We start from the raw sequence: 111319 nt of genomic DNA, 5'->3' as shown, positions 1-111319 counted from the left end.
ATATATTTTTTTTATCAGTTCATCTGATGGCAGTTTCACTATCCACTCTGTAATTGTTCTTTTTGTATGCTTTTGTATTTTGAGAGATGAGACACACAATAAACAAGTTTTGCCAGATATTATTATTATTATTGTTGTTATTTGTGTACTAGTATTTTGTTCAAATATTATTATCTTGAATTCGATGTTTTCAGAACGCCTGAATATTTATGAGAATGAGAGACTGAAGGTGGCAGTTAAAGGAACACACCTTTTTTGGAATTTAGCTTAAATGCTGTATAGTCCATAGTTAGATAAGACCCTTCTCTACACCCTTCTCTTCTCAGTGCTTCTCTGTACCCAATCTGACACTGTTAGCCTATATTTGCATAATTCTGGAAGGGTTACACTAGTTAGCCTTTAGCTGCCTTTTAGAAGGGTATGTATGTATCCTCTTATCTAAGTCTGGACTTGCAATAGCCAACCAACTGTTTGGCGGTGACACTACCACCTGCTGACCGCTCCTGAAACACCCTATAAACTGATAATCATCATAGCTTAAAATAACACATGTGGAATATCTCTCTCGTAAATGTCACATAAACAGTAACACTAGGTGCTTGGAATCGCCCAATGTATATTCTAAATATTTAAACATGGGAACCAACTGATTTGGTGGAGTAGTCAGAATGCAGAATGTCACTGGTTGTTTTCAATTTCTGGATGATTTGGATCCAAATGATAAGCATCAAAGCCAGTTTATGGCCTGCAGCTCCCAGAGGAATGGGAAGGCGGGGCAAGACAAGACTCACTGGTTCCCAGCTCATCATCCAGAGGACACAAAACCAATAGCTTCTGCCACCCCACTTAATCCCTCCTCCCCTACATCTCATCTCATCTCACACTTACCCAGATTTCATCCTCACCCTAGATATACTGTATATGTATTTATGTACTGTACCGCGTTTGTCTGTGTGTGTGTGTGTGTGCGTGTATAATATGTGTGTGTGTGTGTATATAATGTATTGCTTAAAACAAAAAGTATATTCTCTTTTATATGAGTTTTATATGTTTTACTTGAATAAATCAAAAAGCCACAGTGGGCAAACACGCCAAAAAGTATTCTCTATACACAGAGCTTCACATTGAATCCACAAATAATAACCGACAACACACACTGAGAGTCCAGGGTTTAAATAGGAACTTAATTAGAATTGGAAACAGGTGGACACTGAACAAGGCGGAAGACTAAGAAGGCAAAACTAAAATTCTGGGGAGGATGAACCATTTGCTGGTTGGGCAGGAAGCCGGACTGGAGTAGCTGCAGGAACTGGAGCAGGAAAAGAGGGCTGGGATAGTGAATGTATTTGATGTCTGTGTCATTCTTTCTGTGGACACAGTCATGACCCTCTGTTTTTGGATGCAGGACTATTTTGTTCCAGCCATCGTCAACTGATGATTTTTACATGATCTAAGACGGTCCAGGATAATAATTGAAAATGTATTTTGCCTATAAACTATTCCATTTCCCTCAAGATTCCAAATGCTATGAGGGTACCATTTTTATGATGTAGCTCCCAGTTTTGTCATGACAAAAGAACCCAGGTACAGACAGATAAAAAGAGAAAATTAATGAAATGATGATGGAGAGAGAAAATCAATTAAAGGGCCTCTCCCTGTGAGGTGGAGGAGTCTGTGGGGCTCCAGAGAACCAGGACATGATCTGGTTCTCACCCTGTCCACTTGGTAGTGAAAAGAACTCCCAGAGGAGTCTCATGGCCACTATCAGCACTATCATCACAGCCAGGGGCCCTGGGCTGGGGATGCATTGATGGGTGGGCGGGACAGAGAGTACTGGTTGAAAGGACTTGTTAATTTACTAGATGCTCTGGTTAGTTTTAGTTCAGATCCATATACTCCTTTGCCAATGTATGCCTTGAGAGTTATTCAGGAGGGTTTGTCTCATGCCCTTGTATTCACCTCATTATTAATCAGCCCTTCATTTTCAGTTCCACAAAGCCTCCAATCTTCCCTCAACACATTTTATTCAGTGAATGTCTACTTCAAAACCTGTCCAGCATTAATGGGGCAATATAATCTTTAATCTACCTTTGGAGATAGAAGTCTTTGGGGAAATATACTCCTGGGAATGAGAGCCTGTAGGTCAGTTTTTACTATGTAATAACCATATAGTTATAGCATCTAAAAATTCTAGCATTACAGCATATCCTCACTGAGAGCTAAACACAAAGTCACTACTTTGCTGAAAACATCTCTTATGACCAAGTTTGGTTAAACAGTGACATGGAGTTGGGCAATCTGTACAGCTTTGAGTAAATCAATACCTATATAAGGAAATATTAAATGCTTCTATGCTGACATGACACTTGATTAAACCAAACCAAAAACCATTACAAAGTCAAGCTTAAATACAACAACATGATACATGTTCTTACATCTCAACTTCCAGGTCACTTAGACCGAAGGAAGGAGTGTTGCAACCATAACTTGGTGAATAAAGGAACCTACTGTATGTTATGTTCGATCATACTTGTAGCCTATATAGTACATTAACTTTACAACTTTACATGTTTTAATAAAATTGTATGTCCTTGGCCTCATATAGAGCTGATTTCAGATGGTTGTAACAACAGTTGAGCATAAGGTAGTTTCATATTCATTCAGACCCATTTTACATGTACATCCATATTATTTTCAATATTTCACATGCATTTAGATAGACCTTTGTCCAAAACTAAACATTTTAAAGCAACACAATGTAAGAATTTGTACTTATCTCTTATTGTCAATTTATCCTTTGTCATTTTGGCATCATTTCTCAATGTGCAGGGTATGAAAGTATGTTGGATGGGACATGTTGAAAAGTGATGAAAAGGGTTGGTATACATGGTGCAGTACCAGGCAATGACAGATATGTCTCTATATTATAAGTTAAAGCATACCATTAAAATGTTAAGTTTTAAGCCGTTATTTTAAGGTAAAAACAACATTGTTTTGCTTTAAAGCCGATGCCAGTGCTTTGAAGGTGCTACATTTGAAGTCAGACTAAACAGCAATTTTTTTTTTATTAAAGCAGACTCCTATCTACTATGTTGTAAAAGACGCTCAAACAATAGAATTCTTTGACACTTGCATGACAAGTTTGAAACCAGCATCAGACAGTTATTTTGTGTCAAATGTCAAATGTCTGGACATCTTTATTCTTTACTACCACATATTTGCTTGAATTGACTCAAGGAAAAGGGTAATATGATGAATGTGATGAATTGCTGCCTCAAAAATAAATAGTTATTGAAGAGGAAATTGTTGCATTTTTATCATAGAGGTCTGTGAAAGTGTAAGCATGAGCATGTATAAGGAAATGTCTCATTTAAAAAACCTAGTATTGGAACAAAAAGTCTTACAAATAATCCATGGTCTGTCCTAAAGATTTCCTGTTTAGTAAATCATTCACAGGCATGACACTCTCTCTGTGCTTTATGGACAGATTTTCAGATGAGTAACTATAATATATGAGAGGTGAGGGCAAAATTAGGCTACACACTCTGAGAAAGTTCAAAGACATAATTTACATATAATCTTAAACAATTGCTGGAAAATATTGCTTCTGATCCAGCTTTAATCACAATGTGGAAGGTATTTCTTGTATTTTCCTGGTTCCTGGTAATGTCGGGTGTGGTTTCAGCTCAAACAGGTAAGTGTGCTTTCCTGTAATAAAGTCTTTATCATTTCATTGTCTGTTGACACTCAAAATATGACAATATGTTCCCTTAGATAGTCCATATGCTGCATTAGCATGTCTTAATTATTAAACAATGTTAGGAATTTTCATCAGGTTAAATTAAAATATAGTGTTCCAATTATGTGTTTTTCATGAGCGTATGAAATACTGCCTAACTTGTGTTATTAATATAGTGTTCTGATGTGATATAGTGTTCTGAGGTATATGGGGAATACTTCCTGGAATCTTTGAAAAAAAAGTAACACACATTTCCCAACACAAAGATAACATGATTAAACATTTTTATATTATTCTCCATATTGGCTTGAAATTGGTGCTGCATTTACATCACCAACATTTTGGAAAAAGCATGGATGCATACAATTCCCTTAGAATGTGTATGTGTCATCTCATTTTCAGAGACGACGCAGAGAGCGCTGCCTAACTGGCTGACTGGGATTGTTGCTGTTGTGGTTTTCCTCTTTCTGGTCTTTGTTGCTTTTCTTGTTAACAAAGCCTGGTGCAGTGAGAGCAGGTATAATGATTCTTCAACAGTTTGCTTATAGAACTAGTATTCAATCAAGCTGTCATTGGTCGGAAAAGCAATCTCCTCAGAGCACAGAACCAAACATTACTGTTTAGGGTTTCCTCAACGATGGCGCTGTGAACAAGGCAGCAGAAAAGGGGGCGCTCGGGTACAACTGGTTAATCAGCAGGGACTGAAAACAGCATGATTTTCATTTTCATTCGTTATTATTTCTTTTCAAAATATCAACATTTCTGTATTATAATACTGATTTTTGGTTTTCATGAGCTGTAAGCGATAATCATCAAGATTAAAACAAAAAATGGCTTGGAATATTTCACTTTATATCTTTTCCACAATATTCAAATTTTTTGAGACACACCTGTATGTGCGTATGTGAAAATGTGTAATTTGAGTTGTAATGTTTTGAATTCTGATATGCCATGTCAAGCATTGTTCAGTCTTTGTTTTGGATCATTTTCTAGGCTGGAAAGTAAGGTGGATGCTGGAACATCAAATGAGTATGGAATGACTAATGGATCCACTTGGTAAGATCACAATCTATTATCTAAAATATTCATGTCCAACATTGAAATATCAAAACACAAAGGCAGAACACAGAAGCTTGTAATGCTTAATTGTCTAGTAATCAAAGCAGTATGTTAATGAAGAACGCTTTTTCTTAATGAAGAGAGGTTTTCAGCTAGGCCTACACAATCAGTTGAAGTAAATACTGTCACTACCGAGGAGGGCATTGGCTTCCTAACTTTAATTTTCGATTTAAAAAAAAAAAAAAAACATTGGTAACACTAACTATTTCAGCCTGCAAATTACAGGGTTATTATAGTGAGTAAGTAAGGGATTAGAAATGGTAATCAGGGATTAGAAACGGTAACTCAAAATATTAGAATAAAAAGGTTATATTTTGGATGAACGTAACCAAAAACGGGAACAAAACCAATGTAACTTATTCCAGAGTGAAAACACTATAAATTTTAGATAACCAGTTAATAAACATATTTATCGTTCCGATTAACTTTCTTTGAATATTATTCAAAAGTCCATAAGCTTGGAAAGTCACTTGCCCACACAGTGTTCCCCAGACCCCTTATAGGATGAATTTAGTCAGATTTTATGAATCTGTGTCTCTCCTGTATAATAGACTACGCCTACTGTATTATGAGTTGATAAAAAGGATTTCCATATCCAACACTGTCTAACTGCCTTTTCCAAGTATTTAGCCTAAATTATTGAAACATTGTGTGAAATAACATGGGGTACCAGAGACACTAGGAAAATATCTAGGCCTAGAGGCAGGCAGTTGGTAGCACCACACATATGTTAGGCTACAGGGCTTAAAGCAAGGACATTTTCTGTGCCTGAGGTTTTGAAAATTTTTGAAGATCTAATATTAGCTAAATGCCTACTATCAAATCTCGCTGGAAAAAAAATTGGAAAAATTAGCTAAAAAATCTTGCAGACCAGTTGCCAGACACCAAAGAAGAGTCAGAGGGGAAAGCTTACTCAGTTACAGTTTTATTGAAGCAACAGTTATTAGAAACACAGGAGTTGGGGGTAGCTGCTCACTTTCAGGTAGGGCTGCAGGTATCGATTCTTTTTGGAATCGAGTATTCTAGCAATTATTTCAATGATTAATTGAGAAATCGGATGAAAATTATTTTGCGTTATTAAGTGCAATTTATTAATATGCACAACAAATGGCCTATCATGCTGTAAACTATCCCTAGTCACTTCAAAGTAAATTAATATATATGTTTTATGTAGATTTGTGCATCTGCAGCAATTACAAAAAATACTGTAACTGTGGTTATACTACTCTGTACTACTGTGCAGTTATACTACAGTACAGTGCAGTAGTATTTTCACGTCCGAAATACTACTACTACTACTATGCAGTACAATGCAGTTTTTTTGTGACCAAAATACTGCATTTCCTGCATAAGAACTGCAAATATTTCCTCCAATACGGCAGTTTTTTCATAAGGGCTACAATAATTATGTCTGTGGTAAAGTCTGTGAGTCTGGACTTTGGGATTGGGCCAGTGAATACACCACAATGACACTAGGCCTACCAGCATTCAAAGACTCAGGGGCCGGTTGCACCAACTGATATGGCCCTTTCCATTAGACTCATAAATCATCGTACACCCACCTGACAGGAACGCTGGGGTTTGTAGTCTTTTTGGGAAGAACATGGATGCCACCAGGGCAGCAGCTGTCTCGTTGGTGTTGGACATTGGTCTAGAACATGAGAGCACGTCCCTCATTCTCCCTTACTGGGTATGGTCAATGTGAATTAATAATAAAAACTTTTTTTAGTAACTCAATAGACCTCTCCAGAATATATCCCGCCTCCTAACTTCCGTATCCATCCAACTTCCGGGCGTGGATTGTCTATGGGAAATAACATGGCGTTTTGAAAGAGCGTACCTGTCAAACTCTGTAGGTGACAAAGTAGAAAAAGCTGCTGGGCAGATTGGCCTACACACTTCTGCCATCTAGTTTCCACTGGATTTTTAGATTTTCGGTGCCGTTTAAGTAGTATAGTCTATAGTATACTACTTAAACGGCACCGACAATCAAAAAATCCAGTGGAAACTATATGGCAGAAGTGTGTAGGCCAATCTGCCCACCAGCTTTTTCAACTTCGCTACCTACAGACGTTTTACCGGTATGATATTTCGAAACGCCATGTTATTTCTCATAGACAATCCACGCCCGGAAGTTGGATGGATACGGAAGTTACGGAGGCGGGACTTATTCTGGAGAGGTCAATTCCGCCTATTTCAATTTCAACAGTGTTGTCGCGTTTCTCTCGAGCCACGAGGGGCATTAGGAGGAGGCTAGTCATTGTTATTGTTTTGTGCTACATGTAGCCTCTAGCTAAACGGCTGGAAAACAAATTGTTACATTGTATTGCACGCACAGCAAGACCGTGCAATGCATGAATTGGTGACCGGATTGAAGCAGCAATGTAATCTAGTGTGTAAGAGCATTGCATCGACATTAAAATGACCAACACAGTACAAATGCAAAGAAAATACAGTACATGTCATCTCATCTCAACTATGGGCGCAGCCATGTTTGTCGTAAGGTCGTACCTCAAGTACTCCGAGGTAAAGGGGGTGTGCCTCGTGAAATGCAGCGAGAAAGCTGGGTAATTTACACTTTCCAACTCGGGCGACGGATTTACAAGTCTAATGGAAAGGGCCATTATGCAGTTGCACCATCTAGGCTTAAGCCTTCCTCTTGCGGGCCTTTTCAGAAACAGGTGTAAGGTCAAAATTTAAGCACTTCTCACAGACTTTTCTACAGTGCAAACTACACTGCTAACATTCTCATGCTTGTTTATTAACTCGTTTTAGTTAGACACTTGACTATCCCAGCCAGGCAATAATTTATAGTGGCTTTGTCGGTATCATTCTGCCATAGCCTAACTTAGGTAGCCTACATGTTTCCATTGTGGTCTTATCTGTGGTCATATTGCGTTTCCTTTGTTTATTGTAAATCGTAAATCAGGTTTCTAGGCCAAGTATACTTGCATATACAAGGAATTTGGTCTCTGCATTTATCCTATCCGTGAATTAGTGAACACACAGAGCACACAGTGAGGTGAAGCACACACTAAAGGGGCTATCACATTGTACACGGTATATGCGCTGCGCTCGCCGCTAGGTTGCTCTTGGTTGAGGTAACGTCTGAAAGATTTTTGTTGTGCTTGCCGCTGGGCTCAGCGCAATATACCAACGACTTATAGCGCACCGCGGTCAAAGTTCAATCAGGTTGCGCGCAAAAGCGGCAAAATGCTGTGCTGAGCGCAGCGGCAGACCAGTTCTTGCGCACAAACCATTGACTATAATGCATTTTATAGCACATGCTGTGTGTAATGTGACAGGCCCTTAGCCCGGAGCTGTGAGCTGCCTAGCTACAGCGGCGCTCGGGGAACATTGAGGGGTTAGGTGCCTTGCTCAAGGGCACTTCAGCCGTTCCCACTGGTCTGGAATCAAACCGGCAACCCTTCGGTTCCAAGCCCGAAGCCCTAACCAGTAGGCCACGACTGCCCCAATTATTCCAAAACAAGTTGATTCCAAGAAGGCACGAATATATGTTAACTTTATTTATTATCGAGTGTGCAACTTCTAAGCATTAACAGCATCTCACATTCGCCTTCAGTCACTTTTACCGCTGTTTCCTGCGAAGAGGGGCGTGGTCGCCTTAACAGATGGCAAAGAATCTTTGCAACAGGCATTGTTATAGGCATTCACATGAACGCGCATCGCTAAGACAGGGCATAGTTAAGCCTAGGCATACGTTAGGAGAAGTTCGGTGTGATATTGACCTAAAGTGTGTTGAAACATGATACCGAGTGTGAACTTTTGTCTCATAGATTTTGTCTCATCTTGGCTTGTCCCCTGCACTCCGAAATCTGGCGCTAGTTAGCCGATGCTACCAACAGGTTTTCAAAGGGGGTGCCTCGGGCATCGGCCTAGTCATGCAAATAAATCACTGTTTTACATCATTTACGAGGCTCAAAGTAGCTCCACACTTCATTGGTAGACTTCCGAGGGCCCTGACATTTAAAACGAGACATTGAGAAAGCACTGGTAGTTTATTTACAAGACGATTTACACAGTACCTTCAGGAAGTTTACCGTTCGCCGCCATCTTGAATTTACCGTTTGCCGCCATCTTGAATTTAGTTGCGATAAGTCGAGCGACGAGTACGAATGAACAGAACAGGTATGATAAGGGATCAGATTCCAAAAATAATTCCATGGAAATCCATGGATTCCAGTTGCTTCCAGTAGCAGCAACTGGAATCCATGCATTTCCACTGAATTATTATCTTTAAAATGTTTGTAAATTACCCAGTAATAACTGCTTGTTGTATTATCATACCTTTTACTTACACTATACGTATTATTTAATTTAAAGAGATATGGATGCATACAGAAAATACTCAATATTGTTAATACACAGTATGCTCATTTATGATGGTTGAGACATTTTCAAACATATTTTTAGTTTTTACTTTAAAATGTTACTTTTAATGCTATAATGTTTATTCAGTGTTGTTCTTTGGATAAAAACATCTGCCAAGCATCTTTAACCATAACATAATAAGAATATAATTTGCACAAATTGAATAAATCAACCAACATAAATGAAAAGAGTATTACAGTCAAAATCAGATCAGGAAAAAAGTCCACCAGAAAACATGCAGAAATGAAACTCAGCACAAGGTTACAAGAGTTCAGGTGGCAGGCTGTATACATTATAGGCAAAGGCAAAACACATCTTTCTTTAGGAAAATACCTAAAGACATACCCAGAACATAAACACAATGAGCACAACTAGTATAGGCCTACTAGTGAAAAATAGTCATTGCAAAGGAATCAAAAATAGTGTGCAATTATGTAAGCTATTTTACTGAACACTGAAAGAGTGAAAAACAAGATGATTGTAGATAATTGAGAAAAAGATAAATGGGTAAAATCAGGGCCGTCGGAAGGCAATCCTATATAAATACTAAGTAGAAATATGTCGCTACTGTGTGCCACTTTCAACTGTGATACCTTCGCATGAAGCCTGGCTGCGGCGTTAGGGTTACCACACATTCTGGTTTTCCCGGGATTGTTCTCTTTTTTCAATGTCTGTCCCGGAAAATTGATAATCTTTCCCGGGACACCAAATTAAGCAAAAATTTTACAATTTTAGGAAAAAGGTCATTTTTGCTAAAATTGTTGCATAGGGCTTCTTTAATATCACTGAAAGTTTGGCTGGTAGTTTGGGGCCCTGGGCAATTGCCCAGATTGCCCATGCCTTCCACCGGCCCTGGGTAAATGTTGAAAAGACATGAATGAAGAAAGAAGGGTCAAGGGGGAAGTTTATTTCTTTATCTAATTCAATGAACATAACATCAACCCAATTTTCAGTTTCTCCTTTTGAAGAATTGAAAGTCATTCTTCATCAGATTTAAACAGTAGCCTAACTATAGCTGACATATGGGCAGAAGTGATTCTCTATGGATAAACAAATATGTTTCATGCAGTGTTTCCTCTATGTTGATTTGGTAGTGGCGGCCCACCACGGTTTAATTTTCTTCCCCCACGGTATCAGAAATGGGGCAGACGCACAATAGTCGCAGTTGCCTTTTAAATGATCCTGCCGACATTATGCACCCCCGTTGGCGGCCGCTAACGTTGCAATTTAACAACAAGCAGAACTATTCAGAGGTTTGGGGCTGTCCAGTTTAACTCCACATAGTGTGTTGATGTGCTTATTGTCCAAACGTCCAAAAGCTTTCTTCCGAGTCACTAAACAACACCTCCACCAAAAACGTCACCGCGGTGGGTCCGTTTTAATAAGACAACGTTCAACTTGTCAGTTCTGACAGCTCACGTCCTGATATCAAACATCTGGAAACATTAAAACGATAAGTGAGTCACTAATAGACTATACAAATGGGAAATAGTCTATAGATGTAGTAATAGATGTAATGATGTTAAAGTAAATAGTTGTGTTGTATGACACGGAAAAGTTTATTTTTTAATGATTTGGGCTACACAGACGCACAAAGGCCGCACGACCTAAACGTTTATTACCCTTGTTGCTAAATGTGAAAATAAATTAGCAAAAAGAAGTGCAACCATTTTTTTAAATTTCTAACGAATTAGGCTACAGAATGCTTAGCCTAGGCCAGGGATCGGCAAACTGCGGCCCGCCGAGCATTTTCATCCGGCCGCCGAGCATTTCATTTGGTTATCAGGCTGCTCGCTATTTTTTTCCTGCGATAGAGACGACGTTGGTTAGCCTTACTGCAAACTGCTTTTCATTCTCCTTAGAGAACGTTTGCAATGTCAATGTCAAAACATCATGTTAAATAGAGATAACATCATGTTAAACTAAGTTAACTCTTAGTTATCTCCTTTGCAGCAGATCTAACGTGAACATTATGCGATCCATTTAATTGGGAACGCGTCTGCACTCACGAGAGGGAGAGAGAGCCGCAGGTTCCAGCTGGCTTGTCATTGTTGATAACTGATATCTCCTTCTTATAAGAAACTTTTAAAAGGAAATCATGAAGGCAACAGTAGTTCCCACTACTGACCATTTAAAAACTGTGAGAGGGCCCAGCCTTAGGTACAACACTAGCCATAGCGGTGCAGGCAGAAGATCATTGAGAAATAAACGTGAATTAAAGCGACTGTCTTAAAGCGACAGTGCACAATTTATACATTTGTTAAACTGCATAAAATTAGCAGTATTTTTTAAGCAATTAATATTTTAAAAGAAATACTTTTCATACTAAATTATAGGCTATAAAAACAATAGTTTTTTATGTATATGTTGTTTGTTGTGCCGCAATTTTCAAAACCCAATGTGGCCCTTGAGCCAAAAAGTTTGCCCACCCCTGATCTAACAGCATGTATGCTACTCAGCATCAATGGACCACCTCTTTCTGAATTCCCCTATAACCGAGCCTTGGAGTTATTTTTCCAAAAGAAAAATTAAATGTGCACAGCAAGGCTTCTTTGAATTTTGGTTTCCCCACGAAGAATTTCTTGTAAAATTCATTTTGCAGACCTGTTGTAGATTCTCCAAAAATACAGTTCAATCACAACTGAAAATAATGCCTCATTGAATAGAGTGTGTGAATAGAGGTTAATAAATATAATTGTTTGTGTTGCAGCGAAGTGTCAGTTGTCAGTTCCGTGGTGCTGGGACGGGGGGGGAGTGTTCGGACGGGCCTGCCCCCACTGCTTAAAAAAATCCTAGAGGAAACACTGCAAATAGCCTATGCATGACATATTTACATGTCAAACATGTCCTTGTAGCACAACACATTATCCTGGCCGCATGAGCCAATGTATGAACAAATTGTTGAGAAAACTAGATGTCCTGCACATTCTCTCTGCAAAAATAAATCATGCTTGTCAATTTGTCTTCTACTCCATCCCCCTTTCATAGAGAAGAAAATGGCAGTGACAGAAACAAACTCATTGGTCAAACATTTGACAAAGCAGCACCAGTCATGGTATAATTTCTGTCTGTATAATTTGTGTCTGGATATCTATTAAATATCTTCTGTTGTCTTACAGGAGTGCTGAGAATGCCTGTATGAACAATGCAAGTGATGGCACTGAAGACAAAGTCACAGTCATGTGACATGATCCATCTCCGAGTACCTCCATCTGTGTCATTTCTTTAATCTCACTGAAATAAATATAAGCATAATAACTTAGACCAGGGGTCCCCAACCTTTTATGTACCATGGACCGGTTTGATTCCTATTTTTTTTTCACGGACCGGCGGGGGGGTGGGGGGTTCGGGGGTTCCATGTTCCATATGTGTTGTGCAACTTGAAAAGAACTAGCTCCAGTTATGTAGGAACAGTGAAGGTAACGATCTCTTGTGAAAAACGTGAACTTGAAGAAGTGAAAATTGAACAATATGAACTATGAATATTGAACAACTTGAAGCTACATCTATAAGTGTGAACATGCTTAACAAAATATGGGAACAAAACATGGGCTATGTGCGCCGCGGTGGGCTTTGCCGCGATTATGCACGTACCAAATGCTTCATGTGAAACGGAGAAAGCCATGAGCGTCCCTCTCGCACGATAAAGGTGTTGAAAACGGCCAATAAACTCCTCTAAGCAGGCAATAGATGGCATGGGCATGTCACATATTATTGTCTTTTTGATTAGGCCTACCAAGCACATATTCACGTTTAAATGAAGGTTACTACTGGATAATTTAAAACAAAAGCAAATTGTCCTGAAAGCATCCGATATGTCGCCCTTGGATTGAAAGTCAAAACTTTGAATGCGTCTTATGAAGCATTGGAGAAAGCCATGAGCGTCTCTCTCGCAAAATAAGTATAGGTAAGTATATATACTCTTTTGATCCCGTGAGGGAAATTTGGTCTCTGCATTTATCCCAACACAGTGAGGTGAAGCACACACTGCAACAACAGCGGGAAAAAGATGGGGACTAAACGTGCATTATGAATATAATCAGTGGGAGCCCTGTGCTTGTTTCCCTGCAACAAGAAGCTTCCATCTGGGGGTGATAGAAGACAGTGACACCCTCAGTGTGTTTGAAATGTCCAGTCGATTGCGCAATTTGGTCTTAGTTGCAGTCATTGCCGAAAACCCGGCCTCAGTGGGAAACGTTTTCAGCGCTTTTACGGCTATCTCGGGATATTCTGCTTTGGTTTTAAGACCACCGTCATTTGCAATTTCGATCAACTGCTCTTCCTCCTGCGCTGACAAGTTAGGACTATTCGGGATATTGACAAATGGGTTGCTGACCCACTCATTGGTTTGCCAAAATCCCCACTACTGTTTGGAACATATCAAATACACCCCGGTCCACTCGTCGTCCCCACAAATCAAGCTTGGCTTTAAATGCAGCGACTTTATCTGCCAGTTTAAAGACAGTCGTCATTCTCCCCTGGAGTGACAGGTTGAGGTCATTAAGCAACCCGAATATGTCACACAGGTAATCCTCATCACTAAAATGTGCAGCTAACGGTGACTTTTTTCTGTAAGAAATCTCTGCAGCGGCTCTCGCAACTCAAACACCCTGGCCAGTGACCTGCTAAAGATGCTTGTTTTTTGTTGTTCATTCTAGCAGTTTAGCTAACTTCGTGTGACACTACCGTTCGCCAAGAACTGATCAAGTGAAGTGAGCTGACCTGAGGCTGCGCAGCGCTGAAGGCAGTATGTAAAAGTGTTGAAGGCGGGCAGACAGACGTAAGAAAATAGACCTTGATGCAAACATGCGTGCAATCAAACAACTGCATATAGGCCTATGCCATGTAAAAACGTGACATTATTGCGAATTAAATTTAGTTTAGTTTGCATGCATTTTTTTTTAAACTCATGTCGTAGGCTACGGCCCGGTTAGGAATGTCCTGCGGCCCGGTGGTTGGGGACCGCTGACTTAGACTGTAGGCTAACTGTTACTTTATGTTTAAAAAATGCTGCTAATGTCATGCTGTTTAACATGATGATGTATAAAATGGTGCATATCACTTGTACTGTAATTGACCTTTTACCAAGGCTGTGGAGACAGTGGAAGTGATGTGAGCCGGCTACTACAAAATAATGTCCTTTTAATAATGTAATAAATGACATGGAGGTGTTTCTTAAGTTTAAGAGTGCTATAGGCCTACTTTGATAATGCTATGCTTTGAGAAATGGGTGGGGGGGAGGGGCGGGGGGGTATGACCGCACCATAATATAAAATCAGGACATCTGCGAGTTCATACACGAAATGTGAAACGAATCTGATTAAACTTCTATCGGTTGCCAGATAGTGGCGCTATGCCAGACATGGATTTTGGGCATGTGAATAATAATAATAATTATAATAATAATCTTTATTTATAGAGCACTTTTCTAAACAAAGTTACAAAGTGCTTTACATACAGTATAAGAATAAACAGAAAAAAAATGAAATATCTACAAACAATACAAATAAGAGCATATCAACAGATTAAGGATTTTTTTTTGTTTTTGTTTTTTATTAACAAAAAACTACAGGAGTCAGACAGTATACAAGGCAAAAATAAAACTTAAATAAACTCTTTAAAGGACAGGTTCGGTATTTTACACTTAAAGCCCTGTTTTCAGATATGATTAAATAGAACGTTTAAGATTGAAATTTGGACACATGCTGCTGTCCTGAGAATTTTCGGTTTCTGTGGTAGCGCCCCCCCCCCCCCCCCCCCCCCTCCTCCAGAACGCTGCATAGGTGCACTGGCAAAAACTACGATAAAACCTGTTGGAAAGCGTCTTTTGAAGCGATTTTTGTGTGAGCATATCAGCGAACACCCCTGACCACTCGGTGAGTTTCACGTCTTTGTAAACGAAAGTTTAATGCGTTTTAGGAAGGATTGTTCCAGTGCACCTATGCAGCATTCTGGAGGAGGGGGGGCGCTACACAGAAACCGAAAATTCTCAGGACAGCAGCATGTGTCCAAATTTCAATCTTAAACGTTCTATTTAATCATAAACTATCTGAAAACAGGGCTTTAAGTGTAAAATACCGAACCTGTCCTTTAAAGGCTTTGCAGTACAAGACAGTTTTAAGGAGAGATTTAAAAGATGTCACAAAATCAGCTAACCTAGGCAGTGCATTCCAGAGCTTAACACAGAAAAAAATCTGTCCCCTTTAGGAGCAAGCTGGGACTCAGGAATAGTTAATAAACCTTTGCCTGCAGACCTTAATATGTGTGTAGAACTATAGGGCACTAGAATATCAGAAATGTAACCAGGGGAAAGGCCATGAGGAGCTTTAAATGTGATGAGTAACATTCTAAAATCAACTCTCCAGCATATTGCTTATATAATACAGAAGCTACAATGTCGGCACAGGATATATGTTATATGAAATGATGGTATTTAAAAAAAAATCCTAAAATGAATGGGCTTCTATTGGGTAGATGGGCCCTCCCGCCTCCACTTCTACTTCCAGGAATTCGCCTGCCCCCTTGGGTTCAGGCCAGATCTTATGATTCTTCCAAGCAGGATCCTGACACTAATACAACTTTAAAAGGTCAACATCACAATTTGTGTTTTCTGATAGGGAGTGTAAAACCAGGTCAGTTTTGTATTCCAAAGTCCATGTAATTTTGAAACTGGTCATATGTGAAACACCAGTTTGGGTCGTGGCTGAATTCCAGAGGGAGGCAGTGTGGTTAATCCTGTGGCAAACATCAGGAGGTCCTGGAGGGAGACTCCTATTTGGTTATCTGAAAGAAGTATAGATTTTGGTTTTAAAATCATACACTGTCTGGCCAACAAAAAGGGTCACCACCTGGATTAACTAAGCAAATAGGTAAGAGCCTCCCTGTTGGGGCAGTGCTATGATCTAGGGTTGCTGCAGTTGGTCAGGTCTAGGTTCAGCAACGTTATGTGCCTAAAGAATGAGGTCAGCTGACAACTGTGCCGGTTATTCCATCAATGGATTTTCTTCTTCCCTGATGGCACAGGCCAAGATGGCAATGGATTCATCAGGCTCAAACTGTGAATGATTGGTTCAGGGAGCATGAGACATCATTTTCACACATGGATTGGCCAAAACTGTCCAGACCTTAAAACCATTGAGAATCTTTGGGATGTGCTGGAGAAGACTTTGCGCAATGGTCCGTCCCGTCATCAATACAAGATCTTGGCAAAAAATGAATGCAATGCTGGACAGAAATAAATGTCATATAGAATGTGTGACCTTTTTTTTTTGGTCATTTCAATGCAACTGCAAACAATATGAGCTGTCAAGATGAGATCAATTATTCTTATTAAAACAAACCTCCTGTATGGTTTCTTCCAGTTGTTTGAGCTGCCCTTTTCACTGAGCTGAACCTCAGAAGATTTTCTCCAATGTTGCAGATGTTAGCTGTCCTTTTCACCCCCCTTTAAATATACACAACGTATTGTTTTCACAGTCACACAATTCAACAGCCTATGTCAGGCCAGAGCCCGTTTACGGAGAGCCGGATCACTCACTCCATTGTACCTGCAATCTGTTGTAGTTCCGCTAGGGGCGATCACGAATAAGTGCAAAAACAATGGGGGTCTATGGAGCTAGACGGCTAAATGTGTCTCTTTCACCTGGTTGTCGTTGAAAAATCGAAGATTTGATTGTGGTTTCTGCAAGCTCAATATGGATTATAGGTCAAAAGTTGATTGAACGAGTACTTACGTCCTTTCTTACAGGTTGGGTCGTTGTTGCCCACAACACACTAGCTTTCTGCTAATGAATGACGTCATTGACACATTTAAAAGGCTTTTTAGATCAAATAAGTGACTCAAAAAATATAATACTCAGCGGTCTGTATTTTCTCTGCCCCCTCTTTCGCATGCAACATTCAAATTTCTGGGCAAAAAATTATATCCAGAGAAAAGTGGATTTGAGGGGTAGCTCCATAGACCTCCATTCATTCTGCACTTATTTGTGAGCGCCTTCATGTGGAACCAGAAAAGGAACTGCAACCAGTTCAGAAACCGGAAGTTTCCCGAGAGTGGCGGTTCTCCCCTTATTAGACATTCTCTGGTCAGGCCTATGTGATTCAAGTTAGTATGGCCTGGTACCTACAAAGGTGGATTTGGTATAAATATCTATATATATATATATATATATTCTTAAAGTAGCCTACATGTTATAAGGTTTCCATTTCACCCCCCTTTTAAATATGCACAACTTGTTTTTAATTTCAATTCAGGCAATGCAGTAGGCTACAAATATAGCATTTTATGGTGTATTTTCGATTTAAATTACTTATTTAATTATTTTCAAACTTTACTTTACCTTTGGTAAAGAACAAGAACGTTTACAAGGAATAATTGTCCTCTTTATGAATTGACTTTTATTTTGAAGTATTAGCGAATGGCGGCCATCATTTTTTCGTTGCTGTCGCTAGTTTCACGCTGCTAAGATGACGACAATGTGGGAGTCTACTTTAATTGGTCAATATTTTTACCCCGCCATTAGAACCTGAAAACAGCGCCACAAATGAATTTATATTCGCTTTTTGTGGCGGTGAGGAAGAAACAAATCTTATTTCCTCTACTGGCTGAATGGTTTTGCTGAATGTGGAAGAGGGACATATTTTGATGTTACGATTCTGTGTCTAACATTAGACGAAGTGGTTACATTAGCCGAAGGAAAAGAGGTTGGTACAACTTTTAAAAGGAACATCAATGTTATCGCTAGAAGCTAACGTAACTGTAACGTTAACGTTAGACATGAAGAACACTTGGTCAGCATTTACTGTGCATTTACAGCGTTACTGTTAAATGATAACACCAACAACCATTGTATCACTCATTTTAGTGTTGCAATAACGGTATCGTTACATTTAAGAAAGATTATGTTGGTAAAGTTAGAAAGAAATGGGCAGATTCGCGGCTTGCGGCTCAATAGGTGAAATGTGTTACAGACAGCTCTATCTAACCGTAGACAACTAGGTTGTAGCTTGTTTTCATCCAAACGAGCCGTCTACAGACACCGATAATTAACATGTGTTCTTGGGCATTCTGCTTTCAGCGGGCGTCTAGGGACCGTTTACAAAGTGCAATACACATCTAGGGTCTCCCTATGCTCACACTACAGCTGATATTTTGGTATAATATGCCATATTTATTTATTTATTATGATTTATCATTGGGAAGAATTTTCAATAGCTTCACTCTTATTCGCTCCAGGGCCACAAAAATCACTCCACACATCCAAAATCTAATTTTTGCTCATACTACACCAATTACTATAGGGAAATCTTCCTTGGCCTAATTTCAATACATTTTTACTGGGAGAAAATGTCAATAACTTAACTTGTTTTGAGTCTACTGCTGCCAAAATCACTCCACACATTTAGGGTCTCCCTATGTACATACCGTATTTTCTGGACTAGAAGTCGCTCCTGAGTATAGGTCGCATCAGTCAAAAAATGTGTCATGAACAGGAAAAAAAAACATATATAAGTCACACCGGACTATGAGTCGCATTTATTTAGAAATGTATTTCACAAAATCCAAAACCCAAAACAGACAGAGACCATGTAACTGGACACATAGAGGCCAAAAAGATTAATGTTAATGAAGATGAAGGAGTGAAGGCAGCCAAGAGGAGGGCCGGAAGGTAATTGTAAAGCAAGCCTGTTCATTGCGCCCCACCAGTCATGTCTCCAGGCTTGGAATTTCACCATTTTAGGGGCAAGGCCACTTGGCCTTCAGTTGGGCATATTTGGTGGGGGGCACAAAGGCCACATGTCAGGGCACCAAGGCCAAAGTTAACTATACAGTAGTATGCTATAAAAATGATCAAAGTTGTATTCACTGCAGTAGACCTGCATCACTGTATGAAACATTACAAAAACATAAAACATGACATATTACATATAACTGTAAATCATCTGATCATCTAATATTTTCAGATATCTAGGCTATATTTAACATTTATTTTATATTTGGCCTGTTATGAAATCATGTATTGAACAATTTAAGCACAGCTCAGCTTTAAGAAACTTAAATAGCCTAGATGCATGCTTTAACATTTTGTGATCATTAAGGCTACTTTCACAAACTCTTATAGTCAGCTGTCCTCTGATTTACCGATATCTAGGCGACATTTGTAATGTTTATTTTGTATTTGGCCCGTTATGAAATAATGTGGAACAATTTAAACACAGTGTAAAACTTAAATCCCAAATATGGAGACATCCATGTATGTTGAAATTTACTGCAAATTCAAAACGGGATTAGTCTGGAACGGCTAACTGTACAGGGGACTGCTTTACACCTTTCTGTTCGGTAAGGTCTGCTGTTTATTCTGATATATGGTTTGTCATATGTTAAACGAAGGGTTCGTGAAGTATTCCACCGAGATTAATGGGTAGGGAGATGGACGCAAAACCTTCAGTAGAATTTATGATTAAATTGAATGATGATATTTACTTTTCTCGCGAACCGTTCACCACAGCATTTAGCGGCTAACATCGTTTAAAAGCTGAGAAAAAGCTCTTTCATGTGATACTTGTGATGTCTGTGTGATGAGTAGGCTACTTCGCGAGTAGTTCAACTGAGAAGAATGGGTTAATTTGGACGCACTTTCTTTCTTGCGCTGTCACCTTCTCCCCTGCGTCATTTGCGCTGTGAATGCTAAGATTATTTTGACAGGCCATAGGCTAAATATATATCGCTATTAGTAGGACGCAGAATATTTAAAGAAGGGGGCACCAAGGCCACCGTGGCCTGTAAACCTCTGATTTTCAAAGGGGCGTCACGGCCAACGCAAGGGGCTACGACGGCCATGGCTGTCGTGGCCGCCGTGAAATTCCTACCCTGCATGTCTCTATTCCCCTCTATTTCCCCTACAATGTATTCATCAGCGGCGCAGCGCCGCTCCTGGAATTCAAGCGCCACTGCAAAAAAAGTTGGCTAATTAAAAAAAAAAAAAAAACGCAAGTGAACTTCAGGAACAGCTGCCGTTCGTTCGTGTTCGTGTAAATAAACTAAAACAAACAATAAAATACTTAATCACACACAAACTACTATTTTACTGATTATAAAAATAATAATTATGTAGGTTTAGAAGTTTAGAACCCAGAATTTACCTGCACACTACAAAAGTGCACCAAATTCAACACAAATGACTCAGTACACTTGGAGGAGGTCTGCGTCCTTTCTTTTCCAGATATTTTAGGATTTCGCCGTGGTATCGTTTCAGTATCGAGTATCGAGATATTTATGGCAGGTATTGTATCGAAGTCATAATTTTGGTATCGTGACAACACTAGTAGAAGCAACAAACAACGTTATTTAAAACAACGAACGAAGCGGATCCTTGCTGTCCATGAAAACAGCAGAGACTGGCTAATCTAATCCAAAAATGGAAATAACAGGTCTTTGAATTGACACGTGAAATTAGACTGTTGTAGGCCTATAGTAGCAAATATCGTAGCAAATATGGTGATGACACAGATTTTAAAGGTCTCATCTCATCGTTTTTTCATTAATTTTGCAGTGGTCTGTAGTATTGATGAATGCCCTGTGAGCCGGTTTTGGTGAAAAAAATGCTGTCCTGCGTCTGTTTCATGCTGTTCTAGTTTGGTGGGGAAGGTGGGCGGGGAGGAACGACTGGATTTCGCCTCTAGTCATGAATATTAATGACATGCTAATGAATTCACCTCTGATTGGCTAACAGTACTGTGACGCTTCCTCCAGTGCGTCCTCATCCGATTCTGCCTGTGCTATGCTCCATATTCAACTTTACAGTGCTAAAACCTGGCTAAAACTCGAGTCAAAACTGTTGCACAAAATGTCTTCGGAGATACAACTTCATGTGTTTGATCCTAGTATTCGAGTAGGAAGAAGAACCGCTTCCTGATCGTTTGTAGGTGAACGTTGGTTTAATAGAATGGTAACAATTGCCTGTCAGCTTAAAATGTCTCCTAAAAGAGGTAAACGTTTGTGACAATCATCATCTTGCTTTCAAGTAATAAACAGTTGGAAACGTTTTAAAATAAAGACCTATTTCTTTACACAGTCAAAAGTCTTTGCAATCTTCCTAGTAGATATTTTACTTCACAACACAGGTAAGCACCCTATGCAGTTCAGCCACTGACCTAGCCTGCTAATGCTATCGGAATAGCTAGATAGTTATGGTTTGAATTCCATGATACTATCATTGAAAGACCACTTGGTCATAGCCCAATATATATATAGATCTAAATGCAAACACGCCTACCTAGCTATATTTTGCTGGAATTGTACCAGAATGCCTACAGAAGCAGAGAATGTGTGCTGCAAGACTTCTCCGGTAATGAGAACTATGGCTTTGATAGCCTGACATTGGCAGAGGTTAGCCTACTCAAGTTGTTTTCTGTCACGTATGACAGAAAAAGTAGCCTACTATAGGAATCTTATAGTATTTTGGGACTAAATATTACAGTAATCTTATAGGAATACTATAGTATTTGGACATACTATAGGTACTATAGGTACTATAAGACTACTATAGAAAAACTATAGCGGTTACAGGATATTATAGAGTTATTAGTAGTACTTCTACAGTATGTCCCAATTATTCCTATAAGATTACTATAATATTTTGTCCCAAATACTATAAGATTCCTATACTACTTTTTCGTAAGGGGATTGCTCATGTGGTTAGAAAAATGGGCAACACCAGTACCCCTGTTGTCTGTATGACCCTGTACCCAGGATTAGAACCAGTCTGCCTTAGCATAATGTACTCCCTTCAAAATGCACTAAACATTCGACTATGACGACTATGGCCCTCTGTGAGACAGAAGATATGAAAGGTAAGATAAACCTTTAGCTTAAAAGGGACAAAAACTGATGAAACTCCTAAAACAAATATACAAAACAGGTAAATTTTCTATAAACAACTTTATTATATTTACATACAGCAGTGGTACTCAAAGTGTGATCCGCAAGCTATCTCAAGTGTTCCACAAGTAGATGTGGTAAAATATAATAGATGAGTTGTTTGCAATATTGAACCAACTTGTATGTAAATCCAAACAGTTCTGCAACACTGATGTAACCTATGCCAGTTTAAATCAAATGAATCCTCTGACACCATAAGCAAGGTGCAAAGACAATAAGCAAGGTGGTTCAGTAAGAAGGCCTATTGTGTAATATACTGTTGAAGTAGGTCTACTGTTTTTTTGTTTTTTGCTAGGTGGTCCATGAAACACTGACGAATAGTAATATTGCAGTCTATTAAAATAATGCAAACACAAAACAAGAACATCCAAACTATGCACAGAATTAACAATGTCCTCTTTTTGCCAGACGATGCAGACATCTGGCCTACAGATCCTTTGTAAGATGGTGCTGGGATTATTTAGGGAAAAAGGTCTGAGTTGTTGTTTCGGCTTGTATTGTCCTGGGGATCCGAAGGGACAACACACAAAACACATTCGTTGGCTGTGATGATTTTATTACATTGCTCTTTGATTGCGCTGGACCATAGGTGGAGCCATCAGGTGTTATTGTGGAGATGTCGCTTTCATCCTCCTCCTCCTCTTGATCAACCCGAGGTCTTCTAGCTGGCCTTGGATGAACAGGCTTGATGACAGTAGAGGTAGCAGGCCCCCATGCCCATGGTGTATCCGAAGTGCTTGTATCAATACTCATACTTTTCATGAAGTATTCTGTTTGGGTACCTAAAGTAAATAAATGTGTATTACTGTCAAGTTACAAGATACTAATAGTACACAGGACATTCACTATCTCACAAAACTGTACTGGCACAATGGAAACAAAAATATTTTAGTGACTGTGGTAAGGTATATGATGTACTAAGTAGCACACCCACAAGAAGACATTCGGTAATATCAATTCTATCTGTTATGCAATTCATGGGTTTCATCAGGTCCATTTACACAGGTGTATTAATCAAGCACCATGCAGTCTGCATTCATAATCGAGGTGCTTGATTTTATACACCTGTGGAAAGTGACCTGAAGAAACCCATGAATTGACTTTCCAAAACATTGACGAGCACATAAGAACCTGTATTAGCCTACTAGAAAAAGACTTCTAGAAACTAACTAGCACAACAATAAAAGTTAGATCACAAACCTTTGCTTCTAATCTAACGTGATGACCTAATGTAGGCTAGAAAGCTGTGTAGCCTGACATGAGGATGTGCTCTGGAAGACATACAAAACACTAAGTAAACAGCAAGTAATCAAACAAAACATCATTGTATGTCAATGTAATAATGGCAAGAAGACATAAATTAGACTGAAGTGTAAATACCTGAGCTCTAGTGATAGCAACTTAGCCTAATAGTGCAGGGGTATTGTGTTTTTGATTTTCCTTGTTTAGACTAGAGTACTTAGTTGAGCATAAAATATTGTTGCTAATATTATTATTTGTGTTTTAACGCTTAGGTTAGAAGATTATAGGTTCAACAAGCTACAGTGTAAATCTCTGGGTAGTGTGGTCAGTTTCTTATGAGTGTAGCTACACCAGGCACGTAACTGAAGCATTCCGTTCGCGTTATGTACTGCAACAATTAGCTTCCAATACGGCATTTCAGAATGTTTGTAAACAATAGGCTCCAAGATCCTTCCGGGTGGCAGAACGCAAGCGGCTTCCACTGACCTTACATAGTTAAAACATTGTTGTTGATCAAAGTTGAAACAATAACGAAAACGTGTTGTGTTTGGGGTTGTGCCGCCAGATATACAGCAAAAAGTGTAGGGTTTTTATCGATGTCCTTCAGAAAGAAAAAAAAATCCAGCGGAACCTGTGGGTGAAGTTTAATGCTAGTGGACGTCGTCAAAAGTAATGCTACAGAGATGGCAAGACTGCCTGGTGGCGGAGTAGCCACTTCTTACATCTGTATCCGATCATACAAACATCATCCGATCAACAAAAACCCGATCATAGCCTTTTTATTTAGATAGCAGGGAAATACCATCTAACAGACTGTAAGTCAAACAGCAACAGTCACTAAAATAACCACTCAATGGCAGGCTGAGGTTCATTTACACATTAGGCTATAGTAGGCTAGCCTAGGCTACTATGCATTTCATTTATTGCTATCTCCTTAGGGCCGTTTGCACAAAGCACTTTAAGTTTTGTCCCTTTAGTATCAACCACGGAGATTGTTTGTTTGCTAATTTGTGCTTGCTTTTCTGAGGATGCAGATGTTGGTCAATACGGGACTGTCCAAAATAATAGCAAGCTGTGTGCACATATTGTTGATAAAATCAGATAGTGAATGACGCATTACAAATCTGAGTAGGCCTATAACTAACTTTGACAAGTTTGACGGATGAAACACAGCAGTGACAATTAATTTAACGATGTTAGCTATAGTTATTAATGCACCTACTGTAGGCCTATCAATAGCTAATGTTAGCAATGAATAACTCAACTGGTAGGCTACGTTCAACGGACATAGTTGTAACTAGCTTGCTAAAGTTATGCCGTAGTCTGCAACCCAAGTTTATGATATCTTACCTTAATAATTTTCGGTGACATTTATCCATTCATCAGTAAAGCCAGACATGAATTGGACAATACTAGCTAGCTAGTTAGATATTATCCTGACTGTCATCAGGGCACCAAAATAAACTTTTTTTGTTACATTTTGCCTGGCGAACCGAACCTCATGTGGTTATTTAGGCTGCTAAGGTCGTTTGTGCAACGGAATTTCTTATAAGATAAGAAAAGGAGAAAACCTTAAATACTTGAGGGAAAATGATAAGGAAACCAAGTAGAATACTTAAATGTGTTTGTGCAGCCGATTTTATTTTAAGGGGGCCTTAAATCAGATTTTAAGGGAACCTGAACTAGGTGTTTTGTGCAACCGGCCAGTCTCTCATGTTAGCTATGTCTGAATATCCACCACGTCTGTTTTTGAATTAACTTACCTGTTGAAATGTATTAGGCCTAGGCTACGGCCGACGGTGGGTTCCCCAAGCAATTTACCTCACGTAGCATTTTCATAATTCGCCTTTGATTTCGACTGACACTTCACTTCGTTCAAACTACTGGGTAGAGTGGACGCAGCATGGCTAGAGACACATATGACTCATTGCATATTAATGAGACTTCCCATAACCGTATGAATATGAATGAGAAGTCCCGTAGCACCCCGCAAGACGAAAATCATTCATTTAAGCCATTTACTCTGTTTTCTTGATCGCTCTCCCCTGGTCAAATGACATGGAAGGGGTTGTTTACTAGTAGTGCCAATGGAGAATGCTTCAGCTTTTGCCACCCAGAAGAATGTATATTGTTATTGTGACGTCATGGTAAATTCTCGTATAGGCCTAATCAATGGAAGTAGCTACACCTGGCGTGTTAGTGGCCTGTAGGCTACGTTCGGGAAAATAGACCATTCCTCTAATGGATTTTACCAGAGCCCTTCCTATTACGGTGTGTTTCCACACAACGAAATTTCGCGTCGCTCTCATTGAGGTTGAATGGAGACGAAATTCGCCCTAGTTGGGCGAAATGAAAGCGAATCGCCGAGGCAGGCGAAACAAAGTTGGCCAAAGTTTAACTTTATTTAAATGAGGACCATTCGAGAACCAATCAGGTCCGCGTCTTTGTGTTTGGAGGCGGGAGTTACAAAAAAGTCTGACCAAGATGGCGGAGACTACCTGAGCTGTAACGCGAACATTTGTATGTGATTAAAATGTTTCTACACGAACATTGGCACTTGTATCAACACGAATTGTGGTTTATATGCCACACGAACTTAGTCAGAGCACATACACCACTAAATAGACCACTATATATGTTAGTTTAAGCACTCGATCTTTTTTAGCTAGCTGACAGGCGAAATGCTAGTATTTTAGGACATTGGATTGCATTGTAAACCTAGCTAGACAGCTAGGCTACATGCTGCAACACAGGTATGAAATATATTATGTCTTATTGACCTTGTTGTTTCTATGAACATGAATTGTTGTTTATAGGCAACATTAACTTAGTCAAGGCATAAAGACCCCTGGATATCTTCATTAAGTACTTAAACGTTTGAATTAGCTAATTTGCCTAATTAGCTCGCTTGCCACCACTGGCTAGACACTGCAGTCTAGGTTAGCGGTTTCGCCGTCACGCCCCCGAGGCGAAATTTCGCTGGCCGAAAATCGTGAGGTGTTTCGCTGTGTGGAAACACACCGTTACGGTGTGTTTCCACACAACGAAATTTCGCGTCGCTCTCATTGAGGTTGAATGGAGACGAAATTCGCCCTAGTTGGGCGAAATGAAAGCGAATCGCCGAGGCAGGCGAAAATAAAGTTGGCCAAAGTTTAACTTTATTTAAATGAGGACCAATCGAGAACCAATCAGGTACGCGTCTTTGTGTTTGGAGGCGGGAGTTACAAAAAAGTCTGACCAAGATGGCGGAGACTACCTGAGCTGTAACACGAACATTTGTATGTGATTAAAATGTTTCTACACGAACATTGGCACTCGTATCAACACGAATTGTGGTTTATATGCCACACGAACTTAGTCAGAGCACATACACCACTAAATAGACCACTATATATGTACTCGATCTTTTTAGCTAGCTGACAGGCGAAATGCTAGTATTTTAGGACATTGGATTGCATTGTAAACCTAGCTAGACGGCTAGGCTACATGCTGCAACACAGGTATGAAATATATTATGTCTTATTGACCTTGTTGTTTCTATGAACATGAATTGTTGTTTATAGGCAACTTCAACTTAGTCGAGGCATAAAGACCCCTGGATATCTTCATTAAGTACTTAAACGTTTGAATTAGCTGATTAGCCTAATTAGCTCGCTTGCCACCACTGGCTAGACACTGTAGTCAAAAGGTTAGCGGTTTCGCCGTCACGCCCCCGAGGCGAAATTTCGCTGGCCGAAAATCGCGAGGTGTTTCGCTGTGTGGAAACACACCGTAAGGCATTCTCTGATTTTACACGTCGCGAACAGAACACTTCAGTTACGTGCCTGGTGTAGCTTCCTGTAATATAGGCTAGCCTAAGCCTAGCTTGTACTAGGGGTGTAACGGTTCATGTATTCGTATTGAACCGAAACGGTACGGGCGTCACGGTTCGGTGCATGAATTTACACAGAGAATACACGGTATAAAAATACATAAAACTCGTGTGCGGATTAATTAATGTCATGCGCAATTACTGTTAAGTAGCGAGAGTTACGGGAGTTCTTTAGCGACACCTAACGCTAATCTGTAGGTCGTCAGTCGAGTCCGTCAGTCATTAGCAGCACTAAGGTTAGACCCACAAGAGTTAGAGGATCCGCTGGTCTCTTTAAGATCGCAAGTTTGAGAACTTCAGTTACAGTAACGTTAGTACAGGCGAAAGAGTGGTGGATAAGATGAAACTGTGTGTCGGCGTTGTTCAGCAGTTGTTGGGTATGTGAGTGGAAAAAATGCTACACATATTCGAAGCCATCACCCAGATGATGTAGGCTACCAATCACTGAAACGAGGGGAAAAAAAACTTCCCCTGCGCTTCAGCAGCCTTTGGATACACATACAAATAGGGCCAAAACCTATGGCTTAAATTAAATGATTTCGTAATGACAGAAAGCTATGTAAATCGCGTGGTAATTACCTTTATGTTGGGGTAACTTGTAACTTCACACATGAGGAGCTGGTAGTGTTAAGTGCATAGACAGTAAAATAAAGTGACAACGCTAACCAGGCTAATAAACAAACCATGCTACGGTGAGTTAACGTCAAAGGGCAAAGTCACGTGACTTCTAGTTGTAGTCTGTTTATGAAATGAAAGGAGCAATTTCGTTTTTAAAAAAAAGGCAAAATAGTGTGATATTTTCACAGTTAGTAGGCTAGATTATTACTTTACACACAATGAAAAATATTGAGGCAAATTGTAGACCCTTCCATATACAACTAAACACAGATGTTGAAGGTCTTGCTTAAGTGGATTTTTTCTATGTAATTTGCACTTTCAGAAATAAGAGATACTGTAGGCCTATTTTCAGTTTTATAGCTGATTGTCTTATTTTGTTTACAAGTTACAGATGGAGTCTGGGTACTTATTGTACTGTTTAGCCTACATCTTACACACTTCAGGCTGTTGCAGATAGCTCAGGGAAGAGACTGTATGACACTAGATGGTACAGCCTGAGACATGCACAATAAAAAAAAAATGCTTTCTGCATTTTTGTTTTGCTTTTCCCTCCATTGTACCGAACTCGTACCGAACCGTGATGTCCGAACCGAGGTATGAACCGAACCGTGACTTCTGTGTACCGTTACACCCCTAGCTTGTACCCTTTTCATGCATGCTAACGTGAAGAATATGAACATGCTATTTTGTAACAGACGTTAGGTGGAAAAGTTTGTTTGTACTTACAGCCTGTGAGCTGGTGGTCGATCGTCATGACGGTACAGAACCAGGTTTTCAGAACATCGATGCAAAACCACTTTCTAAGGCAGTGAGTGTGGTCGAAATGATTGGAACACAGAACTAATGTTGCACTACTTCGGTGGTGGTGTTCCAACGAAAAATCCGAACCATTTCTTCCTCAACTCATGTTTCTAAGGCAAGACATGCAACATTTGATGTGTTATTGCCAGAAATAAAACAGGCACGATTTTTTGCAACTTGCTGTTAGCTCCTACTAGCTGCAGAGAGACAATCCCCTAGCCGCAAATTCTTCCAGTCTTCCTGTAGGCGGTCACAAGCCAAGGTGGGCGACGCCATGAATAGTCAGTTTCCCTTCGGCGTCATTGGGAAGGGCTCTTTCTGATTCGCTTGTTTTTCCGTGTATTTTCTTTCATTGGCTAATGCGGGCAATGGGGGTAGAAGATCATTTTCACGTGCAGCATACATAGGCAACTTGGAGTGAGCTATAGTATTTCGAAAGTAACAAGTATTAAACGGTTTCTCAGTGAATGTGACCTTTAAAACATTTATTTCACACTCGCTGGAGAACGGGCTGTTACGCAAACAAATGAATTAGGGTGGTCTCCGTTTAGAGGGAGAGCAGATAGCTAACAAACGTTAACAGCAGATAGCTAACAAAAGTCCTGTTGGCCAATTTGAGGATTTTTTTTTTACTGTAAAGGCGACTGTGCTTTTTCCCATCATTCAAATTCCAGCCATGCAGAAAAATGGAAGAGTATGCATGTTTGAGGAGTGCTGAAGAGTGCTATGGAGATTGCATTATTTGCAAAAAATTTAGACAAGATATCCTTTATAGTGCAACAAAAAGAAACATTCTCCAGTGCATCATTACTGCATATGATGCTGAAAGGGAAGTGGACCTAGGACAAATCCTCAGCTATGAACTGATTAATGTCCCTGTACTGTAGCTATTGCAGATAGCAATTGTTATTTGTGAAGTGGAAATAAGTCTATCCTCACTTAAGTGCTGTCTAGCAATGTGGAATGTCCAGTAGTGATCACTGCAAAAACTGCTCATGGGTCATTCCACGTCAACTCAGCCACCCATGTACATGACACCTCTCAGATTTTGCTGAAAAGCGGTGATAATATGCCTTGTGTTACCAAACTGAGGAATCTGAAGTTTCAGGTCAATATCTTAAACGGTTTGCCCGTGGCGTCCATTTGAAATTCGGGTGCCACGGCCCTAATTGACACATTGGAATTTCACATTTCATCCTTTGCCATTTTTGGAAGCCCATAATGTCTGTTCTAATAGTGGTAGAGGGCTGTAGCCTGTACTACACAATTCTGGAGGCAGAATCAATATTCCTTACTGTTTGGAGGAGAGGTGGGTCAACAAAGTCCTAAAAAATGTTGACAGCATGTGTGATTTTTCACTTTTTGGGTGGCCGTAGCACCACGATTAATGATCATATTTATTCTAAACAGGATTATTTGTTATATTTGGGAACTTTGCTCTTGCCAAAATTAATTTGAGGGTTATGGTACCACTGATGGGGGTTTTATGGGGGTCCAAAAACCCTCTCCGGCAAAGGTGACTTTTTTGGAACCCCATATTTGGACCCCCAAATGACCATGTGGGCACTCTATGATCCTAATGGGATTTAAACCAGATAAAGATACATATTTGTTCTTTCTTTTTAATGAAATAACATTTTTGACTATGAAGCTCCATAATATGAATTTTATTCTTCATAATGCACCATTTTGGACATTGTTTCCAGAAGTCTGGAATGTAAATCAGGGAGAATTTAGTGATGATAAAGCATGAAAATAGTGGAAATAACTTAGTATTATGCTCAGTGATGGCAAACAATTAAATACTGAGATACTGTCACAGATTAACCCCTTATCCCCCATGAAAGAGACCCTCCATCAAACGTCAAACTAAATAACAAGAATGTTACATAGTGTAAGAACACTACAAATAAAAGAGTTTTTCCTTACCCCTGACACTCTCCAAATAAAATTAAATTGAAAATTAAATAGTGTCTATAATATTATCCAAGAAATTGTGGAAGCAGTGGCATCATTTTGTCATGGTCATTTTGGTCAAGTTTGTATTGGCGAGCACTGTGTCCATAGATGTCTGGCACACTGACACAACAAATGATATGTTGGAATGGCACCCAACAGGGGATCTATTCTTTGGTCCGATGGCCATTTTAGGATGTTGTTGACACACTTCATGAATTTCACAAAAACATCACCATGTTCATCTCGAATTGTGTAGTACTGGCTACAATGACCTACCACACCAGTTTCCAGCCCTCTACCACTATTAGAACAGACATTATGGGCTTCCAAAAATGGCAAAGGATGAAATGGGAAATTCCAATGTGTCAATTAGGGCCGTGGCACCCGAATTTCAAATGGACGCCACGGGCAAACCGTTTGAGATATTGACCTGAAACTTCAGATTCCTCAGTTTGGTAACATAAGGCATATTTTCACCGCTTTTCAGCAAAATCTGAGAGGTGTCATGTACATGGGTGGCTGAGTTGGCGTGGAATGACCCTTATTAAATTACACTGGGAGCAAAGAAGACTATCTTCACTTTTTTTCCCTTTGCAACTGTCAAAGAAATCCCATAAACACGGGAAGGCCTAGGGTAGTCTACATCAGATGGCCTTAAGATTAGGCTCTTCTGCATAGCATTAAGTGATTTGCATGCAGTAATTTGAACACTGACCTTGATCTAGCCTACTTTGGCTATTTAATGGTAATTTATTGCCAAAACACCACACAATATAAATGAGCAATAACAAACAATAAAGGACTTAATCACACACAAACTACTATTTTAATGACTACAAAAATAATAATTAAGTAGGAAGTTTAGAAGTTTAAAACCCAGAATTGACCAAAAGTGCACCAAATTCAACACAAATGACTCAATACACTTGCAGGAGGCCTGCGTCCTTTCTTTTCCAGATATATTAGGATTTGGATATCGTTTCAGTATCGAGTATCAAGATATTTATTGCAGGTATTGTATCGAAGTCATAATTTTGGTATCGTGACAACACTATGCCAGTTTTCTAGATGTCGATGATCGGAGGCACTACCCCCAACAAGTGATGCAGCTCAATGGCATATTAGAAGAGCACATTATCAAGCTCTAGTGTGGAGGCAAGCACACATACCAAATCCAGTGTTACTAGAAGTAAAATGTTTTTTACTTGTCGGTTGTTACGAACGGTGGATGCAGTTCTGCATTAGGCTTATTCCCGCTATCTAAATTCATATACTGTAGGATATATTCTGAGTTGAAGGTTATCTGTGCAACTTGTTATTGTGATGAAATGCATTAAACACCACGGGCCCTATCATGACATTCTAAAGTGCATCGTCACTCGTCAAAAGTCTATTCAAATTTAGTAGGATGTCCAGTTCACATTGGGAGGGGTTTCGTTATCAAAAGTGGAGCGCATGGCGCAACAAGGTGTCCCTTTAATGGCGCAAAGCGCGATATGTCAAATAAATCCATCGGTATTTTGGCATTCAATGGCGCATTTGAAGGAGGCTGCTTGCGTGCGCTGGTGTGTGTTCATGAATGATAGAAGGATGGTGCGTGCACCTGCCAATATGACTGTTGACATGCGCTCTTAAAATAGCATATGAACAACTCGCCATTGACTTCTGACCAGGTTTAGGTGGTGTATGATAGCGATTTTTAGACGCACCAGGCCCCTCCCTAGGTTGTTAATTGCCACACCCCTGGGCGCGATGTTTAAAAAATAAACGTGCAAAATACCGAATTCAACTTTGCGTGGGTGAAATACGAACTTTACGCCATGCGCAGGTGCCCAAAATACAGCCCCACATGAGTGACTCACTATGTTAGCAATAAAAATATGGTTGTGTTTTGATTAGAATTTCCGAGTTTATTACATGTTAACTGTGATCATGTTCCCATTAAATATGTTAATAAACTATAGTATCGGTTCTTTAATGCTCAAACATGTATTTAGAGAACACTTTTATTTGGTTTTAGTGATTACTTTTGAAATCAACCCAATTTAGGGAAAAATAAGCAAAACAAATCGCTATTTTATTTTAAAATGCTGATTATGCGGCTTAGAACTCAGAATTGAGCTTGGTAAACAAAATATTCAGAATCAGCACCCTCAAATTAGGTAAGAAAGGTGGTTTACCAACTTTTCCTCAAATTTGCCATCAGAAGTTTTCTTCTATGAAGCTGGTCTCCCACTAGTTCACCAAAAGCTATGGTTTTGCTAACCCATTCGCACAATAAATAATTTCTTAAAGGTTCTCTCCATTGTTAACATGCAACATTTCTCCATGTGGGATAGTGTCAAGCAGTGAAGTGATAGCCTATTGCAGGTAGGCAATGTTCAGGCAGAAGACTGGCACTGCTTTCTCTGTTCGTATTTCTGTCCTTCTGAAGACTGCGTTAAAATGGTAAAAAAAAAAATCCTGTGGAGAAACCCCCGGACCCCCGCTCACATCAGCCGCACCCCCTCAGATAATACTTCCAACGTCCCTGTCGTGACCTCATGAGCTAAACCATCAATGAAAGCAAAACAAACATAAACAAAACAGCCAGATGCCTCTTCATAAAATAAGTCACCTTCATAAACAATGACAAGTTTTATCGTCAGACTGCGTGCCGTTTGGAGCAGTGGATCGGTAGGCTATATTAAAAGCAGAAGATTTTCAGTTTGCTTCGGGATTTAGGCCTAATTCACTTTTGGATTGAAGAGGATGAAATTCCCGTGCACAGCCTTCCAGGTGCTGGTGAGGTGCAGTCATCAATTGATAGACAGGAGAGTGAAGGATCACCGCACACTGGTGGGATTTCTTTGCTGATTTTATTTAGTGTATGTCTAAATAAAAGACATACATAACACAATAAACATTATTTAGTCTAAATAAAATCAGCAAAGAAATCCCACCACTGTGCGGTGATCCTTCACTCTCCTGTCTTTCACTTTTGGATTGTTTGATTATAGTGCCAAATGTTAGACCTACAGTACGTCTCCTGCGGCAGTTCTATCAGCCATCGAAATGAAAGCTCATCGGTGGGGTATACTACGAAGCACGTTAGACATATCTAGGCTATGTAGACATATCGAGGCTTCACAAAGCCTTGACTCAGGGGTATACGTTAAGTGATACTACAATAGCAGTTATGTGATATATTTGTCAAACTAGGCTTTCAGCTCAGATCTGTGCACGTTCTCGGTGTTGGGATGACGTTGGCCAATCGTGAAACGTGGAGACGCCTATTTAAAAAACAATTACTTCCGCATTTATGAGCGATCGTGTAATCTACACTGCTGTCATTTTTAGTGTCTAGCCTATAACATCAAATAAATCGATTGTCATCAGATGTTGTATGGTATGCACGTCCATAGTGGCATATTTGCACGCATAACACTATTAAAGCGCATTCGAAATACAAAATGTTTGTAGAGGCGGAGCACCTGTAAGATATATGACAGAATCCTACACGTGAGTACTTCGTTTTTCAAGACAATTGATTGGTCAGTGGGCGGTAGATTACACGATTTGAGCTATAACTTGGCACATAACCTCCTCCCGACCAGGTTTAGTTGCGAGCATAAGATACCATGGTGATATAGCGACGCTAAAACAGATCCACTTTCGTGTCACAGCATACCCTGGCTATGAGCGCAACATACCTCACTAACCCATTAATCAAGATTTGTAGTATACCCCGCAGGGGGTAATATTGTGGAAACAACTGAAAAAACGTTGGGTAGGCTAAATATATGGTCCATACTGTAGCATGGCATGCATAGACTCAAGGCAGGCAAAAGCCGACATTCCTAACCCTGCTCACAAGTGCCACCTGGTGGTTGTTTGGGTCATTGCAGCTTCATTGGGGAAATATAAATAAAAGACGCGTGATTCACGCGTGAGGTCATGTGAGAATCACGCGTGTAGCCAGACAATTTGAAGTAGTACCCACTTTATATCGGTTATTGTTTTTTGAAAAACTCATATAGAAATCTGTGTGGGGGGGGGGGGATCTCAAGGAATACAGCTCCCATATACATCTCCCAAGTGATAATTGACTTGTCACAGGACTCAACAGCAAAACAATATATCTGAATGGAGTAGTATTATAGCTAGTCATTCTGTTGTTGGTTGTCCTTAAACTTGTAAAGAAACCGTTAGCCTAAAGAAATCTAAAGCTTTTCTAACCTGCAGATGAGTGTGGAAGTGAATTTGCAAGGGATGCCTTCCCACATTCTTGATGGTGTCCAGAAACAAGAGACCATTCAGATTGACAGGTTGGTAAACTATTTGTGTAATAGTAAAAACGGTCACAAATGCTTGTCTTTAATGTAAATCCTGTTTCCTATAAACAATATATAAGCAATACTGTTAACCATGCTCTTCTAGGTCCTTTTCCAAATTCAAAGTGGGTCCATGGGATCCTACTCCTCTTGGAGAGGCTGTGAATCTCCACCTTTCATATTACAGGTGTGTGCTTTCCGTTTGTTTGTGTAAGTTCCCAAGACAGAAAAAAGTCACCCAGAGACACTTCACTCCTGCCATAAAACGTGACACCAGAGGGAGTGAACCTGGGCTAGCTTCCTCAATATGGAAATGATGGGCTGAAATAGCTGCTAAAGTAACACCTGGAGAAAGGACCCAAACAACATAGCTGTGGAGGAAAAAATTGGAGGAAAAAATTGTTTTTAATTAATTGTTTTTAATTAATATCTAAAAAAGTATAAAGTTCTCAAAAACAAAACCAAGTTTGTATGATAAGAGGTTCAAGCTGAATTGGACTGTAGAGATGAAAAGAAGAATAAGAATTTTAAAAAGAAAGAACTAAACTAAACTAAAGAATTACATTTCCTGAGTGAAAAAACAGTGCATGGGTGACATTTATTACTGCAAGCGCCCTTGGCTTGCAACGCATCTAGCATGTTTGCCTTGTGTCGTGTTTTGGCAACTTTTCTGGCTATCACATTATACATGCTATAACTAATATATGAGCACAGGTAGGAATCAGCGTTTCCGCTAGAAATTGGCGTGACCGGCAGAGGTTTTGTTTTCTGGACATTTTGATGATATGCAGCTCAAATATCCTATTATCGCTTCTTAATTAGTCAAGTTGAGGAAAACTGGAGGCAGGCTATGTAGCTTAAAGAATGAAATAGTCAAGCCGTATAGAATGCAACATGTTTATTAGCATAACTTTCAAATAGACGGGAAAAAACATAAACATCCGGACTTATTAATAAGGTGCCTGAATTGTTTTTACTAAAGTCATGGTTTAACAAACCTTCCCCACATAAAATAAATCTGAATAAACCAATTGTTTTTACTCAAACAAACTTAATTATACACTCTCTGTATGTCTCGTATTTGGCTGGTAACATTTAAATTGCTCACTGCTATGCTGTGGATTAAATGATTCCTTGTCAAATTAAAGTGTAAGTTCAGTGTAAATTGACCCATAGTCCTGTTGTTTAAGCTCATCACATGCAGCCCATAGGAAAAAGAATGAGACAATTTGGGACAACATAGGCCAAGTTATGGACAGGCAGCTTAAAGCAGACCCATGGGGCAGTGGGGAGTTACTTTCAGTTTCCGTTTTGATGCCCCATTGGGTCTGCTTTAAGCTGCCTGTCCATAACTTGGACAACTTCTCATCTAGTGTGCCATTATCAACAATAACGCAAAGTTAAATTATGACACAAAATACAAAAACATTTCCAATACCTGGAATTTTATTCTCAACAATAACAGTATCTGTATTCTTAACAAAATAGCCACATCAACATTTCAGAGACTGAGAAACAGCTAGCCTACACATTTAAACTAAATAAATACCGCAGCATCTTTTAATCCAGCAGTTTGCTGAGCTCTGACATTCTCAGCCATTTCATACGTCGCTGAACACTTCTAGCTGACGTGGGAATGTCCTTTATTTGTAACTTGATGGTTTCTTTATTTGGCAAGCTTTGAAAAAGAGCATCTGAGCAACTGAGAAAAGCCTCCTTAATAAATCCGTAAAACGGCTTCCCATGCTTTGCAGTGCAATGCAATATCTTGCTTCTGTCCCGTTATCTTTAGCAGTGGTAATCTAGTCATGAAGTGGCGTGAATGCCTATGCTATTGACCAGATGGATCAACTACCGATGAATTGAACATAGTCTCACGCAGACGCACACACACACACGCAGACACATACACACACGCACACACACACACAGAGAACCACTTTGCACTTACGCAAATGGGCTACGCAACCATGACAACCGTGACAGGCACTCAATTACACCTACACATCACCAATGTGCACTCAATTAGACCTAGGCCTACACACCACATTAAGATATGCCTAAAGGTAATAGTTTAAAAATCAATATGAAGTATTCAAATTACTAAATATGTTTAGCTACTAGTAATTATGCAGATTATAAAATAATATACATTATTAAGTAAATACACTTTATATGAATTTCAAAATATATGAAATAGAAACATGACACAAGCCATCATTTTCCGTGTGTGTTTGTGTGTGTGGAGAGAGTCAAGCAGAATCTAGGATGGCCACTGGTATGAATGATCACACTACAGTATATTACTGATGACGATGACGTCACTGAATGCCGCCTTATAGGAGAAATCTGGCCGATTTTACATGGATCGCTAGACGTTACGGAGTACGGTCAATAGGAGAAAAAAACGTCCAAAATCGGTGCTACCGAACTGGAGTAGCTGCAGCTAATGGCCAGTGCTCCCAGTGAGCTACAATGCTGGGTCTGGGGGCATCATATAAACAACCTTTTTGTTTCTCAAAATGTCATTAAAAGTTACAGCGGGGAACTAAGGGGAAATAAGTATTGAACACATCAACATTTATTTCAGTAAGTATACTTCCAGTGAGGCTATTCACATGTATTTTTCACCAGACGTTAGTATTAACTTAGGTAATCCACACATATTACAGTTTTTTTTTTTCAACGGCTTACACACTAAATCTTTGCTTGTCACACAATTTTCTAAACATGTCTTCCAAACATCATAACCCCACACCAAATCTGCAAAACCATACACTAATTTACAGTGTTTGACTCAGTTTTCAATTTACTAAAACACATTTTGCAAAACACCACACACAATTTTTTTTACAACCCATCAAAATGCCACACTAAATCACCAGTGCTTCACTCCCTCTCTTCACATTTGTAAACACTCATTACTTTACTGAACACCATCCAATCATTGCCTTAGTATAGGCCTATGAATAGATATATTCTGTAGGTAGAGGATAGAGGAGAGGTAGAGGATTTCCGGTTGATATGTTCAGAACCAATGCAGATACTTTGAAAGGAAAATTACAGTAATCAAACTTCAGCTTCCAGTAATGTTCTACAAAAAGTCGACTTTATGTAAAACTCTATTTTTGTTTCTCCCCAGGTTACCATTAGCTCAATACATTTGTCTAAAGACATATGAATACATACACAACCCAATGATGCTAACCAGATTTAAGCACAATTTAGTACAACCTGGAAAATCATTGTGTGGTGGTCAATGTTGATATTGTGGTGGGCTGCCCCAAATAAGTCAATGTATGGGAAACACTGCTTATGGACTGTAATGTTTGGATTTTTTTATATGGGTGGATTATCTGAGTTAATACTAATGTCTGGTGAAAGTTTGCAAATAGCCTCATTGGAAGTATATTTACTGAAAGTTGTTGATGTGTTCAATACTTATTTTCCCCGCTGTATGTGCAACATGAACAAGGCCCTTACGTCACAAAACGATGCGTTTTCAACTCATTTACTGTGAACAAACTGTTTGAATTCAAAGTTTACCTTTCCTTGGCATAGCAGGTGGTAACACCATGTGGCAATCATTATGTACAATGTGCACAATTTTATGTTAACCACATTTTAATCATGTGAAAATGTCTATATTCATGTAACAGAAACCCCAGACTTCTCCTATCAGAGAAAGCATTACGCTTAACTTACCGTCATGCAAGACAGAACAATAATCCCCAGTTCACCTGCTTCTTGCTTGGTACATTCATTGTGGACAGAGGTGAGTATGTTTTGTTAGCTTCAGAGTTCAGATGTTGGAAAAGACACTGTAGAGATATTTTGTAATGTTTGTCTGAAAATACAGAATCCTGTCTGATTCGCTGTTGCAACCACAAACGTAACTCCCCAGAAACGCAATCAACATTCTCATTACAAAATACCTTGTTCATCTGAACAGATGTATAGATAAATAGCTTGCAAGGCTTATGTTATTTGCTGATCCCCTTACACCAATCCACTTGAAGAATGGCATGCAATATGTCAGGGTTTCTGTTAACTGATATTCACAGTGTTTTGTTTAGTTTTTTTTTTTTTTTTAAAACGATAACATTTAAGATGTTTGGTAGTAATTCTCATACAAAACCTAATAATAATGGGATTTGTGTTAACAGCGAAACAGCCTAGGCTGTACCTTTTTTCACCAAAAGACAATGGTTTCCATGCACACCATATTCCAGTGAATGACCATATTCAGAACTAGATATACTACAGAACGGTACAAAATATGACCGCCGCCTAGTCCTGCACGTTCTCTCCGCAAAATAAATCACGCTTGTCAATTTGTCTCCATCTCCTACTCCAGTGTTTCTCAAACTGGGGGACGTGCCCCCCTGGCCGGGGGGACATTTCGCAAGGGGAGGGGAGAGAAATAATATTTCTGTGGGGCCACATGGACCTTGCAGTGGCAAAATGCAAGGGGCATGAATGAGTCTATATTTAGCTTGGCCAAAAACTAAAATGTATCATTTGAATTCTCAAAGACTGCATTGTCAACAACTAAAGCAGACATCCACAAACTGGACATTTAGGCTATTGGATTTGCGTCATAGGCTGCAGATAGTTTCTATTCTATGCCTTCTTTACAGTTAATAGCAGCCTCTTGAAGAGGCCCTCTTCACACTCCTCCTTATTTTAGATTTACAATGTGCAAGAGTGCATTAGACTACTAATTTAAACAGCCAATTTAATCACTATTTTCCTTCCTCGTTTTTGTCTCGCAAACTCCACTACAGTAAAGGCGCATTATCGTTAGTTGTATCTTGTTTGCCTATTGCGCAAAATATTGTTATATTCATTTCACATTCTTACAACGTTGCCAAGGCTATATTGGTGTTGTGTTGTGGCTCAGACACATGGGCACCTGCAGGAATAAATGTTACTTTGCGTGCATTCAGGGGCTATTACAATGATCCTATATTTCGAATTTCGTGCAGTCTTGAACCTGTCAGCCAAAGATGCCTGCGATTACAACGCCTCGTTTTTGCTTTTTCATTTTCAACTGGGTGGCACTATACCTCAAATGAGTTTATATGGGATGGGTTGACATGGCCCCTTGAGACCAACATACGAAAAGAAAGTTGCTCATCCTAGGCCCTATGGTTCTCAAGATATTCACAGAAAACTGTATCCAGCCTACCCTCCTTTCGGGGGGCCTTGTGCAGCGGAAAATCAATGGTTCCATGCAGTGTTTCCCCTAGAAACTTTTCCAGCAGTGGTGGAAAAAGCTTCCTTTTAGTCAATTTTAGCATGGGTGTCTTAACTTTTGCACAGCACTGTATAAACTATATAGACTTCTCTTTCATGCCATTACACTGTATTGGTGCTGTGCAGGTAGAATTGAGTGTCTGTCACTTTAAGGCCGTGACGGCCCGGGAGGCTTGCTTGATTCTCACGGTTTTAAGCTAACTTGGTAACGTTGTTGTGCATGGTGCTTAAGGATATATGGATGAAATGAATTATGTTTTATGTTCCAGCAAACTTGTTGCTGGAAGTTACAGCCTACAGAGACTATTTTCAGGTGCTGCGTGATATCTTTGTGCGGCTGCGCCCATGGTACATTTGCAACGTTCCTTCATTATTACGCCGGAGTGAGAGTATAGTTCCATGTCAAAACAGCCTAGAAAATCGCCACGTTTCATTTTCTGTTAGTCTTATTACACTTTCTAACTTCAGAAGACACATAGGAAAATTACTGGAAATCTTAGTCACTTTTAAGAGTGATGCTAGCAGGCGAGATGCTAATGGTCTAATCCGATTCAATGATCTATGCTAGGCTGGAGCCAAAAGTGGTATCGCCAAACTCACAGAACAGCTGTATGAACTGGAAAAGGGTAAAAGTATCTTTTAACTGGAAAATGAGCATAATTCCCCAAATGGTGGAATATCCCTTTAAACTTAAATTCTAGAAGTGCCCTGCTTTTCACTATGTTTGCGGAGTGTCAGAGCATCAAACAAGCTACCAAAATTCCTTGCATGAACATGCAAATTTAATATTCCATAAGGGGCATTTTCCGACTAATGTGTATACATGCCACAATATTCCAGTTAAAAGAGGCATATGCTAGGGGTGTTATTCCAGTTTTTAGTTAACTCATTGAATGCCAAGCTGTTTTCGGAAGCTTTGTCCTAGAGTGCCAGCAATCTAGACCATTGTTGATGATTTTTGTACAGCCACAGCATATTCTGTGTTATAGCTATGAACACATACAATGGCTCGTTAAAGTTGAGACTTTAAGCTTTCAGTGGGTGCAAACCGTGTATTTCTACATGCCTCTGTTCCTGAGAAATCCCAAGCTAAACAGTGGCTAGTTTTCATCAAAATCACTGTTTTTTTCTAGAAATGGAGATAAAACGTCTTTCATGAAATATGAAGTGTTGCCTGTAAACTTTCCGGGAAGTGATCAGCGAAACCTGGCGAGACTGCCACCTAGTGATAGACCCACGAAAATGGCCTGGTTTTAAGCTGACGTGCGAAGCGGCAACCGAGTTATGATAAAATGTCCAGATAAAATGTCCAGATTGTGCGTTTTCATGAGTTCGTCATATATTTCATTTCCATTCATCACAGAGTTCCCAAAATCACATAAGGTGTGTTTGTGTCTAGTTTCGTAATTAAAAAAAAAGCTAAAAACGTAATATTACGTTTTTGGCACTCAATGAGTTAAGATCGCCATCTCTCCAAGTTAAGATCCTCTGCTGCCTGCCGCTCACATTGCAATTTAACAATAGTAGCCTAAAACTAGTCAGAGGTTATTATGGCACGTCCAGTTTCACTTCACATATTATATATTGTATTGATGTAGCCTATTTAAAACATTAACTTCTCAGTGTTTCCTCTTCATTTAGCAGCTGCTTCAGAATTAGGGGAGAGACACAATATTGTCCAGACGCATAGTAGGCTAAATGACCTCCGCTAGCTACAGAAAATTGCAGTGGAACAATAAACAGCAATGCTAATCCGAGGTACCCCTCTTTTATTCCATAAATATATTGTTTTTATAGACGTTAGTGGCATGCGCTATCAAGAGCTTCCATGTACTACGCATGTTTGTCAACATTGCAAAAACTAAAATTTTCGCACAACTTGGTGGAAAGGTGTAGCACAGGCTAAACCCATTCATTTCTGGAGCTGATCGTATTGAAAGTATTTCCCATATCGTTGCCTATTAGCAGAGGCGGACAGAGTACACAGCTTCATTACTTGAGTAAAAGTACAGATACCCTTTGCTAAATTTTACTCAAGTACAAGTAAAAGTACAACAGTCAGATGTCTACTTAAGTAAAAGTACTGAAGTACTTGTTTTTAAAAGTACTTGAGTATCAAGAGCAGGCTTGGAATTTCACCATTCTGGGGGCCAAGGCCACTTGGCCATATTTGGTGGGGGGCACAAAGGCCGCATGTCAGGGCACCAAGGCCAAAGTTAACTATACAGTAGTAGCATATAAAAATGATCAAAGTTGTATTTAGCCTATTCACTGCAGTAGACCTGCATCACTGTATGAAACATTACAAAAACATGAAACATGACATATTACATGGAACTGTAAATCATCTGATCATCTAATACAGATATCTAGGCTATATATAACATTTATTTTATATTTGGCCTGCTATGAAATCATGTATTGAACAATTTAAGCACAGCTCAGCTTTTAGGAAACTCAAATAGCCTATGCATGCTTAGCATTTTGTGATCATCCTCTGATTTACCAATATCTAGGCGATATTTGTAACATTTATTTTGTATTTGGCCCGTTATGAAAACATGTGGAACAATTTAACCACATTGTAAAACTTAAAGCCCAAATTTGGAGACATCCATGCATGTCGAAATTTACTGCAAATTCAAAACTGGATTACTCTGGAATGGTTAACTGTACAGGGGACTGCTTTACACCCTTGTGTTCGGTAAGGTCTGATGTTTATTCTGATATATGGTTTGTTGTGTGTTAAAAGAAGGGTTCGTGAAGTATAAGAGATGAATGGGTAGAGAGATCATGGACGCAAAACCTTCAGCAGAATGTATGATTAAATTTAATTATATTATTTACTTTTCTCGCGAACCGTTCAACACAGCAATTATCGGCTAACATAGTTTAAAAGCTGAGAAAAAGCTCTTTCATGTGATACTTGTGATGTCTGTGTGATGATGAGTAGGCTACTTCGCAAGTAGTTCAACTGAGAAGAATGGGTGAATTTGGACGCACTTTCTTTCTTGCGCTGTCACTTTCTCCACTTCGTAAAAGACTAAATTAATTTGCGCTGTGAATGTTAAGATTATTTTGACAGGCCACAGGCTAAATAAAAATCGCTATTAGTAGGACGCAAAGCAGAATATTGAAAGAAGGGGGCACCAAGGCCACCGTGGCCTGTAAACCTCTGATTTTCAAAGGGCCATCACGGCCAACGCAAGGGGCTACGACGGCCAAGGCCGTCGTGGCCGCCGTGAAATTCCTACCCTGATCAAGAGTACAGGAGTAGCCTACATTTTCTAAATATTGCATTACTACTGCCAGTCTGCCACAGTCATACACGTAGATTACGGTGGGGACGGGGGGGATATGTCCCCACCACTATTTATAATTTGAATTTTGTCCCCACCACTTCTAAAAAAGTGCAAACCAATTGCGACCGAAAAAATCCCCACATACTGAAATCATCGAGTCTAAGCCATGCGATAGGCGCGCACAATGACATCCTCACAGCATGCACACCTGCCTGGATATGTGTGGGTCGAGTGTTGCGTGGTTAAGGTTTTTTAACATCTGCACCCACCTGACCCTCCAGTCATGTCCTGCTAGAGTTGACTGTAGCTCGGAATGCAATTGGTTGCCATAGGCTATCCTAAAATCCAGCGATAAAACAAAGCATGAACTCGAGCGTCGGTCTGCCCTATATGTATATTGTAATGTTTACCGATAGGCTATCTAGGCGATATTTGTAACATTTATTTTGTATTTGGCCTGTTATAAAATCATGTAGGCCTATTGAACAATTTAAACACATTGTGAACCCCAAAGTTGGAGACATGCATATAGACATTGCTGCAAATTTAAAACCGGATTACTCTGGAATGGCTAACTGTACAGGGGAGTGCTTTAAACTTTAATTAAAACTTTAAACTTTAATTACACCTTTGTGTTCGGTAAGGTCTGCTGTTTATTCTGATATATGGTTTGTCATGTGTTGAGTGAAAGTTTGCGAAGCCAAGATGAATGGGTAGGGAGACGGGCGCAGAAAATATGATTAAATTAAAGTTGGCTACTTTTCTCACGAACCGTTTAACACAACAACTAACCACCAACATTGTTTAAAAGCTGAGAAAAAGCTCTTTCGTGTGATACATGTGATGTCTGTGATGAATAGGCTACTTCGCAAGTAGTTCAGCAAATTTGGGTGGGACAGAAATACAGAGCAGCAGATCAGGGCTGGCCATATCGGCTCTGATGTACATTGATTTAAATGCATTATCGCTTCACTACCCAACACGCGAACAAGAAAGAAAAGAAAAAAGAAACCAACGAGCTTATGTCACGATTTCCGATAGGCCTAGGCCTAGAGAAAGACAGATATTGGTAACCTAACAAGTAGGATTTGCTTTGCCTACTCTGCTGTTTGGTTGTCCCAAACTTTGAGACGACCCATACTCGCATTAACTGAATCCCGAACTGCGATGTTCCAAACAGAGTGACAGGATGCAATGCCTATCTCACTGCCTACGGCATAACTGATACAGTGCGCCTAGGCCTACTGTTAAACACCTGAAAAATATTAAGCTGCTGTTTTCTTTTCATGACGAGCACTAGGCCTACGTTTGAATGATTTATGACTGAATGGAACGTTGCGTTTTTAAGCGCCGAACTGCTCATCACGTCTTATTATACGGCTCTTCACAATGCAAGTAGAATGCTCCATTGACTTGAATGGGATTTCCGAAAGTTCTAGCGGTCATTATTTCTTGGGAAAGGACCTCTGAAAACAAGAATGACCGCTGTCAATGGCAACGGAGTTTGCGCTTGGAACTTCATTCAAAAGTGAAAGCAGACGGTTGATCAGCTGTGTTCTAAAGAATGTTTGATTCAAGTTCAGCGTGTGTTGTGAACTATTTGTTTCTCAGCAAAAGCCACGACGAAACGGTAACAAATAAGTGTAAAGAGACATATCGTGGAGTTTATTTTTTCATTTTGGCAAGTAGCCGTATAATAAGTGGGATAATGTATAGAACGCCGGTCGTTATGGGAAAATAAGTCCCTTCAGGACGAAACAAGATCCCTCCGCTGGCGCGTCGGGGTCCAGTTCGCCCTGTCGGGACTTATTTTCCCAATAATGACCGGCGTTCTATACATTATCCCTTACGTGTGACAAAGTTTACACCAATCATCATCTTCTAATGTATCCTTATGTTGAGATGTCCATTCTCTTTGCCCTAGGTTATCATTTGTGCGTGAAACATGTTTCAATTAAGACAGTACACAAACCATTTTTATTGTTGTATTGAATGATTTCATGAATGAATTGTAGCCTACACAAACTGACCAAGGCCACAGTAGCCTGTGAACCTCTGATTTTCAAAGGGGAATCACGGCCAACGCAGGGGGCAACTCTTCTCTTCAATTTCCCTTCCAAATTACTTTTTATTGTCTGAAGACATCTATCGCAAGAATCTAACATTCTAAGCAACAGCAAAGCAAATGCAAGCTAACCAAAGTGCAGTCAGTTTCACCTCGTTTTCATACACACGTTGCGGCAAAAAGACGTCTCATTGTTTTTTTGTCGGGTCGGGTCAGGTTCGGGTAGTTAATCAGTGTAACGCAAGTATTGAGGGTCGAGTGGGTGAAGATTGACTCTCCTGACGGGTCGGGTGGGTGCGGATGTTAAAAAACCTTAACCGGCGCAACACTACTGTTGAGCATATTGTAATGCAGCGTTGAATGGATGAATAGCTTACACAAGGGTACCCCGCACTTTTCAAACCACACTCAAGCTTATGGTTATTGTCCCCACCACTATTAAAAACAAACTGACGCCCTTGGCCACAGTGCTTACATTTATGTACATAAATGTCCTACATGGAGTTATGAAAAATGTTAATGTTAATACCTTGGAGAATGTAAAAGGAATTGAAAGTAAAATCAAGTCATTTTCATCTTTTTACCATGTTGCCAGGGATGGGCAGTATTTCTAATACATGTGTTTAAAATACGTATTTCAAATACAAAATACTATTTTGTATTTGAAACACTTGAAGCGAAAACTATCATTAACTTGAAAATTAACTAGAAAATTTAAATAGTCTGGCGAGGTGGGGCCACAGGTTGGCACATTCCCGGGATGGACTTGCTGCGTCTTCATCCATTGTTTCGTCCATGGTTTCGTCTCTTATCTAAATCTGACCATGGAGTTGACTTTGGCGGAAAGCTGAAGGTGATTACTGATGGGCTGTCCCAATCAGTGGCGCCTGCAACGGGTAACGGGTACTCACGGTTATGGATAGAAATGTAGTGGAGTAAAGAGTACAATAGTTGCCTCTCAAATGTACTTGAGTAAAGTCATGAGTACTCCCCAAAAATGATACTCAAGTAAAGTGCAGATCCCTCAAAATTGTACTCAAGTAAATGTACTCCGTTACTGTCCGGCTCTGCTATTATATATTAGCTCGCTCGCAACAACAGCAAAAATGAAACATGGAGAGTGGATGTCTCCGCGAAGACACCGCTGTTACATTAGATGTGCACTCAGTCACGATTTGACACTGTCCCTCTCAAGTCACGTTAAATAGTGTGATTAGCAACTAGAATTTTTTTTACAAATCCCGGGAGTAGGGGTGCAACAGATCAAAAAACTTACGGTTCGGATTGTTCCTCGGATCAGAGTCACGGATCGGATAATTTTTCGGATCAGCAAAAAAAAAATAAATAAATTGACAAACCCTCGTTTTGCACAACTGAATATGGCCTCATGTCTGCACCGATAGCGTTTGTGATAGCTTTAGCTCGGTCAGATTGTGCAGGAAGGGACTGTTTAAATGCCGCGGTGATAAGCGGTTGTTGAGCCGCTTTCGGTTTCACTCCTGTCAGTGAAACACCGGGGTGATGTCGCTGCAAATGCGTGGCCATGGCAGATGTGTTTCCACTGTTGTATGGCTTTCTTGTGCCACAGTACACACAGTCACGGTTTTATCTACTAACCTCTTTCCTTCATCATTAACTTTGACAGGGAAACCAAACAGGGGATTTAAATGACGCGGGGCGTTCAAGCTCCTCCGTTCCTCCGCTCGCCATGACCACGCTGTGTGTGGACTGAACATGCGCACAATTGTTTTTTCATAAATCAATCTGCGGATCATGTGTGTGCCGAACCGAAATAATTGATCAATGATGATCCGTTGCACCACTACCTGGGAGTGACCCCCGACTCCCAGTTTTTTCATACTGTAGCCTTATAACCTTTTTTGGTTCTGCCGCCACTGTTAAGAAAAAAATCTAGGGGAAACACTCAGTGTGACATTCAGTGTGTTTGAAATAATTAATTCGGTAATATTTTCCATCTTTTCAGAGGAAAAGTTTTGTGTAAAGGGAATTAAAGGACTGTCTCATATAGACGCCTGTCTCTAATACTAGCCGGTGCAGTTTGGCAATTTGGGAAAATAAAAGCCTGGGCTATTATTTGGAGTTTTAGATAGATAGATAGATGCTTAATTGATCCCCAAGGGGAAATTCAAGGGTCTCCGTAGCATACAGACATCACACACAACATGCACTTACAGCAGAAATGGTAAACATAAGTATAAGTGTAAACATATAACTAAACTCCACTGTACAATAAAGACAGTAAAAGATAAGAAAGATAAGAAAACTAACAAAACTAAATACTAAATATACTATATAAATTAAATTAAGAAAGTCCAATGTGCTTGAGGGTGATCAAGCATAAGACGCTTGTAGTGACAGGGCCGGGACTGGTAAGGTGCTCAAGGGAGTGAGTGTCATGGTGAAGGTGCAAAAAATAGTCCAACATTAGTCCAACAGTGCAAGAATAAGGTCTAGAGACCAGCATAAATAATATGGACAAATAGGAGAGTAAAGTATAATGTAGACAAGGTAATATAAAAAAAAAACTATGTCAGTGCAAGAACAGGTTGAGGTAATAGGGTTATAGCCATTCATTCATTCAGTATTGTAGCAGAAGCCTGACCGCAGCCATTGATCATGTGTGCTAAAATAGCATGAAAAACAGTGTAGCAGTAAAACAGTAGTGAAAACATTAGGCTGTGGACATTAGTAAAACAGTAGTAAAGCAGTAGTGGGCAGTCAGTACTTAAACATGGAGAGGGTGGAGAGGCAGACAGACTAAGCAGAGAAGTATATCTCTACTCTTCCCTTTAGTGAGGCATTGAACAGTTCAATGGCCCTGGGGACAAATGACTTCCTCAGCCTTTCAGTTGTGCATGGCAGTGAGCGAGGTCTCCAGCTGATCAAGCTCTTTTACTTTTTAATAGTGCTGTAGAGTGGATGACATTCATTGTCCAAGATGTTGATCAGTTTGTTCAGGGTCCTTTTGTCAGATATTGAAGTGATTCACTCCAGTTCAGCTCCCACTACAGAGCCAGCCTTCCTTACCAGCCTGTCAAGTCGCCCAGCATCCTTCTTTTTTGTGCTTCCTCCCCAGCATACCACTGCATAGAAGAGGGCGCTGGCCACAACAGACTGGTAGAACATCCTGAGGAGCTTGCTGCACACATTGAAGGACCGCAGCCTCCTCAGGAAGTACAGCCTGCTCTGTCCTTTCTTGTAGGACATCAGTGTTGGCTGACCAGTCCAGTTTATTGTCCAGGTGGAGACCCAGATACTTGTAGGTGCTTACCACCTCCACATTGACCCCATCAATGGAGACTGGTAGCAGAGCGGGCTTAGACCTGCGGAAATCCACCACCATCTCCTTGGTCTTTGAAGTGTTGAGTTGAAGGTGATTTTGCACCAATGCACCAATGCACAAAGTCCTCCAGGCTCCTGTACTCCTCCTCTTGCTCGTCCCTGATACACCCCACAATTGCAGTATCATCAGAAAACTTCTGCATGTGGCATGACTCGGTGTACACAGGGTGAACAGGACTGGAGAGAGCACAGTTGCCTGTGGCGCTCCGGTGTTTACGGGTAGTTACAAACTGGTATTGCTATATCTGGTAACAATTGCTAACAACAGACAATTTCTAACAAATGGTAGCATTTTGTTCTTACCACTTGTTAGCAACTGGAACACATCATACTTGGTTTTTACTAGGGCTGTAACGATACACCAACCTCAGGATTCGGTTTGTATCACGATTTTTGACCCAAGGTTCGATACAAACCTCGATTCTTTTTTTTTTTTTTTTTTTTGGAGGGGGGGGGGGGTAGTTGGGTGGGGGGGCTAGACATTTTGGTAGCACTTTACTTGACGGGTGAGTTCTTAACACATTCATAGCAGCTGTCATAAACTGCACATAAAGCATTCATGGCTGTTTCATGAAACATGATCCAACATTCATACCAAACCTTTCATGAATGTGGAAGATAGAACAAGGACAAATTGTCAAAACTTGGTAAAATAAATGATATCCTGATATCCGACCAGCAAGAAAAAAGTCCTAGTGGCAATGCTAGTCCATGTCATTTCCAACAACAGGCAACAGAATTGTCCACAGTTTATTTTCAGCCAGGTAGTAACTAATTGGATGAAGTGTGTGGATTACTGTTGTTAGACTACTGTCTAGTTTTCTCGACCTGCAGTAGCTGAAATTGTTTCATGCTGCTCTCCTACGTTCTTGTATGCTTCAATTTCATGTCATTTGATACAATTATTTGACTTTGAGGATATTCAAATATCTTCGAAGATATTCTTCCAGATGTACATTTTTATTTGAGAACTTGTAGAGTGTGAGATTGTGTACTCTACTGCCACCTCTGATCACCAAGGAGTCAGCCAAGAGCAAGTCAGCGAAATTTGATTGCATGAACATTTCTCTAAAAACTGTCTGTGACTACGTTTTTGTTGTCTAGATGAAGAGGGCGTGACCCTTACTTTGGATCGCTTGGACCCTGGCAGGGAGAAGCCAGACTCAGGAAGAAAGGTGCCCAATTCCTTTCTGCCAGGGGATGTGGTGGTGCCCTGTTTATTTGAAGTTCAGCAGGTCGGCCTTCTCACCAACAATGTTCCTGCACACTATGCAGATGACCTCAGTGCATCTCTTAAGGTATAATGCAAGTAGTAATTGACTTTAGTAGCACATTTGGGTTTGGTGATATAATGTTCAATATGAATCAATGAATATGAATTATTAAATATTTTATACTGGTTAAAAGTTGAGTAATATGTGTATTCACCCAAATCAGTGGCAGTGATTGAATTTATACAGGGGTCTGTTGAAATGATATTCAATTTCACACAATCTGGTTCATTCCCACACATATACACAGTTACAGTAAGAACAAAATGATTTATACCCCTGGCAAATATTGATTTAATGTTGATTTTCTCTTGACCAACATGTTTGTTATGACTGAAAATGACACTGCCACATGCCAAAATGTTGCAAGACAATGTGGTAGAAACATGGAATCAGAAGGAGAAGTGTTTTCATCGTTTTAAACATTTTTATGAAAAATGGCGCATCCATAGTTATTCATATCCTTTTTAAATAATCAATGGAATCATCTTTATTTGCCATCACAGCTCTCAAAATGGTTCTTATGATACCTACCAAGCCTCTCCATGTCTCCACAATGATTCTAGACTGCACTTCCAGGTTTTGAGGCAGGAACGATTCTTTGCCATCACTATAGCCTTGTGCTCACCTTTTTTTATGAGGTCTGGATTGAGGTCTGGAATCTGGCTGGGCCACTCGAAAATATTCAAGGTCTTCCCTGAAAAAGACATTGTCTGGATTGCAGTATATGTTGCTCAAAACCTGTGTACATCATTCAGAATTGATGGTGCCTTGCTAGATGTGCAAGATGCCCATGCCATAGGCACTAATGCACCTCCACACAGTCATAGATGCTGGGTTTTGAACTGAGCACTATAACAAGTTGGATACGCTGAATTGTTGAATAGTCCCTGTCCCCTTTAGCCCAGAGGAGTCCATTATTATATAGGTTTAGTCAGATTTATTTATTTATTTATTTATTTATTTTTCGCATGCCCAAATTTCCGTCAAGGATTCCCGGGACCCTCGTTCATGGGGGGCCTTACAATAAAATAATTTATGTGTACATTTAGTGACGTACACTAACAAGGATTCCCGGGACACTGAAAGACCAGGGTACACAAAACTTGGTGGGCATGTACCCCCACATGGATAGCATGGAACCGTCATTTTTCATTTTGATCTGTAGCCCCCCCGCTGGACTGGACCCCCCAAAAGGAGGGTAGGGCAGACACAGTTCTCTGTGAATATCTTGAGAACTGTAGGGCCTAGGATGACCATTTTTTCCCTTATGTTTGCCTCCAGGGGTCATGTTAACCCATTTCATGTGCACACATGTGCACAAACAGACACACACACATACATTCACAGTAATCATACGTATGACACATACTCACACAGTAGACATATGTACGCTTGCATGCACAGGCACATACGCAGGCACTCACACAAGCACGCACACACACACACACAAGCACGCACACACACACACACACACACACACACACACACACACACACACACACACACACACACACACACACACACATAACATAAACATAACACAAACAATCAAGAATTTCTCAGAATTATGAACAGGCAAGATGGAGGTGGGGTTGTATAAAATGAATTTTACATGTGAAATCTATGAACTAATCATGTTTTGGTACTTGTTGTCTAGCAGATACCAGTGAGAATTGAGTGTGGATAATGCAATTTCGTGAGACAGTTAGAATCATATAGGCCTTTCAGCGTGATTTATTTTTGTGGAAAAAATGTGCTGGACTGGGCGGCAGTCATATTTTGTACCGCTCTGCGGTATCTCTAGTTTCCAAAAAGAATTGCAAATGTTGATTGGTCTAACCACATTACCTTTTTCTACTTTACATCAGTCCATTTTGAATGAGTTCAGGCTCAGATAAGATGGTAACATTTCTCTATTATGTCTAAATAAAATGTATTATTTGCATGGTAGAGTAAACACTTGCATTTGTGAATAGAGCATTAAACTGTGCTCATAGAGAATGGTATGGTTTCCTGAGCCATACAATGATTTTCTTTACAAAAAGGTTTCTTTACTTCTTTACAGCTTTACTTCCAAGAGACTCAGTCTCTTTGGGATGCTCTTTTTTTGATCCCCAATCATGGTTCCAGTTTACCTAATTAGTTGTGAAACTTTTCCAGCCTTTTGTTGCCCCCGTCCCAACTCTTTTTGAGACGTGTTGCTGGCATCAAATTCAGCATGTGCATATTTTCCATGAAATAGTCAAATTTGTCATTTTGACCATTTGACATGTCCTTTTTGCAGCTAAATATGGGTTTACGAGACGTGTTAATGAAAACAGAATGTGATCATCTGCATTTTACACAACATCCCAACCCTTTTAGAATTGGGGTTATACTCTGTACCTCTGTATATCACCACAATGCATCTGTAATGAATCAATTTAGATGTCCTTGAAGTGTAGACTTTCATCTTTAATTCAATGGGTTGAACAAAATTATCAAATTATATTTTTTGTTTGTATGTTTTTGCTGTATACTTCGATAAAGAGGAGATTAACACAAAATTATTCATTTTAGGCTGTAAATACATTCTCTTCACAATATTGTAGATATTAATAATACTAATACTTCATGAACAATGATCAGCAAAATGGTGCAAATTAAATTACTAAAAATATATTTTATGTAACACCAAATCTAAATGGTCACAGCCAAACAAAAACAAGTTAGAAAATCATTCACTAATTTGTGAAGCAATTTTTGACATCTCCAGCAGCATATATAAAAATGAGAAAAGAGAGAACATAATTTTAGGTTTGCTTCCTTCATTTTCATGATATAAGTTTTGATTCCTTTAAAATGTTCATAATAAATAGCAAACTAGCAATTACCTAACCCTTTGTTAATATTTGTTAATTGTTACTAACATATCTATTTGGCAAACGTTAATAGTTTTTTCATCATTAATTAAATATTAGTTGTTTGCATAACATCTGTACAGTATGTTAATGTTTTAGCAAATCTATTATCTAATATTGTATTAATATGTGTTAGTAGTTAACTAAATGTCTTTTTGGCACTAATTGACAGTTATTTCTTACATCATTTAAATGTTAAATGTTTATTTACAAACTATATGTTAATAGAAAAGTTAATGACTTATTATTATTTAACTAATTGTTATTAAACTGTGCTTCTGCCTATACCAATATGAACCACTCTCCATAGGACCCTTACAATAGATAGATAGATACATACTTTATTGATCCCCAAGAGGAAATTCAAGAAAAAAACACGGAGCTACCTTGACATGCTGCCACTCTTGTCGGCGCCGGAACCGCTTGCAATAAAGTTGGTTAAGCTTAATTAATATATTAGTAGTATATAGCTATAAGCGTGGGGCCCCTTATAATAAAGTTGGTTAAGCTTAATTAATATATTAGTAATATATAACTATCAGTATGGGGGACCCTTATAATAAAGTTGGTTAAGCTTAATTAATATATTAGTAGTAATTAATATATTAGTAGTATATAGCTATCAGTGTGGGGCCCCTTATAATAAAGTTGGTTAAGCTTAATTAATATATTAGTAATATACAACTATCAGTATGGAGGACCCTTATAATAAAGTTGGTTAAGCTTTATTAATATATTAGTAATATATAACTATTAGTCAGACGGTGAAGGGACTGAGACCAAAACTGGCGTATCACATTTATTCCTTTAGGAAAAGTTAAAACAAAACATGCCTTCAGGCACTGGCATACATAAAACCGCATCTGCACAAGCAAAATAATAAGAAGTAGTTGAATATTACATGCATCATTATACTGTACCATCAATGTCAGCCCTACTAGCAAGGGAGACATATGACATGGAATGTTCAGGTGCACAGAACGAGTTTATTAATATTCTGAGACTCACTAAACACTCACAGACGTAGACCATACGGAGGTAATGCATAAACATAATGCTAAACTAAATGTACATTCATTTCCTGCTAGACTGAACTGCACTTTCCATGCACACTAAGCTAAACTACACTGAATGCATGGAAAGTTGCTAGCGGAGTTTACAGCTAGTCACGTTAGACTCCGTGTGTATGAACTCTTGGTCATAATGAAAACATTAATAAACGTTCTCTAAGTTGCTAGAATTGCACCCAAAGCCTAACAATACATGTAAAGTAAGATAATACAGGTGGTATATCGAAGTTTTCAACTTAAACAACATTTTACAGTTACAAAATTAAAACATAGTGGGGAGTGCTTTATACAGTCAACCTACCCAATGGAAAGCATACCGCTTCTGATCGGCTATGGCAACAATACAAGGACAAAACGCAGCAGAGCTGCAGTATACCGTTTCTCCAAAGGGGGCTCCAAAACACCAATCTCAATAAAGCTGCTTAATTCCGGCGAAAATCACATACAAACACTAAACTACATTTCTAACTCTGTTACACCCCCCTCCCCTGAATTTTACCAAATTCAAGCAGCAACCAACTAGTACTTCCAAAGGCAAAGAGTACACTACTTTCAAACACTAGACAGAGGGTCACCAACTACAGGACAGCCAACCACAAAGGTATCCAATGAGGAGGAAGTGGAATAAGAGGTGCGCAAACTCTCACACAACCAACCACTGGCACCCCACAAGACCATAAAGCCATAAACCATAAATTCTCCACAAAGCTAATCAGAAAAGCAAGATAAATAATAATATATCATTAACTTTTATATTAGCATATAGTTATAAATAAACATTTAACATTCAAATGATGTAAGAAATAACTGTTAATTAGTGCCAAAAAGACATTTAGTTAACTATTAACAAATATGAATACAATATTAGTTCATAGATTTGTTAAAACATTAACATACAGATTTTATGCAAACAACTAATATTTAATTAATGATGAAAAAAAACTATTAACTTGTACCAAATAGATATTTTAGTAACAATTAACAAATATTAACAAAGGGTTAGGTAATTACTAGTTTGCTATTATGGCATCTTATTATGGAGTGTTACCAACTTTTTTTATCAGCAATAAAAACTAGAATGAAAAAAAAGTTGAATGAAAGAATGGCACCATGCAGGTTAGAAAGCAACCAACAAAACAAAACTGCAGAAATCAATGTGGAATTTTCTATTATTTTGACTGTAACTTATGTACTATTACATATGTCAAAATTTCCCTACTCCCCCCTTGTATAGATACTTCAGCAAAGCTGCACCAGCAAAAAGGCTATGGAGCTTTCTCAGCTACTCATGCTGCGAGGCTGGCTTAGCTGCATAGAGAACACCGACAGCCTTAACTTCAATCTGTACTGGGCAGGCTTCACCCTTGCAACCATGCTAAAGGCCACTCCTATCAAAGGCATACCAATCATTCCGACTGCTCTGGCCCGGAACCTCAGCTCCCCGATCAACCTGGCACAGCCCCTCAATACAGTTAGCCAGAAGCGAGGGTAAGGGAGGCGCACAAGCCAACCAATGTCTATGATTTATTCTTTGGATTTCGGTGTATTGTTTATGGCTGTGTTAGTGAGTGGATGGTATAGTTCGTCAAAATGTCCATATACCATACTGCCACCATACTATACCACCATACTAATGTCATACCATCTTTTCTATTGTGGCCTGTGTGTGTGTGTGTGTGATATATCCCTATACACTCTCACTCTCCACTCTGTCATGCCTGTTTAGATTTTTAAGCATGGACCAGACCTGCAAGCTACTGTTAGTGCTAGAATCCGATCCCAAGGTCTACACCCTCCCACTAGTTGGAGTGTAAGTTGTTCCACACATCTTTCCATTTTGTCAATATTGTGTTGACTTCGTAAAATCTCTTAACATTTGTATTGTTGTTATTATTGTTTTATTGTTGTTTATTGTGGCAGATGGTTGTGTGGAGTTACACACATCCATAGTCCTCAGGTGTGGGCATGGTGCCTTAGGTACCTCTACAGCGCCTCTATTCAGGAAAGGTGGGTCCTTTGTGAATATGACTTAACTCTTTTGAATGTCACTCAGCAACCATAGGATGACATTAGAAAAATGTGCAGTGGTCTTTTAATTTTTTCCAGAGCTGTGTATGTGTGTGTGTGTGTACTGTATATAATTACAAAATAAAAACTCATTAATGAAGGCTTCTTAGCAGTAGGAAAGTCCTTTTCATCAGGAGTCTGCACTACTACACTGCTGTTTTTCTTATTGATTGTTTATCTCCGCAGGGTTTTATCTGAAGGAAGAGCCTTTCTGGTGGTGCTGTATTCCTTAACCCACAGAGAGCCAGAATTCTACCAATGCCAACCAACCAGCAGAGAGAACCACAATATGGACTTGCTTCTGCTAACAAGTACAGAGTCCCTCACACTCTACAAGGTCAGTTCCAGTGCAAGGGCACATGTATGTATCCATAAAATATGTATTTTACCACAGCTGGAAAAGCTTGAAAATTTACCTTTGAAAGTGCTTGAATAGGCTTGAGAGGCTAGCAAAGTCATGGAATATCAGGGAATTTTATTGTAGCAGTTTAAAATTGACTTGCCAAAATACATTAATGTTAATATAGTTTCACACAGAATCGGTGTATGTCTGGTTATTAGCTTTACTGCTTGCTTGAGTAGTTGTGGTTAATCCAATGTTTATTCAATGCCCATTTCATCTCCCGCTCTGAAAAAGTAAAAGATTCTTGAAAATTATGTGGCTGCTCTGAAATATTTGGTTGGTGTATTGTACCATTCATTATATAGTAAGTCATGTAAATTCTTTTTTTTTTTAGAGTGGGAACCCTGTGTATGAACTTTTAGCACTTACAGAGTTGTTAACACAGAGATGTTAAGAACAATATGAATAACAGTAGATTATATTAAAGATTATCATCACAATCATGATTATTATAACAATGTGTGGGTGAGTGTGACCTCCTAACCCTTTACAAGCTATTGATATGCTGATTTTTCTCAAAATATTTGAAATTATAGTTTAGTATTCGTTCAGATTATTCTGAAACTGAGTCACTTTATATGGTGCCTTGTCGTGTTGCTGCATCAAATATGGCATCTCCACAGCACTTACTCCCAATACCATAAACTGAGTGTCACAGAAAAAGGCTTAGATTTAAAATGTCTCAGATGTGGATTTGATGTCTTCCTGCTGAGTAGAATTTGGAGCCCAAAGAGAGAAAACCCTTGTCATTTGAACTCAGCTCTGGGAGTGAAAACCAGGACACTGAGTTCTATAAGGAAGTGATGTCTCGCACTGCGTCTAGCAGGTACAACATTTTTGATGATTCTGGAAAAAATAATGTGGTGTTGGTTTTTTGTGTTTTATTTTTCTGTGTCCTTATCTCTTCAGGCATGTCACTGGAGATAAAGTAGCAACCTCTCCTCAACATAGGATATCCATCAATGACCATGACTCAGGAGTGGAGGATGAGGATCTTTCGCCCAGACCATCCCCAAACCCCCACCCAGCTGGAGACCAGGTCTGTATGTCTCTTAACAGGGTTCAACATTAATACTTATTTAATTGTCTGGGTAGAAGAAGATACAACTACATCCTAGAAGCTGACAGTCCATTCTGATGACCTTAGGCATCTGTATTTCACTAGTGAATCCAAAGTTAAAAAGATGTATATCTCCATCCCACACGGTAAACTGGACCAATCATTTAATAAACTTTTATTCCTTTTAGATGAGACAGGTGCAGCCCACAGTACCAGAGCTGTCTTTGGTAATGGATGTCAGCTTTGTGGCTGGGATAACAAAGTCTCCCGATGCAACTCCACAACACCTTCCCCTTCCCACCCTACAGCAAAGGGAGATTTGTGCATTCCCCAAAACCCATAAAGAACTTTATGTCAGTGGACAGAACAAGCTCAATGCCTGCCCCCCAATGAACAGAACTGTTACTCAAACCATGTCTAAAGAGGGTTGTGAAGGGTCAACTGGATTTTCACATCGTTCATCGTTGCCTTTGTTGTCCTCCCCACCTAAGATGGCTACTTTACCTGATGGGTCTTCTGAGCTTGGCTATGCCCAGGAATCCAAACCTTACACCCCAGATCAGTCTATACACTCACAATCACCCCATTGTAGATTCTCTGTTACCACCCCAGCTCTGCCTCTGCCACAATTGTGCATGTTTCCCAGCACCTCCTTAAAGTGTGTCAATAAGCCATGTAGCTGCTGCCACCACCACTACACTGCTCTGTCTTATCAGTCTCAACATTGGCCAGAGACACCCCTACCCTCAGATCTATTGAATCAGATGACTCCCACTAACCCTGCCACAGTTTCTTGTATTCCCAAATCAACTCCTCCCAGAGGTTGTTGCCTGTCACCACCTCACCGGACTTCCTATCAGGGCCCAGTGTATGTCTCAAAGACTCCACCACATTTGGATTGTTTGCAGCATAGTTCCCACAGCAAACGCCGCCAGAGCCATCCAGTGCCATCTGTGAGCCAGGGTTGCCAGAGCCAGGATGCCTGCATGGATGTGTCTGATGCTTGTTTTAACATGGTATCAGTAGATGCTTATAGAATTCTTATGGACCAGGACCGGCAGCTGAAACTTCTGCAGTCACAGGTGACTAATATTTAAGTACCCTCACCTTGAAACCTTGATTGTTTAACATAACACACCCCTATCAATACGTTGCCATATGTAGGCTTTTTTTTTTTTTTTTTACTTAACTACCTTCTTATTCTTACTTGGCCTTATGTGCCATTGTGGTGTATGCTGCTAGTGATAATCTGAACCTGTGTGATTTCTCAGATTCACAAGCTTCTGGAGGCCCAAAGCCAGGGAACGTCATCTCACCATTCTGACTCCTCGCATCAGTCAGGGGAGAAGCCTGCTGGACTAACCCTTGGTCAAAAACCGATGACCCCCGATCCCAAGAAGAGGAACAGTGTCAGCATTGCCATAGGAACAGGTACACTTTGTCACTGACTCCCCCAGATCATTCACGAGAGGATTTTGTGATGCACAGATTCAACGCAGATTCACAGATCTTGTTAGAGTGGTGAAATACATTCACACCACTGACATTATATTGAGGAAGAAGTATAGCCAACCAAGCTCAAGTAGCTCAGTGTAGCCAGACAGACCTACGCCTAGTCGGGAAATTAGGGATTAACGGTGTCATGTCACTCTTATATCGATACTGTCATGTAAAGTCAGTGTTTCCTCTAGGATTTTTTTAAGCAGTGGGGGCAGGCCCGTCCGAACACTCCCCCCCCCCCCCCCCCCCCATCCCAGCACCACGGAACTGACAACTGACACTTCGCTGCAACACAAACAATTATATTTATTAACCTCTATTCACACACTCTATTCAATGAGGCATTATTTTCAGTTGTGATTGAACTGTATTTTTGGAGAATCTACAACAGGTCTGCAAAATGAATTTTACAAGAAATTCTTCGTGGGGAAACCAAAATTCAAAGAAGCCTTGCTGTGCACATTTAATTTTTCTTTTGGAAAAATAACTCCAAGGCTCGGTTATAGGGAATTTCAGAAAGAGGTGGTCCATTGATGCTGAGTAGCATACATGCTGTTAGATCAGGGGTGGGCAAACTTTTTGGCTCAAGGGCCACATTGGGTTTTGAAAATTGCGGCACAACAAACAACATATACATAAAAAACTATTGTTTTTATAGCCTATAATTTAGTATGAAAAGTATTTCTTTTAAAATATTAATTGCTTAAAAATACTGCTAATTTTATGCAGTTTAACAAATGTATAAATTGTGCACTGTCGCTTTAAGACAGTCGCTTTAATTCACGTTTATTGGGGGCCAAGCAGCGAAGCTGCGAGGCAACCCTTAGTGATTCTATGATTTCTTATTATTGGGGGCCAAGCAGCGAAGCTGCAGGGCAACCCTTAGTGATTCTATGTTTTCTTCCCTATTATTATTACGCTTCCGCCATTGAAGTCTATGGCAGCCTATAGAACCGACTGGTGAAAAGTTGTGAAATTTGGCACACTGATTGGGGATATGCCAATAATTAATTGCACCAAGTTTCATGCCGGCACCACCAGCGCTCTAGCGCCACCAACAGGCCAAAGTTGGACGTGCGTTCACGCACGTAACATTTGACTCGTATGCCCAATTGCCATTAATGAGGTATCTTTGGAATCCTTGGACCAAGCCGAGTTCAACGCACCCTATGACGTCATTTTCCGCCATGATGGATTTTCCGCCATTTTGGATTTTGTAAAAAACCTTTAAAAAGTTTCACGCCTCACATAGTTTGTCCGATTTTAACGAAACTTAGTACATATGATCTTCAGACCAATCCGCACAAAAGTTATCGATTTTTGTCTTCGGAACTAAAACCGTTCGCCCGTAACAGCCAATCGAAATTTGCGGCGAAGCCGCCAAACAGGAAGTGAGCTCATATCTCAGCAACCCATTCATCTATCATAACCAAACTTAGTACATGGACTTATAACCCCATCAGTAGGGCACAAAAAATCTGGTGACCTTTGACCTCTAGGGGGCGCTGTAATTAAGAAATATGCCTATTGGCCTGTAGCTGCAGTTGTGCTTAGAATTAAAACGCACTAGTGGTGTCTGACAATACTGTGGAAGGTCCTTAGGCCGACCCAAGCCAACTTGTGATGTCATCGTAATTGATTTGGTCGCCATATTGGATTTAATCAAAAACATGAATAAGTATTCGCAAGTCACAAATTTCAGCTGATTCTCACCAAAATTGGCAGAGACCATCCTCAGACCATGCCTTATCAGTGTATTTTTTTCTGGAACAATTGACCGAAGCGTTTGCCTGTAACAGCCAATCGAAATTTGCGGCGAGGCCGCCAAACAGGAAGTGAGCTCATATCTCAGCAATGCTTTCATGTATCAAAACCAAACTTAGTACATGGTCCTCAGGACCCACCAGGAGGACGCTCAAGAAATTTGGTGACCTTTGACCTCTAGGGGGCTCTGTAATTGGCAAAAATGTATTTTGGCCTGTAGTTGCTGCATTATTCTGCAATGGAGGTCAATGGCAGCCCATAGAACCGTCTGGTTCATCCTGATGATGCACAAATAATTTGGTGACCTTTGACCTCTATGGGGGCATTGAAATCACAGCAAGCATGATAATATCTCAATCGATCTTTTATTTTTGATGTGAAACTGATGACAGCGAGGTTCCATCCAGTTAATTCTAAAGCGTGCGTGCAAAGGTGGGGTAGGGTGGGACGGGCAGGGGCGATTGCGGCGCTGGGTTGGCTGGGTGAGGGGGCGGCGACACTCAGCCCTGGTTCAGCCAAACAAAATCAGTTATGTTTTGATGTGAAACTTGACCTTGTAACTCAGCCAATCTTGGGTTGTTTGACATGGAACTTGCTGTGACTGCTTAATGCTATATGCCTGATGCCACGGCATTGAGTTGCATGGCAAATCTGGCCTGCTGAACTGCCTGCTTGGCCCCCACATTGCTGCTTGCAGCTATATTTATTCAACATCTTTCTTCCGCCATGGGAGTCTATGGCAGCCCATAGAACCGTCTGGTAAAAAGTTATGAAATTTGGCACACTGATTGGGGACACTCCAGTATTTTATTTCACCAAGTTTCATGTCAGCACCTTTAGCACTCTAGCGGCACCAACAGGCCAAAGTTGGACGTGCGTTCACGCACGTAACTTTTGACCCGTTTGCCCGATTGTCAAAAATGTGGTATCGTTGGAATCCTTGGACCAAGCCGAGTTCAACGGACTCTATGACGTCAATTTCCGCCATGATGGATTTTCCGCCATTTTGGATTTTGTCAAAAACCTTTAAAAAGTTTCACGCCTCACATAGTTTGTCCGATTTTCACGAAACTTAGCACATAACATCTTCAGACCAAGCCGCACAAAAGTTATCGAATTTCATCTTCGGAACTAAAACCGTTTTCCCGTAACAGGCAAACGAAATATGCGGCGAAGCCGCCAAACAGGAAGTGAGCTCATATCTCAGCAACCCTTTCATCTGTCATAACCAAACTTAGTACATGGACTTATAACCCCTTCAGTAGGGCACTCAAAAAATCTGGTGACCTTTGACCTCTAGGGGGCGCTGTAATTAGCGAAAATGCATTTTGGCCTGTAGCTGTTGATGTGCTTAGAATTAAAACGCACTAGTGGTGTCTAACAATACTGTGGAAGGTCCTTAGGCCGACCCAAGCCAACTTGTGATGTCATCGTAATTGATTTGGTCGCCATATTGGATTTAATCAAAAACATGAATAAGTATTCGCAAGTCACAAATTTCAGCTGATCCTCATCAAAATTGGCAGAGACCATCTTCAGACCATGCCTTATCAGTGTATTTTTTTCTGGAACAATTGACAGAAGCGTTCGCCTGTAACAGCCAATCGAAATTTGCGACGAAGCTGCCAAACAGGAAGTGAGCTCATATCTCAGCAACGCTTTCATGTATCAAAACTATACTTAGTACATGGTCCTCAGGACCCACCAGGAGGTCGCTCAAGAAATTTGGTGACCTTTGACCTCTAGGGGGCTCTGTAATTGCCAAAAATGTATTTTGGCCTGTAGTTGCTGCATTATTCTGCAATGGAGGTCAATGGCAGCCCATAGAACCGTCTGGTTCATCCTGATGATGCACAAATAAGTTGGTGACCTTTGACCTCTATGGGGGCATTGAAATTACAGCAAGCATGATCATATCTCAATCGATCTTTTATTTTTGATGTGAAACTGATGACAGCGAGTTCCATCAAGTTCATTCTAATGCGTGCGTGCAAGGGTGGGGCGGGGTGGGACGGGCAGTGGCGGTGGGTTGGCTGGGTGAGGGGGCGGCGACACTCAGCCCTGGTTCAGCCCCACAAAATCAGTTATGTTTTGATGTGAAACTTGACCTTGTAACTCAGCCATTCTTGGGTTGTTTGACATGGAACTTGCTGTGACTGCTTAATGCTATATGCCTGATGCCACGGCATTGAGTTGCATGGCAAATCTGGCCTGCTGAACTGCCTGCTTGGCCCCCACATTGCTGCTTGCAGCTATATTTTCTCAATGATCTTCTGCCTGCACCGCTATGGCTAGTGTTGTACCTAAGGCTGGGCCCTCTCACAGTTTTTAAATGGTCAGTAGTGGGAACTACTGTTGCCTTCATGATTTCCTTTTAAAAGTTTCTTATAAGAAGGAGATATCAGTTATCAACAATGACAAGCCAGCTGGAACCTGCGGCTCTCTCTCCCTCTCGTGAGTGCAGACGCGTTCCCAATTAAATGGATCGCATAATCTTCACGTTAGATCTGCTGCAAAGGAGATAACTAAGAGTTAACTTAGTTTAACATGATGTTATCTCTATTTAACATGATGTTTTGACATTGACATTGCAAACGTTCTCTAAGGAGAATGAAAAGCAGTTTGCAGTAAGGCTAACCAACGTCGTCTCTATCGCAGGAAAAAAATAGCAAGCAGCCTGATAACCAAATGAAATGCTCGGCGGGCCGGATGAAAATGCTCGGCGGGCCGCAGTTTGCCGATCCCTGGCCTAGGCTAAGCATTCTGTAGCCTAATTCCTTAGAAATTTAAAAAAAAATGGTTGCACTTCTTTTTGCTAATTTATTTTCACATTTAGCAACAAGGGTAATAAACGTTTAGGTCGTGCGGCCGTTGTGCGTCTGTGTAGCCCAAATCATTAAAAAATAAACTTTTCCGTGTCATACAACACAACTATTTACTTTAACATCATTACATCTATTACTACATCTATAGACTATTTCCCATTTGTATTATATTAGTGACTCACTTATCGTTTTAATGTTTCCAGATGTTTGATATCAGGACGTGAGCTGTCAGAACTGACAAGTTGAACGTTGTCTTATTAAAACGGACCCACCGCGGTAACGTTTTTGGTGGAGGTGTTGTTTAATAGTGACTCGGAAGAAAGCTTTTGGACGTTTGGACAATAAGCACATCAACACACTATGTGGAGTTAAACTGGACAGCCCCAAACCTCTGAATAGTTCTGCTTGTTGTTAAATTGCAACGTTAGCGGCCGCCAACGGGGGTGCATAATGTCGGCAGGATCATTTAAAAGGCAACTGCGACTATTGTGCTTCTGCCCCATTTCTGATACCGTGGGGGAAGAAAATTAAACCGTGGCGGGCCGCCACTACCAAATCAACATAGAGGAAACACTGCTTAAAGTGTTACCAATCATAGTGTTTTCATGCTGTTTCACATAGCATTTATTTCCTGTGAGATATATGACTTTTTCACTAGATAAGAAGGCCTACTTCCATTAATTGACCTTAGTAGGTCCCGCCCAAGGGGTTAGGCAAACATTCCAGACATGGGGGACTCGAGTCACATGACTTGACTCGAGTCAGACTCGAGTCACATTTTTTAGGACTTGAGACTTGCTTGATCAACATGTATAAAAGACTTGACTTGACTTGCTATTCATGACTTGAGACTTGACTTAGACTTGAGACAAATGACTTGAAATGACTTGACTTTTTATTTTTTCATAGATATTAAGGAGTTAACTTTACAATTTTAAAAAATCTGCTTAGGTGCTGTTGCATGTGTCACGCAAGCGAACCTGTCATTATTACCAAGTGACGCGACAGACCAACAGCAAGTGCCAGGTCAAATGAGACAGACTGAGGTAGGCTAACTTGCAAATATGGAAGGCTCTACGCTCTACAAAACATAATAATGCTTGGCTACACATATGATTTATCTGACAACTCAAAGGAGAAATGAACAGCAGTCTACAAGTGCGCAAATTAGCGACGTAACCACCTCCACGTCGATTTTCATCCGTCAGAAGTTAGTCGTGTTAGAAACCTAATGTCAAATTTAAGGCACGTTGTTTAAGGCGAGTTGGCTCTGAATCTATTATGCTTTTTAGTTAACACGATATTAGGTTTTGTGTGAAATGGCAAAGTGAAACATTTTCTTGTCTAAGTTTAATCTTGATATGCTAGCGAAAATGTTGCCAATATAACCTAAAGTAAGCGCCTCTCTTTCTCCCTCCCCTTAAACACGTCCCCGTTCCATACGTTACAGCCTAGTAGTAACAACAGTCAGTAGGCCTAGCTAACTGCCAGCAATCAGCATAGAAAAGTTCCTTACTTCACATGTTAGGCTTATGTAGCCTATAATATGATACAGCATTGACGGTCCTAAACCCTACTAAAACCCATTGCGCAGTCGCACTTGTCAAAGTTTGGCAGTGACGTCGGCAGCAGCGTTTGATTCATTGATTAGTTCACTTTTTCAACATTATTGGGTCCCTGGAGATGACTGGTATAACTTGAACTGTTTGAATATATTTTCATGATTTGATGTAGCTTAACTAATATTTGAGGCACATTGAAACAATAATAGGTCTACTTGAATAATAGATCTACTTGAAATACGTTTATTTTTATTCGTATACATTTCATCTTATTCTAAAAAAAACGTTCAGATGTATGTGGCTTGAATTAATGCAATGTCTATTTGTTTGTTACAAAAAAACTCCAGCAGTTCATAACTTGCCTACTGTAGCTTATTTTAAAATGAAAACGTGGGTAAATCATCATGAATTTGTATGATTTGGCTATGACTTGACTTGCTTGACCCAAGCTATGACTTGACTTGACTTGCTTGATCGTCACAAAAAATGACTTGGACTTGCTTGAGACTTGAAGGTTAAGACTTGAGACTTGCTTTTGACTTGCACATGTGTGACTTACTCCCACCTCTGGAACATTCTGAACGTGTACCACCTGTGGGAGGGTCTGAGGGCTGATGATAATGATGATAATAATAATAATAACAGCTTAAATGCGGGGAATGGCAAGCTGATCCTTGTCAGAGGATTGCAGGGACCGTGATTGACGGGGTGGAGGAGATCAAAAAGCTGTGCGTGTGTTACGGCTCCCACACACAGCTGCGTGCTTCGAGTTGCTGGAGACGCATCCCATTCACTTTACATGGGCTCACGTGATCCGTTGCCGAACTGAATTGTGGGTCCGTCGCGTCGCGTTTCTCCCGCCGCTCGCGTTGAGGAGTTCAGCTGTTGCTGCATCGACAGACGGCACCGGCCAATCAAGCCAATCTACGGACGGCACCAACCAATCACATTACGGTTTTACTTCAAGTCATTTGCATAGCTACCGTCGGGAACACCCACTGGCATGCATTGACGGAACGCAGCTGTGTGTGGGAGCCGTAAGTGCGTGGAGGGACTTGTAGGTGAGAAAGAGGATTTTAAAAGTGATTTGTGACTTGACTGGCAGCCAGTGAAGGGTGGGGGTAATATGCTGGCAGGGTTTTGTGCGTGTTAAGACCCTGGCAGCTGAGTTCTGGACATATTGTAGCCTGTCAAGGGCCTTGCTCAGCAGACACCATTGCAATAGTCCAGATAGTTCCCAGACCTGGTCAGCATCCAGCGGTGAGAAGGTGGAGGCCAAGTCAACACCTTGAACTCGTTGTGTTCCTCAAACCTGAAAGATTTTTGTTTTTGTAGCAGGGCATATTATCCTGCTGAAAGAGGACACTGCCATCAGGGAATACCATTGCCATGAAAGGGTGTACATGGTCTGTAACAATGCTTAGGCATTAGGGGTGTGAATCTCTCATGTAAAAGACGATACGATTCACATCTAGATACATGAGCATGATTCGATACAAGAAAAGATACATATTCATAAAAAACGATTCAGTACGATTAAATGCGATGCAATTCGATGCAGTTCAAGAATGGAAAGCATTCTGAAAGATTTATCATTTGCTCAAGGTGCACATTAATTTTATGTTATCAATTACCATGGTCATGGTTGTCAATTAGGCAAAAAAATTGACTATCTTTATCAATTGAATATGATTATCTAAACTGAGGTTTGAATCAATACTGTATTGAAATGAAAAAATAATAGTCTATAATAATTGTTGAGGTAAGACAATACCGAAATAAAATAAAACAGTGCTTAAAGGAGAATTCCGGTGTGATATTGACCTAAAGTGTGTTGAAACATGATACCGAGTGTGAACGTATGTCTCATAGCCCATCTCGGCTTGTCCCCTGCACTCCAAAATCTGGTGCTAGTTAGCCGATGCTACCAACAGCTTGTTCAATGGTGGTGCTTCAGCATCGGGCTAGCCGTGCAAATAAATCACTGTTTTACACCATTTACGAGGCTCAATGTATCTCCACACTTCATTGGTATACTACCGAAGGCCCTGACATTTAAAACGAGACATTGAGAACTTTGAAAAAGCACTGGTAGTTTACTTACAAGACGATTTATACAGACAGTATCTTCATGAAGTTTAGCGTTTGCAGCCATCTTGAATTTAGTCACGATAAGTCGAGCGACGAGTAAGAATGTCCAGGTATGATAAGGGATCAGATTCCAAAAAGAATTCAGTGGAAATGCATGGATTCTAGTTGCTGCTACTGGAAGAAACTGGAATCCATGCATTTCCACTGAATTCTTTTTGGAATCTGATCCCTTATCATACCTGTTCATTCTTACTCGTCGCTCGACTTATCGTGACTAAATTCAAGATGGCTGCAAACACTAAACTTTGTGAAGATACTGTCTGTATAATAAGCATCGTAAATGGTGTAAAACAGTGATTTATTTGCACGGCTAGCCCGATGCCGAAGCACCACCATTGAACAAGCTGTTGGTAGCATCGGCTAACTAGCACCAGATTTTGGAGTGCAGGGGACAAGCCGAGATGGGCTATGAGACATACGTTCACACTCGGTATCATGTTTCAACACACTTTAGGTCAATATCACACCGGAATTCTCCTTTAAGACACTGTTGGCATTTTCTCATAGCCTACAAGAATAAAATAGGCCTACATCAATGAACTCTCTGGGCTTATTTTGTTTCAACGGTAGACCTAATATGCAGAAACCAGAAACTCAGTGCCACAAGTCTGAGTGAATATGAACAAAATAATAATAATTTGTGCATCATTTTAGCAGCAAGGGCCAAATTATTCTTTAACATTAAGGACATCCCTTCATCAAACATAAGGCTACTCAGACTATCGTTTTCGCGCTGGATTTTGAAAAACAAAAGAGTAAAAACGACCGAGTGCGAGTCGTCACGTGCTTAAGTTGCAGTAGATGTATGGGTAATGAGGTCCTTTGACAACTTTGGGCAATGAATGTAGCCCAAAACGAACTGCATTACCCACAAATCCGTGCCACGTGTGGTTTCAAAACCGGAAGTGGGATGAACGCGCTGCTTGCAACGTAAATGAGAGTCTGAGAGAGCAGAAAAGGTTGTGAACCGATTCGTAACTAGTAAATCGATATAACGACCGGTTCATTTCAGTTTTATTCCGATACAGGGCTTCACGTATCTTACACGTTAAACGGATACCGATACGTATCGGTTAATCTTTACACCCCTATTAGGCATGTTGTACGTGTCAAAGTAACATCCACATGAATAGCAGGGCCCGAGGTTTCCCAGCAAAACATTGCCCAAACCATCACACTGCCTCCACCGGCTTGCCTTTTTCCCACAGTGCATCCTGGTGCCATGTGTTGCCCAGGTAAACGATGCACATGCACCAGGCCATCCACGTGTTGTAAAAGAAAATGCGTGTTATCAGACCAAGCCCCCTTCTTCTATTGCTCCATCAGAGAGGGTTAAAGCAGAGCGAGAGGCGCAAACGTTCGACAACTTCCGTGTTCGATTATTGCAAGGGGGAGGGGGGAAAATCCCCCTTTATGCAGACCAGAGTAAGCCCTCGCTGCACTAATGTCAATAAATTGGTCATTATGTCTTTCTGGATTTGTTGAGGGTTATTTGGAAAATTTTGTCATCTGTAAGTGTTTGTGATCATTTCAAGCCTAATAGTGTAATTTACTTTACCACTTATGCAGACCGGAACTGTCCCGTTTTGCTCCCACAGTAACAAATTACGTTGCTCTATCTTGCTAGTAATCAAGGATCTTTGGCTCCGTGGTCCAGTTCTGATGCTCATGTGCCCATTGTTGGTGCTTTCCGCAGTGGACAGGATTGGGCACCCTGACTGGGCTGCGGTTGCACAGAACCATACGCAACAAACTGTGATGAGCTGTGTGTTCTGACATCTTTCTATTAGAATCAACATTACGCAATTTGAGCTACAGTAGCTCATCTGTTGGATCGGCCCACACAGGCCAGCCTTTGACGTGCATCAATGAGCCTCGGCTGCCTGTGACCCTGTCATCAGTTCACTGCTTTTTCGTCCTTGGACCACTTTGGATAGGTGCTGACTTCTGCGGACCAGGAACAACCTACAAGAGCTGCAGTTATGGAGATGCTCTGACCCAGTTACAATTTGGCCCTTGTCAAAGGCACTCAAATCCTTAAGCTTGCCTATTTTTCCTGCTTCCAACATATCATCTTTGGGGAAAAAATGTTCACTTGGTGCCTAATATATCCCACCAACTTACAGTTGCCATGATGAGGAGATAATCAGTGTTATTCACTTCACCTGTCAGTAGTCATAAACATGCTGATACATGCAGTCCCATACAGTCTGTGATTCTGTCTTCCAGGTGCTAGTCTGTTTTGTGGCAAGAGTGAGGATGAGTGGTGGAGAGGTGGTACTCCAGGAACTCTCAGCAGCGGCTTGGCCCATTCAAGACAGTCCAGTCCCACAGCCATAAGTCAAACGCACACAAACAGGATAAAGGACCCTGAGGACGAGACTAGGAGCAGTGATCAGAACCACAAGGAATCACAACAAATGTACTTCAGTCTTGCTGTTTCATTTTAAATTGAGCAATGGATGCAGTATATTGATTAGTGTTGCACAATGTCTTGATACTAGAAAGCTATCACGATGCTCTCCCACAAAAAACGATACGATTTCCAACGTTTTTAGAATCGATACTTTATTAAAATAGTAGCATGTCTGTGTGGAGTACACTGCTCCCACTCTCCTTAATGATCCTTATACGCATAGTGGGCGTGTCAGGCAGGCAGCCCTGGGTGAGTGAGCGAACGGGACACAAGATCAGGAATCTTGAGATTCACGAGACATAAATAAATAAATAAATAAATAAATAAGGAAATAAATGCTGTGATCATAGTGTGTTTTAACGTGATGAAAGCGCAATGTTCACGCTAGTAATGTTAACACCAACTTGCAAACAATCTATTTAATATTCGGTTAGTACTGGTAAAGCTCATCATGGCATGTAGCCTGCAGTTATTTATATAATCATTTTGTAGATGTAATATAGGCTACCTGAAATGCGCTCAGTAAAGCCCATAGCCTACCACCGAAGTGTGTTGAGTCCTAATAATAGCGGCTATAATTACTATTGTGGTAGCAAATATATAATGTTAACTATCAAAGAAATAGACATAATGTAGAAATGTACGGACATATATTGCAGTATTGTACCTGATGAAGAAGACCTGTTGAATGATCGAAACGTTGTAGCCTAGTCCTACTTATTAAATCACACTGGGAGCAAAGAAGACAGTGTATCAAAGAAATCCCATAAATACGAGAAGGTACATCAGATGGTCTAAAGATTAGTCCCTTCTGCATATTTAGTGATTTGCATGCAGTAATTTTAACACTGACCTCCATCTAGCTAACCATCTAATTTGGCTATTTAAGGGTAATTCACTGTCAAAACAATACCTAATGTATATTAACTATAACAAACAATAAAGCACTTAACCACACACAGTAAAACTACTATTTTACTGACTATAAAAATAATAAACATGTAAGCACTTTATGATGATGAACCCAGAACTGACCTCCACACTACAAAAGTGCACCAAATCCAACACAAATTACTAAAATACACCTGGAAGAGACCAGACTCCTTTCTTTTCCAGATATTTTAGGATATATTTCGCCGTGGTATCGTTTCAGTATCGAGTATCGATATTTATGGCAGGTATTGTATTGAAGTCATAATTTGGTATTGTGACAACACTGATATTGATATGTCCTCATATTCTGTTTTGCAAGTGTTATGGTGCATTTAACAGTTGTAATGCTAGTGTAATGTGTTAATTGGTGATGTTTCTTTTGTGTTCATTTTAACACCTTGTAGGAGCCCAGGTGTATCTCATTCTTTTCAGAGCCTTATGCTTGGAGAGAGTGCCAGCATGTGTTACCAGTTCCAGTCAGCTAATACAGATGAGTCACACGGCAAAAGTGTAGCCGCCGATCAAAGGTTTTTTCAAGATTTACTGGTAAGATTGTATACGGCAACCAACAGATAATTAAATAATTAAGTTAATTTTTTGCGTTTCTGTTTCGATGTCATCTGACGGGCTGTTCGTTGGGGGTTTGCAATCGTACGTGGATGTTAGAGTTGAGAGAAGGGAGCTATATCAATAGAATTTTTATATAGTAGGTGGGAGCAAGTATTTCTGTCTACTCCATGTTCACGGCGACCGGAAGTCCCTTAATCCCCTGATCAATGTGCTTGGTTTGGCTGGACCAATGATTTCAAAGTTAACACTATGTCTATGCCTGTCACCATGCTAGGGTTGGAAAGGTTCCCCAGACTGGTTTGGTTTGGTTTTAAACAGGCTAAGGAAGAACAATAATTATCCTGATAATTACAAGTCCATTACTCTTGATGCAGCACCTTGAACTTATTGACCTAAATAAGTAGTGTCACGATAATCCAAATCCTCAATTCAATTTAATTTTTAATTTTAAAGTCACGATTCGATTTTCGATCTTTTTTTAATATTACTATTAATGCATTCCTTATGTTGTTTACTTTTTTTGGCCTTTCCTATTCTGTTTCGGGGGGCCTTTATTTTGAAACCGCTTTTTATTTTGAAACCATTACAACCACGAGGTTGTAAACAGAACAAACATTAAACATAGACGTGAACATAGTGAAATGAAACAACACAGAATGATAATTTGATTGTTTCAGCACACTCCGAAGAGACCCAAGGTTAGTGTTTATGGAATATGACCTACTGTACTTATCAATGTGCATTTTATGCCTTAAAGTAATTTTGGACTGTAACTAGGCCTAGATCATCTTTTCACTTGCTAAGTTGAGTAAGTTAGTGTTAATTGACGTGAATGAACGACAAAATACTTACACACCGATGATTTCAGAGTAGCAAGAGAGGCTTCGATTTCGGTCTGTTGTGTATTTTTTAACTGGCTGCAGCCTAAAGAGTGTTGACGCCACAGTTCAACACGTGTGTGTTTTTGCGTCTTGGCATACATGCTGGACGTGACATTGGGGGTGTGGCTACATCGTCGATTCTACTTCTGAGTTCAAAGTTCGAGATTGAAATGTAATTTCATCGTACCCCTATAAATAACAAATAATGCCTGTGACACTCTCTATAGGACAGTTGTCACAGGTTTCTCAAAATTGTTTCTATTTTCTTCTATAAACTCAGAATGCCATGTAAACCATTGCGGAATAATAAATTAATTTAAAGCCGTTGGACATCATATATATAGTTGTAAATGTACTGTACTGTACTGTACTGTACTGTACCTCAAAGGTGTTTTAAAATGTGTTAAGAAATAATCATGTGTATGTACATTTTTACCCCCGTGTGATCTTATTTAGGGACAAGTAAATGATCGTCTTCAGGACACCTTGAAAGGAGAGGCAAGAAGTTCCAGAAGTGAATACAGGACTGTACTAGCTGCAGAGACAGCCCTATCTTCTGTTTTAGTCCAAGCCAGAGAGGCTTCTTCTCCCAACTGTCGGTCACCAGTACCATCTTTGAAGGCTTTGTCTCAATCTGAGTCCTCTCACAAGGGGGACCAGGTGTACAATGCGACTGTGAAACATCTAGAGAAGTTGGGTGTAAATGTTGACTCCAAAGGCAAAGGCATGTCTACTAATGCCACAGTGGAGAGTGCCAGGTATGTTTATGCAATTACATAAGCTTTTGTAAGGTTGTTGTTTTTTTTTTTTTTAATAATCTAAAATGGTATACTTATCTAAGTTTTCTCCCTATAAGCAGCACCCTGGCATCCATCAATCCTGAGGCAGTGATCCCCAGGCTAGCTGTGTGTGACTTTGTAGGTGCGAGCATGTTGACACCTGGATGCAGTGCTGACCTTAGTTTGGAGGCTAACTCGATTGCCCTCAAGTATCTGAGTGATGCCCAGCTATCTCACCTCTCTTTCAAAAGGGAAGCCAAGCAGACCTCTAATGCAATTCCACCAAGTGTGGATTTTCTGAGCAAAACCGAGAGGACTGCAGCAGGCCTTAGCATCCTGTCGCCTACGAATATGTCCTTAGCCACACAGAAATACATGAAGCGGTATGGACTCATTGAGGGTGGTGACAGTGAGGAGGAGGACCTGCAGGAGCAACAAAATGGAATGCATCATGACACTGTGTTGGATTGCTCAGCACTAATGGACAGCTCCAGGAACAGTGATGATTTTCAGAAAGGCATTAATGTGCCATCTTCCCCACCAGGACCCCACAGCTCCCCCCACCTTGAGAATGAAGGCCTGGTTTTTGGCAAACACATGCTTTTGCACAGTCATAACCACACAGAGAAAACTGGCACAAGAGAGATCACTCGAAAGAGACACTCCGCTTCAGAGAACCAGTCTCCTCTGGGGACCATGGACACGCAGGGCTCTGTTGGCAATTTCCTTGACCTTAGCCGATTGAGGCAGCTCCCCAAACTATTTTAAAGCAAAGCAAGTAATTTCTTGTAATTGTCACATGAAATAAAATAAAAATGGATTTTAGAATGCAGGCACAGCTCGTTCACCTTACAATGTCTGCTGTTCAGAACAATACAACTTTGTAATTTGAGCAGTTTGTATTTAATGTTGAAATGTAGAGATGTTTCTATTGGTATTGTTTAATCTCTGTGTGCTCTTATTTGGGTATTTTAACCATGGTAGTTTTATTACTCAACTTCTCCAAGACATTAAATGTGTGTTGTGTGCTGTTGAACTGCTTGTTTTTGTTTTAATGAAATGCCTCACTTTACGTCTTCATTTTGCACAATTGGTATTCATCAAGTTATTTATAAATAAACATTGTTTTAATACTGTTCTCCAACATGTATTTGTGAGTCTCATAGATCATCTGTGCAATGATTGGAGTCAGGACCCTGTTGCTTACTTACTTTTTGTTCCAAAAAATGTAGATCAAGGGTCTCTAACCTTTTTGGGAATGAGGGCTACCTGAAGGACCAGAAATCATATGGACAGTTACTCATTTGAAACAAGCAGATCCTCACCCCTCTAAACAAGGGTAATCCTCCTGAATAATATGTGATTTTTACATTTAAATGATCAATATTATAACTATGAAAGCCTTTATATTAAGAAAATGTGTTTGCAGTAAGAGCAGTCTAAATGGTGAACAAATGCATACATAAACACTTAATCTGATTCTTCAATACATCAATACAACAAACCTATCAAAACACCAAAAATTAAGAATGCAGAATTAAAAGGTGTTTTTACACTGGGGTTTTTCCCTGTAATGCCCTTTTATCGCAGCGCAGCACTCCATCCACAGAATCTAAAATCATTCTGCCTTTCAACTTCCAACTTCTTCCTGCTTGTCTTCAATTTCTCCTCTAAATTAGGCTATTAATGTCCGAAGACGTTGCTGGCAGGAATCCAACATTATAAACATCAACATTGATTTCAAATCGTTTACTCACCAGCTAACTAGCAGAAAATATAACAATTGTTATTTTGTGCCATTCAACAGAGATATGGTTCTATCAGCTTTAAAAAAAGATAAATTGCAGAAAGTCAGCTGGATCTGATGGTCTTGATCCGTCACTCCTGAAACTTTCTGCCGATATTATCGCTGAGCCCTTAACTTGTATTTTTAATTTGTCCTTGGAGCAAAATATTTTTCCTGACTTGGAAAACAGCACATGTAACACCCCTATTAAAAGGTGGGGATCCAACTATGTTGAACAATTATCTCTAAACTTTCAGTTTTGGAGTCTCTAGTTAGTGATCAATTAAGAGTTTCAAGAGTTAAGGCTTCAGAAAAAGGCATAGCACTATCACAGCAGCCAAAGTGGTTGATGTTATTATCAGTGCCATTGATAACTTGTAAAAGTTCATGTGCAGCACTGTTTGTTGGCCTTTGATACTTTAGACCATGATACTTTATTACGTTGTTTGGCTAAAATTGGTATGTCTACAAAAGGGATGGGGTGGTTTAAAAACTTGTGTTATATGTTATCAATGTGTTATATTTGACGAACATCAGAGAAGGCTGCGTATGTTGTAAAGTGTGAAATGGCACGACCAGGCAACCGAGGCAACATAATCAGAGAAGGTTAGTTGATTATCGTTGATTATTATATTGCAGCACTGGTAGATGCAACAGACAGGGATGATGTTGATGTGGTGATGGATAGTAGGTTTAGCTGGAGTTCTCCAGCAGTTCATTTTTGAGAGGTTTAGCTGGAGGTGGTGTGCCTTCATCCATGGAGGCAATCCGAGATCCGTGCAGACCAAGAAGTCTAAGGTGGAAATGACATATATGTCATCTGCGTAGCAGTGGTATGAGAAGCCGTGCGAATGGATATTAGACCCAGAGAGGTGGTGTAGATAGCAAAGAGAAGGGGCCCCAGCAGCGAGTCCTGGGGACCTCTGTGGTGAGCTAGTGAGGTGTCCAAGCCTAAAACGTTAACTGTCCAAGCCATGATACATTAAACAAGTGCCTTGTCAGGTAGGAATCAAACCAGGAGAGAGCATAAACCCAAGATGCCCATGTTTAAGAGTATAGAGAGAAGGATGCGGTTGGTTAACCATGTCAAAGGCAGCAGATAAGTCAAGCAGAATGAGTAGGCCTACTGATGACTGTGGGGTGGAGTCTACTACAATGCGATGACTTTTTGAGAAATTTTTTTTTTAACCCCCCATATTCAGCTTTAAACATTCACCTACGTTGAGTGATAAACTTGTTCACAGCTACTTGCCAGAACCTTCAAGGAACACCTGGCTGTCAGCTGGACCCTGTGATAGTTTCAAGTGTGGTCAGTGTAATCACTGCTCTAATGTAGTCAAATGCAAAAAGTTTCATGATATACATGGAGACAATATATATGAAATACAACATTTTATTAACTGTAAAACGACTTTTGTTATTTATAAGTTAGAATGTCCACTCTGTAATGTGTTTTACATTGGAAGGACTAAGCGCCGATTACAGGATAGAGTCTCATAGCATAAGTATGCCATAAAAAACAAAAATGGCAATTACCCAATGGCTTGTCATTTTAAGGACAAACATACTGTAATAGTGATCATTCAATCCTAAGGGCAATTGGCATTGATCACATACCACAAACTATAAGGGGAGGGAATAGGCTAAAGCAACTGAATCAACATAGTTTTTGGATTTTTAAATTAAAAGTAACCCTTTACTTAGGTCTCAATGAAGATTTAGAATACTGCCATTTCCTGTAAAGACACAGGCATATGCTTATTTTCCTGTATGTGTGATGTACTGTACATGTGTTTGTCTATATCTGATGGACTCTTACGGTACTTTGCGGGGTGGATTCGAGGCCCCCTGTTGGCCACCTATGTTTTGTCTGGTTGTGTCTACCTTTGTCTGCCATTGGTTAATTGATGATTCAATGTTCACACCTGTTCACCAACCCATATTGATGTTTTAACCAGACTTGTCTCAGAGTCAGATTGTTCACTTCCTGACGAAGGCTTTTGAGCCGAAACACGTCAAAGTGTTTGTAATCATGATCTGCCCATAAAATAAAGGCCTTTTAACTTTTTTACCAGATGAGTGCCTAGGTATCTTCTAAGTTTTGCATTTGATCAAGCCCTCAACCTAATAGCACCATCTCAACAATACAGACATATTGTTCCAGGCAGCACTCTAACTCAACAGCTTTTTTTATCGCTTTGAATGCTGTTGGAAATGTGCCAGAGGTTAACGAAGCATTGATCAAGCAAGAAAAGCACTTGTTGCAGTGACCTCTATGGGGACATTCTCTACATGCATGATTCAAAGACCGTGTTGCACTTATTGGACTCTGTTTATCATTCTGCACTACGTTTTATAACTAAGTCTGGATATTCTACTCACCACTGCAATTTATACAGTGTATCTGGTTGGCTTCCATTGACAATACGTAGACAGCTTCATTGAAACATTTACAAACTATCTTATAATATTACTGGTTTGTTTAATGATTTTCTCTGCCTGAATTGGTAAGACAAGTTCAAGTAGTTTTATTGTCATGTACTTATAAAATGATTATAAGTAATGAAATTCTTAAGCTCAAGAGCCAGCTCAACTTAAAAGAGTAAATTAAAAGCAGTAATTAAGAAGGTGTATTTTGTGTGTGCATGTGTGTGTGTGTGTGTGTGTGTGTGTGTGTGTGTGGGGGGGGGGGGGATGAAAAGGGGAATGATGGAATGGTGTGTATGTGTGGGGAGGGGGTATGTTGTGTGTCTGGGTGGGGGTTCTGAGGTTTGAGGTTGATTAGCTATGGGGAAGAGAATTACAGTTCAGCATCCTGGTAGCTTGTGGAAAGAAGCCAGATGGTAGGAGGGTGAAGACACTGTGGCTGGGATGACTGGGGTCAGCGAGGATTCGCTTGGTCTTCCTCCTGCAGCGCTGGCTGTAAAGATCCTGGATAGTTGGTAACTCAGTCCATGTGATGCGTTGCGCTGACCTGACCACCCTTTGCAGAGCTTTGCGATCTTGAGCGGTGCTGTTACCATACCATGCTGTAATGTTGCCGGTCAGGATACTCTCAATGGTACAGCGGTAGAAGTTGGTCAGTATTTCACCGTCCATACCAAACTTCCTCAGCCGCCGAAGAAAGAAGAGTCGCTGTCTTGCTGACTTTGTGTCCATACTTATATGGTGTGACCAGCTCAGATCCTCACTGATGTTAATTCCAAGGAATCTGAAGCAGCTGACTCTCTCTACTGCTGTGCCTCCAATAAAGATGGGTGTGTGCTCTTCCTGCAGTCTCCTCTAGTCCACAACCAACTCCTTGGTTTTGCTGACATTGAGCAGCAGGTTGTTGTCTTGGCACCAGGATGTCAGGGTTGCCACCTCGGCTCTGTAAGCAGACTCATCATCACTCGTGATACAGCTGATTATGGTGGTGTCATCAGCAAACTTAATGATGGTGTTTGAGGTGTGAGTTGCCATACAGGCATGAGTGTACAACGAGTACAGCAGGGGGCTTAACACACATCCCTGCAGTGCACCAGTGCTGAGTGTGAGAGTGGAGGAGATGATGTTACCCAGCCGTACCGCCTGTGTCCTGTCAGTCAGGAAGTCAAGGATCCAACTGCACAGAGAGGAACTGATGTTCAAGTCTCTCAATTTCATGATCAGCTTGGATGGAACTTTGGTGTTAAAAGTGGAGCTGTAGTCGATGAAGAGCATCCGTACATAGGTGTTTTTCTTATCCAGGTGAGAAAGAGCAGTGTTTAAAGCAAATGCTATCGCAACGTCTGTGGACCTGTTTGGCCTATAGGCAAACTGGAGTAACCTGACTGTCACCAGATGAATTTCATTCCGCCTAGCTCCACTCATCCATCTGGAACCAATCCATTGAAGTGTTGCTTCAGAAGGCTGGGCCTAATCAAAAAATGCTTGCATATGATTGAATAAGCCACTTGTCCGTCATCTATTGACGTGCTACTTCAACCACTCACATCGAAGCCAACCCGTGACGCTGATAACAGTCTCACAGTCGCTTCTACGCTATGTCACATCTATGAAACTCCCGACCTGCGTCCTGATTGGCTGTACCATAAAATCGGTTGCAGAAATCACTCTCAAAGGAAGAGGTCCCAGATGGATGTGAGTGAAGCTAGGCGGAGCTAAGCGGAACGAAATTCATCTGGCGAGAGTCAGGTTAAAACTGGAGTGGATCTAATGTAGAAGACAGGGAGGATGTAATATGATCTTTAACTAACCGCTCAAAACACCTCATAACAACAGAGGTGAGAGCAACAGGTCGGTAATCATTAAGGCAGCTCACTGTTGATTGTTGACAATGTAGATATAAGATATACAGTGCAACTGGAAAGTTCTCACACCCTTTCAAGTTTTCCACATTTTGTTATGTTTTTCAGACTCATCTTTAAATGCAAAAAAAAAATTCTCATCAATCTACACACAATACTCCCCCCAAAAAACAGGTGTTTGTTTTACTTTAAATTGTTTTAAATTGTTCTAGAATTGTTAGGAGAATTGTTTTAAAAAGTGGTCAGCGAGCTGACATGATAAAATAATATAGCTGCCAAGCAGCAATGAGGGGGCCAAGGTCTTTGCAGATACTTGAGCCGCCTAGATGGGAGATAAATTTGACATTGCCGAGGTCTCAACTGCTTCGCCTGCAAATTGCCTAAAGGTCTCTACTGCACCACTTGCCCATTTCCCAGGGTCTCTCAACTGCACTGCACTGCAACTGACATGCATCAGCACTTCCTGTTCCTCTAGCGCCACCCTAGTGGTCAAACATTACTATATGTACTGTGCGTCCTCAGGATGTGGTCCCGAGTCTACGTACCATGTTTGGTGTCGATACGAGAATGTGTGGCTAATTATAGCGCCCCTAGTGGTCAACGGTGACTACATTTATTGTGCGTCTCAGGATGTGGTCCTGAGTCTACGTACTAAGTTTGGTGTCGATACGAGAAAGTGTTGCCAATTATACCGCCCCTTGTGGTCAACGGTGACTAAATTTATTGTGCATCCTCAGGATGTGGTTCCGAGTCTACGTACCAAGTTTGGTGTCGATACGAGAAAGTGTGGCTAATTATAGCGCCCCTTGTGGTCAACGGTGACTACATTTATTGTGCGTCCTTAGGATGTGGTCCCGAGTCCATGAACCAAGTTTGCCTCCGATATCTGAAAGCCTTGCCAAGATATTAGCTCATTTCCTGTAACTTTAGTGCCCCCCTAGTGGTCGAAAGTCGAAAGGTTTTTCGGTGTCCTCAGGATGGTGTCCCAAGTCCATGTACCAAATTTGGTGTCGATACAAGAAAGTGTTGCGAATTATAGCGCCCCTTGTGGTCAACGGTGACTAAATTTATTGTGCGTCCTCAGGATGTGGTCCCGAGTCTACTTATAGTCCAGTGGACAGAAAGGTGAACCCGGAAATGTTGAGTACACCAAAGTTTTATGATGGAAATATATAGTATGGGTTCCCAGCATGCAGAAACTGCTGGATGCTAATTTGCATATGTTGGGCAATTTGTGTAATTGAGCGAATTAGCATAAATTAGCATAATAGCCTATATTGATCATATTATAAGAGCTGCTTGGCCAAAATGGACAATGTTAGTATGTTTTTAGGGGTTACTGGAGATGCTGAGTCCATATCTGACATTCAAAGATTCAAAATCACTATTTAAACTTGGTTTGGTCACGTTTTTACTCTCATTAAGCTGATTTTGCTGAGTTTTTGGGGGCGATTTAGACGGATTTTTGGAGGATAAAAATGTTCAGTGTTTAGGAATAATTTGGATCCTCAAGTTATTTCTGAATTCCACAATCATTTTGGAAATAGCTATTCACTGGCCCTCTGCTGTGACTCACAATTGAGTAACAAAGGGAAGAACTAGCCTCTACTACTCCTCACTGTCCTCATCCGTTGTCCTGTCGCCATCTTCATCCCTGTCCTTCTGCTGTTTTTGCTGTGTAAATTTATTGCCACATGTAACATCACTGCCTTTGCAGGAACAATAATTAGTACAGGCCAGGCCTGCAGTTGCACTTTCCAGATACATGTATACACAGTTTTAACCCAGCTTTGCAGTTACAGCTGATAACATCTAACAAATCAGGAGGAGCAACAGGACTTGAATCGAGGGTGGGCAAGTTCCTCTCCTTTCTTCATACCTCTCTTCTAACTCCATCCAAACGCGGTTATATCCACAGCCGGTGGATCAGGACGGTCTGCTGTTTCCATAGCAGCACCTGTAGATGGGAACGTTTTCCATGGAGGAGCAAGTTGCGTTCTGTAGGAGACAGTGTCTTCAGTGCTGGAGGAGCCGGGAGTAGGAGACCTCACCGCCAGGGATGAATTACTGCACAGGCCTACCGGGCCCAGCCCAGGGGCCCAAGGGGTCAGGGGGCCCTGAAGCCCAAGCCTTTGCATGAAATCATTGCCTCAATATCAACACATCAGGATGTAGGCTATGAATCTGATTGAATTTAGTACTGGCCATCCCCAAAATGCACCAGAATACAGGAAATCACATCAAACAAATTAAAACATTTCTGAGGAAGGACCTCCAAACCCTCCTTCCACTTATGCGACAATTAATGGGGGGCCCTTAATACATCTGGGCCCAGGGGCCCGAAAGTTCATAATCCGTCCATGCTCACCGCTAGGTGGAGGCCCAAGCAAAAGGATCCGAAGAGAACCCTTGTAAGGGGTACTAAAAAGCTTACAGAGGCCTTCAGTAGAAGCCGCAGGAGGAGACCAGCCGTCGCCTGGGCCTAGCTGCAGATGCAGTGGCCACGGCAGAGAAGGACTACACGTGACTGGGAGAGCAGTCTGAGGAAGCGGCCTTGGAAAATAAGGTAGTGACGCTGGCCTGGGCGCTGACCTCACCGAGAGAAGACCTTGAGCTCCTGCCCCCGCCGGACAGCTTTAGGCTGGAGTTGGCGGTGGCCCTGGCTGCGGAGCAGAGCAGAGGTGGAGCGGCAAGGAGGTGGTGCCTTGAGGATGGACGGTTGGCGGAGCCTGTTCGAGTCAGCCTGTTCGCCGGTGCTCTTTAGAAAAATAAGGGGGAAAAAAGATTGTTGTGTGAAATCCGATGGCACGAGCCAGAGAGAAGGTCTAGGCCTTGGCACGATTGTGGCGGTGTGGAGTGGCCGAAACAGCGGAGGACAGCTCTGCGACAAGGCAGCAGAGGAGGGACGCCAACGTCGGTAGCTGTAGCTGTGCGCAGCGTGGTCTGGCTGCGATGGAACTGGAGTCTGCTACCCCGACTGGCGAGGCGACGGAGTGGAGCATCGGCGGTGCAGTGCCAGTTACGGTGCTCAGCGCCGGGGAGTCTGTGGCAGTGGAGGCTATGCCCCACGAGGTGTTGGGGGAACGTTGCGGTGGTGCACACTGTGAAAGTGCGACCTGAGGGCGTTCTCTGAAGGGAGCTGGGGACGAGAGGCGACAGACCAGGTGACTGCTAGCACGCCCCGCATTGGGCCGCTGGTGGTTGTGGTTCCCCCGGGGTGAGTAGGGCTCTTGCGGTGTGTGCACCCCACCTGCTGTGTGGCAGTGCCAGAGACTAATTGCTGGACTGAATGTGGGAACGCCCGCGCCGAGGATGGCAATGGCTTGTTGGGGGAGCTGTGCAACGCCAGCATGCTGGACTGTGCTTGAGATTCCCACGATGTTTCGCGCTGGGGATTCTGGGAGAACTGAATGATCATTTCAATACCAATGTTTCCCAAAAGGCTTGTCCCAAGGAGAACAGTATTACCTTAAACACACATGAGGAAACTGAACAGTCCAATCAGTAGACTAGGATAAGCTAGCCAACTATGCTACTTTGTTTACAATATTTCCAGGCTTCAACCAGACAGCTGAATGTGGTAGAGTTGTAATAGAAATAGTAGGCCTAAGCTATAGGCTAATCTGCATAAAGTGTGCTGTCATAAATATCAGACATTCAGTATTCTCTCTTTTTATATCAGGATATAAAATAATACAGATATATTACATATTAGGCTATTGAAATGTCTAGCCCCCCCCTCCAAAAAAAAAAAAATCGAGGATTTGTATCAAACCGTGGGTCAAAAATCGTGATACGAATCGAATTGTTAGGTTGATGTATCGTTACAGCCCTAATGTGTATCGCTACAGCCCTATCCTCCAAAAATCTGTCTAAATTGAACCAAAAAACTCAGCAAAATCAGCTTAATGAGAGTAAAATGTGACCAAACCAAGTTTAAATAGTGATTTTGAATCTTGAAAATGTCAGATATGGACTCAGTATCTCCAGTAACCCCTAAAAACATACTAACATTGTCCATTTTGGCCAAGCAGCTCTTATAATATGATCAATATAGGCTATTATGCTAATTTATGCTAATTAGCTCAATTACACAAATTGCCCAACATATGCAAATTAGCATCCGGCAGTATCTGCATGCTGGGAACCCATACTATATATTTCCATCATAAAACTTTGGTGTACTCAACATTTCCGGGTCCACAATGGGGCTCTATGGGCTGTCCACCGGACTATTACCAAGTTTGGTGTCGATACGATAAAGTGTGGCTACTTATAGCGCCCCTTGTGGTCAACGGTGACTACATTTATTTTGCATCCTCAGGATGTGGTCCCGAGTCTACGTACCAAGTTTGGTGTCGACACGACAAAGTGTGGCTACTTATAACGCCCCTTGTGGTCAACGGCGACTAAATTTATTGTGCGTCCTCAGGATATGGTCCCGAGTCTACGTACCAAGTTTGGTGTCGATACGAGAAAGTGTTGCCAATTATAGCGCCCCTTGTGGTCAACGGTGACTAAATTTATTGTTCGTCCTCAGGATGTGGTCCCGAGTCTATGTACCAAGTTTGGTGTCGATACGAGAAAGTGTTGTTAATTATAGAGTCCCTTGTGGTCAACGGTGACTAAATTTATTGTGCGTCCTCAGGATGTGGTCCCGAGTCTACGTACCAAGTTTGGTGTTGATATGAGAAAGTGTTGTTAATTATAGCGCCCCTTGTGGTCAACGGTGACTAAATTTATAGTGCGTCCTCAGGATGTGGTCCCGAATCTACGTACCAAGTTTGGTGTCGATACGATAAAGTGTGGCTACTTATAGCGCCCCTTGTGGTCAACGGTGACTACATTTATTTTGCGTCCTCAGGATGTGGTCCCGAGTCTACGTACCAAGTTTGGTGTTGATACGACAAAGTGTGGCTATTTATAGCGCCCCTTGTGGTCAATGGCGACTAAATTTATTGTGCGTCCTCTGGATGTGGTCCTGAGTCTACGTACCAAGTTTGGTTTCAATACGAGAAAGTGTTGTTAATTATAGCGCCCCTTGTGGTCAACGGTGACTAAATTTATTGTGCGTCCTCAGGATGTGGTCCCGAGTCTACGTACCAAGTTTGGTGTCGATACGAGAAAGTGTTGCCAATTATAGCGCCCCTTGTGGTCAACGGTGACTAAATTTATTGTTCGTCCTCAGGATGTGGTCCCGAGTCTATGTACCAAGTTTGGTGTCGATACGAGAAAGTGTTGTTAATTATAGAGTCCCTTGTGGTCAACGGTGACTAAATTTATTGTGCGTCCTCAGGATGTGGTCCCGAGTCTACGTACCAAGTTTGGTGTCGATATCTGAAAGCCTTGCCAAGATATTAGCTCATTTCCTGTAACTTTAGCAGGGTATATGCAGGAATCATAGAGTTGAATTTACTACCTTTTACTACCTTTTTTACTACCTCCACAATATTTTTTACTACCAACACGACATCAAGCAGCAGCCCTTTTTTTTTTGGGGGGGGGGGGGGTATGCAAAGCACGACTTACTACTTGCTATAAGGTATAAATCATATATACTTATGCTATTATTAGGTACACTAATAATTTCTAATTGTGATCATTAAGTATGATGATTGTCAATGACAATGTTTTTTTGTAGTGTCGAGTTCAGTTTCAGTTGTCCTTACCTTAACCCTAGCCCTTGAGTTATCCTAACCAGCCCTTAGCGAGAATGATAACCTTGGCACAAATTACGCTAAAACACCAAACATGTGTGGTGAAAAACAAACACCACCGACTACCCCCCCCCCAAAAAAAAAAAAAACCAACAACTCCAGTCTAAGGATAGGCCCAGAAATCTATTTCTATGGATATATAAAGCCATTATTATTGGTATGGTATTGTTGTTGCACATTTGACACTAAAGCAGTCCGTGAAAACATGCACATCAGTGGACTGCTTTACTAATGCAAAATTGAAAACTATGATTTCATTGCATTACTCAGCATGGATGCACGATGCTTGCATGATAAATACTTCCCAAAACAACAGTTAGGTAGGTACAATTTGATACAATATAGATTCTTTAAGCCAATGATTTGATTCTTTTCAATACTTCAAAATGTGTAGCAATGCGATTCGATGCGTTACTGGGGTCTGTTGTCGATAGGAAATTATAGATTTTGGCTAGTTTTCATGGATTCAAATGCCAATATTATAGGCTAAATTATAGGCCAAATACTGAACATTGACTGTGGAATCAAGTAGGTTACAGAGTTTCTTTTCCCCCCTAAACCCTCCTGTCACTATAGATGCTTTCAAATTTAACATGGTTTTAAAACTCATATGTTGCAGTTTTCTGTCACTGCAATAAAACTAGCCTATTTGGAATATTTTGTAGGCCTGCTGTTCCTTTTATGAGAACAATTTAACTGATCAAGTTTTCATAGGCTATTGCATGATTTAAATGTGAATGCCATAAACTTAATTCGCCATTAACTAGATTAGCGTGGTTCTTCACGCAGTTGTCATCTAAATGCAGTGTTTTATAGGCTATTCAAAGAATGTCACGTTCATCGCTCAGTTGTGTAGGTCTGTCTTGAGTGATCGCTGTCTCTTTAAATAACGGGACTTTTAAACTGCATGCTGTTTTTGTTGATGGACAGTGCCGTCTTTGATTCAGTTTTCTACCGTTTTAATAAATGACACGCGCACTTGCGTGGTTAAAAGTAAGGAATTGTTTTCACTCGTTTTCTTGCAATTCCGTAACATTAGATACTAGGTCTAGGTTACGTTAAAAAAAATTTGTCGGTTACTATGTCAGTGACTAGTTCGAACTTTGTTACTGATGGGCTAGGTGGAATTTTATTGCACGGTTCTGGATGATCACAGTCAGATGGCAGCGCTACCGTCAGCTGAACGAAAGCTTACACTAGTCAAGTCCACAGTTGTTAAAACAGCTGAAGTAGCCTAGTGTAAACTGAGAGAGTTGCCTCCTAACGGAGTGAGTGTAGCCTATATTTTCTTAGCTGCTATCAGAGTGATAGGCTAGCCTAGGCCTACATCTACCGCTCCTTTGCTACATTAACAAATATTATCAGATGAGTGACAGAAGCACCGGACAACAAGCAGGCCCATATGATAAACGCTGCTCTGGTAGCCTGCGGTAGGGCCTAGATGACGTGAAAACGCGAGAGTCCCCGAAAAGCATCCCTGCATCCCCGGCCCCTAAAAAACTCTTCGGATCTGCACGATTCATATAAGTCGCCCAAAGCAACTTGAAGGAGACACCGAAAAGCGCGTTGTTTGTATCCCTGTAAAACAACCGAAAAAGGCGAAAATGTTGTTTGTTGGCGTCGCTGATAGGCTGTCAACCACGGAACTCTACACAGTTTCACTCAGGTCCTGTTAGCACGTATATATTTTTTAATTAGGCAAGATGAAGTTAAAACATGTAGACACAAATATTAAGCAAAACATGTAAACTCGTTATATATTGAGGTGGTGATGAAAAATTTACTACCAAGTCAAATTGCATTTATTACCTTTTACTACCTTTCAAGGGCCTTAATTTTGGTAGATTCTATTTACTACCTTTTACTACCTTTTACTACCGCGCGGACACCCTGCTTTAGTGGTCGAAAGTCGAAAGGTTTTTCCGTGTCCTCAGGATGGTGTCCTAAGTCCATGTACCAAATTTGGTGTCGATACAAGAAAGTGTTGCGAATTATAGCGCTCCTTATGCTCATCGGTCACTTAATTTATTGTGCGTCCTCAGGATGTGGTCTCAGTCCATGTACTAAGACTGGTTTCGATACATGAAAGGGTTGCTGAGATATGAGCTCATTTCTTGTTACTCTGATGAAAATGATGAATTTTGACCTGTTGGTGGCGCTAGAGGCTTGTACCGAGACAGAGACTGAGTTTGCTGCTGATATTCTGGGGATAGGCTACAACATAGCCAATGTAGGCTACGACTTTAGCCTTTTAATATATTTGCTGCATTGGATCAGTCTTTCTAGAACAGGCAAGGGCTTTCTAGCCTCACGTCAGCAGCGCTGCATCACCCATAGGCTATAGCCTACATTAAAACAACCAGCGGATGGTGGGCGGGTGCCGTTTCGAAAATTGGTCAAAAAACTTTGGTGCTGATGGATGATAAGTTTTGCTATGCCGTTATGGTTGAAATAATAGCCCATCAGCGCATCTCTAGTGTGTGTGCCTCTCTCTCGCTCAGAGGGGAGTGAGAGGCTGAGGGTCGATCCAGCATGGATTCTAAACTCTGTGGTGGATAGGATCTACAATTAGGTGTTAACAATACTAGCAGTACTACGCTAGGTCGAAGTACTCCCAAGTGGTATTGCGCCACACATTGTAGTTCTCCTGTTTATTCGCTTGGAAAATCGCCACGTTTCATGTTGTGTGGCCGTAGCATTTCTATCAACTACTCCTGCAACTGTATTTAAGTCGGGAAAACGTGGATGTTTTTGATTACTTCTACGCTTAGTTATGGCAAAGCCCGCTAGCATAGCAACATGCTAACACAGTCCAGCCGCGCACCAGAGCGTTTGAGTGCACGTACCGACACGGGAGAGGTATGACTCAACTCGTGAAAGTTAAGGTAAGAACATATATTACTACTGACATTGGGTGGCGTGTTCCTTTAATCAACTCTGCAAGTTTCAGCTTCATAGGGCCAAGTATTGCGGAGCTACTTGCATTAATGTTGTTAAAAAATTAGGGATGCAAGATATATCGCCGCCCGATATATTATTAGCCGATAATTGAAAAAAATGAAAATATTATTATCGGTCCGATAACAGAATTCTGGCCGATAATTTGCGCCGATATTTTTTAAAGTCCTAATTTAGGCCTACGTAAGGTCTGTCTGGCTACACTGAGCTAGCCTACTTGAGCTTGGTTGGCTATACTTTTTCCTCAATATAATGTTAGCGGTGTGAATGTATTTCACCACTCTAACAAAATCTGTGGATATGCGTTCATTTGGGAATCTGTGCATCTCAAAATCCTCTCGTGAATGATCCGCCATTTAACCTTAACAGAGCGGAGCTCAGCCCTATCTAGAGCCGTCTTGTGCTGGTGTGTTTGCACTTTACCGCGCTGGTCGGGGAAACAAATAAACAAACTCGTTAGTGGGACGAGTACATAAGTAGGCCTAGTTCTAAGTTGTGATTTAGTATTATATTTGCATTACTTTAGCTTGGGTTTTGTATTATTACCTAGAAATATGCTAACCATTCGTGCTTCGGTTCCAGACAGGTTATCATAATAAGTTATTAAAACCTTCGGGGCTAACGCCTTTCATTTCTGCTGCAGCAGGTTGTGCGCAACAGAGACAGACATAAGTCTGAGGAGCTTTATTCAGTTATTCAGTTGCAGCTTTATTCAGTTACGCGCAGTTGAAACTAAACCTAAGTTTCCCTCACAAACTCTGATTTGGTCGCTATACTGTAGCTTATTCCAAGCTGAGCCGTTTATGAGCGTTTAGTCCTAAATGAAAACGATTCAAACTCTCTAGCAGAGCCCTTCTAAGGAGAGCCTCCCCACTCTCTATTAATCCCATACAAACCGAATTTGGCTGCAGTTCACCAGAGTTCACCTAGATGGCGATCGCGGGCGAGTCCAAAATGCATGGGGTCCTATGGAGCTACATGGCTACATTTGTTGTTTTCACCTATTTAACAACTGAAACCCTCAGATTTTATTTTATTTTTCGCAAAATAGATATGGATTTTCAATCAAAAGTGAAATAATCCGGGAGTCATGTCCTTTCGTTTTCTTACAGGTTGGGTCGTTGTTGCCCATAACACGCTAGCATTGATGCTATGCTATGCTATGATCATGCTAATGAATGACGTCATTGGCACGTTTGAAAGGCTTTTTAGAACAATTAAGTGACTTTAAAAAATATAATACTCAACCAAGTGTATTGTCTTTGCCTCCCCTTTCGAATACAATATTCAAATTACTTGAAAAAAAATTATATCCCGAGAAAAGTGGATTTTGAGGGGTACAGCTCCATAGACCTCCATTCATTCTGGACTCGCCCGTGAGCGCCCCTAGATGCAGTACCACACCGGAAGAGTTCCGAGAGTGAAGGTTCTCTCCTTATTAGACATTCTCTGTCTCTAGCCACTCACTCACAATTCACTGACGTCAGGTTCACTTAAAGGAGCCACACATACTGTAGGGCTAGGCTACTGTTATGTTGTTGACTGCCATACTATTGAGGACTATTATGAGTTCTGTCCATCATTTGGTGGTAGGTAAAATTACTGCAATAAAATTATGCTTATTAAATGCTTTCCCCAAATCACTTTTCACAAATTTTTTTCAAGAGTAATATTATCGGTTATCGTATCGGTCACAACAAACCAATAAATATCGGTTATCGTTATCGGCCCTAAAATTCCATATCGGTGCATCTCTATAAAAAATTGATGAGTTTTGACCTGTTGGTGGCGCTAGAGTTTTGGGGTCTGGGGTCTGTACATTGGTGAAAGTGATCAGTGCTATGAGTAGAATAAGTGTGCCAAATTTCACAACTTTTCACCAGACGGTTCTATGGGCTGCCATAGACTTCAATAACAGAGGAAAGATGTTAATAATAATAGGAAAAGCTAGAATAACTATGGGTTGCCATGCAGCTTCGCTGCTTGGCCCCCAATAATAGATGAGTTGTTTGAAATATTGAACCAACTTGTATGTAAATCCAAACAGTTCTGCAACACTGCCTATGTAAGCTAAACCAGTTTAAATCACATGAATAATCTGACACAATAAGCAAGGTGCAAAGACAATAAGCAAGGTGGTTCAGTGAGTAGGTCTATTGTGTAGCCTAATATACGGTTAAAGTAAGTCTACTCTTTCTTTTAGCTAGGTGGTCCGTGAGGTTTTTTTTATTGGTTAAGTGGTCCTTGGTCTGAAAAAGTTTGAGAAACACTGGTGTAGATTGATGGAAAACAACATTCAAGTCTGAACCATAACAAAATGCGGAAAACTTGAAAGGGTTTGAAAACTTTCCAGTTGCACTGTATGTAGGCTAGATACTGTATATACAAATATAATGCTCCTGCATCCTGGAATACACTTCAGAAACAGTTAAAACATATTCATTCCACTCTCTGATTTTAAATTCTGTACTTTGAACACTTTTAGATTACCTGTTGATATATTTCCATGTTCCCTTCTGTTAACATTCTTTTTGTGTGGTGTATTTGTATTGTGTTTTATGTTGTATGTTTATCCCCTTTAGGCGCTGCCTTTCTTTGACAGGGCTCACTTGGAAAAGAGACCTCTGTCTCAATGTGACTATACCCTGGTTAAATAAAGGATATATACTGCTCAAAAAAAATTAAGGGAACACTTCAATCATACACTGGATCGGTACTCTGACACTGTTTGGCTCTGAGCACAAGTAAAACTTTCGAGGCGAGTGTTTTATTTTGCAAGAACTGTCAGACATTCTGTGACTAGTTTGAGAATGGAGAAAAGGGTGGACGGCAGAGGCGGACAGAGTACACAGCTTCATTACTTGAGTAAAAGTACAGATACCCTTTGCTACATTTTACTCAAGTACAAGTAAAAGTACAACAGTCAGATGTCTACTTAAGTAAAAGTACTGAAGTACTTGTTTTTAAAAGTACTTGAGTATCAAGAGTACAAGAGTAGCCTACATTTTCTAAATATTGCATTACTACTGCCACAGTGCTTACATTTATGTACAGAAACGTCCTACATGGAGTTATGAAAAATGTTAATGTTAATACCTTGGAGAATGTAAAAGGAATTGAAAGTAAAATCAAGTAATTTTCATCTTTTTACCATGTTGCCAGGGATGGGCAGTATTTCTAATACATGTATATAAAATACGTGTTTCAAATACAAAATACTATTTTGTAATTTAAACACTTAAAGTGAAAACTATCATTAACTTGTTCAGAAAATTGAAATAGTCTGGTGAGGTGGGGCCACAGGTTCGCACATTCCCGGGATGGACCTGCTGTGTCTTCATCCCTTGCTTCGTCTATGGTTTCGTCTCTTATCTAAATCTGACCATAGAGTTGACTTTGGTGGAAAGCTGAAGGTGATTGCTGATAGGTTGTCCCAATCAGAAGAAGTAACGGGTACTCACGGTTATGAATAGAAATGTAGTGGAGTAAAGAGTACAATATTTTCCTTTCAAATGTACTTGAGTAAAGTACAGATCCCTCAAAATTGTACTCAAGTAAATGTACTCCGTTACTGTCCGTCTCTGGTGGACGGTTTCAAAAAATGCGTTTTAACAATTGTGGAAAACTGTAAGTGTTCCCTTAATTTTTTTGAGCAGTATAATAAAGTTAATCATTCCCATGAAATATTGCTCTTTTTCGGTGCCAGTGTAGCCTACATGTATGGTGAAGTGTAGCCTATGTCACTTCAGGAAAGAATAATCAATCATGTGATGGAAACGTGGACTATCGGATCTGTTCTCAATAGCAATCACACCAACACCTCCTTGACGCTGGCATTTTACAGGTAATGCACATATGAAATCTTGGTATGATAGTCATGCGACTTTTGGTACTGAAAAATGATTTTGCCAAGTTATTAAATTACTTTTTGTTTATTTTTGCTTGTTGATCGACATTGCACTTTGCCTGGCCCTTGGACTTAAAGCAACAGTGTAAGAATTGTTATCACCAGTTGCTGTCCATTTTCAGCACACTGGGTACACCTTTGTGTAATTTTTCAATGTGCAGAGTTCTGCCTTACACATTGGGAAATTATAAAAAAAACAAAAGGGTTATCCAGTGCATCGAAAAGTGACGGAAAGGATCATGTTCCTGCACAGTATACTCCAAAGTTACATACTGAAATACCAGGCGTTTCAGGCAATGACAATGCCAATAATTCTGTCTCCCTATAAGCAGAGACTTTCTAATGAGGTGACACAGCACTCAAAAAAATCCTCCATAGAAATGCATGGGGCCGTTGTCTACACATATACCATCCACTGTCTATGATCCCACCCCTTCCTCGCCAAAACATCGACATGTGTATAGTATACATTGAGCCAATCATGTAGTGTGATGTGACTACATTGAGCCAATTATGTGGTGTGTTGTGCAGACATCGTGCCAATCGTGAATTCGCTGCTGGAGCACGGTTGGTGTCGTGAAGCCTTGCGCACGCGCATTTCTGCCGAATAGGATGCCCGATGAGTACCCAAAAAGCGTTGCATTATGGCCACTAAGTGGAGGGACTTGCCTAAAAGGACTTTGCTAGAAGTCAGTGTCCACCATCAAAATGAGTTTCAAGTTCAAGTTTAAAGGCTTGTTAAGTTAAAACAGTCGGGGTCAGTGCATAGAAAATCCAACTGAGCAAAATTCCAAGACAAGATCCACAAAAGCAGAAGGGCAACAGTAAAAGCATCAAGGACGCATCAAGGGTTCTTTTGGTATTACAGTCATCGGTTTCTGGAAAGATACAAATTAAGCCATACCCTACCCATTGGGGCACCGGATGATTGCTGCAAACTGGAATCAGCAACATACAGACTCACAGTTAACAAAATACTGAAGCAAGCAATTCCCACTGTCAGGGGAAAATATTTAGGTCACTTCAGCAGTTTATCTACTTCATCAAAGAAATGTATATCATTAATTAAATATGAGTTTAGTTCATCCTGTTGACATCAATTACAAATATCAGTGGCCAATGTCAATGGGAACTAAATGCTATATTATTATTTTCTGAAATTAGTGTGTGTAGTTTGTCATTTAAACCTTGAGTAGTTAAGCTTAACATGTGCATTGATCTGATCAATACCTCAAAGGTCGAGCTGAGCACAAAATATGCAGTCTGTACACAACATAATGTTCTACAGGCCAGTGACCCTGCCAAACAGTTCTTTTACCTCAGTCTGCAGCAGCACAAGCTCTAACGGTAGCATATTTCAATAATACAGACATAAACGCAGGTAAGAAATGTGTGTTATTGGCTTGTTATCATCACAGGAGAGTTGTATGGGGGAGTCATGTTTAAGATCAACTAACCTCAGGTTATAAGCAATCATTTGTGAAGTAAAATAGTTTTCTGTTGCAAATGTGCCAGATAACAGTTCAGTAAAATATTATTTTCTCTGAAGACTAGATTACTCTTCATCTTGCAAAATTTTGTAAAGACACGAGACACGTCAGAGGCACTTGTCATTTAACATATTTACCCATAGACAGTCTAACTATTATTTATTTATTTATTTTGTATTTAAAAGTTAGAATCTATAGAGCCACATATGGATTTAATAGTGTGGGGTTTTCACAATACCTCTCCACAAACTGTACTTTATGTTCATAATAGAGCCAATATTGGCATTATTGGTGGCAATCTACACAACCAATTTCTTTGGTCCTTGATTACAAAATAAATATCTTAATTTGAAGAGATTGGTTCCAAAATGCTATGTCTTCATTTGTGAAAACAATAAGTCATGTTATTTAATTGTGTATTTCAGGTAATATCAATACAATTGCAGTTGTGTTGTTTTGACTGAGTAAAGATAAATGTAGTAACAATGACATAATTACAGTTCCATTAAAATTACTTTGAGAACAAAATTTTAAAAAATATATATTTGTGAAAATTCATTAAAATCGAAGATATAGCATTTTGGAACCAAACTCTTCATTTGATAAGGTCATTTCTCAAAATGCGCATTGATTTGATTAATGAAAAAATTGTTAATACAGAAAAAGATAAATTAATTTCTAATAATCAGTGATACAATGTTCACAATGATACAATGTTCATGTTCAAATTTAATTACATAGATTAAGGAAACAGGCATCTCCACTACATCTGACAAATTCAATGAAAATCAATACCATCAGTAGCACACTTGCTGTCCCTTATTTCTTCTGTCTTGTGGTAGTCAGTCAGTCTGTTGCTACTAAGCAGGTTGGTATTTATGTAAATAAGTGAGAGATTGGTAGGCTATTTATTCAAGGAACTCCCATGTTCTCATGGGTATGTGTGAGCTTCCGAGCACTCACCTAATGTTTGGTGCACATATTAGCAGTTTTAAACTGATGTTATGCCTTTCATGACAAATATTCTTCATGAGTCCACCTAACAGAGTCTGGAGATTGGAGGGTATCAAGCACCAGATACCACCAATCCTAGACAAGGGGCCCTAAATAATATGAAAAGGATTTTGGCATTAAAAAAATATGTAGGTCCAGGCACTCAAGGTTTGTTTGTAAAATAGGCAAAAGCAGACACATGTAATGTGTGTTTTTTATGCTTCTTGCATTTTCCAAACTAATACTGAGTGCCTACCTGTCTGTCCCTTTTTAGATAGCAATGTTGTTGCTGTCAGTGTTGTAGATCACGGTGTCTTAGTTATAGCAGTTTGTAGCTTGTTGTTTGTTATCTTGTGAGTTGGTGTGGCTTGGTTGAGGCTGTGGATCGGAGGGTTATTCCCATCAACCTCGCTAAAGGCTAAACCTGGCTAATTTCGATAAGTGTCGCTAATTTTAGTGAGAGTTACGTTCCATTAGTGTGGTTTACGTGAATCCTAGCTTGGTAACTATGGGAATTTATGCCACAGAACTAGCCTGGTCCATAGCAGGTTAACTTTTCAAGCTTAATCAAGCAGTGTAGCATGATGGCATAGTGGGTGAACTGAGTACAGATGAGACACTTTTTGTTCACACAAAATCAAACAAAAAATTAGATACTGAAAATAAGTCATTTCCCACATGAAATTCCACGTCATTTACATGCTTATAACCAAAGGGTTGCCGGTTCGATCCCCGACCCAGTAGGAAAAATGTGGGCGGGGGAAGTGGTTGAGCACTGCTCTCCCCTGCCCATATCCACGGCTGAAGTGCCCATGAGCAAGGCACCTAACCCATCACTGCTCCCCGAGCGCCGCTGTAGCAGGCAGCTCACTGCTCCGGGTTAGTGTGCTTCACCTCACTGTGTGTTCACTGTGTGCCATGTGTGTTTCACTAATTCACAGATTGGGATAAATGCAGAGACCAAATTTCCCTCATGGGATCAAACGAGTATATATACTTATACTTATACTTATACAATTAGCTCATAAACATAAGGTGCATTTTTGTCTCGACTGTGTCTCAACTGTAGGCCTACCCATATATGGAGTACAGTTGAGAGTGTAGTACAGTTGACAAACCCATTTTAATTATGTATAGTTAACTAACCATTCATTGCAAAATGCAATAAATAAAAAATAACAATTGGGCTAAGTGTTTTAATTTAAATTCATTCATTTCATTTAAATTAGCGTTGGTTAAAATGAATAAAACAGGAACAAAATATTTGACACAGGCACAGATATGGTAAACAGTACATTATCTAGGTTTCTAATGATTAAAAAAGGTATAGGTTACTAATGATTAAAACTGCTTCATGTGTTGATGATTGTTCATGAATGTCAAATCAACTGTGTCCTACACAGATTAAATATTACATGACAAATTGAAAGATAATTATATTTCACAAACACTTTGGCAGAACTACAAGACTTATGGGAGACAATAGCCTATATTTATAGTTAAATAGTTATAGTTATAGTTAATACCAATTTTATTCATGACCACCTACACCTAGACAATAATTTGGAGTGAACGCTTTTAAACTAAGAACGTAGGCTATAGCCTATAATTTTGAATAGCCTATGCCAACGTTTTTTTGAGGTTATGCCATTTATTCATTCACTCGTTTTGTTCAAAAGTCAAGTCAAGTCAAGTCAAATTTATTTTTAAAGCGCATTTAACATGCACATAGTGCAACCCAAAGCGCTCCACAAACAAGACACATAACAACAATACAAAAGATGCCGGATGGAGCGGTGTAGTCGCCAGCGTGCCCATGACATCAAGACATGACAAATACATTTAAAAAATAACAAAAACAAAAAATGCCGGACGGAGCGACGTAGTCGCCAGCGTACCCGTGACACCAAGACATACAAGACAGACAACAAAACAAATAAACAAATAAAAAGTAAAAAAAGAAAATATATTTAAAAAGGGGGAAAAGTGAAGACAATCAAACTCTCAATCGATTTCAAACCATGATCATTGTTGTTTAAATGTATGCTTTCATTTTATAACTTTCAATGAAAATTGATGATAGTAGATGGCGCTGGCGTAGATGGCATAAATCAAACAGAAATAATCTATCCTCCCCTTAATGTATCCTCTTTTCGTCAATCTATTGTTTTGGTCTACTTTTCTAACTCGAGCACGAGCAGACTGATCTACAGTAAGTCTCGCTGTTGTGTTGTTTTCAACGCAAGTTGTGTTATTTTCAACACATATTGTGTAACAAATAAAAAAAGGAAACAACACAAACTGTGTTGTCCCTATCTGGACACAGAGATGTGTTAAAAACGACCAGAGCGACCAGAGCATCAAGCAGAACTTGAAACTTGGTCAACTTTATGGTAATGAGCTATGACGCTATTCAGCAACCAATTCAAAATGAGGTGTAGGCTACACAGTTGAGAGAGCAAAACCTAAGTAAACTTCAGTTCCTACCATAGACTGTGGTTCCTACGAAACATTTGTTCCATTTACTGTTTTTATTAACGAGGATTAAAGGTCAAGTTAGAGATTGTAGAAACATAATACTTGTTCAAGGCCTATATCAGTGATATAGAGAATAGATCAAATGAACATGGTGTCCGAAATGCTTTTTTTAATAAGCTGAATAACGTTACATGATTGAGGCAAGTCTAATTTCACATTTTTATCGCTTCTTGGTAAAGTATTGTTTAATATCAAATTAAGTTAATTTATGTATACAGTACGTTATCCCAACCGTTCTTTTAAAATGTAGGCTAACAACTGAACATTCCAGCGGGCGTCTGGAATACCTTCTATCTGCTCCTAGATTCAAGCGGCCAAAACGGGGCTTCCAGAGTGTTCTTTTCAGCTGAAGTCAGTGCCAGTGTGTACATAGTTGAACGAGTTGATAAGGAGTAGAGAGTAGACCCTGTATCCCCCGTGCCGCCGGTGCGCCTGCAATTTAGTAGGCTATATTATATGCTTGTTTTACAACATTGCTCTCATTTTACTTAATTGTGGTCTCATTTTACAAAAAAATTAATTAGAGCACAAGATAGTAAAATGGGGCACACTATTAAGTAAAACGTGTGCACGATTTAGTAAATTGAGCTCACAATTTAGTCAAATGAGTGCACGTTTTCTGGATATACAGCAAAAAATATCTTGCAATGACCCCAGGGTTCCATACATTATGCAAAAGCATGATGCATTTACATTTTCTCACCAAAATACAGTTCTAAATGTAAAAGCCTTTCTTGTATGAGAAATCAGGTGTCTTTTTTTTTTTTTTTTTTTTGGGGGGGGGGGGGGGGTGGTATTTGGCCTGAAGCATACCCATACTTCACAGGTCCAATTGTTTATCTTGGGATCTCATTAGGATGAAGCCACTGGTGTCTTTGTGGTCGCTGTGCTTCCTGTCCATACTTTGCACAGTCCAGGCCAGCCGAGATATCTGCAGTGCCAAGCCCAAAGACCTCCCCCTGGAGCCATTATGTGTCTATCGTAGACCAGATCCTGAACCAGAGAGTGAGGACCCTACTGAAGCAGCTGAAAAAATTCCAGAGTCCACCAACCCCCGAGTATGGGAGCTGTCGAAGGCAAATAGCAGATTTGCCCTCTCTCTCTTCCAGGAGCTTGCTAAGAGCAAGCCTGAAGATAGCAACATCTTCATGTCCCCAATTAGCATTTCCACAGCATTCGCCATGACCAAGCTGGGAGCCTGCAACACCACCCTGGAGCAAATCATGAAAGTAAGATGGCTAGCTACATGACAGATGATAAAGAATATTCACTGTAGAGAAGCAGCTTCAATTTGTGTTCTTATATGTATGTTATAATGGTAAACATGAACAGACTCAGGCTTATTTCTTTTCTTGCTGGAAATTCAAATCAGTCAGTCACGCATTTGCGTGGTTGAGGGACTTATTATGTAGGCTTTTTCTTTTTAGTGGTCTAATTATTATTGTTCTTATATTTGCTACTGCCTCTGTAGGTATTTGAGTTTGATACAATAAAAGAGAAGACATCTGACCAGGTGCACTTCTTCTTTGCGAAGCTGAATTGCCGTCTTTATCGGAAAAAAGACAAGACGACAGAGCTGGTCTCAGCCAACCGTTTGTTTGGGGAAAAGTCTATGAGGTTCAATGAGACTTACCAGAACATCAGTGAGCTGGTTTATGGGGCAAAGCTGTTACCACTGAACTTCAAGGTGACTTTCTATCAGAGATCATTGTAGTATCAGTGTAGATCATTCACCCCAATTTGTTTATCATGCCTAAAGATTTATTTGTTCTACACAGGAGAAGCCAGAGCTTTCAAGAATGACAATTAATGAATGGATTTCAAATAAGACAGAGAGCAGGATCCAGGACACTCTGCCAAAAGGCTCTATAGACAGTACCACTGTCCTTGTTTTAGTGAACACCATTTTTTTCAAGGTAGAGAGAGAATTTGGGCCTTATTTCAAATGATGGGTGAAGTGCAAAATCAAATGTCCAACTAAAGCTAATTTTATAATTAAACAAATTCAATTTGCTAATACAACACCATGGTTAAGGTGGTGGGGTGAGTGTGTGTGTGTGTGTGGGGGGGGGGGCACAGAGACCTGGGTATATTCTGCATAGCTACGTACCAGCTGGTTACCGTAGCACTGTCAATACAGGCAAGAAAAGCCCAGAAATATACTTTAAAAAAAGACTTCAATGCTCCATTGCTTCCACATTCAACATGATGCACGAGAACTTAGCTTGTTGCACTTTGCCTGGCTTTTAAATTAGGGCCCTTGCTGTTACACATTTTAATTCATATTTGTTTGATCAATAGAGTGCTAATGAAATTGAGTTGGTACAAGGAACTCTAACTAAATTCACTGTAGAGTTACTTTATGCACTACAGGGCCAGTGGAAAAATAAATTCGACAAGGACAATGTTATGAATGATGACTTCTATCTTAGTCATGGAAAAACCTGCCCAGTGCCCATGATGTATCAGGAAACAAAGTTCAGGTATGGAAGGTTTCCTGAGGATAATGTGAAGGTCCTTGAAATGCCATACCGTGGAGAAGACATAACAATGGTGCTGATCCTTCCAACAAAAGACATCAGCCTGTCTGAGGTATTAATCATATATGGTGTCTTGCCACCAATATATGTGTAGGCTACTGTGAAACAAATAATGCACAAAGTGGCATGGCCATCTTACCAAAGAAATGTGTTAATTTTATTTATTCATTGGTTTGCCCAATGCAAAGACCAATACACAAAATGTAGTGTAAAATAAAACAGCTGCTTATCAATCAAGCATTGTTGACTATGATCTGTAAGGGTTTAACATTTGTATTGTTTTGAAGAACTGGACAATGTAACAGCAGACAAGATCCTTATATTTATCTACATTTAATTACATATGACACATACTGTTCATACTGTGATGAGGATAATTTTATGTTAGGGTGTGCAACTCTTTCAAATTAATGTTTGAAGAGTTAATTTGCAAAACACAGATTGATTTTTACAAATATAAAAAGAAACATGCCTTTTTATTGTGTATTCCAGGTCAGTCAAACTATTTATTGGTAAAATCAAGTAAAACAATGAAGTAAAAATAAATCTAATCACCTTCAGTTTGATTGATATTACTTGAAAATCACAATTAAAAACATTCAAATTGCCGTTTTTTACCATTTAACTCTTTCATTGTGGATTTGACTTCAGGTGGAGAAAAGCCTGGACCTGAGGAAGGTGGTTGGCTGGCTGGAGAACATGAAGGAGATATCAGTGGCTGTGCAAATTCCACGCTTCCAAATTGAAGATGGTTTCAGTCTAAAGGAGAAACTGCAGAGTATGGGCTTGCAGCACCTCTTCAGCCCGCACCACTCTAGCCTTCCCGGTACACACAATCTGCTTTCCTATGAAAATAATCAGAAATAATCACTTCTTAAATCATCAATTTAGTTTAAACCTTGACAATGAATAGTTTTGGTTGTTGGTAGCTTTAATGTCTTAGTGAGTTAGGAGTCCTCTCGACTACTTCTAACCTGTCCCAGCCTTAGGTGCTACTTTTAGCGCTAAAATGATTTGTGAATTACTCCTTACTTAGGAGTCCTAAAGTTACAACTGACACGGCCATTATTTTTCAATCTGCCAGTTAGAAGCTTCTTTTAGCCTTAAGATTCTTTGTGAATACGGGCCCAGAGCTACCACATTTGAGTTTTTAAAGTTTTTAACTTTAAAGTAAATAAAGTTTGTAATACTTTATAAAGACATTCTACCAGGCAAAAAAAATACATTCATTATGCTACATTGACTAAAATGGCTCCTTTGTACAATCAAAATCTTATGGAGGAAAGAGTAGCTGGGTTTCCATCCATCTTATTATTTCCAGCATATTCCTGTACATATGAAAGTGTAAATTCATAAAAAGCAAATCTGTATGCGTTTCCATCAGCTGTGTTGAAAAAGTGTCTATTTACACCCCTGGTACGAATAGCCTTGGCCACACAGCTGAGCTATTCACACCCTGTGACATAACAACAAAAACTGTATCAAAGAGTAACAAGGTTGTAGCAGCACAGCTGTTACATGTACACTGAAGACAATGAGGCCTTGACTGGAGCTAAGAATGCTTTGTATATCAAATCTATCATGACCAGATTTACCCCATCCAGCAGGTCTCAGGTCAGCTCTTTGCCTCTGATGAAAATTTAGGCATATTGGCAAAGTTTTGTAAAAGCACTCAGTATTACAATGTAACAACTATATGTAGGTACCCACAAATACATAATGCAAGTACAATGATAGTACCTGATAGTACATGTTGTTACACAGGTTGTACCACTGTACCTAATTAGGTAGGTACACTGTAACAGCGACACATTAAAATAAAGTGTTACCAAATGTTGGCCAAAAATTGTTTACATTTTAACGTTTGTAAAAAGCCAGTAATTTCTCCCTGAACACCTCTGTAAAATGTCCTCTATCCACTATTTTCTATTACCTGTCTCCTTCATGATTCACTAGGCCTATGCAGTTGAATTTACAGTTTGATGAAGAACTATTTAATTGATACGATTTGGTGCAGAACCAAAGAAATTCACCATGTGTTACAGTTTAAGTTTTTTGGTCTTTTTCTGGACAGTCTAGGTTACCCACATCTGGCATTGTATTTGTTATAATACTTGAAGATTTATTATAGTCTTATAACAAGGAAACACATATTGCATCTTAAGATTTTATACTTTTTTATCTCACCATAGAGAGCAAAATACCTTTTCATATGTATGTAGGGGGATTGTCTGGCAATCTAGCAATATCATGGTGATATACTGCATGGCTTGGGGATTTGTAACAATATATGCACTAAAACAATGTTGTATTCTCTGGTTGTTGAGTTGTGTTTTAGTTCTAATGTCTGTATTGAAGATGGTCAATAAAGCTTGACTGCGGGATCAGGATTGGTGATTAGATGATGATTTATTGTAGATGGTACAATAATGAATAACAGAACACAGGCTAAGTCAAAAACTGCTTGTTGTAGTTGTTATTAGAAGCGGCTACTGAGCTTCCCGACAGAAGGTGTTCCTTGAGTCGCTTCCTCGATCCGTAGACAAAGCCTGTTATACTAAAACATATAAACGTCAATCATGCCAACGTGGCAGGTGCCAACCAGTGTACAAAAACGGCTCTGGCCAGTTTGGAGATACTAGCCTGAACAGGCCGACATGCTGTCTCCCTCGGCCCATGTTATCACTGATGTTCCTCGGATGTTCCTAAACACCGGCATGTGTGACCTTTTTGCTGGTACACAGGCCTAAGGCACAGTTATGTACAATGGTATGGACCTCTCCCCGTTGTATACTACACACAGAAGTACTGTAACATATGAACTCATCAGAATACAGTGAGAACACCCCAGAATCCTACAGTATTCATTATAAATAGTTTAGTTCACTGAGCTATTGGCTATGTAGACAAAGGCCAACTTTTTTAAAAGTATATTTTTGGGCTTTTTGCCTTTCTTATGACAGGACAGTGAAGAGACTGACAGGAAGCGCAAACATGGATGAGTTAGGTCAATGCTCCTGTATGCTACACGATAAATTATCCTGGGGTGTAATACATTATAATGCCACCCCAATGTTGGACACAATGCAGAAATCTGCTGATTTCAAAACTGGATTAATTGAAAGTGCTTAATTGTACAGATGGACATAATATAGCCTACCATTGGATTCTGAAGTTCTATAACATTCTGCTGTATTTGGTATGTGTTGGATATTTTGTCATGTGGTAAGTGAAGAGTTTGTGAGCTATTCAACTGAGAAAAATAGGCGTTGAGATGGACGCAGAGCCATGCCCATTCAGTCATGCCATGCCATCAGCTTCCATCTTTGACAATTGTTATGACGTATATGACGAGTTTCTTATATTTCAGGTAATATTTCTGTACATCTGTTACTTTTCAGGACTACTTGAAGATGAATCAGATGACATTTACATTTCGGATGCCTTCCATAAATCATTTCTAGAGGTACAGCTGATTTTTTTTATGTCATACTGTCAAAATGCATAAGCCTGTCTGAATGATGCTACTATAAAATTGTCTCTAAAACTTCCAAGCACAAATGACTAAACCATGCCTATATAATTGTGTTTGCATGTGAAAACTGCAGTCCATAACGGCATCTCAATTAAAATTACAAAATGCTTTACAAGAACTCCTGTTATTCAGAACTGTTAAACCCATGGACACCATGAGGGAAAGCTGAAACTGCATTCCCAAGATCACTACATTGCTGTGATGTACTAGTCAGTTCTGATGTTTCCCCATTAGGTAAACGAAGAGGGTAGTGAGGCAGCAGCTGCCACGGCAGTGGTGGCCATTGGTCGCTCTATAAACTTCAACCGTGAAGTATTTATTGCCAACCGACCATTTCTGCTGCTCATCCGTGAGTCCACCATCAATACCATTATCTTCATGGGCCGTGTGGCAAATCCATGCGGTGGTAACCAATGAGATGTCCTTGAGCAAAAAGACAGTGCAAAGGCAGGAAGAGGAGGAAGCAAACTCACAATATGTTTTCTGAATTCTGAATTCTCAAAGGAATACAATGAAATAATAGTGGGTGCTGTTTAAATATGTGTCTGAAATAAAGAGTGCATTTGTTAAAAGGATCTTTGTTGAATCTAGCTTTGTTTAGCGCTAGTTCACGTGCAACAGACTTTACTCACTGCCCATCAATGAAATAAGGTCCACAGAAGTAACAACTATCTACAACTGTGAATTATAGAGGGGGAAAGGGGGGGGGGCAGTTCACCTGCACTAGAGGGGCAACAATGAGACAACCCCCAAAACAGTAATGGTTTTACAGCTGGTGACAACTGATCATTTTTCCATCTTATCCTTCTGTGAGCCACTGGGTGGTCAACCCACGTTTTGGGTTGTGAGTTAAGTGATAATGGAGAAAAGGCACTTGCAGGAGAGGTGGATGTTGGTTCTGATTATTCAAATTATTTATTTTTCAATATTCAAAAATAGCAACACTAATAAACAAAATACTTTTCCCTACCAAAAACAAACAAAAATAGCACAAACAATGCACAGTCAAAGTATCAGCCTAATACTCAATTACTCTGCCTCACAACAGGAGAGTCTTTCACCTGCCACGAACCAAATGGGAACAGAGTATACCACATTAAGTTGCCCCAGCTATTACTCCAAATTGGCCCGTATGGGGATGATAGAGGCACACCATTGAACTAGGGAAAAACTCAAAATATGACTCAATAGTATATAACATAAATATACTATACTATAACATAAATATACTATACTATAAATCATCATAACAATTATATAGAAAACAACAGAAAAGTAGGCTATATAATGAACAAAACTTACAGTATGTCTGTTCTAAATATGCACATAACCAAAAGGCATAAAGAAACAATACAACCAAAAGAATATCCTAAACACTTATGTAGCATAATGCCCTGCTCCCTACCCCTGCAGAATGGTTATAATGACTGGTCCCGGCACGGAGCGGGCTTCTGCAATGGGACGGTGACAGAAGTCGGAGCGACAGGAAGTGTTGTGAATATATGTAGGCCTAGCGTTAACCAGATTATGGGCAATATAGGCTACAGGCAATACAACATGGCAAATGGAAGATAAGCTAGTGGGTACCACACTATGTAATGAACCTCAACTATGTATTCATGTGGGTGTTGAGGTGGCGGGTTCGATGGCCGTGAGCGGAATTACAATATGGAATCAATCACTCAATCGTGAGGAAAACATTATGGAATCACAAACCTAAGACATCATAATTATAACCGCCACTAGCATAGCTAGGAGTTGAAAATGCAAAAGCATGCCGCTTTAATCGCCACTATCTTCGGTTGAGATGTTCTGAACTGCACCAAATTGTATGTGTATGATTATCCTGACAGCCTCTGGGGGGATGCCAAGTTTTGTGGAAGTTTCCATGGATTGCCGGTAGGAGATGTTGAGAAATGAATATGTGGATGATGAAATGTACCCCTCACACACACACACGCCCACACACACCATTACACCCTCCACAGACAAACATTCATAAAAAAACTGCGCACAAACACATTCATGAACATGCACACACACTCAGGAATGAACACACGTGCACACACACACACACACAGGTAACCACCCCCCTACCCACACTACACATGCAGTCACAGGTACTTCACCCCCCCCCCACATTATACCCCAACCCCCCCCCCCCCCATGCCCCATACACACCAGCACCATATCACCCCCCCCCCCCCCAACACACACACAGGTACACTCTCCCACACACACACATACACCATTACACCTTACCCCCCCCCACACACACACACACACACACACACCATTACACCATACTAACACCACCCGCCACACACACACATTCATAAACTGCGCACACACACTCATGAGCAAGCACACATGCACACAGAAGCATACACACACACACACACACTCACATGAGTTGCAAGAGTAGGGGATGGAGAGTGCTGAGTGCGGGAAAAGTGTTGAGGACAGAAGAATTTCAAATAACGTTCATAGTGCTTTCTGTAATAAACATATTTCTTTTTCAAAAGCACCCTGGCTTTATTTCTTCATTCACAGCTAATGACAGTCAGTCTGCCTTTGCGTAAAGAAATAGGCTATACATTTGAACAAGTGATCATATGAACATTTTGACAACCCCTATATTACAATGAATTTTGAGTAAATTTTGATCAATGAAGACATACATTTTGGTTATTACAAATGCACCATGCTATAACATTTTCATGATTTTTTCTTTGCAACACTCGCATTTTGTAATAACAACTGCAATATGTAAGATAATAAGTTACTACAAAATGCGGTAATTTTTTAACATATTGCGTTCAAGCGGCTTATTACAAAACACGGCAGATTATTACAAGCTACCTCCAAGAGTAATGATTCCATAATTTTTGCCAAAGGTTGTATGAGGCCTTGTCCACACGTGGCCAGGTATTTTTTTTATTAAAAAAACTAAGAATTTTCCTCAGTGTCGGCGCTATGGTGGGGCATTCGAGGGCCGTGCCCCCCCTAATGGTCATTGATGCCCCTTCTACCAATTTAAATTTCAGTCATAAGTTACAGTTACTGAATAACTGTAACATATATTCCTGCGCTACTCACAATATCTCTAATATATTGACTTATTGTTTCCATAGCAGCACGCAGTGATTGCTTATTTAAAATATAGATTAGCCTAGAGATACATTATTTCTTTGCAGAGATGTGCGCACACTGTAAATATTATAAGATCCTGGAGGAACTTTTAGGGGTTCTTCAATTTGAAACTGTGGGGGAACCTCAAAAGGTTCTTCGAAGAACCTTTAAAGAAAGGTTCTTTGAAGAACTTTTTCAAAGGTTGCTTGAGGAACCTTTTGAAGTTCATTACAGAACCTTCATTATTATTAACCTTTATTATTATTATTATTATTATTAGAATGTATTAACCTTTATTGTTATTATTATTTTTATTATTATAATGTGGGATAAATGTACATGAAACAACAGATGTATTTAAGCAAGAATTTAATCAAAAGTGTCAAAGCATGTCAATGGCAAAATATTAGGAATACTGTACATGAAAGGATGGACAGATAGATACATAAATAAATATATAAATAAACAAATAATACACAGGCTACATTGATGAAGGCATGAATGAAAACATCTATTAAACAATGCTATTAACAAGAACACAATTTTAACTTCCTAATCTAAATGAAATAGTCAATAAATGATTGATTGAACTACAGTATTTAATTTAGAGTATGAAATTTGACATCCGAAATACGGCAATGGGGATTTTTTCTTTTGTCTTAATATCACACATAGACTGTAAAAACAACAATGTCTTGTTCACGGCCTTCGGGTATTCCATATTGAAAATTAAATAAACTGCTAGCAATGCTCCAATGCCCATCAACACATCTTCTGGTGTTACGACGTCTTGTCCGTCCATGCAAAGTGTAATGGTGGTGTCTTCCTCAAAGGGGTTGCCTCTCATGCACAGGGTAGGTGTGGGTGTCTTGGATATCTGAAAAGTACAGAATAACAGTATTTAGAATGGTGATTGGTGATATTCAAGCCCATTGGCAGGGGAAGTTTCTAACAGTGTTAAATGACTGGTACTCTTACCTTATCCACAACGTATGAGCCTGTCAGGATTGTCCCCAAACATATGGCCGCTCTGCTGCAAAGAGTCCTACATTTGAACAATACACTGGATAAGTCTTATTGCAGTAATAACATACTTGTAATTCCATACAGTTTTATAGCAGTAATGACATGAAGTGTAAATCAAACTTCTTAATACCTTTGTATTTGTAGGTTGTCTCCTCACAGGCCTGATTTAGTGCAGATTGGTACTTAGGTCAATGTTATGCAGGTGCTGAATTTCAGAGAAAACCTTTAAAAAGATAAGAACAAATTACATGTTTGCTTGGCAGAAGAACATCTGAAAAATAATTTGCAGTGAACTAAATGCCAAATGTTAACTCACAGTTCAAATGTGGTGTAAAGCTGGGTATTCAGTAAGGATTTCCTGTGTGGAGTGGCGTTGAATAAATGCCACTCTGTCACTGATTGTTCTCCTTATTCTGTTTTCAATCGTATTTAGATCAGGGTTTACTTTTCAACACTCCTCCTTCATTTTTGTCTCATTGTCCTGTAAATGTTACATTCAATTTAAAGTAAAGGTCAATTTGGTTAAAGAAATGTAATAAGTAGTAATATATGGTGTTTAATCATCATCTGAAAACTTACATTGGATTTGGATATGCTTTCATCACCGAGAACATCTACAACCTGTCAGTGTAAAAAGATCATCAGTGAACATATGCACACGCACGCACACACACACACACGCACACACACACACACCATACCTGAACTACAGTGTTTGCATCCTGGGTAGCAGGTATCTGTGTGAATAGAAAAAAAAAATAAGTGTGGTTTCCCTCACATTGGATTAAGTTTTGAACTGGAATCAAAGTAAACCTCAACAAGGATCACAGTGAAGTGTAATTCTGAAAGCTTCTGCTTGAGATACAGATGCATTTTGCTTTGTGATGAAAAGGTGACTTGCCTGTGATGAATTTTGCCTTTTCCCATGCTTTGCTCGATGGTATCCAATTTCAGGAAGGCTCAGTGGGATTCTCTCCTTCTTGAATTTGTTTTTAGCATTCCCAACCAACTATAATATGAAAGGTTATATAAACCAATTAGCCTAAAGTAAAATTCAAATGCAATGGCCTGGTTTATACAGGTGTTAAGCAACATACCAACAGAAGTGAAGAGTGTCATAGTAGGCATACATGATTCAATTGCATCTGTAAGTGAGCAGACTACAACAACCTGAATACCCCTGACAGGAATATCCCATCCCATTATCCCTACTTGTTAGGTGCACTAAAAAAGGACCCTCACTACTGCCAGTAGGCCTAACTGTATTTTTATTACTTTAATAATCTACTTACATGCATATCCTGGTCCTGTGCGATCCCGGAGGAAAGGGTGCTTATACAGCAGCAGCACAAATGTCATGATCAGGGTAGGAATTTCACGGCGGCCACGACGGCCATGGCCGTCGTAGCCCCTTGCATTGGCCGTGAAGCCCCTTTGAAAATCATAGGTTTACAGGCCACGGTGGCCTTGGTGCCCCCTTCTTTCAATATTCTGCTTTGTCCTACTAATAGCGATTTATTTTTAGCCTGTGGCCTGTCAAAATAATCTTAGCATTCACAGCGCAAATTAATTTAGTCTTTTACGCAGTGGAGAAAGTGACAGCGCAAGAAAGTGCGTCCAAATTCACCCATTCTTCTCAGTTGAACTACTCGCGAAGTAGCTATTCATCACACAGACATCACAAGTATCACATGAAAGAGCTTTTTCTCAGCTTTTAAACGATGTTAGCCGATAATTGCTGTGTTAAACGGTTCGCGAGAAAAGTAAATAATATAATTCAATATAATCATACATTCTACTGAAGGTTTTGCGTCCATGATCTCCCTACCCATTCATCTCGGTGGAATACTTCACGAACCCTTCTTTTAACACATGACAAACCACATATCAGAATAAACAGCAGACCTTACCGAACACAAAGGTGTAAAGCAGTCCCCTGTACAGTTAGCCGTTCCAGAGTAATCCAGTTTTGAATTTGCAGTAAATTTCGACATGCATGGATGTCTCCAAATTTGGGCTTTAAGTTTTACAATGTGTTTAAATTGTTCCACATGATTTCATAACGGGCCAAATACAAAATAAATGTTACAAATATCGCCTAGATATTGGTAAATCAGAGGACAGCTGACTAAGAGTTTGTGAAAGTAGCCTTAATGATCACAAAATGCTAAGCATGCATCTAGGCTATTTGAGTTTCTTAAAGCTGAGCTGTGCTACATTTAAATTGTTCAATACATGATTTCATAGCAGGCCAAATATAAAATACATTTTATATATAGCCTAGATATCTGTTTTTATTAGATGATCAGATGATTTACAGTTACATGTAATATGTCATGTTTCATGTTTTTGTAATGTTTCATACAGTGATGCAGGTCTACTGCAGTGAATAGGCTAAATACAACTTTGATCATTTTTATAGCCTACTACTGTATAGTTAACTTTGGCCTTGGTGCCCTGACATGTGGCCTTTGTGCCCCCCACCAAATATGCCCAACTGAAGGCCAAGTGGCCTTGCCCCCAGAATGGTGAAATTCCAAGCCTGGTCATGATACTGGATACCTTTGAAATTAAACATAGAGATGGAGTAGCCTATATTTTAAATGACTGGTTGTTGTTTTGCATGAATGCAAATGAAGAATAGTAAGTAGCAGCTAAAGCTGTAGGCTACCTCATGCTATACACTTACCACATAGAAATTGAATCAAATAGGACCTGTATAATCTGTGTGCAGCAGTAATGAGCTTGGAAACCACAACGAACTTATTCTGCCTAAATAAAGTAATGATTACTGTATTTATAACTAGTATATCTGTAGTTACAGTCCCTGCATTGTAAAATGTAAGTTAGACGTGCGACGAGTGAACATTTAGACATAGAGAAAAAGTATCAAACGTAGTTTGTGCAAAACGTAGCTTGTGCATAAAAGTTAGCTTTTTTTACACGTGTGTGAAATCCAATGACGCCAAGTGTGCGTTTCGGTTTCAGACTGTCGTTCAGCCGCAGCATTAACGAGTTACATAATGGATTTAGATCACTAAATAGTAGGTTTTAGAAGGCAGGCAGCAACTGATGATTGAAAATGGTTTGATGTAGCTTGATGGAAATAATTTTAAAAGTGCAGGTAAAGGGATAAGCAAGCTGACATTGTAATTATAAGGTAGCTTATAAGGCAATAGGGACTAATTATTACACAAGCACACTCAAACATTTAGGAGTGACCTTTATCTTGTTTAATGATAATACAAATGATGATGATAGTAATAATGTCATCATTATTTTTTGTAATTATTAAGTCTTAGTTCAAAGTTATATTTATGAAGCTTACCAAGTCTTTTAATACTGGTAACTTTGATTTGGTTGTTGTTGTTATTGTGTTTTTGTTCAAAAGATTAAGTTTTATATCTTAAGTTTCTATTTTTATACATTTTATTTACCAGAACTTTAACCCTTAGAACCCTAAGCTGTTTTTAGGGCATTTTCACTACCTTTATTCATAAGGATTTATTCTGGTCATTGTAAGTGCCACACACATATATTTGGGGGCCAAGCAGCGAAGCTGCAGGGCAACCCTTAGTGATTCTATGTTTTCTTCCCTATTATTAGGGGTCCGAGCAGCGTAGCTGCAGGAACCCTATTGTTTCTGTACCGTTCATTTTTTGGCCAAAATTCTGTAAAAGTCATACTGCGGACTAAACCGTAACTCCAAAACTCTTGAAATTTTCAGGTATGGTTACCAGTACCCCCCTCTACCCATAACCCAAAATTTGGGGTACTGCACCCAAAGGTGGCGCTATTGAAAAAAAAAGTTAATTATGCTTATTTCTCCTTACCAGATTCACCTAGACTCAAAATTCTTTCAGAATATTAATCTCTAAACTCAGATGCATCTTTTTGGCCCTGGTCTTATGGTCTACAAATGTTTACTTTTTCCACAATTTCATGGAAAAGCCAAACATTATTAAAAGTTTCACACTCTTCAAAAATAATCGAATCTTCACCAAAATTCTCACAGACAATGTTTAGACCAAGCCTCACAAAAGTTATCGCTCAGAATTTTGATATTTTGTTCCATTTCAGAGATATAGGCCAATAAAGTTAGACCACTTAGGCCTTTTTTCCTAGATCACCTATATTCCTATAAACCGTAAGTCCTAGAAACTTGACATTTTCAAGTATTGTTACCAGTACCCCCCACTACCCATAACCCAAATTTGGGGTACTGCACCCAAAGGTGGCGCTCTTGTCAAAAACGCTTATTTCTCCTTAC

At 40.1% G+C, this 111319-nt stretch overlaps 2 protein-coding genes across 3 annotated transcripts; both read left to right on the top strand.

Moving 5' to 3' along the window:
• The first annotated feature begins 17815 nt into the window (after window positions 1-17815).
• stil (STIL centriolar assembly protein) lies at window positions 17816-74225 on the top strand. Of its 2 annotated transcripts, none has more exons than XM_076277794.1 (17): window positions 17816-17953; window positions 34906-34988; window positions 35101-35181; window positions 38654-38769; window positions 50088-50281; window positions 55462-55715; window positions 55954-56037; window positions 56148-56234; window positions 56481-56631; window positions 57414-57523; window positions 57607-57736; window positions 57946-58839; window positions 59029-59188; window positions 69789-69981; window positions 71313-71454; window positions 72816-73117; window positions 73219-74225. In XM_076277794.1, the coding sequence occupies exons 2-17, from the start codon at window positions 34906-34908 to the stop codon at window positions 73904-73906; spliced, it is 3669 nt and encodes a 1222-aa protein (XP_076133909.1). In that variant the 5' UTR covers window positions 17816-17953; the 3' UTR covers window positions 73907-74225. The 2 variants fall into 2 exon arrangements, with proteins under 2 accessions (XP_076133909.1, XP_076133908.1); XM_076277793.1 differs by having other exon boundaries at window positions 73216-74225.
• Window positions 74226-97673: 23448 nt separating this feature from the next.
• serpinc1 (serpin peptidase inhibitor, clade C (antithrombin), member 1) lies at window positions 97674-103458 on the top strand. The gene is made up of 7 exons (XM_076275964.1): window positions 97674-98045; window positions 98288-98503; window positions 98595-98732; window positions 99190-99408; window positions 100008-100182; window positions 102758-102822; window positions 103126-103458. Exons 1-7 carry the CDS (start codon window positions 97674-97676, stop codon window positions 103306-103308), a joined length of 1368 nt encoding a protein of 455 aa, XP_076132079.1. The 3' UTR covers window positions 103309-103458.
• The last annotated feature ends 7861 nt before the right edge of the window (window positions 103459-111319 follow it).

This window comes from Alosa pseudoharengus, unplaced genomic scaffold (assembly GCF_046254945.1).
Source record: "Alosa pseudoharengus isolate Yale_2024_CS ecotype anadromous, Long Island Sound unplaced genomic scaffold, YU_APseudo_1.1 YU_APseudo_1.1_scf_11, whole genome shotgun sequence".
NCBI lineage: Eukaryota > Metazoa > Chordata > Actinopteri > Clupeiformes > Clupeidae > Alosa > Alosa pseudoharengus.
The sequence above is the reverse complement of the archived record's forward strand: the minus strand, read 5'-3'. Positions and strand labels throughout refer to the sequence as shown.

Excerpts from the sequence above, each read along its gene's own strand:
- stil (XM_076277793.1), top strand. The coding sequence starts at position 34,906 with ATGAGTGTGGAAGTGAATTTGCAAGGGATGCCTTCCCACATTCTTGAT. Across the intron at positions 50,282-55,461 it reads ACCTCAGTGCATCTCTTAAG|ATACTTCAGCAAAGCTGCAC; the intron begins GTATAATGCAAG and ends CCCCTTGTATAG. Across the intron at positions 56,632-57,413 it reads AGTCCCTCACACTCTACAAG|AATTTGGAGCCCAAAGAGAG; the intron begins GTCAGTTCCAGT and ends CCTGCTGAGTAG.
- serpinc1 (XM_076275964.1), top strand. The coding sequence starts at position 97,674 with ATGAAGCCACTGGTGTCTTTGTGGTCGCTGTGCTTCCTGTCCATACTT. Across the intron at positions 98,504-98,594 it reads TGTTACCACTGAACTTCAAG|GAGAAGCCAGAGCTTTCAAG; the intron begins GTGACTTTCTAT and ends TGTTCTACACAG. Across the intron at positions 98,733-99,189 it reads TGAACACCATTTTTTTCAAG|GGCCAGTGGAAAAATAAATT; the intron begins GTAGAGAGAGAA and ends TATGCACTACAG.